This window comes from Periophthalmus magnuspinnatus, chromosome 15 (assembly GCF_009829125.3).
Source record: "Periophthalmus magnuspinnatus isolate fPerMag1 chromosome 15, fPerMag1.2.pri, whole genome shotgun sequence".
Classification (NCBI taxonomy): Eukaryota; Metazoa; Chordata; class Actinopteri; order Gobiiformes; family Gobiidae; genus Periophthalmus; species Periophthalmus magnuspinnatus.
This window is the reverse complement of record NC_047140.1, coordinates 24502954-24607061: the sequence shown is the minus strand read 5'-3', so window position 1 is coordinate 24607061 and position 104108 is coordinate 24502954. Positions and strand designations below refer to the sequence as shown.

General features: G+C 39.2%; 6 protein-coding genes across 9 annotated transcripts; 2 read left to right on the top strand and 4 right to left on the bottom strand.

The window, feature by feature from the left end:
* The first annotated feature begins 3162 nt into the window (after positions 1-3162).
* LOC117382773 (lutropin-choriogonadotropic hormone receptor-like) lies at positions 3163-17255 on the top strand. The gene is made up of 11 exons (XM_033980004.1): positions 3163-3335; positions 3589-3660; positions 9865-9939; positions 10145-10219; positions 11215-11289; positions 11490-11567; positions 12560-12628; positions 12956-13030; positions 14647-14838; positions 14962-15015; positions 16106-17255. The coding sequence occupies exons 1-11, from the start codon at positions 3163-3165 to the stop codon at positions 17253-17255; spliced, it is 2088 nt and encodes a 695-aa protein (XP_033835895.1).
* Positions 17256-17932: 677 nt separating this feature from the next.
* Positions 17933-31797, bottom strand: LOC117382215 (stonin-1). 2 transcript variants are annotated; one of them, XM_055227123.1, is made up of 11 exons: positions 31593-31797; positions 24795-26696; positions 24144-24346; positions 21598-21699; positions 21390-21513; positions 20672-20721; positions 20505-20598; positions 19909-20417; positions 19117-19341; positions 18401-18490; positions 17933-18326 (listed from the first exon to the last, which is right to left on the bottom strand). In XM_055227123.1, exons 2-11 carry the CDS (start codon positions 26629-26631, stop codon positions 18219-18221), a joined length of 3342 nt encoding a protein of 1113 aa, XP_055083098.1. In that variant the 5' UTR covers positions 26632-26696; positions 31593-31797; the 3' UTR covers positions 17933-18218. The 2 variants fall into 2 exon arrangements, with proteins under 2 accessions (XP_055083098.1, XP_055083097.1); XM_055227122.1 differs by lacking the exons at positions 17933-18326; positions 18401-18490; positions 19117-19341; ... (3 more) ...; positions 21390-21513; positions 21598-21699 and adding an exon at positions 22747-23742 and having other exon boundaries at positions 31593-31795.
* Positions 31798-32540: 743 nt separating this feature from the next.
* On the bottom strand, positions 32541-44588 carry ppp1r21 (protein phosphatase 1, regulatory subunit 21). The gene is made up of 22 exons (XM_033980003.2): positions 43951-44588; positions 43258-43326; positions 42980-43126; positions 42485-42586; positions 42247-42411; positions 42113-42171; positions 41824-41918; positions 41685-41737; positions 41451-41600; positions 41279-41380; positions 41096-41184; positions 40879-41015; positions 40691-40783; positions 40412-40539; positions 39769-39918; positions 39606-39698; positions 38681-38917; positions 37385-37420; positions 37162-37278; positions 35867-35965; positions 35644-35772; positions 32541-33939 (listed from the first exon to the last, which is right to left on the bottom strand). Exons 1-22 carry the CDS (start codon positions 44008-44010, stop codon positions 33910-33912), a joined length of 2340 nt encoding a protein of 779 aa, XP_033835894.1. The 5' UTR covers positions 44011-44588; the 3' UTR covers positions 32541-33909.
* Positions 44589-46039: 1451 nt separating this feature from the next.
* Positions 46040-64381, bottom strand: foxn2a (forkhead box N2a). The gene is made up of 6 exons (XM_033979402.2): positions 64154-64381; positions 55780-56336; positions 52481-52605; positions 51208-51257; positions 49939-50007; positions 46040-49254 (listed from the first exon to the last, which is right to left on the bottom strand). Exons 2-6 carry the CDS (start codon positions 56320-56322, stop codon positions 48833-48835), a joined length of 1209 nt encoding a protein of 402 aa, XP_033835293.1. The 5' UTR covers positions 56323-56336; positions 64154-64381; the 3' UTR covers positions 46040-48832.
* Positions 64382-74824: 10443 nt separating this feature from the next.
* Positions 74825-83084, top strand: fbxo11a (F-box protein 11a). Of its 3 annotated transcripts, none has more exons than XM_033979766.2 (22): positions 74825-75225; positions 76499-76626; positions 76708-76789; positions 76888-77032; positions 77112-77241; positions 77682-77765; positions 77851-77983; positions 78050-78156; positions 78241-78352; positions 78430-78536; positions 78655-78792; positions 78989-79206; positions 79287-79467; positions 79549-79671; positions 79760-79845; positions 79987-80063; positions 80143-80286; positions 80406-80516; positions 80588-80695; positions 80776-80884; positions 80973-81071; positions 81608-83084. In XM_033979766.2, exons 1-22 carry the CDS (start codon positions 75135-75137, stop codon positions 81735-81737), a joined length of 2643 nt encoding a protein of 880 aa, XP_033835657.1. In that variant the 5' UTR covers positions 74825-75134; the 3' UTR covers positions 81738-83084. The 3 variants fall into 3 exon arrangements, with proteins under 3 accessions (XP_033835657.1, XP_033835658.1, XP_033835660.1); XM_033979767.2 differs by having other exon boundaries at positions 74861-75225; positions 76502-76626; XM_033979769.2 differs by having other exon boundaries at positions 74861-75225; positions 76891-77032.
* Positions 83050-90531, bottom strand: msh6 (mutS homolog 6 (E. coli)). Its single transcript, XM_033979765.2, has 10 exons — positions 90148-90531; positions 89329-89534; positions 89078-89250; positions 86230-88783; positions 85403-85686; positions 84818-84935; positions 84641-84730; positions 84254-84408; positions 83650-83849; positions 83050-83229 (listed from the first exon to the last, which is right to left on the bottom strand). Exons 1-10 carry the CDS (start codon positions 90411-90413, stop codon positions 83148-83150), a joined length of 4128 nt encoding a protein of 1375 aa, XP_033835656.1. The 5' UTR covers positions 90414-90531; the 3' UTR covers positions 83050-83147.
* Positions 90532-104108: the final 13577 nt, after the last annotated feature.

The window sequence follows — 104108 nt, the reverse complement described above, 5'->3', positions numbered from 1 at the left end:
GTTTCTTTTTGTTTGCTTTGGGTCTGACAATGGATTCATAGATCTGTGGGAGATTATGTCTCAGGCCCCCATTCCTGTTTAATGAAGTATTGTCTTTCCTAACAAAAATAGCTTCTTTAACTTCCCTCTCAAACAATTTTTTTTCTTTGGCTAAGATCTGAATTTCACTGTCTTCAAAGCAGTGGTTAGTGTCTTTGAGATGGAGATGTACAGCAGACTGGGGTCCTGAGCTGCTCTCACGCCGGTGTTGATACATTCTTTTATGGAGTGGCTGTTTAGTTTCTCCAGTGTAACGTTCACTGCACTCTTCACTACACTGAATGGATTAGACCGCATTACTTTTTTTGTGGCTCGGGGTTTTGTCCTTAGGGTGAACCAGTATCTGTCTTAAAGTGTTTGTAGGTTTGAAATAGACCGGAAACTCACACTGTCTGAAAATTCACCCGCTGTGTAAGGAATAGTTACACCTTTCCATCAAAGTTCAGATTCCCTGTTGTGCTGTTTTTTAGCTCTCTTAGATCTACTGAAAACCCATTTTGGATATCCACAAGCAGATAGGTCTTTCTCCACGTGTTGTTCCTCCTTCACTTTTCCGTCTGTCTTTGTGGGCACCACTTGAGCTCTGTGTTGTAGTGGATGGTGTGAACCAAACATCAGGTATTGGTCAGCGTGTGTGAGCTTCCTGAAGATTTCTACCTGGAGACACCGGTCCTCCCCTATAGCTATTGCACAGTCTAAGAAGTCCAGTTTGTTCTCCTTAGCCTCTTCCCGTGAGATCTTAATGTTTGGATCCACAGCAGTAATATGTGAAGTAAAGGGTTCCAGATCTAGAATTTTGACAACTGGACTAAAATTCAAGACATCTTCACTCTTAGAATAGATTTAAACTTCATCTTTTGCTATTGTCAAGACTACAATGTGTACACAGACTCAATTAATCTGTTTCTCTTAAAGAACAGGTCCCCATGATTTCATTCCTTTATTATTAGATCAACAACAGGATTTAAATTTCAGATATGGGTTAAATAGGTAAAGATGGTATCTAGGTTAAGGTTAGGTAAACATTAATTGTGGTTAAGGTAGGACCATTCTCCTGAAAATGAGCGCCTGTGTTTGTTATCCTCATGTTTAATACCCGACCTATTGGAGACGTTGTTATGGTTTGCCCTCGTTGCTCTGCTTGATTAGCAGCAGGGCACTGACAGGTCAAAAGCCTTTCACCTGAAGCCAAGAAGAAACAGCTCCATAAAAAGCAGCTCTAATCATTAAAGGAAAAAAGAAGTACCTCACACGCCGACTGCACAGAGGTCTGAGTGACACGCTTCACATCTGGCCCTGTGTCAGACTAAAAATGGCCCCAAAGCTCTTAAAATACACCTCATTAAAACTGAGAGTGTGATCTCCGCATCTCTGCTCAAAGTATCCTCGTTATAAAAGACATTTAAAAAGATCTATCTGCAGACAGAGGGGCTTGACCTTAAAAAACAACACAAAACAAGTTATCTTATGAGGCAGTGGCTTTATTGTTGTACGGCTTGTTAAAATAGAAAAGTTTTTAAAATCAAACTGGCTATAGTTTCTTCACAACTTCATATGGACACACTACGGGCGAATGGCATCATCTACTTCAATGTGGACTAAATCTCAGCAGTTTAATCCATGTGGTCATACCTGCTTGGCAACGCCTCATCTCGTCAGATCTGGGAAGCTACGAAGAGCCTTGTTGGTATTTATGCAATGCTAACAATGCTATTTATGTAGGCCTTTAGTTGAGTGTGGGCGACTCAGAGCTAAATATGAACATTACTGAACTAGAGTCACATGTAACTTCATCATCTGTGAGTCAATACATTTTGTCTAAATCAAAAACGATTTATGAATAATTATCAGAACAGAAAACCAAACAGGTAGCAACAGCAGTTTGAGAAATCCCCGTTCCCTTTACAAGTGAATGTGATGTAAGCCTAATTGTAAAAAGCTGTATTTCTCCGGCTGTGTCTTCCTGCTGTGTGACCTTCGGGGTGTGATGTGATGCGCAGCGTGGAGTTAACATGAAGACAAGGGCTGAGTCAGAGGAGGCTCACTGCATAAATTACTGTCAGTGTGTGCAGCTTGTGCGTTGCAGGTGGATCCCAGGTCAACAATGTGTGTGTGTTTAGTTGTTCTTTGAGTGGGTTGTTGACACGAGGAACAAACTGAATGTGAGAGAAACATACGAGGTTGGGGTCACTGTGGGAAAATGATGAGGTGTAAACAAACTGCTTCAAAATGTGGGGAATTAGAGTAAGGATGGTCACACAGAAGGACCAGTTTGAAGCACTAAGTTGGATTAGTGCGGCCATGTAGAGCCAAGTGGAAATCATTGGTAGACTAATGATTGAAACTGCCAACTGGGTCAATGTAATAAAGAAATTGTGTCAAGTTTTCATTTCAATGTAGGCTATGCCACAATACTCAGATCACATACAACAGTTACTGCATACTGATTACTGCATACAACAGTTCAAAATGTGTTTTGAATGTACAATATGCAAGACACAACTGTCTTTAGAAAACAAGTTCTGACAGTTGTATTATGTATGTGTATGTGAAGTATGTGTATTTTCTTTATCACTGCACTCAGAATTAGACTTTATGAACTGTTTACTGTGCCTTCAAGCTGTTGAGTTAAAGAGTGACTGCATGCCCATTAAGATCATTTTAATGAGAAGCAATTAGGTCTAACTACATCTAAAAGGAGCCTAATCTAAACCTCAATGTGATAATGGTGTAGGCTTACTAATTTAATTCCAAACCATAAATCATGGCCAAAATATCCAATACTGACAATAAGGATGTGCTTTAAAGACCAAGATGATGAGTGTTTGTGCCTCTCCTCCCTCCTCACGTCACGTCTCTCTTGGACAAGTGTCAGAGAAAACTCTGGAGTCTTCACTTTGCTCACTTCTCCTCTGACAGATTACGACTGTCCCTGAGGGCAGCAGCGGCAGAAGAGAAGAAAAGAGAAGAAAAGAGAAGAGAAGAAAAGAAAAGGCGGACTACGCGCTGCGCATCATTAACTTTTCTGACACCACAAACTTTGTTGACAAAAGTCAATTTAGTTTGGAAACGTTTAAGTTTTATTTTAGCTAGTTCCAGGGAGATTGCCTGGTTTCTCTCATCATGGCTTCCCGAGCAGTGTGGGTCTCAGTGGCGCTGTCCAATGTCCTTCTTCTCGCTGTCCCCTGCGGTGCGTCCTATCCATGTCCGGACATCTGCATCTGCAGCGCGCAAACCTTCCAGTGCAACCGGGACACTCAGCTCGCCTCACGGGCTACCGTCAAACCTGGGAAGCTGTAAGTAAACGGATCTTATTCTTATTTCAGTGAATTAAACTGTCATAGCCCTGCTAATCCTGCAGCGGTGGGACTGTGGAAGATGTGATGCTTCCTGGAGTTAATCCCGTCCTACAGGAGCTTGTTAGGTTCCTGCAGCAAATAGTAACAAAATACAAGTTCAATTTTAGTGTTGTATTAAAATGTTTATGCATTTCAGACGTTATGTCCGTTTGCAAATTCTAATGTTAAAAACTATTTTTGATTTGTGTAGGAGTCTAAGCCACCTGCCCCTGAAGCTGGTCCCCACATACGCCTTCAGAGACCTGGTCAACATCACCATCATGTAAGTAGACCTTTCTAATCCATAACTGGGTTGGTTGCCAGATACAGTATACATTACTATTAGTATGTTATAGGTTGTAACGTTGCAACATGTTCATGTACTAAAGGTGAGTGAGCCTATATTCAGCCCACAATTGTTGCTTCTTTCTCTTCATTCTTCTGTAAACCGTTATCAAGTGACGGAGTTATTGACAAAAGGCTATAACACAAAATGTTTTATTTTTCTACATCAGTTACCACCGACAATACAGGCCTTGAGAGGTTTAGCAGTGATGGTTATAGCAGCATTTAGTACAGTTTGTACATTTAGTATCAAAGCATGGTGCAGATTGAGAGATTGAGATGTAGTAGAATTTGTCATAGTCAACATACATGAGCGTGTTCTCAAAAGCATCTGACCTGCTGCACTTTAGGACAGCTCAGTCTGGGCAGTTTGGCATTCAATGTGCATTTTATCACAGTAGTTAATTTTGCCTATTTGTGCAATGTCTCATTAGATTTTATTTGACAACATTACGAGCATTTCAGAATGGTTTGGATCGTGTATTTTATGTGTAGCCAAGTTTTAGAGCTGTGAAACGTCTTCACTCTACATGTTTTTGTATGGTTGACAGAACTGAATTTTTTCTTTTGCTGTGTCCCACATAATTCTTACTGATGATTAAAATGTGTCTTCTTGAGGCTCAGAGGTTTGGAATTTCTGAGATATGTGGCTCATGTGTAAGGACCAAACTTGGTCTAAACCAAACTTACTAAATCTGGTTTGAAACAAGAATGAAAAACCAAGAATGAATCAAGTCAAACAAGGCTTTAGTTTGAATGGATCCTAAATATTTGAAGAAATAAAAAAGTGCTGTGTTTGTACTGATGAGATTGGCTCTGTGGTATGTTTTACTTTTCTTTTTGCCTATTACTGTACAGAAAGGCACTTATTTACCATGTAGGCACTTACTATGTACAGTAAGTGCCTACATGATACATAATTTGCATTTATTTAAAGTTATTCCATCAGCAATAATGCAGATAGACAACATTTACACAGGGAGCTAATTAATAATAACACATTTTGAAAAATACTGTACAAATTTCAAGGGTTTTTGTTACTTCAAAGTCATGTATTCAGTAATCTTTAAAAAAAAAAAATGTTGCGTTTACATGTCCTTAATTAGATTTCCTTACCGCAGTAGAAGACAGCTGTTGTAGTGTTGAGTAAATGAGTTGGTTTTACAAGGCCACCTCTTATCAGCTCTAGATACTTACAGTACTTACATGTCCGCTACACGCAAATCCCTCGCAGTCCAGCCATAAATTTTCCTGTTCTGTGTTTTGGGGTTTTGTTTTTGTTTTTTCAGTTTCACAATCCTAATCTTAAACCTTCTCTCCCGCCAACACATGTCAAGGCAGAGTGCACCTTTTGCTGACGTAGTTTGCAGTAAATCACTTTTCATTTTCAAGTGTTTCATGAGCATTTAGTGGTAATTACAATGCATTTGGCAATCAAGAAAGCCAAGTACACTCCACAGATGGGGGATCTTTAATTGTTTGCGTTTTTGAATGCTGGCACGGTGACTTTAGCTTAAAAAAAGTGTTGGCTGATTACTTAGGAGTGCGAGGCTAAAGCAAAAGAAGCGATTTTTAAAAAAAGGGCGCTATCTAAAAAAACGTTATCAAGGACGCATGTGAGCACCCGCGACTTTGGGCTGTTGTTTAGTCCTTCATTCTGAACATCTTCACTCAGTCTTATTGGCCTAGATGCATGTTTGATCTATGTTGAGACAGCTCCAAACATGGGGTGAAATGTAGGTGTCTGGCAACTTGAGTAATACGATCGTAACTTGTTTTTATTGTGTCCCAGGTGGGTTCAGTCTAGTATTAATCAACACTGTCCTAGTTCTAAATGAGGGAATAGTAACTAGGTAAAGGGAACAACATTTTATCCAAATGTGCTACTTGGTTTACTAAAGTTCAATAAACTATCTCAACTGTCTCAAATCAAATCGCAGTCTCATCCATGTGACAATTGGCCATTTTTGTGATATTGTCAGACTGTGATTGAGTGCTTCTCTGTTCTCTTCTCTTCTTAAAGGGCTCATATTACGCTGTGTCCTGATCTATGTTATAATGCTGTTTCCTCATCAAAAGCATACCCGGAGTTGTGTTTTGTTTCTTTCACATAAAACACTCTGTTCCACCTTGTGATGTCACGTGGTAATACATGACTTTAAACTCCATTCGCCTTCACGAGAATCTTTTGGATCATTTCATTGCCAATCTCTACTGAACTAAAGGTAAAAGGTAGTTGTTCATTTGGAAAACTACCTGTTCATGGAATCACAAGGTGCAGGTCTCACAGAGCATTTTGAGCTTCTGAGATGTGAGACTAATAATAAAGTGTTACTCAAACATGTGTGAATGAAACAAAACACAACTCCAGGTCTGTTTTTGATGAGGTAACAATGTTCTAACATGGCTTAAAGTTTATAAGAGTCAATTATGGATAATATAGGACCTTGACTGCAGCTCTATGATTAAACACACTTTTTTCCCACCTCATCCAATTAGTCAACATCCAGTTAAAAAATATAATGGAGTAGAAAATGCAGATACCTTCTCTCAAGTGTAGTGAAGTGAAAGCAAAAAAGATTCACTGTTATATTTACTTAAGTACAGATACCTAAAATGTGTACTTAAGTACAGTATGGTACTACTTTTACTATGTTACATTCTGAACCATGTGCTTTTACTGTTGTATTATTTTCTTCTTGCAGTATAGCCAGCATCTACTACTGCATTTGAGATATTGAAACATTTGAAAAGGTGCAGTGGCAGTAAAAACATGCTGTTTGAACTAGATTTTGGAAGATTTTCTGCATGGTAGTGATTCAAAGTATGTCTTGCTATATGTTTTTTTATTTTTTTATTTTCACAGAGCCCTTAAAGAGAAGTCAGTTTGACTAAATACAATGGCACTGTTCCCTCTAAGCTGCGCGCATGCGCAATTGTGCACTGCTGACAAGGTCTCCGTGCACAGAAAATCTGTGCTGCGCACAAAAAAATCGAACCGGAGTTGAAAATAAAATAAACACACAACAATTCATTCTGTGCTATTTTTCAATGTGAGTCAGTGAGTGTGACCGGCGACTAGCTACTCCAGACAATTATGTGATTCACATACGTATTTACGCAGCTTATCAACGTCATTGACAGGCGTCTTCATGCGCCACTATCAGTGTTTTAGCCGATGGCCGTGTCCCAATTCGCCAAATGCACCTTTTGAAGGGTCAATTTGAAGTACTCTTCAAAGTGTAGTTTGAAGGTTCTGGACGAGAATCTGCCCTCCTCAGTGTAGCCGCCATCTTGCTGAAGTGGGACACCCCCACACCACGGACCGCACTTGTACCGCTGTCTTTGAACGTACGATACGTACATTACGTACGTTATTTTTAATGATTTATTATTTAATAGAAGAAAAGTCAAGATGTCGTCGTCACAGCCGTTTCTTTTTGTTTAGATTGAATATCAATAGGCAAATATAAGTCTCAAGGTGATTTTTTTCTCAATTGTAGCTACTTCATAACTTTACCAAAATATACCTTGTGAAAACATAATAACAGAGACAGAGGTAACAATATAATTTTTACATTCATAGTCTATAAACCAGAGAACACTGATTAGTTGTACACATAGTGGGATACTGCAGTTTAACATTTGGTATTTTGGCCAGTGTCTACACCACTTTAATAACAGTAGAGGGCACTGTTTCCCTTCTATGCCGTGCCAGTTCTTTTCATATTATTATTGTAAAGTATTTTCTAGCAGTGCAGCACTACATCAAGCTAGTGTCTTGATTTACTAACACTAAGGTAAATGACACGTGCCAGGGGGGCGCAGACCTATGGAATGTACCGGAACACATGAAGAGTCTGTTGCTTCATTGTTCACATTACCTGTGTGGAACTCATTAAACCTTCTGACTTTATCTTTCAGTCTCTTGGTCTTTGACGCTTACAATAGAAACGAACATTCTTACATTATTCTTATTGCAGTAATAATTTCTCATGATAATAATGTCTTCTTATTGTCTAGCAATCACTCCACATTCCTTTATTCCATGTAACTCCCCTCCTTTTTAATCATCAAACACATGGCCTGTACTTATCTTTATTCAGATTTAACATTTTCATGTCACACTGTTGTAGGTGAGGTAAACCAGTACGAACATTTGAATGTGTATTGCGCAGCGGACTCCATTTTCTTTTCTTTTTTGCATAGATGCGGTGCATGATGGGATATAGAGGTGCGTGAAGTATGCATGGATGCATGCTTCGGTTACGTCTGATCTCCATGGAAATGGTGGAAAAGGAAGGGAAGGTTTGTCGGGCGTATTCAGTAGGGTGCGTTGAAATGGGACAGCCCTTGTCACGCCGGAAATTACGTAACTGCCCTTCGATGCACACTTCGAATGGTGATCCTAAGGCCAGTTTGGCGAATTGGGACACGGCCGATGTGGCCGATGTGGAGTGAAGACTCGCTAATGATGCTAAGTGTGTAACCCCTTAACGTTCCGACGGCCCGCCCTCGGGTGCACTGTTTTGCAGCGGTTTTGTGTTTTAAACACGAGGAAACGGACAAAACAAAGCGACCGAGGACACTGTGAATGTTTGTACAAGTTAAACTAGAGGCATCTCGGACCCGGAGCGGTTTGTGGAACCGAGTGAAGATCTCATGGTGGACTGAGGAGTATAGGACCTTATGATTTGATGGACTGGATGCTGTTCTTGATCGATAAATGTGGTTTATTCTGCTATTGACTTAATTGTGGGTCAAATGTGTATTATGTCATTAGCATTAGCTAATCCCAATCTGCGCCCCCCCGACCACCACCAATCATTAACGCACACACTTGGGTGAGGTGTCTTGCCTAAGGACACAATGACAGAACTAAGGACACAATGACAGATGTTGGTCCGAGCGGGACTCGATCCTCCAACTTCTAAACACTGAGCCACTGTTGCAGAATGAGTGTCACTCTGTCACATGTACAGTGTGTTCTTAGTTTCCAGTGTGTGTTTGTTGACATTTTTAAGTGTGTGTGTTTGTTCACTATTTGCAGTGTGTGGTTTGTAAATATATATTTATTTTGACCCATACCACTTGTTTTGAAAATATTTTATACACAAATACACATTATATATTGTGTTTTGATATGATATGTAAATGTAGAGTAATAGAGCAGCTGGGTGTGCAGATACAGATTCCTCTCAGTGTGTATTGGTCATTGACTGTCACTAGTTTATGAGTTGTAAACGTCAAATGATCATGTCATATACTGAAAAAGAGTTACCGGACTGTCTCCCAGACCACAATAGGACAATCTCACTCACAGCACAGCAAAAGCTTCACACAATGGCTTATACTCATAATACAATTCAGAGCTTTATCATAAAAATGTTAAGTGTGTTTTCAACATTGGAGTTTACAGTTGTCTTGGTTTGGTTGGAAGCTCATGTTTTGCCATAGTTAAAATGAAATATTTATACTTCCAATAGCATTAACATACTACACAGGTCATGAGCAAGATTTTTGTCATTTTCATTGTATAAGTGGCTAAAGCACTTAATTAAAAGTCTTATAACAGAAATGTAAATGCGGTAATTTGATTCTTTTAATAAACCATTTAACTTGGATGGATGTGATGCAGCATGACCACAGTGCGCACATCTGATGTTGCTCACAGTCGTCCATGGGACCGTTCAAGGAGTTTGTGTGTTTGCTCAGACTCGTGAGAAATTAGAGGGAACATTGGTCATTGGGCATAAACTATAACTTGGACCCTTGTGCTCATCAGTGTCAAAATACTTGAATTCTATAAAACAACATCCCAGTGACCAGCCAGTGACAGAAGGAAAATGGTACATGCAATAAAACAACATAATAGATGAATAGTTTAAAATAATTTAAAAAATATACTTAAAAATAAACTAAAAATAGACTCTAATATAACATCTTCGATGTTGATATGTTGATATTTTGTGTAAGAATCTATTTTTGTGTATGTGAAATCTTTATTTGTGAACGGATATCACAGCACAGCTCAACAAATATCAGATATCAATCTTGGCTGAAAAGAAAGAAATACAATCGATAATTAATCTGCCTGATACACTTTTATTCATTTACTTGTTTTTCCTCTCTTGTCCCACAGTGCGATTTCCCAGAGCGACTCCATCTCTCGGATCCAGACACAGGCCTTCCTCTCCCTCCACACTGTGTCTCAGATGTAAGCCACTTCATACAAGCCCAGTATTTATTTGAACAGCTGCAGCTATATGTTGTGCATTATACTGGAGATTTAAGAATTAGTGCCTCGATTACAAAGACATTCAGCACGGATAATGAACGATCAATGAACGCAGGCCTTTGCGTTTGTTTGTTTGACAGAAATATTATAATTACAGAAGAATGTCTCTTTTTTGTTTATGCAGATTTGTGCATAATATCAATAGTCTGCAGTTCATTGAAAAAGGCGCATTCACTGACCTGCCAAAACTGGATTATTTGTAAGTTTGGTTTAAAATATCTTTAAAAAATCATGTATTTACAACTTCAAAGGTCCCATTATAATGTTGTTTCCTTATCACAAACATACCCGGAGTTGTGATTTGTTTCATTCACACATGTTTAACACAGAAACCCTGCGTATTTAGTCAGGAGGTTCTTCTCTCAAACAGAAATCACTATGTTCCACCTTGTGATGTCATGTGGTAATACAGGAAGTGCTGTTTTTAAACTCTTTACACCTTCACTAGAATCATTTGGATAATTTTAGCTCTGGAATTGCCAATCTCTGCTGAACTAAAGATAAAGACTAGCTGTTAACTTAATGACACAAGGTGGAAATGAGCATTTTGAGCTTTGAATATGTAAACAGACTAATAATAAACTCAAACATGTGTGTGTGAATGAAACAAAACACAACTCCAACATGGCTTAACGCTCACAAGAGTCCATTTTGCGTAATATAGGACTTTTAACTACGAAATGATCCGCTTAATATTTTAGCTTGTTTGTATTTGCATCTCTAAAATGACAGTGGTTATCTGACACAGTTCTCATAGATATGATTTTCAAGGCTGTGAGAATTGATATCCATAGAAGCTTAGAGGAGGAGGATGATCAGTAAACAAACAAAAAATCTATTCTATACCCTTGTGAGAATGTAAATTAAGGCTGGATGTAACACTAAACTCATATGTGAAATTGCTGAGTTGAAGTCCAGCTGTTTGGGAACCATTATACGATTCAAGCTTCAAATCCAGCAGTATATAGTATGTTATTTACTGAAACTAGGACTGTGCAATAGTTTGAAAATGAACCAAAATCCAGTCATTTCTAATCTGAAAGTGGTCAGATTTTGGTGGAAGAAATGTGACTATGTTTGTGTTATGAGGACATTAAAATTCTGTATTGTCTATGATGAGGAAATATATGTCGAACACCATTTTTATATGATAACCAAATCAAAAATCACTCTATCTTTTATTTTCCTTGACAGAAGCATCTCCAACACTGGGCTTATTCACTTCCCAGACTTCACCACTCTCTCCTCTCTGGCTCCTAGATTAATCTTGTATGTAACACTGTTTTTTATAATGCATGCATAAAAAGATTAGAATATTCTTTTACTTTATTGGTTTGCATTTTATCTATCAATGTCAATGTCTGCGTCTCCCACTGGGTGACAGTTCAAACCACTCATTTCTTGCCTGTAATGTGTATAATTAAGTCTAAGTGATAAACAGCCTGGTTAATGTTATTTTATGTGTTTAGGGACATGGCAGACAACATCTGGATCCACATCATTCCTGCCAATTCTTTCCAGGGAATCTCAAAGGAGTCTGTTGACATGTAAGGCCACACTTGTGTAATGTTATCAACGGTTTCAGCAGACGCTGATAAAGCATTCACAGCCTGAACTCATTTAAAAGTGTTTTACATCAACAGTTAGATTAGTCAAATAACACTACATTTTGGTTAATGTAATGTTATATAACTCTACGTACTCAATTAAATTTTATTAAATCCAAAATAATAATCATTTCATTTTACTACAAATGAAATGCTACAATTATCATCAGAATTGCTTTTTCATCACCAGTATTTCTGATAGAGCTTTTAATCATGTTATAATGTTGTTACCTCCTTAAAAACATACCTGGAGTTGTGTTTTGTTTCATTCACACGTTTGAGTAACACTTTATTATTAGTATGTCTATAACTCCAAAGCTCAAAATGCTCTGTTCTACCTCGTTATGTCATGAAGTGGTAGTTTTCAAGTAAACGGCTCCTTTTACCTTTAAGTTCAGTAAAGATTGGAAATTCCATAGCAGAAATTATCCAAATGATTCTAGTGAAGGTGTGTGGAGTTTAAAAACACAGTGGAGCACTTCCTGTTTTACCAGATGACATCACAAGGTGCAACAGAGTGTTTTCAGTTTGAGCATGTGTGAATGAAACATAACAGAACCCCAGGTATGATTGTGATGAGGAAACAACGCTATAGCATAGATCAGAAAACACACAATATGGGCCCTTTAAACTTTAATACAAATACTTCTACTTTTTATTGGATATAAAATATGCAATTGCAGTATTTTGCCCGCTTATTTCTAATTGCCAATATTTAGATAATGAAACAGTACCTTGTCTCAAACATGTTGACAGAACAAACATTTATACAGTAGCTAATCTCAAAATTATTATGGCCATGTAACTATTTTCCTTGCATTTTTGAAGCCATATTTTTAGGTCACAGTTTCTTTCTTGTTATGCAATCCAGTCCTCTGACCTTTTGTCTTCTTGATAGTGAAATAAAATGCAAAACATTTTATCCTTGACAGGAACCTGGTTAAAAATGGCTTCAAGGAGATACAAGCCTACGCATTCAACGGCACCAACATCAACTCACTGTAAGTTAAACAACAAATACATTAGACTATATTATACGCTTTACATTTGCAGATTTAAGCCATGTTTTTCTTTCATCTTAAAAACTAACTGTACTGTACCTTCATATCAACATAAAGTGAGACTAAACATAGATTTGGTGCCATATTGTTGACTTTTTGAAGAAACCCTGATATGCGTGGGCAGTTTACAGTATTTAAATTTGCCTTATCTACCACAGTGTCAGGCTAAAGTGAAGTGAAGGTTTTGGGTCATTTAATAATTTCATAACTTGAGTAAAAAGTGATAAGTACGATGTGAAAATTGTTCGGTATTTATCAATTTTGCAGGATCTTGACGGACAATAAGTTTCTAACAAAAATAGACGACGATGCTTTTGGAGGAGCCTCTGGACCAACTAGACTGTAAGTTAAACCGTATTACTATGAATTATCTTATCCCACTTGAGTCAGTACAAGTATGAGCCCTCGGAGGGGTAGAGCGGTCATGTCCACTGACCCCTCGTTGGCAGTGCAATTCCAGCTCCCACAGATGAATGCTGTTGCGGTGTCCTTGGGCAAAACACGTAACCCAGCTCATCCCCGGTGTATGAATGTGTGTGAGAATGGGTGAGTGGTTCCTTGATATAAAGTTCTTTGAGTGCCTTAAAGGTGGAAAATGGTGCTAAAAATTTGACCATGTACATTCACTAGACATTCATTCACAATAATCCTGAGAAAGGTAGTCCGTTTTATCATAATACAACAATTACCAGAAGTGAACAGGTATTTGCTTTAGGAGTACCTCAAAAAAAACTAAGGTAGCACCAATCTACATTCATACTAGACAGACATCAACAAAACAAATTAAAGGAATGAACAATAATAATTAATAATATTTCTATTCTTAAACGGAAGAATAAAATCTTATTCCTGTATCGAAGTGACAATCTTAAAAAAACAAACAAGTTGCAGGTTACTTATGAGAAAACACATTGTAAATCTATACTTGTTCAGACCAAAGTTAAGGCCACCATTTTTGAACTGGGTCATTGCAATAAGATTAATATTCATAACACTGTTTATCATTCTATTGTATAAACACTAAGAGGTGACAGGCTGTCTGTGTAAACAACCAACAAGCCACACGGGGCGCTGAATACTGATTAGTGAACAAATAGCCCCGTGTTACCGCCTCTTGCAAGGTCTTTGATTGGAACTTGAAGTATTCCTTTAGTGACTGAATAAGACACAGACATTCCTTATAAGATATTCTATACTTATAATAACAATGGGAAAGTGTGCCCTCTATTGGTGGAGGTATTTATTAACTCTGAACCATTTCTGGAGTCTAGCTGATGTAAAAAATACAGTTTTTTTTTACCATTTGGATGATAAATATTAGACCTTAACCAGACTTGTAAATGCCAGTAATTACATCCACTAACTTGCGTTCTTCTTGGCTGTGATAAATATGAAAACACAGTAAATGAAGTCTTGGCTCAGGCTCCAGAGCTCCACAAACCTGAAGCAAATTCATCTAAAACAGCATTTCTAACCAGCACCAATTAAAACAGCAAACGCAAGCTTCTCCACTGGTGGAAACGTTGCATTTATGACTATAAAAGTTTAAATCACACTCTAGTATACACCAAAGTAGTTTTAGAGGCTCACAGCATTTAAATGCCCAAGTTCAAAACAACATTTTTAATTGTAAGTTTCTGTAGAGTGTGTATTGGCAGAGTGGCCTTTTACTTTCTCAAAAGCATAAATGGCCAGTTTTAAATAAACTGTTGACTTAAATTGACCCATGATGGAAGGATGAATGTTTGTATCACTGCTGTCAAAGATGTATCCACTTGAGGCCCGTCGTTCCAGGAATTGGAAGAGGTGTGAACCCAAAAACTTGCTGTCACATCCATCTTTTTTGTAGTCCCCATTCTGGTCAGTAGAGGGAGACAAATTACAAAAACAGACCCATTGCCAAGGGTTTTACATTAATTGCCCATTTTAGAGTCTTACAATTTTTCACCCTGTTTCAGTGATGTGTCGTCCACCTCTTTGATCGCCCTTCCACACAGAGGCCTTGGGCAGATGAAGGAGCTCATAGCTACTTCAGCCTACGCCCTGAAAACTCTTCCACCTTTAAAGGGTCTGTCCGAGCTCCTGCAGACCGCTGAGCTCACCTACCCCTCCCACTGCTGTGCTTTCCACACCTGGCGGCGCAAACACAGGTACGATACCCCACAGATCTGATTTTCTCTGTAGAGCACACAGGAGCAGTGGAGATGATCATGAATCTGCAGCATCAGTGAATTGTAATGTTTTTTTTGTTGTTGTTTTTTTTCTATTTAAAGGGAAAGCCTCTTCAAAAACATGAGCAAGCTCTGTGATCTCATTGAAATTGAAATGTAAGTTATTTGATCTTCAGTAAAGTTAGCACCCTTATGATTCTAAGTCATTTTATGTAGAGATTGTCCAATAGGGCTGTGCAATCACTTCTTTATGAATTGTGACAAACTTTGTGCTTTCTTCCAATATGACAAAAAATGTCTTATTGGAAGAAAGCACGTTTGTCTTCCAATAAGACAAATATTGTAAAATTGTACATAGCTTATGCACATGACATGTTTCAGGGGTAGGACTTCCGCCTTTGTCATAGGTGTCAGCTGACTGCTGTGACGTGTCCCTCAGCAGCTGTTGTTGTTCCCAGACATGGTCAGTTTGACAGAGCTGGAAGTTCTATCAGACTGACCACACTTGCCGTGGCGCAGTGTTCTCTGGAGAAGTGAGCCAAGGTAAACACCCCCTCGTCTCTGCAGATGGTCCGTGCTCCTCACTTCCTGATTTCAGAAGTCTGTCTGAACCATCTTGCTCCTCAACACGGCCAACAAGATGTGAGAAAGAAAAGGAATACAGGAAAAACGAAAGTCCACAATAAGTCCACTGTAAAAGGGAAAACCATGTCATGGACTGGGATAGGGCCAAAATAGTAGGATCAGAGGAGCTTGAATACAAAATGTTACTGAAATCAGGAAGCGGGGCACACAGACCATCAACAGAGACGAGGGGGTATTTACCTCGGCACTTCTCCAGAGACCACCATGCAACGGCAGGCATGGTCAGATAGATCTGCCAACTGACCACGCCTGAGAATAACAGCTGATGAGAGACATGTCACAGCAGTCAACCGACACCTATGACGAAGATATAAAGAGGTAACAAGCCCTTTCACAATGAGTTTATTTTTTTAGCTATATAAAAAATGTTCGATAGATAATATTTTAATGCCACATTATAGAACTTTCTAGTCAAGAATGTCAAAAGTTAACCTATAAAGGACATCAGCATCAATATGGAAACAAACAGGTGAACATATTGCACTTAAAAAATTATAAATCACAAAATGCTGATGTCCTTTATAGGTTAACTTTGATAGTGTATAAGTTTAAGATTAAATTATTGACTCAAATAATAGAGATAGTTTTTTTTTTTCTTCAGAGAGCCCACTGCAGATGGAGACAGCAGTATAAATGACATAAACTTTCAGTACGCAGACTTAGAGCTTGGCTGTTCGAACAGCCCTTACATCAAGTGCACACCCAAACCTGATGCTTTTAACCCCTGTGAGGACCTGCTGGGATTCTCCTTCCTCCGCTGCCTCTCCTGGATCATCACCATATTCGCCATCACTGGAAACCTGGCTGTCCTGCTCATCCTGCTAATTAGCCACCACAAGCTAACTATATCAAGATTCCTAATGTGCAATCTTGCATTCGCAGATCTATGCATGGGGCTGTACTTGATGCTTATAGCCTTTATGGATATCCACTCTCGCCATGAATACTACAACCATGCAACTGATTGGCAGACAGGGCCAGGATGTGGCATTGCTGGCTTTTTGACGGTATTTGCCAGTGAACTTTCAGTATACACCCTCACTGTAATTAGCCTGGAACGCTGGCACACCATCACCAATGCAATGCATGTGAATAAGCGACTCAAGATGCCCCATGTGGCAACCATGATGGGTGCAGGTTGGGTGTTCTCCCTCTTGGTAGCGCTACTCCCTCTTGCAGGTGTCAGTAGTTACAGCAAAGTAAGTATTTGCCTACCTATGGACATCGAAACGCTCGGATCACAGGTTTATGTTGTAGCAGTACTTATCGTGAATGTCATAGCCTTTATTGTAGTGTGTTACTGTTACATATGCATATACATAAGTGTTCACAACCCAGAGCACTCCACGCGTAATGGTGACACAAAGATAGCTAAACGTATGGCAATCCTAATCTTCACTGACTTCCTCTGTATGGCGCCAATTTCATTTTTTGCCATCTCTGCAGCTTTAAAAATGCCGCTCATCACAGTATCCCATTCAAAGATACTACTCATCCTATTCTATCCCATAAACTCCCTTTGCAATCCTTTCCTCTATACCATTTTCACACGGGCCTTCAGGAAAGACGTGTGCATGCTTTTGGGGCGCTGTGGATGCTGTCCCACCAAAGCAGACTACTACAGGTCCCAAACCATCCCGTCACACATGTCCAACATTCAGAAAACAGCCAAGAGCAAATCAAGTTCACTCAGCTTCTATGCATATCACCTGAAAATGAAGAATTGCTTTTTACACAGAGGCACCACATGACTGTTACTAGAGAAACTATGAACTCAGACAGGAGAAGCCAAGTTGTTCATGTTGTATTTAGTGTAATTAGTCAAAACGTTAGGACTTTTTAGGGATATTTTATGAAAAATCATGTATGTGTGATGCAGGGAAAGTCATGACTAACAGGTGCTGAAGATAGTGTGAGGCAGCCAGAATTGATTTATTGCATGTGATAGAATTTTCATTTTATATTTTATTAATATTTTTGGCTGCTATTTAGGTCACCATTGTATGAGCCAAGGCATATAGGGATAACTGATTTACATGTTTGTTTTAATCTTTCAGTTGGCCAGCTGAACAAAACGCGACCTATAAGCAGTAATAAAGCTGAAACAATCCTTGAACAATGTGAAATTATCCCTGTACTATCTGGTATTTAGATTTGTGAGGCACTGTATTTTCTGCTGTTGTATATACATATTAAGTTTAAGTTTTATTCCAGCAATGTATTGTATATTTGAATGTGTGTTTTTTGTGATCGTATGTGCGGCTCTACAGAACCGTTGTTTTCTATGATTTTGATGAATCTGTCATTGTAATGCATGAATGTGATAAACACCAGAAGTGGTATTAAAGATTTATACTATTAAACTCTTTGTGAAAAAGTATTCTGGACAAGGTCAGACAAAAGACGGCGGTTATGGTTGACTTAAATATTTAGTACAAATATTTTCAAGGCTAAACAAAAATCCATTTTGTTTTAGTTATGAGAAGACAAAACACATTGTCAGCTGTGTTACAAACTTAAGATACATTTTCCAGAACAAAAATCAGTCAAATCAAAAGTTATTACTGACAAAATTAATGAATTTTAAACAGAAAATTGCTTTGAGCAGATAAACGCATCTCCTGCATTTAAGGATTGTTTTACCTTTTAAATCAGTGACTTCACTAAATGGACACCTCCATCTGATCTGGTCAGTCGACTAAAGACCAGAGCCATTACCACTCAGCCTCTCCTACTGCCTTTGAAAACACAAAGTCCTTGCCCCCGTAAGTTATCACTCCATCTTTCAAATGAAACTTCCATCGATTCTTACTGCGATGGATCTGAAAAGATGAGATATTCAGATTCTGTGCTCAGAGCAGGGTTAGTTTAAGAGAAAAGTAAATCATGTTCTTACTTTGTCATACTGGCAAACGATCACATTATCGGTGTCAAAGAGGTCTGGGATGTCCTGCTCAATCACGTCATCGCCTGAATTTAAGGGATCCTGAAAGTATTGAGAAAACACACAATTCAAAGTAATGGATACAGTTATTGAGGATATAATCAGATTTATTTTTCTAGTTTAAAGGTGCACTGTACAACTACTCTGCTTGTTCCCACAGAGATATTATTTCTCTGCCAAGAGTGTTCCACAGAATGGCATTAAACTTATCTCCATGGAGAAAAGCAGGTGACACAACCAAGCCAAGATACAAGTGTGGAAAGGTGACCTCACTCACTGTAAGACTGCATGTTTTTTCCAAGTTTGAGCAATAAAAAAGCTCCACCTGAAACATTACACTGCTGCTGTCTGCTTCATTTAATCAGTTAATTAATGTTCATTTAGTGTACACAGACAAACAGCTACATTCTTCATTTTTAGACATGCTCCGATCAGAATTAAATATTTTTGTGGTCACATCGTCTATAACGTTAAACCTAATGTCATTTTTGTATTTTTATTATAATTAAAACAAAATCTAATTGAAGAGATACTCAATCACTACTTAACTGCAAAACATGTTACTCTTCTTTCCTATAAAACTACAAAAAAAAGTACTTTTCCATGACAAACTGCATTTGAAATTATGCTTACACTTTGTAGCTTTTTAATATTCCGCTCAGTCTTACCTCATCCTCGACATGAGCCAGTTCGTCTTCCACTTCACTGTCGCTGGAGGAGAGGCTGTTGCCATCACTGCTGGCGTCTCCCTCCTGCAGGGCCTTTATAGCTTCTGCATTGATTATTCCCAAAAAGTCATTCTCCTCCAGAGCAGCCACCTCTTCATCCTCAGAGTTGTCAGCAGTACCATCGAGCTGCACAATGTCTGAAAGTGCGCTATAATCCAGGTCCAGCTAAACACAAAGGTCAAATATAAATATAAATATATATAAAAAATATACATACACACACACACACACACACACACACACACACACACACACACACACACATGTATATATACAATATACATACACAAATATACACATAAAGTTTAGATATGAAATAAATAGAAAATAAAACTACTACACATGTGGTTTGTCTCAATATTCAAGACATTTTAAAAGTTGGTGAAGATGACTTAAGTACCAGCCAGGAATTAAAGATCTTTGAGAATGGCATCACTCAGACATCTCACGCTAGTTTCTTTTGAAATTAAAGATGGACCGTAACTTTTCTGGTGGAGGGTACGCCACCTGCTTGCCTCCTTGGAGCTGCTACTGCTTTGTCAAGAATGTTCCACAACAACACCTCCATGAATACAAGAAGGTGGTGAACTCCAAGAAAAGTTACATAGTGCATTTTTAAGTCAAAGAGATATAGACAGTTCTTTTGAAGAGAAGTAGTTAGATTAGAGGAAGACAAACCAGTTCATGTATGCATGTTGTTTGATGTTGTAAAGAATTAAAATGTTTACAAACCGCCAGGACATCATCAGCTTTGGTTGGATCCAAGTTCCTGACCTTCTCCCTCTCCTTCTCAATCACCTCTTTGAGGAGGTCATCAATGTCGGTGGTGCTTGCGCTCATCTGGAAGTCTAGTACATCACTGGGCGATTCGTTCATACTTAGATTCACAGGCTGGTCGCTGCTTTTACCTTTGATGTCTAGCTCTGGAGAAGAGAATTCTGGGATATCTGCAGCCTCAACATCTATAATTTCTGGTACTTCTCGTTGTTGAGGTGGGATAGCCTCTTGAATTGGGGCTAGGTTGGATTGGAGTGGTATGGGGACTGGTGTGGGATTTGATATAGTAGTCTTTGATACTGTGGATGGCGCCACCTCATGGACAGGAGCAGTATTAACTCTGACTTGAGCAGGTTGAGGTTTAGGGGCAGGAGCAGGAACTTTCTGTGCAGGATGGGGCAGAGACTGCTGTCCTGCTGGAGTCTGTGTAACCACCACTGGAACATTGACTTTATAAAGCTGACCTAAAAACACATAGGAAAAAATATTATTTCCAAATATAAGGCTAAAATAAACTCTATAATGGTCAATAAATGTCCAATGATTTTTACCAGAGGCAGTTTGCAGTGTGACTCCAGCAGGTATTTGGACTGGGTAAGTGAGACCAGCAGGAAGAGAGAAGGTAGCCACGGTCTCTGGAGTGGTCTGTCATTCAGATACATTACACTTTAGACAGAGGGAAATATGTGTTGGGAAGATTAGTCAAAATGGAACTTACCTTCATTGGATAGGTGTGAACTTTTTGACTTGGGGGTATCAGAACTGAAGCTACAAAAGACAATTTGAATAAAGTATATTCAAACATAAATGCAAAGGCCTATTGCAGCACATCACTCATCTTCTCCTGGAGCAGAAGTGGGCAAACTTTTTGACACATGGGCCACAATGGGTTCTAAAATTTGACTGAGGGGCCAGGCCAGGATATATGTGTATATATTCCCTTACCTATTTTAATATCATTTGATCACTTTTGGTGGGCCGGATTACTAAGCTCAAAGGGCCGTGTGTGGCCCCTGGGCTGTAGTTTGCCCATGTCTCTCCTAGAGCAACATGTCACCCATCTTCTCTCAGTCAATATGGTGTGACTGTGAGTGTCTATGTCAAAATTGGTGATGATTAGAGAGACTGTTGGCACACATTGGGTGTCAAGTTCTCATAAACCCATAAGCAGCAGCGGCTACTGCTTTTCAGCAGTGTGGAGAAACTACTGTAGCTCTTTGTGCAAAGTGCAAGTGTTATTATTATTATTACATTACTGATATGACAAGTCCTAATTGTGTTTCTCAACTGGTCTGATAGGACAGCAATGTATATGCTCTAGTTTATCCATTCATCAACAGCTGTAATGCTGTGTAACAGCCTAGCCGAGCAGAATATATATATATATATATATATATATATATATATATATATATATATATATTTCCTCATTTTACCTGTAATCTCTTGTTCATTCTGGGTGTAGCTGGCCGGGAGCTGCAGCACAAAGTTGGAGGAGTTGATGTTGTTTTTCCTGAAGTCCTCCATTGCTTTGGACTGCATGATCTTTGACTCCCAGAGCTGCACAGACACAGTCACGGGTCGCATCAGACCTTCTGCTGTGTGTGGAGTTTTCCCTTAACAGTGAGTCAGTGAAAAACTTACATGCCTTAAATCATCCAAAACACGGTCTTCAATGCCCTCATCCAGAAAGAGCTCCCTCATACTCTCTATCACATCATCAATGATGGACAGGTACAGTTTAGCCTGCAGGGGACATACCGCCCTTGGATTTGTTTAGAAATATTCAAGTAAAACATGTCATATTACATTTAACATTAGCATTTCATTTGCAATAAAAAGCATCACGAGTTACTTTGTCAACTTTATTTCATCTGCAGGGGTAATCACTAGTCAATTATTTAAGAGTTAAAAAGGTGAATTCACCATGAATACATTAGATTATTTAAACTCATATAATCTACATTGCCTGGTTGCTAAAATGATAAATGTTCATAAACATTTCTCACCACTGGCCCCGTGTTTAACATGATTCACAATCGCAGCTCTCTGTATTTCATCTGCACTGTGCTTCATCTGTGCTTCATCTGTGCTTCATGTGCACTGTGCACACGTGAGGGTGATTAGCGCAACAGCACCACCTGGAGGCAGAACTGAGCCAAACAACGGAACCGCTCCCTAATCATTTACTAAATGACTTTAATCGTTACTTTGAAGTATCCCCTAAAAGTGTATATAGTTTGTGTACTGTTTACAGAGCACTATTGCTATTGTTGCTTGGAGGAGACTGATGTTTGGGTCAAATGGGGACAACATGGGCCTAATAGTTAGGCCCATTTATGACATGGCACATTTTAGTTAAGTAATTTGAATAAAGAGTACAGACAGAATACATTTATTAGACTTGTCTATTTAGTCAATGATTATGAACACGTGGTTGAAATAAAATATTCCACTCTTGGTTACTTCCATGCTGAAGTAACCTGCTGCCCCTGTGCCCAGGGACAGATGAAAGACATGTTTGTTCAATATATCAATAAACAAAGAGCCCAAATTTTAGACCTCACAACAAACAGCAGGATTATTATGTCATTGTTACAAGGAGCTTAAGTTTCTGAGGTAAGGTCCAATCATTTCCCTGATGGGAAAAAGATGAAGATGGGAAAATACTTAAACTTAGACAAACTTTATTGCTCCACAAGAGAAGGTAACTGCATGATTCAGCAAATGTGAAGTTTATGTTTTTTTCAGACAATAGTAAAAATGTTCAGATAAATGACCAGGACACAAAGCTTGGATTGAAGTTGTTTTACTGTATTACGTACATAATATCCGGCTTAGCCAGGTACTGCATACATCAAGGTCTTCACTTTAGTTCACTTTTTTCACCATAAAGCTTTACCAGTATTTTTTTTTTTATTGCATCATGTACAATAGGCAAAACAGAGATAGAGATTTGATTTATTTAAATAAAGTTTACAGTCCTCCAGAGTAAAAAACAATGTTCTAAAGCCACAGCTCCAGATAAGCAGCAAAAGTAATGACTTTTGTTGAGATGGAAAAACTGAAAACTGGTTTGAAATGCAGAATATATCAGCACTGGGGTTCTTCTACCACTGACCACACAGATTAAACCATTACTGATGGCTGCATGAAAAATTGACTATTGTTTGACAAGACATATTAAGGCCAAACCATTCCATTAAATTCAGTTTTAACAATGTGCTGGGTATTTCAGTGTACTAGTACCAACATGATAAAAACATTTCAACAATAAATTAAGCTTAAAAATCAACATAAAGTGGAACTACTTTTGCCCATTTGTGCAGCCTTGAACAGTCAATACAAAGTACCTTTAAACTAACAACATAACTCATTACTTCAGCTGTTTATCTTAAAGAGCGAGTTCTGCCCACGTCTCTTAAGGCTGCCAGTCAATGTGCAGTGCAGACAAAGGCAAGCTTATACACAGTACCCATTTACTGGACTTACAGTCATTACACTATAAATGTAAAGTGCTAGGCAAAAGGAACATGTTAAACTGCTCATTATGTCTAGACTAATTCAGTCTTAAGACATAAAACTATCACATCTTCAACTCTTGCAGGCTATGAATAGTTAAAATGAATTATCAGATGCAAGCAGCAAGTCCCTCATCACCTCCCTTTTGTTCTTCCTTTTTGCTGAGTCGAAAATCCAATGGGAACAGACTTTCTTTAATCATCACTGTGTCATGCAGCCAGACTGCCTCTCCGACTCAGTCTCAATCCACTTTCTCTCCACCTCCACCTTGACAACAAAGAAAGGTTTATTTAGAAACATAACTTCCAACATTGGTGATATATCAGACAAAGATCTCACTTAGGACTGAACAGTTTTGATCAAATATCTAATTGTGATTTTTCTGAGAAGCATTGCGATTACATTTGCAATTTATGTTTTCATTATTAAGGAGTTCACATTTCAAACACGTCCAGCATCATTAACATTTGAAAGAAGAGTCAAATACGAACTGTTAAACTAATTTAAAAAATCCCACATATTTCAAATTTTCATAACATGTCTGCAGAAAACTGGATATTTTGCTGTTTCAGAGGAATTTATATTACTTAAATAATTGCCCTCTTTGCAATTTGCTAATTTTAACTATTTTAATTACCATTTTGATTGCGATATATCTTGTGTCTTACTTGAACATGGTAACGGGTCCAACTGGTGATGTGTTTCTGCGGTTGGATGTCGTTGGCTGTGCCCAGAGATTTGACCCTGGTTTGTGACACTACGGCCCCCATAATTTCACATTCCATAGAGACAAAAGGGTACCAGTCATTAGGGATCTCCTGATCAGATCCCAGCTCCAGCTTACAGGAGAATGAATGCGGCTGGTCCACTGCTGCAGAGAGAGAAGAAAGGACAATTGTGGTAGAGTGAGATCATGCATAGAATACTGTACAGCCCTCAGATATGAAACACTGCATTATAAACAATAACATATTCAATGCACATGTGGAACAACCTGAAATAATGTTTTTTTTTTCAGTCATATTCATCCTTTTCATTTAATACACAGATATGATCATTTATTAGTCATTTACCGAGTACCAGCTAACTAGTGTTTTGAATGACTATGAATTTCTTTTAACATGTAAATTGTGTAAACCACAGGTCACAAATGATGGCATCTCAAAAGATGTCACAAGTCAAAATAAAGTGATATAATCTACTGTACAGCTGTAGCTGTAAGGCTACAGAGCTGTTGTGCATTTTATAGAAAAAGCAGAAACATTAGATTAAATTAATACAATCAAATATAGATTGTAACATGTAAACTTGTTGAATACCTGTATTTTTAGCTGGTAGTCTGTCGATCCTCCAGACGATGGCAGAGTACACATTCTCATATTTGACGGTTCCTATGGAGACCTGCATGACGGGCTGAGAGTTCACTGTACCTGCTGCTAAACAGGTGTTTCTGTTCATGCGAGCCTTCAGGGACCTTTGTCGCAGTAAGGCCACAGTCTGAGTGACTTTGACCCAGTCGCCAGGCACTGGCACTCGGATCAGTACATTCTCACACAGGGGAAAGGAGTCACATAAACCCATGCCTGAGCTGAGGAAGGCTGGGGACATGTTTAAAAAGGCCTGCAGCTCCACATAGGCCCCCTGCACCGTTACCACGGCTTTCACTGAGAAGGGAGCTTCAGTGCAGCCCAGACTCATGGTCTTAAAGCGCATCAGCTCCACTCTGCACGCATCAGGGGGGGTGAACTTAATCAGCCGGGACATGTGAAATTCTGTCTCATTCACACATTTGTGAAAATGACAGTCAGCTATCTCCATCCAGAGTTCACTGGCCTCATCTGACTCATAACTGGGGTTATGCTGCTGCAGCAGCAGGTCATTGAGAGCCAGAAAACATTCAGATAATCCATTCAAAAAGGCGAGGCAGTGGATCTGGGTGAAAGCGGCCCTTTCCATGACGTTCCCAGACTTGTCCAGTTGTATCCAGATGTGGTCCGTGATCTGTAGGGACAGCTCCTGCTCTTCGTAGTGCCGCCTGGGCTGGTGTGGGATATTGAGCTGAAAGATCTCCTCCTCCATGGAGACCACCAGGTCCTTCATGTCGTCGTGTGATGTGGAGCCCAGTTTGAGCAGCTGCTCCACCTCGGCCTCGTGGCTGACCTCTTGCTTGGGATGGAAGCGTTTCTTCTCTGTGTATGTGAAGTGCTCCACCTTCACAGTCAGGACTTTACGTGGTTCTCCGTAGCTTTCTAACTTCAGCTCTGACAGTCGGCACTGTGGGAGGAGCTGGAACTCTTTGTAGGGCTTCTCCAGTCCTTTCTCATAATACATCTGCAGCACGCCCCCTGGCTGCAGCCTCAGATAGATGGGCCCCCACTGCCGTGAGGACATGCGGTTTTTCTTCTCTGGGATCCTGAGCATTACAGACCAACCATCTCTCCTCTGGCTCCGAAACAAGCCTCGAGGGACAAACTGAGATGAACCATCCCTTACAACTTCATCTCTGCAGCTCAGCCGCCTTTCTCCGCCTCCTCTCTCCTCGTCTTGGTCTGCCTTTGCTTTCAGGCCTTCCAGTTTGTGGCACACGTAGGAGAGAGAGTTCTGGAGGTGGTCCCGTGGGGGCTCACTGCCATCTTTGGTCCGAATAAAAAAGCGCGGTAGAGCATTAGTGTCTGTGTCCGAGTCTGAGGAGGAGCTGTCCACGTCCGCACTGTGCCTGGACGCGTGCCAAAAGGGGTTATAGTGCCCTGAGTTTCCCTGGAAAGACGGGAAGGGGTTTGGTCCATCTGAACTTTGAGCCTCAGAGCTGGGAGAGGAAACTGAGGCTGCGGAGGGGCTGGAGGAGAATAAGTCCTTGCTTTCCCATGAGCTGGAGTGAAAGGGGGATGCGCCGCTTGGGAGCCCACTCACTGGAGTGCAAAGGGGAGTGATACATGGTGCAAAAGAGCTGCTGCTGAGGCTGGACTGAGGAGAGTCCAGTGAGTTGTTAAAGCTCCAGGAAGTGTCTCTGATAGGAGGAAGTTTTAGTTTGAGCCCATTGGGACGTGGTACTGAAGCTTTGAGGAGGCTCTGTGTCTGCAGGGGCTTCTGAGGTGAGGAGAAAGGTGCACTGTCGTCTTCAAACGTCACCCAGTTTGAGTGGTTTGTTGAGCACATGCTGACAGATCCACCACAGGTCAAACAGCCCCTTTATACAGTGTCCTTTTGTCCTTCAGTATTATCTGCAAAAAATGAAAATAAATATTAATAAATGTTACTATAGATACATTTTTTACAACTTTCAACAGTTTAAAGTACATATGTATTCATGCTCTTATGGAAATAAATAAACATATTTATAAAGTTTTCCATAGAATCTTAATGAAGCATTGACTTCAAAAACAATGCAGAAGTTTGCTTGGGTTAACACCTCTTTGTGTGTCAGCAGGATCTGTCAATACAATAAATCAATTCTGGGCATTATCCTGTTTAATTGGATATTGATTGGATTTAGGGGAAACCGTACTAGACATGAGTGTTTCTGTCCTCACTTAATATACCTTATTTTAGACTCTCTTAGCTGATAATGTGTATACAACATACAACAACAATATACAACAATAACCAATCAATAATTGAGATGGAATTAATATGGAATGTGTTTCACAAAATGTACTGCATTAAAAGAGGATCCATTGGTAAACCTATGTACCAAATTCCATTAGTGGAAGAAGTACAGATACTGGAGTAAACAAATGCTCAAGTATCATATGAAAAGATTGACTTAAGTAAAAGTATTAAAGTACCCATTTCAAAATGTTCTTGAAGAGTAAAAAAGTAAAAGTCTTTTGTACATATTTTGAGATCTTATAAGGCTTCAAATGTAGTGGTTTTGATAAAGCTCTGCTGAATTTTGTTCAACAGAAACGCTTAAATGCATGATTTTTCCAGCTGCTTTTCTCTGTATATTTTTTTGTTTGCTCAGATTACAAACATGTTAAAAATACACCCCTGAGACTTTTCAGCAGGTCTCAAACAATCATAAAAAAATATTTTTACTTTTCAGGCCAGTTCAATAATGTAGTGAAGTAAAAAGTACAGATACCTGCTCTCAAATGTAGTGAAGTAAAAGTAAAATGTATCCACTTTAAAATCTACTTAAGTAAAGTACAGATACTTAAAACTTTTACTTAAGTACAGTACTTTACTATTTTTATTTTGTTACGTTCCATCACTGCCAAATTCTAGTACTTCATCAAATACTGAAAAGGTGATATATTTTACTGTGCAGAAAACTTGGTTCAATGGAGTCTCAGACAGAAAAAGTCACTCATTAACAAGTGGAAGTCTGAATGCAGTACACCGTGACAGAGTGGCTTTTATAGTTAACAAGCATAAATCAGCACAAAGTTAAAAATCTTCTGAATAAAGCTTCTATATATGGTATGGATTTATGAAGATGGAAAAAATGGAAAGCATTTAAATAAGACCACTAGCATCTGTAGCATGTAGTTTAGCCTGGTATGACTGAAGTGGCTTTGAGATTTATACAATCTTGCCGTTAATTTCCCAGAGCGAGTCGATCACAGGCTATCTTTGAAGTGTTGGCTGCAAACTCTAGGCCTCTGCGCCACATAGAAGCCACTTTAGAGCTTCATCCCACTATAAAAATAAAACTGGGGGGAAAAATATGAAAGAAGTAAGCTGCAATTACATCCTTCCCTCCTCCCTTCAAAATCACAGCCAAAGATCCAGTGGCAGCTCCCCAGCTATAAATAAACACAAGTATTGGGGTCGCTATGCTAGATTGACACGTCCTCAGAAACATAGGAGGACATCTTTCTAATGAGTGTTTACAATGGCATGTAGAAATAACTATATTCAGTCATTTCTTTCTGCTTGGTGGGAATCCTGAGAATAGTTTGTGTAGACAGGAGACGGAGAGGGAATGATGAGTCCAGGGGTTCAGACTAGGCCAACAAGAAGCACTTTAGTCCACCTCTTCCGGGTTTCTCTAGTAAAAAGGACTTAGTCAAATCTGCAGAGGACAAAAGCACACATTCCACGAATTCCTCTGGGACAAGCGTCAGTCACACAGGAAATTCCAGCCAACTCGATTTTTGATCAGCTGTCAACAAATATTTAGATAATCAGTGGAAACATGATTTATCCGTAATTGTGCTGGTTGTTGCAAATAAGTAAAAGAAAGGACACAGAAAACAGCATGTCAGGTCAATCTTTCTAAACCCTAACCCATACACTAGAGCGTTTGGAAGTAACTGAATACATGTACCTAAAATACATATTCTGAGTACTAATTTTGAGTTACTGTATTCTCGTACAGCTACTCTTTCATTTGGTGGTATTCAGAATACAGTTACTTTCCTAAATTAGTTTTGGCTTTTGGCTTTGAACAAAAGGAAACACATCTCTTGCAGCGTGTGCATGTGAGATTTTTCACCTCGAATTGGATATAAATGATTGCATAACAAACAATGCAAAAAGAAATAAAGCTGTTTGTAATTATCTGTCATGTTTTTACCCTATAATTTAAATGTAGCTCAGTGTAAAACTATTCAGAGTATTCAGAATACAATACTCTGACTGGCCCATGTAACAGAATACACAATACATTTTAAAGCAGGTATTAAATGTAATTAAATACATATAGCATAAATATTTTCAAAGTAGTCTTCCCATCACTGTACATTATATCATTCAAGGTACACATGACCAAACCTGTGGCAATAAAGGATGGTTCAAATGCAGAGGACACAGAAAGGTCTGATTCCTGCTTGGAGTAAGTTCTGTCCTTAGGCATGAATGTGGTGTGTGTGTGTGAGTGATAGGTGGTGGTCAGAGGGGCTATTGGCACATACTGGCAGCCTCACTTCTGTCAGTCTACCCCAGGGCGGCCGTGGTTACATTAATGGCTCACCACCACCGAGTGTGGAGCATTATGATGATTATTATTATAGAACAATAAATTCTACCTTAACATTAGTTGCAAATAATAAACTAGAAAGAATAACACCGTTTGCCCATATTTGGTTTTGCTCGCCTTTGAAAAGAATGTGGATTTAGTTCCCAGAGTGAATGATGTTTGTACTATGGCTCTATGTGACTATATGTTGCAGAAGAGCTACCAAGCTGTCCTTTTGCAGTTGTTTGTAGCGGTCTGTCTATCTCTGAGCATTAGTCCTGTGGTTAATTAGACACTGTCTCTCTGGAGAGTATCCTGTCTACAGCCTCAAGTTGCTGAAACAGCTCAGAAACCTGCTGCAGGAGAGCAAGAGATTAACAACTGAGTAAATTAATGAATTATAAAAAGTCACAAATACAATGGCATTTTAATGATTTGTACAAGTGCTTGTGTTTGTGGTTGGGTAAAAATGCTGTTAGAATGAAACCACAAATGAGGAACAGTCCTGAGTCAATATGGACAATACCATAATAAATTCCAATCGGTTGATGAGTAACATTAAAGTCATGTTTTATTTTCAAACTACTCTAATTAAAATAATCATATCACCATCACATGCTTCTAGTCTAAAAGCTTTGTACTAAAGAACCAAAAGCAGGGTTTGGCCACATGTTGATGACTGAGGGGAATATTTGGGGAGATAAAAATGCTGAAAAAGAGAAAATAAACTCAACTTTAACATCACATGCAGCTGCTTCCTGATAAAGTTCCTGTTTTTTTCCTAAATGTTTCCTGAAAAAGACAATAGTGAGACAATCACTTTATCATCTTAATACAAGCCTGTCCTAATGCAGGAAAGCAGTGAGTTGGCAATTCAAAGGTTTATTCATGTCAACTGCTCTGCATTACAATAACACATGATGATGACTAACCAGCTTTTCTAGTAACAAAGCAGCTCTCCAGTAACATGTAATTTTGCATGGGTTTATTATTTAACGTTACAATACAATACAGATAAAAGTGAAGCTTCACAAGTTCAACAAAACAAGACGCCTTTAACAAAGTACTACTTCATCACATAAAGATAAGAATTTAGTAGTATCCTATGTCTAAAGCATAAATCATTTAAAAGAGTAGGCTATAGGAATGTAGGCTAAATCTGACAAAGGTCTAACAACAAAGAAAGTACTTCAAAGAGGTTCATTTCAGTCTTCAAATATTATTTCCAAATAAAGGTTCTTTTTAACAGACCAGTGTGGTTCTGAGGAAGGATGCACAAACATGTCATGGTGGGTGTGAACAACACACTGGCCTGTTAAAAAGAACCTTTATTTTGAAACAAAGCAAGTAGGTTAAATGGCACAAACTAAAGCACCACCCAATGTAAATGTCCGCACAAAACTGCACAATGCCCAGGCTATTTGAAGTATTATGTGGTTCACAGTAATAAATAGGCTATAGGAAGAGATAACTAGATAAAGTATGAAAGTATGTCCAATCCATCAATACACTGCCAAAGAGTTTTTCTTTAATCTGATGATTCTTTTGAGATCACTGATTAGGTTTATGTCAAAAGTGAAACAAAAAGTCAAACGTAGCCTAAACATGAAACTGAAAACAGCCTCTAAATCTTCCAGTAGGCTATACTTCCCATAAAGCAACATTTGTCCTGACTCCAAAGCTGTCAGAAAATAACCATTTATCCATATTGCCTCCGGTGGTTTTCGCTTGTTTATTATCAGTTAATTACCATCTTAATTATGAAAACAGTTTAACCAAACACTGATTCACTGCGGATTGCGTGCGCCTCAGGGTCACTTCACCGGTCAAACTCAGAAGAAGCCGGTGTCGGTAAACAACTGCAGTTTTCACTCCCACGGGAACCAATTGAGCAGAAAGAAAACATCCACGCACGCTGCCATCACCCACATCAACACATCCCGGCCCGTGTCCCGAATAGAGAGGCCCATATTGGTCTGGTATAAAGCGGTATTGTTTTGGTTTATGAAGTCTGTGCAAAGTTGTCGCCGCGCGTAACTTTTCCGAGCTAGTTTCTGTACTCGCCTTTTACGCACGGGCCACAACCATCACCGACTGGGAACGCAAACATTTAGGAAGTGAAAACATACTTCAGCGGTTTGCTCAGCTTCCAACAAGGAGTCTACAGTTATGCCAAAGCAACACTGGCTACGTGGAACGAGGAAAAAGTACTTACAAGCGAACAGGAGCAAGTTGTCGGTTTAGGTCATGACTCCGCGCTCTGGGTGCGCTTGGAGTCACGGCGTCGACCCGGTTTTCCTCAAAATGGCAGAGTGTAAATCCTGGGAGTTTAACAGCGGCGCAGTGGTAGCTTCCCCTCCCGAGTTCAGACTGTCCTCCAGCGGGACGGGGCACGGGGGGATGAACCGTCCCAGAGCCGCGCTGCGTTCAGGGGCGTAGGAGAAAAGATTATCCAAACACAGTAGTCAACACACCAGCAGACGACCTCTTTCTCAGTGTTATAACTGAAGTGGAATGATATTACAAGTAAACAAAGTACACTGTTAACTTATTTGCGCGTAAAATTACTACTAATTATTAACTTAGTTGCAGTTACAGTAATAGTAATCCAATAGTTGAGCTAAGAGCAGAAATAGTGGTTAGTTAGTGATTGTGTTAAAGTATTGTAACTACTGATTTAGTACCAGCTTAATTACTTTGAATACCTTTAGTAACCAAATATGTTGTTGAATAGTCTACTTCTTGGTCTAGGACTCAAACTCAAACTTCAACCAAAGCTTCAACTTGCAAATCGGTCAGCCTTGAATTTAAGGCCAAATCTTAGGACAAACTCTTCCCTAAAGCAGTTTGACTCTTATATGAAAGGTAGCCTGCACTGACTGTTATCTTTTTAGCTCTGAATTGAACACTGAAGCTATCATAAACAAAAGCAAACATATTTTTCTTATAAAATAATAATGACCACACCAAATAGTAATGCCATTACTTCTCTAATGTCCAGTTACACAGTCTTGCCTAATTTCCCAGTGGCTTGGGTGTGTTACCAGACTGGCCTTTTAAATTATAGTTTTAAAATCCCAGTTTGAAGAACGCTGCAAAAAAGAGGAACAATAATACAGACAAACAGTAATGATCACCAGTTTGAAATAATCATAAATTCTCCTTTTTTTTTTTTTTTACATTGAATAAGCATTTTATTATTTCACACATGAGTTTATATGTGCTTTCCCAGTGGTTACATTGTAAAAAATACAAATAGTTTTATGATTTGAGATTAGTGGCAAAACTTTTGTGACAAAGATTTGCTGGCAGGTGTAATGGGCTAAGATCTGGTTACAATCTTTACTGAACTTTGCCCTCGTGTCTATACAAGCCAGAGACTTCCTGGTGTCGTGACTCACAGACAAGTTACAGCAAGATAGAATGAAAAATCAGTGGAAAAAATACACAGATCAAAATGCAAAATTTGAATGTTTTTACAGGTTTAATTTAACAGTGAGAAAATAAAAAAGTTGTAAACTCAGATGAAATGCCATAGAGATTTGAAATTATATCACAAGTGTATTTACAGATTATTGACCCTTTTTGTTCCATTTATTTTACATGATTCATTATTAGAAGCTACAGTGGGCTTTAGAGTGCACACATCTATATTAGAACTTTGGTGATAAAAACATCTAAACTTTGTGTTCACAGAAAAGACGATGCTTCACGGGCTTCGACATGTTCATCTGACACGTTGGTAAACTCAGTGCTTCAAGGCAGAAATCTTTCTCAACTTAGAAGGAATGTGCACTTCATTTGTGCACCATAAGAAGCCCTTCTGAGCAGCAGCTTGACATATACAGTTAAGCCCAATACTATTCAAAACCTGGTATAGATTTTTTTAAGGCTGTTATTTTTTATGTGTATGTGAATGAAAGAATTCCCAGTAAGTCTCAGTTTTTTTTGCATATATTTTGCAGGAAATCCTATACAATCTGTTTGCCACCACTGTGTCACAGTTGAAAAAACAAAACAATAACACAAGATTCTGCATCATTTTTCGAGTGGTATGAATAATTTTAGGCTTAAGTGTTACAAGGGGCTATTTCTTTTAGAACATATCTTTACATTATTATTTCTTCAGTGGATCCATGAACACTGTATGACAAAATGTCTGGTGCTACAGTCAGCACATGAGGGCACACAAACATTGACTCAGCGCGCACTCCTCCCAATGATAACAATGTCTCACACAAATAAAAAGCAGTAAAACACACATCGATTAATTAGGTTTGGTCTTCAAGTTTCCAGTTCATCCATCTTGGTGTGTGCACGCTCAGATTATAGAGTTTGTAAAGTTGTAACTGGTGGTTTGTCCAATGTCCAAGGGAATGGAGAAAACATATTCAGTCAAAGAAAACAAAACTCCACACAGTTATTGCTGCTTGACAGGTGAAGAGATCGGTGCTTATTTTCTTTAGTCCTGTTTCATAGTCAAGATGGCAGGATTTCCAGTCCATGAAATGCCCAGAGAATACATGGCAGTTCTAGCGACCTTTGTTTTTCTTGGCATTTGCCTGCAAAACACAAGCAGATTTTAAAGTTCAAAATATTCTTTAGGCTATCCTAGAAAAGTGAAATTTTAACTTTATTTAAAAACAAAATAGAAAGAAAAATAGAACAATCTGAGGCATATCGTAAATAAATACAGGTTAGCAAATACCACAAAAAAGTAATCCTTATTTCACATTTTTGTTTCATATTTCTGTTTCGATTTGAATCCATAAAAATGACTATTGCCCCAGAGTAACAAATCTTTACCTAAAATACCTCACCCGCTAATGTTTTTCAGAGATTTGTAAAGCAAAATTGTACGGTCACACATTTCCATAATTGGGCTCGTAAGATACAGTAGAGACTTGATGTGAATGGACATTTGCATTGTATTTGAATTGCTCATTGTTAACATGATGAGGCTTGAAACCAATTCTTAAGAGAAAATAACCACGTTCACCAGGCGTGTCCCGTCCTGCCGAGCCCGAGAAGCCCTCATCAGAGCAGGCACATGCAGGGACACGCGCACCAAACGACCCCTCCTCCTCTTCCCACCGACATAATGGCTTTTTCAGAGACTCAGCAGGTGCTTTAGCCATCAGAGCTCACTACCTAGTCCCTATCACCGCAGTATCACTTATGACTGCACTACACTCCTCTCAATAATGAACAATGTCAGATTTTACAAATGAACATGGATCTTTAAAACACATTTTACCACTTTTGCTTTGAATGTGATTTAACAGGATATGACAGGTGGTAACTGAACAATTACAGAAATGAAGCTGACAAGCTGTAATAAGATCAACATCTTTTCAACATTCAAATTTAGCTGGTGCGGCTTTTATTCAGGTGCGCTCTGTAGTCCGAAATTTACGGTATATTTCCTTCTTTTTATTATGAGAGAAGCCATGAATAAAGTAAGTACAGGTCTTATACTGGTGCACTTTGGAAATTGGAGTGAAAACAGACTTAACACTAACTAATAACGAGCCGATAGCCATTTACTTTTATTTTCTCACTAGTAAGGCAGGATGTGCGAACACTCAAATAGATAGTCAGCGGGTAAGAGAAGGAAACATTAGTTTTAGCTTTAATAGAATGACCTCAAATTTACTTCACCCTTAAACGCAGCATTAGGGCTTGTTGCAGCTGGTGCAGATCTAGAGTCCTGTGCTGGTGTTTCACATTTCAATGACAACTAAGGACAGGAGGTGATGTCTACCACTGTATATATGAAGCATACGTTCAAACTTTTGCCCAGTTTCGTCCTGATGTAAACTTGCTTCTGTTTTAGTCTGATCGAGTCCATGTTCTGACCCTGTTTAGTGCCAATATTGTTGCGTAAGTGTGTCCTCTGCATTGATTAGTCAGCTAAAAGGGGGCAAACTATGTATTGTTTGGAAAAAGCATTCAAACTGTAATAGTATTTACAGTATACAAGAGTTCACAACTATGCTTTTAGAAAAGTACAAATAAACAGCATATTTGTGTTTTTGAAAAGGCTGACTAAAGCCACAATTCTTCACTCACCTGCTTCCGGTTTAAACCCTTGTAATCCCACAAAAAAATTAGTTGATGAAGACAACTTCAAACATTTACTCAACTAAGAGCCTATAGACTTACAACCTTACAGAAAATACCAAGGTTATAGTGTTTAAAAAGCCCACAAAAATGCATAATACAGAAGCTTTAAACAGCAGCTGAGGTTAACGGGCATGAAATACCTTGCTCCCCAGTTTGAGCGTGTCGATCTCCTCCCTCTGTTTGCTCAGAGTCTCGTTCATGCTGCACAGGTGGTCGCTCATCATGCTCAGTTGGTCTTCATAGCTCCTCTTGGTGGTCGTCAGCTCGTCCTGCAGTAAAATAGTGAAAATATGTACCGTAATGTTATATAGTCACAGGGTTAAGGCAGATGTTTCACAAGAAAATGTGTAGAGACAACTGTACCTGCAGCCGTGTGATGTTCTGGTTGGATACTTTCGCTTCTTCAGTTAGTGTTTCTCGAGACTTTTCTGCCAGAGCTAATCTCTTAGCTAAAGCACGGCACTAAAATGAAACAAATACATGTAAATTAAAAGCTACAAAGACAGGTGCACTAAGGGAATCTTTAAAGGTATGCTGTGTAATTTTCCTGGAGAATAGCCAGCTGCTTGTCTCCGTGGAGATGTTATTGCTTTACTAGGAAGGTTCCACAGTATGGCATTAAACTTAAATTGTATTTCCTTGGCAATAACACCTGGCTAAATGTAGGCTATTATATATAAGCACCAAAACACTTGTAATTTAAAAAATGCACACTGAAGACGTTTCTTTTCGTACGTATAATCAACACATTGAGGTATAATATAGTGTGTACAGTGGCCCCTCGCTATATCGCGGTTCCCCTTTCGCGGCCTCGCTGTTTTGCGGATTTTTTAGTGTAATTTTACATGCTTTTTTACAGCATATGAGCGCGCATTCTGTTTTGCGTCCCGATTGGCTAAGGGACTGTAGATCATTGTTAATCAGTCTCCTCTGTGCCGTGTCTCCTGTACAGTACAGAATGCGTTCAGCCAAATTTACATAAATGTTTGATTGACACCTCCGCGGAGCGGCGCCAGGACGAAGAGGCACGGTCAGAGGTCAGAGAACTGTGAAACACGCAAGTCATTATTGACTAATTAAACAAGAGAGAAATGTGAGAAAATGTTAATGCCTGTCTGAGAAAAGTGTATGAAGTGTGTGGTGAGGGGTTTTACAGCCTTAAAACATATATAGTAATTGTAAAAAAAATGAAGCTGAATACTTTACGGATTTCACCTGTTGCGGGTTATTTTTAGAACATAACCCCTCGATAAGCGAGGGTACTGTTATTATGTTGTGCTATAAAACAGGAGACTTTGATAGGCCCGTCACGATAATACATTTTGTAGCAAGATATTGTGCTAGAGAGAAATATTATGATAAGAAAATATCAGTAAAACATTTTTAAATCAGCAGTAGCATTAAAAGGCCTGAGGCAGCAAATAAATTGCATAATGAAAAAATTATTAGCCATAAAACTTTTTCAAACCTCTATACAGCTCAGATCTTATTGTATTACAACAAAAATAACAAAACTCATTATCATTTGTACTTTTCCTTTGCATATCCTTTAAATATTGAGACCAAAAATATATTGTTCTATCTTTTATATATTTAACAATAAGTTGATATAGTGATTATTGTGACAGGCCTAGACTTTGATAAGCTTGGTTCATCACCTCTGAGTGAAAGTGCACAGCTTTACTGTCGGAGATCTGGAGCTGTGTGGTCAACTCTCCAACTCTGGTCATGTAGTGAGTCTTTATGAGCTGCTCTCTGGACTCCTCATCCCCCGCCTACACCCAAGCACACATACACAAACATACAGACACATTCGTTATTTCAGTGCTGTGCTGTTAAATTAACTGGCAGCCATTCATAAAACAGGACACCACTACTCACATCTTCTACTGAAGGAGTTGTGCACAGCATGCCGACCTGAGGACACAAGAAAATGTGTTAAAATGTGAATGAGTTTATAATGACAAATGATCTGATAAATATACAGGGCCACACAATATTTATAAGTACAATATTCAAGAACAATGTTTAAAACTGTGGTACCTCATTTTAAAGCTATGAAAGTAAGAAGAAGGGATTTAAACTGTTATCCATGACTTCAACTGGTTTCTAACTGTATCAAACCATTGGCAAATCACTATAAATTACTTTTTTGGGAACGTGCAGCTTATTTGCCAATCCAAATGTTATATAGTGACCAGACACCAGGGTTTTTTGCGTTTGCAATCAATACATTCTAAAATAAATCTGGACCAAAAGGGGGCTAAAATAGGACAAAATCAAGAAAACATTATATTACATTTAAAGTCTCAAAAAATGTATCTATGCAAGATTGATTTAGGTTGTGGAAACTGTTTTAGCAGATAACAACTATTAGATATGTCCATAACAAACCACAAACTAAACCACTTCAAAAACACAACTTACTGACTAAGACTGTTAACTCTGTCCTGACTTGCCCTTTCATTCTATTCTGCCTCCTCAGCACATTCATGAACATCCAAGTTTCATTAAGCAAAAACCTGCTCAGCGTGTGCACTAAAGAATGTGAACACCCCCTGTGTAGCGGGGGCGGCAGGGTGTCATCACAAAAAGAGAGAAAAAACAACTGCTCCTAAATGTATATTGGTTTCATAATTACTATCAATTGCCCTAATAGTATATGTAGTTTGTTTTATTATGTTTATTTGTATTACCTTAAAGCAATTGTATAGAAATATGTTTATTTGTGTATTTCACTTAAACAGTTGCAGTCTATTATTAAGTGATTAGGTATTATATCTAATGAGGTTACTTCAATTTGTGTATTCAAGGTATTTTCCACTGGTACTAGGGGTAATCTGATTTTCTAGTCTGTATGAAATAAAAATGTAATCTAATTGAAAAGACACTGGAATTTATTCTGGTTTACACCCACAGTTTATAATTCAGATCAGATTTTGGTAGATTTTAGTTAGCCTTATATTGTTGGTGAGGTCTTGATTTAATCCTACTGGTAAGTGTATTTGAAAAGGTACTTCATAAAGAAAGTTTTGGAAAAACTTTTAGGAGATATTGACCACATGTTCTTGTGACCACATAAATTCATGTAAATCACTAATTTATATAAAAGTTAATTATAGATGGCTTATAGCACAGTTAAGCGGGAGTACACTCAAGTTAACTGCGTTACCATACCAGGCTGGTGTATAGTGTTGCTTCTTTCGGTGCCGTTTTCTGCCCTGTCTCCTCTTCCTGATGGTTTGGAGTTGTTTGTGAGTTTAGACTTCCACCAAGCGCTGCCGTCAGCTGAGCCTCTAGTTCTGCGATGCGTTGATTTTCTTTTTCTAACCGCACTTTGCCAAGTTGAGCCTCTAGAAGCCAGTGCTCCTTCTCCTGTTCAAGACGTGCAATTTTCTCCAGACTTTGCTGTACCTGTCCAATAAGGTAAGACCAGTTATTAGAAGTTTTGATGAATGCTAAAACACTCATATGCCAAAAACATAACATTTCTTAAACAAAAAAAACAGGACAGGACTGAACAATTGAATCAAAATTGGAATTTAAATGGATGTAACCAGGAACTTGCAAAGGCAGCAATTTTTTTAAGTATCAAAATTCCTCTAAAAACAACAAAAGCTCCTGTCTTATTCTGCATAGAAAGTGCTAACCCTGTGGTTTAGAGCTGTACAAACATGTTATGAAATGTGATTATTGCATTAGTTTGTCAGTTCATATTTCAGTCTTTTTGTTAATTCTCTTGGACAAATAAAAAATGTGAATTTTGCAATGCTTGTCAGAAACATTTCACATAACATTTGAGAGAAGAAATATTAAATGGTGTAGGTCTATAAGCTTGAGAATTATAAGGCGTCATACATACAAATATTGTATGGAGACATATCTTGTTGTTTTCTGTGTTTTATACTGCTAAAATAACCATTCAAATTGTAATTGGTCCATTTTAATTTGATTGTGACACATGTAGCAGCCATACTCTAAACTCTAAAGTTGTTTCTCCAAGTCTCAGCCATTCTGCAGTTGGGTATTTGAATATAAAAAACAGCAGAGACACTTTCCCTGGAGCAACAACATGAATACATTTGAGAAGAAAGCCTCTTGCCTGTTGTGCCAGTCCCTCTCTGCTCTCCGTGGAGCTGGTAAGGATCCGGCGGTTTGACAGGGCTTCTTTATAAGGAACAGACTGCGGCCGTGGCTTTAAAAACAAACCAGAGTTTACTATAAAGAATAGACTTCTCATTATTTTACACAGGGCATGTTTGAACCTTTTTGATGGCCTCCATGTATGCCGCTGCCTTCTTCTTGTGAGCCAGCATCGTCTCTGCCTGCAGTGGGTTGAGAGTGACAGTGCTCCCTTTAGGACTGTATCCTGAAGATGTGAAGAAATCCAGGTTGTTGCTAAAGAACGTGGCAATCTGTAAAAACAACATTTTGGCTTCAATTAAACCTCCTTGCTTCTGCCCCTGTCACTTTAAATATTAGAATTTTATTTAGACACAAATTAGACATCTGTTTACAGCAGCCAGATATCTCCAGCACTAAATTCTGTCTAATTACTTTTTTACCAACAGAAACAAACTGCCTTAAAATCCAACTCTGCAGTGTGTCCCACTTATTCAACACTGCAATCACAGCACGCACATCCAATTTTTATTTAATACAAAAAAGAATGGTTTTGTTGTGAGCAGGGAGCAGCTGTACAAATGGTGATTTGGAAAGTGTCTTTGAATATTTTAATGCTGCCCACCTGAGTCCTGCTTCTCACTCACAGTCTGAAATAACCATATTTGTTTTTCAGTGGCAGTCAAAATCATCTGCTATTTATAATTAAACAAAAACAGTATATAAAAAAGCAGAATGGTCATAAAAATTCTAGTCTAACTGCTGATCGCCCCCTGCTGGTCATACCTTTCCAGTGACGATGGTGAGCGAACCCAAAGAGCCCACCAGGCACTCGGTCGTGGTGCAGAGCTTCTGTGTGACTGTGGGGAGTTCCTGTTCTAAGGCCGCCTTCTGGTTGTAGTGCTTTGACATCTCTGAACAAACAAAATAACATACTTGGAACACAACGCAACCCATAACATAGGATTTAAGGTAACCCTATTGAACCCAAAATTATATACACAGGCTAAATAGTCAACATCCATCAGAATAGACGACTAGAAAGAAAGGTAGTGATTCACTCACCTTTAACAGCATCATGGAGGCTGTGGAGGAAGGCAGCCAGCTGAGTGAAAACAGCAGAGGTACTGCTCTGTGGCAGGGCATCCTGCTCAACACCTGAGACAAAGGCAACAAGTTATGTTACTGTTGTCATTTTCTAACCAATCAATTCAATACATTATAAATCTAAAATATTAAATCCCACGACATACTTGGTAAGGCTAGAAGGTTAATATAGTTCTGTATTTTGTCAAATATAGAAGAAACTTTCTTCATGTCTTGTTGCAGCTCCTGGTTTTTCACTGTAAGGGCTGCGGTACAAAGAGGAGCATCACACTCTTCTTCGAGGCTAAAATCAGAAAAGAAGAAATCAATCGAACTCGTCTCCTCACTGCGAGGGCTCTTAACACCAGCGCACACAATACTGACCTTTTCAGCTGGTAGGGGAGGATCTTCTGTAAAAAACATGTGTAGGAGGAGAAATGGTCTGCAAAGGGCTTCAGCTGAACCACAGTTTCCTTCAATGACAAAAATACAACTCCTCAGTATTTATAGAAGATGCCTGAAACTATGAAATACATATCTCCTATACAGATATATCTTTTGTCTCACCAGAACTGTAACAGTGTCCTCTGTTATGCTTTGATGTAACTGCAGAAAACTATCCTCCAGGGGGCGCACATAGGCTGCATTTTCATGAAGGTACTGAGAAAACTGAACAAATAATGCATGTTAGAATGTAAAATGTATGTCTTATATCTATTAAGTAATGACCAATTCTTACTTTCTGATTAAGAGGTGAAATGGGCTCAATAGATGAGTCTAAAGGGTAGATGTGCACCCGCTGTTCTGTGTATGTGTGAAAGTTTAACAGAGCTGCCACCAGGTCCTGAATGAAGCTTAGGGCTTGTCCTGCTAGGTCCCGTGCCTTAAGCTTAAAAAAACAAAAACATAATAGCATAAGCACAAACAATTAGGGTACAGTTATTCATTTGTATTATAGTTTGTATTGACAAACCTGGTGCCGTCGATTGTGTGGAGGCACGTTTAGGCTGTTGTAGTCATTATATTCTAAAGGATTTTAACACAGAAATGTTACTACCAGCATCACCAAGGTTTTTGGCAAATATTTTGTATGTATTTTGTCTAATACTAACTGGTGTCATTAAAGGGCACTTTCTCCTGGATAACACTACTGCTTTGCTTCACTTGTCGGTTAAGTTCAGTCTGACATCTCCTCAACTGCTGTTGACTGTAAGACAACAAATAAGAGTTACAATTTGTTAGCAAATAAAAATGCTCTGGTAAATGCTAAGCACAACAATGCTATTTAAATATTGGTAAAGATAAAGCATTGCATTAAATGTCACTATACACATATGCACAATAAAATGAGATCATATGTAAGGCTGGTATAGTAATGAGATCACATTAAAGTTGTATTACCATTCTTCTGTTCTCATCCTGCACTCTTTTGCTTCACGTTCCAATGTTTGTACTTTTAGCTGTTGCGATAAAGACAACACAGACTTATTAGAGAAGAACAATAGGTTCATCCCACTCATCTGCATCATGGTTACCTCTAATCGCGCCTTGTCGCTCTGCAGTTTCTCTGTGTTTTCCATGTATTTGGTGGTGAGTCCCTCCACAATAGCCTGGTGCTCCTGTGAGGCTCTCTCCAGCTCTGATAGTCGTGCCCTGAGCTCAGCTTCCTGTCTTTTGTGCTGCTCATCAGCTTCATAAAACTAAAACAAAGGATGAATATGTGTGATATAGAAACAATAATAATAATAAGTGTTGTGGTACTTGGGTTTGTACTTGTATATGGAGTCTCTCATTCTCCTGGATCTTCTTCTGCAGGTCCTCGTCAAACACATTCTGGGTCTGCAAACCGTGCTGAGATGGGGAGTCTCCTTTGTTCTATAGAAAATCATTCAAAAAAATGAAATGAAACTGTATAAGTGAAACATAATTTATAATAATTGTTAACCTTTTGGCAGGGCTGTGTATCATCAAAAATAACAACAAATGACAAACCATCGTTAAGAGTCAATGTTTAGGGCCCTTTTTTACAAAATACTGTGAACTTTACAAAATCTGAATATTGGGTATATAATATATAACAAAAAAAATGTAAGTGCTGAGCTGATAAAAAATTTAAATAAAAAAATGGTGTTTTCCAAACAAGGATTAAGTGAAATGTATGTACTTTTGTGAGTAATTTTACAGCCCTTTCACTTTTGTCAGATACACAGCTAATACATAGACACATTTAACACATTGCTGTCGCCTTAATATCACCCTTAATATTACCTTCCCTTTTTTGCCCTTAGCTTCACTGGTGGCCAGTTCCTCCTGAAGCAGCTCCACTCTTTTTGCCAACTGTTGATTCCTGAAGCTCAGGCTGTCCATCTCCTGCTCTTGCTTTCGTAAACTTTGGTCTCTCTGTTTCAGTTGCTCCTAAATAGACAACAGTAAGATATAAACCTTATAAACCTCTTTTTACCATATAAACCTCTAACAATGCATTTTAATATGATCTGTAAAAAAAAAAAAAAAAAAAACAATTGACAAAAAGGAAGTTACTTCACCTTTAATGAAGCCGAGTTTGCCTGTTCATCCACTACTGCCTTTTTGAGCACTTGATTCTGGGCACGAAGCTGAAAAATTCAAACACAACAGCAAGACTTAATAGTTATTCATAAATAACTAAGGACAAGTCAAACTATTAATATAGTTCACAATAGGCTCTGCACTGTTCATTTTGTTAATATGGAACTGTATGGAACTAATAATGTATATGTATAAAGTATTGCTAATGTTTGGATTATCTGACTGACAAATTTAAACACACCTAAAATTTATGAAAGATACCTACATATGTGGATTAGATTAGAATAGATTAGAATAGAACAGAATAATAAAACTTTAGAGGATGATCCTTTTCCTGTTTAATTTGCACAGGGAGTGAGTTACAGAGTCAGCACTTCCTGTCAGTTCAGGAGCTCAGCTAAAGAACAGGAAGCAGCTCTGAACAACATCAGCTGACACATGCAGCCACACCACAAACTGCAACACAGATTTATGATGTCTTAAATGTAAATCATTCATGAATTCACCACTTTGAGTCTTTGAGAGACGATTCAGAGGGCTCATAAAATATACCAACGGCATTTGGATAAAGTTGGTGCAGAACCACCAGAGACGTGAAATATGTATATTAGTGTACATATTTAAGTGTAAATATTCAATATGTTATACAGTGGAAATAGTCAAAATAGTACCTTGGAGTACTCCTGTGCCAGTTTGCTGTATTTTGTTTGCAGGTCTGTGACGTTTGCCATTGTTCCTTGAAAAAGTCGCCCACAACAAATGTGTTTGTCACAATCAAACGACAAGCAGATAGTTCCCACGATAACCTGCCAAGTCTCCTTCTTCACAGCATTGGGCAGTGTCTTCTTGTCTTTATCCGGATTGGTTTACTGTCAATAACTCGCCGACTCAAGACTTTCCAGTACGTTTATGATTACAATTTGCAATTGACACGTCATAATAAATGGGTCGATAAAGCGTTGAAAGAAAGAAAACAAAGGCTGTCATCTGATTTGGACAAAACCGGATGTTTTCTCAGACGACAACGATTTAATTGGCGTTATTAGCCGTGACTGAGCATACGAGCTAACAGCGAACCGCTACCTGTCAAAACATGCCCCAGCGAGAGTCAAATAAGGTGTCAGGTCCGGATAAATATTAAACGATTACTTAGTTTATCGCTAAATTAACAAATCATCAACGACATTCCACTGACAAAAGAGAATGTGTTCATTATTTAGCCGCAAAAGCTCAGAGCTGCAGAGACAGAAGCGCCGGGGTGAAAGGTCATCAGAGGAAAGTGATGCTGTGGATTCTGGAGAGCGCCCTCTGCTGTGTGGAGATTTGACTACACTAAGGAAGAAACATGAAAAATCAACGAATTTATGATTATGATGTTGTTATATTTACTATGACTATGATCAGTTTAGGGTCTAAGTGTTGTATTGCTTTTTATGAATTTATGTTCATAAACAGCAACATTGTTCACACTAGACTTACTGGTACTTGCTCCTGCATAGCTCCACAGTAGTTTTAAAGGCTCTACAATCAGGTGCATTTCAGATATTTAGAATTCCCTATTGATTACACTGTACTTTAATTAGAAATATCTAAAGGACATTAATAAATGTTGATGATGATAATTTATATTAGTGACTAGATTAGCACCTTTAACTCACTATATTTCAACACAAACACAAACTATTGTCAGCTGTTTGTCACTGGCCTATGAAAATATATCATCAACTAAATTAATATTGTGGCCAGTTTGGTACAAACTGTGACTTCCCCCTCCTACAGCTTGTGACCTCTTAAGCCAGGAAGTGAAATGACATGTTAATGCACCCATTACAGTTACAATCCGTAGATTAATGCATCCTAATCCACTATGATCCACACTGGGCAGCAACTATCAAAATAATATCTAGTCATATTAGTTAAGGATGATGTAAAGACACGCATCATATAGGCTTGAGTGAATAAGGTAGAACAAAGACATATGGATGCTTGGCTCACTTTTACTCATCTTAAATGCACACAGGCGAACACAAACTCACTGCAGCCACAGCTCCAGCATTGTCTGGTTGCCTGGTAACTGCCGGCGTGGCGTGGGGCCGTGGGAGGGGGAGGAGATGGGGGGAGGTGATGCTGCTCTGATTTCAGCTGAATCGAGGCAGTGAGGGGAGAGCCCCCCTCTATCCACACAGGACTCTATTGAACAATAGAGCAGTGCCAATGGGCCCGAGGCAGTCAGACGAGCCCTTGTTCAGGGTCACACAGTGTTCAGCCCAGTCCTCCATGACTAATTAACTTACAGCCAACATGTCGTTAGGACATCTGATGCTGCATCCATCACTGGCACATCCCAGGAATCTACGTGTAGGTGAGGTGTGCCCTGGCAGCCGGCCATGTCCCTACATTCAAACCACATGCAAAAGAGGAAGGGCTGTGAGCCACCACACGTGCTGGGCCCAGCTTGTGCAGAGAAAACACAACTGAACTACTGCACTTGCTGAGAAATATCGGCCAGCTGCAACACGACAATATGAAAGCTGAGAATCCAAGCACATGGAGCCAGATCCTCCAAGCTCTGCCACACTGTTAATCTGCTGGCCTTCACAGTAGGAGGCAACAGTGATCAAAAATGTAACTTGTCAACTGTGACACAAATCCTAAATTATGAGGAAAATCATGTTGCTATTTCTGAACAAAAGGGTGTATATGTGAAGACATGAAAACACTTTCAAACACAGAGGATCTATAACACAAAACCAACCAAAGTAACAAGAACAGGTTTTTATTAATATTTTGTAATACCATATATAATGCAATTGCATATCTTTGGCGAAAATAAATCTTATAAACATTTTATCAACAGAGGTTAGCATACAAAAACCAAAAGGCTGTGTCATTCAACAGACATGGCAGACAATGGACACAGACTGATACTGGTTTGGCAGCTTTGTCAAATGCAACAAAATGTACATTATTATCATACCCATGGTGACTGCAGAACTATATAATAAAATAATGAACGTTGTTGAGTAACAAAGTGGTGGTTTGCATTTTGTTTGATAAATTTGCTGATTAAGGGTCACCAATAATTTGACAACCTTTTTTGCAAGTGCTACTGTCAAAATGGGAACAAAATGATACTAAACAGATAGTAACTAAGCAGCAGCCTTCCTTTTACTGAGTTTCAGATTTTTAGCTTCAATATTTCTACACCCGACAGGATGCATTAGTGGCAGTTTTCTTGGATTAAAAGTAGGGCTAATCTTTTGACTAGAGCCATAATATCTAACATAAATCTTACAAAACAATCATGTAAAATGATCAAATTATCATTCAACAAAAGTCTACAGTACACAGGGAAAGCATCCATCTAAAATTTGATACCCCAGCTGTATATCCATTTGGCAACAAAAGGATTCAGGATAAGTGTTAATTAACTGTTTTCTATCAAGTTCAAGAAAAAGCAAAACAAACAACATAAAAACTTGGCAGTCATGGTTAAATTAAACACAAACAACATTGGCAAAATACTTGATCACTACCAATATAGTGAAGGCGTATTGCTGAAAAATAAAAACAGGGAGAGAAATATTGTATGTGCCTCATTGTAAGCCTTAACAATAAGAGTTTGAATTTAATAATCCCATAAATTAAAGTCATAAATAAGATGATGATTAACGAACAATCAATTTGTTCTTTTCACAGCTAAATAAGACCAGTGTATGCAAGAGTGAATGACAGCTGCAGTATACAGCTCCAAATCGATAGCAAAAAAAATAAAAAAAAATTGGTTAAGTCACAGCTATGAGCAAAGTCCTTCTCTCCCATTTCCTGTTTAAATAATTGAAATAAAAAAATAGGCCATTGCTTGCCTGAATCACAACAACACAGTGATGGCGGGAAATACAGTGACGATAACCCATGAACCTGGCACAAGAAGAAAAAAATGGCACCATTCATGCTTATAACATTGTTGTGGTTTGTATCTATTTTGACCCAAGGGGAAGAAGCAGTGTGTGCATTACATTGTGGTACAGTTGTGCGTGTCCATGGCATATTCTGCACTGTGTCAGCAATTCAAAATGAGGATTGTGGCATTTACTAAAGTGGCTTGAAACTTCCCCTCAGTAAACTGCATGCAATCAGCTGACAACAAACACTCCATTTCACAGAGTGTGTAGAGGGCACGGGCTTCCTTATTTTGTTCAAGGAGGAAGAGCAGAGGCCAAACTCTGGTGGCTTGTCCAAACTGTGCAACACTAGACTGGTTTAAACAACTCTCTACAGCTTTGTGGCTCAGAATTTCTAGGTTTAATCTCTGGTCCGGTCACTATTTCTTTACGATTCCGAGATAAAACAAGCACCTTGGCAGAGGTCTGGGCTTTCCAAGGGCTTCTAGTTTTGGGTTATTCTTTTCAATTTTTCTGCATATTTTGGAATACCTGTTCTGTAATTTAAATGTTAGTAAGTATATTTTAGACGAGCCCTTGTGGCCATTTACGTACTCTTTTATATGAAATGGTTTAGTTCAAGCACACTGCTGTGAAAAGGAGATATAATGCCAGAATACTTGACAAGCATTTTGGATTTAAACCTGGGTTAACATGCAACACACTGACACCTAAATCCATGGAGGATAGATCACCTATGTCTGAACATCTGGCACGATGCGCAGATGTTGCAGAGGCTAAACATGTGGATATAGGCTTTGAGCTTGCACAGTAAATGTCAACAACACACTGATTAATGACAGACTGTAAGTGGGTGAGCGAAAATAAACGAAACAACATTCATTTAAAGAGCACTAGGATGGTCACATAAGACTGAGTGGAGTAGAAGAGCTGACTTTGCGAATCGATTTGGCAGTGGCAAAGTAATACCAATCCTCATTCTGAGTAAAATGTGCTAACAATAATTAATAATACTACTCCAACTCCATTCATTCTCTTCAAATTAAATTAAACGAAAATTCTCAACTCAATATGCCACCAGAGTATTTTGAAAAAGTTAATGATGTGGATAGTAATTATTGCATCTCTCCTACGAGGATTCAAAGGTCAAAATGTTCAAAAAACAGTGGCATCTTTAGCACAAAAAGGAGAAACTGCTCACACCAGGAGGTTAGGTTTTGTCTGTTACAAACATGCACTCATTCGCTTCTTAAATAGATTCACTTGGAAGAGGATACAGGTTTTGAGGAGGAAGCATGCAACTCTTTAGAAAAAGTCCCATTTTCTTTTGAATCACCATAGTCTAGTAGTCCATCAGAAGCAGGCAGGTCATTTTGGATAGGTATCTCCAGTGCCCAAACACTCATCCCCCCCCACCCCCCCACTGAAGTTCGCCCCGAGTTACAAAAGTCTCTATATGGCTTTGCTCTCCTGTGTGAACTGTGAAACTATTGCCATTTGTGGGTGTTGAACAGGGTTATCCCAAACAAAACAGAGGCTGAAAATGTCAGGTGAGCGATCGGATTAGGAAAAGGAGGCACACCGGGACAGGGGGTAGAGGTCAGGGGTCACACAGGAGGTGGAGTCTGATGGAGTTTAAAAAAAATCTTCATTTTCGATGGTGTTTTGTGCTCTTGCGTTTGGAGCCCTCTGTGCAGCTGCGGATCCCGGCCAAGTGTAGCAGCGAGCCGGCGGCCTCCTTCAGCTCCTCGTCCAGCTCCACCTTGATCTCGTGGCGGGCCCGTTTGCGGATGGGCCACTTGATGGGGGCGGGGCGGCGCAGGGGGGGCAGCTGCACCCCTTTCTCATCCCACAGGTCCATGTCCTCCTCGCTGTGGAAACCTTCGCTGCCGGCGCGGATTGACTGGGCATGCTCACAGCCCTCTTCATCTAGAGAGGACAAGGAGGAGGAGGAGGAGCGGGACGAGCAGCGCTGTAGGGCCATGCTGCTGTAGTTATGGTCCTGCTTTGGGTCACTGCTCACCAGCACCGAGTCCGGGCGGGACAAGTCCAGAGGGACATCAGAGTTACCTGTGAGAGAGGTGAGATTAATACAGCTACAAGGTTACCTCTCTTACAGATTTACTATTCATGGGTTTCAAGTTATGGCAACAGTCCTCTATCTCAATTTAGCAATTCAAAATCAAAATATTATATATTTTGAGTGGGGAAATTTCATCACAGAATCATTTAACTCAAGAAGAAATCATTTGCCAGAAATCCACAAATATTTTTCTAAAAAAACAAGTAGTTACATACAAGTCTAAGCCTTTGATGAGTGATTTTAGTAATATTAGTTATTTAGGCCAACTTGGCTAGACTATCAGGAACAGGAAGTAATGGCTGTGATATTATTTGATAAGAAAATTTGAACTTTCATTAGACAGTGGTTAGTTAGTAAAGATGCAGCTCACACTTCCCTCTTGTTAAGAAGTTTAAAAGGAATTAGATTACTTGTATATCAAAACAAAACAAAAAGACAAATCTTAAAACCAATGGATTTAGTAAGATTTGTTACATTTATAACCAGTCCACATTAGTACAGCAGTAATAAGTTAAAAGCAATGCTCCTGAAAGCTATTGATTCAAGACCCATCCTCCTTTGGGAAACATAAGACATCATAAATCAGAGCACAGACAGAAAAAGCAGATTTAAGCAATGAGACAGTGAACACAAAGTACAGGTGAGCGTATGGCTGCTGGGGTGTTCCTTACATGGATCAACGTGGTGCCCTGGGGCAGAGTTTAAGAGCATCATGGCAGTGGCAGCGTCAATGTCAGACTCTGGAAGAGGAGAGAACATGCACCATGGTCAGTCAATGAGGGGCCGGGACAACTAATGTGAAAACTAATTATTCTCCAACAATTTTAGATCTAGTTAAATAGTGGATTTACAGACATGTTTGGTGTATTTTGGTAGTAAATAAATTTGTTGATACTGCCATGGAAGATCTAACAACTGGATGAGTGGACGATGTTGACGCAATAATACTTTTTACTTGTCTACTTCTGTGTCAAATGTCATGATTATTTTGGGCATTGTTCCTATACCCTAATACAAATTTCTTTTTGTGTGGGGGGCAAAGATGCATTTATTGTTTGGCGCAAGTTTTGGGGCAAATTTTTTAACAAATTTTTGGGCAAAGAAGAATATAATATTCTGATGGGAAAACAATAATAACATAAAAAATATATAAAGATACATTTTTGGAAAGCCCTTGTGCATTCCTACATCATGGTGATGTTCCCTGGTCACTGATGGGCATTAATGCATTGACGCGGCTGCACTTTGCACAGCTTTACGATACTGATATGCCCTTCACCAGCTTGTGGGTCTCAGGCCTAAATATAAAAAAAACATTATTGAATGTGGATGAATCATTTAAATAATTTAGCCTAATCATGTATGCCATATGGGATTTAATATTATTATGTTTTAAGTCACTATGTTTGGTTAATAATAAATTACAAAATAAAAATGATAATAAAAATACATGATATAATATTTAAATTTGTGTTCACATAATTGAATGATAAAAATGCTATTTATTTTGTTTCTGAAAATGTGTCTATATTTTTGCACCTATATCTTCCAAAACACTAATGCCAAGAGTGCATCTACTGACAGTAGATGCACTCTTGGCAAGTGTCTAGGAGCCTGGTATAGCTTCACTTCTGGGTCTCTAAATTATTAATGATTACAGTGAGACTGAGTGCTCCGGCAAAAACCTCTGCCTGTCGTCAAGGTTACAAATCCGAGAGGCAGAGGCTGAGGAGGCTGCTCTCTCTCCCTCAGTCATGGTCTACTACATGAGGCATCGATGACTTGAAATAAAGCAACGTACCAATCCAAACCAAGGCCACAAAGATGCTGAATGTACTGAATTATGACCAGGCAACACAATCAAATACTCACAAAAACACAAAGCAAAAATATAAAACAGCCAGTTTGTAGAAAGGCAAAAAGTGATGGTCCATTCTCACCTTTAAATGAGCAGCTTTGTAGAAGGAGATGACGAGGTGGTGAGGAGGCACTGAGAGAGAAAAGAGATAAAGGATTTAGAGTTAAATTGTGGTCTGCTGTTGCTGTGTTTAGCCGTTTCCTTTCATGGGTTGCCACGGTGAATCATCTGCTTTGATTTGTCCCCATCCTCTGGATCTTTCTCTCACACCAACTAACTTCATGTCCTCTTCCGTCTGCCTCTTGGCCTATTACCTGTTAACCATCAGCACCCATCTGTCTACGCATATATTCACCAGCTCCTATATATAATACAAAATTCTGTCAGATTTTTTGCTTTATTTCATTAACATACTCCCTTCTTAATAATTGCAGGTACTTTTTATGTTCTTTAGTGCTACCTAATATCTTGTTCTCAAAGAAAATACAAAGTTGGTCTCACCAGTCTTCTATGCATTCTGCAAATATTATATCAACTAATCTTTTCCTCAGGTCCCACCATAACACTGGCATCACAAAATCACATGTTTTTCTCTGTAATCTGCAACTAAATCATCACATTTTTTACTAAATATAATAACGTTGATTGCACAAAGGAAGAAGCTTAATATTAAAACAGCCCATAAACAAAGCACAAATAGGCAAGCGCTGATTCTCTTAAAATGTTCACATACGTCTCGAGTCCAAAAGTATACAGTATATTTGTTTTGACAAGTGCCTCCCTCACAACCTCTCTAAGAAACTTGACACTAATTCAGAGTAGCACATGACTCTTTTCCTCATAAAAAGGTCAATGTCTAAGAGCTTTTATTAGATTGACACTACTAGACAGGGCTTTCATCCAACAGTGGGTACAGTATATGGTCAGTAAAAATCAGGTAACTAGAACAAGTCGATAACCCAGTAATTAGATCTGATTTTTGGAGTTTGTTTAGATGCACAAAAAGTCTGAAGTTCAAAAACACTTTGTGAGATTTTTCAGTTAATTAACAGAATAGCAGTTGCATTTGCAGAACTCTTTCAATCTTTCTCTTTAAATTTTGTCTTTTGCATAATTTTCCTAGTCAAAACCTGCAGAGTGAACAAACAGAAAAAATCTGATAACTCACATGAGATTAAACTGTTTACATGACATTTCAATAATGTAACTCCAGAAATCAGATTTTGATCAGGTTTTTTGTGTGCATATAAACACTGCCAGTGACAGTTAAGATACTTTTCTGTTCATTAACTTATTAAAATAGTGTACAGTTACTTTGCCATAACAGTTACGAGAGCACTTCATCCGAATGTTACCTGGGTGGGGAGGCAGGAGGTGTGCAGAAGGCATGTGCGGCTGGGAAGTGCTGCTTCTTCAGGGCTTGGATCAGGTTCGGGCGGTACTCTGGATCAACGCACCACAGAGAGCCTTTCCCATTGGCCTGGAGGGAAAACAGTCACACGGGTTTTCAGTTTATTAAGGTGAAAATGTCACAGTAATGAGCACAGTAATGATTTATGTCTTTCTTTACCCCTATAGGTTATTCTATAGAGACTGAACAACTGCATGAGGCAATGTGTTCTGAAACACTTTTTTTTTTTTTTTTTCAGGTAGGGTTAGGCAAAAAATTTAGTTCAAATGGATTTGTTTGGATTTTTCCCCACTTTATTGCATTGTAAATTGCTTTGAAAATGCAATGGGTTAAATATGATCACCAAATAGTTTTCAGTTTTCAGTTTTTCTGTAGTTTGCAGAACATTTTAAATGGAGAAGGGGAAAAAAATTATAATAATTTATGGAGATAAAAAACAAAACTGTCAAGTTTATGTTCAGGCAAAATCACTCATAAATCACCAATCGTTCCGCCCTAATAGGCATATTTTTTTTTTTATATCTGTAGTGTTGGTAGTGAATTCCAGCATAATGTCTAATTACAAGTTTTAAATGATGCCTTAAAAATGTGCTTTTCTAGTGGAGGGTCCAACAAGTCCATGGAGATGCTATTACTTTTCCTGGAATGTTTCACAGTGTAACATAAATGTTTATATCTCTATAGGGACAAGGTGATGACACCATTAGGCCAAGTTACAGGTCAGATCTGTGAAGAGGCGACTCGACTCACTGTAAGGATGTACGTTTTCCCAGTTTTATTTTGCAACTGTAACTTAAAGCCATACTGCAGAATATTCCAGGAAAAGCAAGAACATCTTCATGTGAAATGGGACTCTCCACCAGAAAAGTTACATAGTGCACCGTTAAGTTTATACAAGCAGAGAATTCTAATATAAGTGACTCATAACAACTGTAATATGCTGTGATATACACTATGGCCTTTAATGCCCCATAATACAACTGAAACACTGAATTTAACTTTAACATTGATTTATTGTCACAACTGACATTGTCAAATATAACTTTTTGATTTGAATAACAGAGGAACATTTTCCATAATGCCAAAGGAAGGCTCTAAAAGTCTCCACTGGACCACAGAAATGACGAAAAATACAATTGTGATTGTTGCTCGACAATGGAACAAAAGGAGGAAACTGTGACGTCTCAGCCTTCACAGCAAGCACTCATTTGTTGGTGTAATGTGCGGGAGTGTGTTAACTGTCACTTTATCTGATGGCAGAAGTGTACAGTGCCCAGTGAGGGTGGAGAGAACGAAGAGAGAGGAGGAGAGAAGTAACCTTGACTCAGATTACCCACAAGCCCCCGATGCAGGAAAGAGGAAACGTCTCCATGGCAACGCAAACCACCAGCAGCCAGTGTCATGTGAAAATGTTTTCTCGGCTCATGTCAGGCTCATGCTGTGCACCTGCATGCTGCCGTGGGGGCTGGCTGAGCGCTAACTGCCATCCGCCCAAACAGAGGCAGAGTAGCAGGTTTGAGGGGGCACAGGTCCAGACTCACTACAGCTCCAATATGGATGCCATCAGGGCACCGCAGGGACATGGGTGAGTCATGCACAACTCACATGTGGAGAGAAGGCAAAGTTTCATTCTGGTTTGAGCAAGAAGAAAAATAATCTAATATTAATAAAAGGTAATTGGCACAGCACACCTTGCCTGAGTTTATGCAGCAACAAATCTAAGAAAATTGGCAGCATTTGCTAAACTAAAATTATCCCATTTAAAGTGACAGGCATATTTTAGTTTCAAAATGAGACGTTATTAATAGATATGGAAACAAATATAGTGGCATGATAATCTAATGGTTGTTGGTTTTACATATGATGAGCTCTGTGCTGGCATTAGCAACATGAGGTGACGTCAATTACCTCCTTAATGCCTTTCCCTGTTCTTCACCCCCCAGTTTCCTGTCTAATAAGGCATACAGGCAAACAAAGAAATTAAATAACAAAGGGAATTTTGTTTTGTCATTATAAGATCAAATGAACTGAATAAATATTGGAAATAGTTAATGTCTATACTTTGTAAATACCCCGTCAGAAACAAATAATTAGACTTGACAACCACAATTTTGGTGAGATTATCCTGAAAATGTCTAAAATTTTGCATAAAAGAAGCCAGACAGAACCTTAAACTGAAATAGCTATAGTAACCTTCTTATTTTAGGACAGTGCCGTGCAGTCACAATGTCAGTTAACACGTATTTCTTGTTGTGTCTAAAGGGGTCTAAAGTTATGGGTTGCCTCCAGAGTTACAGAGGCTGTTGGAGATAAAGTCCTATCAGAGTGCTGCGTGTGCACTTCCTCTGAAGAAGAGGGTGACCTTGCCTGGATGCCAGTGTTATCGGTGCACAGTCAGAGGGTTAGACACTGTCACATGAGCCCTCTGCAGAGCTACAATGCGGATCTGTGTTTCTCAGTTTCACTCACAAAGAAAATATATTTTGGTCCAGTGACATTTTTACAACTCAGGACAGTGTAATCCAGATACTACAATAAAGAATAAGACTATTTATGGCATATTACTACCAGTGGTTTGCATATGCCTCACACCGATGTGATTTCAGAGTATTTTGACAATGTTAAGTTGTGGTTTGCAATACTTTCTCTTTTGGTTTTAGCCTTGTAAGTCTTGGTTTCGGGCTGGTTAAAGACGCTGTACCTGATTTTACTGTCTTAAAGTGAAAAACAGAATTAGTTCATTTTAAACTGTTTGCAGTGGTCCAGACTTATTTCTCTCTCCTAGCATTCCTAGCCTCCTATCAGTCACTGTGTTGAGTTTATAAGCACGGGACAACATTCAGATGTCAAGAGTGGCATTTTTTGTCACAGTAATACTAAAAACAACTAGCAAGCTATCAGCACGAGCCTTACTTCCTGGTTCACTGACAATAAAAATGCTTAGATGTAGAAAATTAGCACACAGCCTCATTTTGACCCTAATATTGTTTTTGCAATATATCTGTATTGAAAAATTTTGGTACAGTCCCTTTAAGATATCATTTCAAACTGCTTTTGTCCTGATTCAGTCCTAGTTTAGTTCTGCTTCAGTCTTGGTTTAGTCATGCTCTATTTCTGGTTTTGTTTTTGTTTAAACCTGGATTAGTCCTGAGCTTTGAAGCCGGTACTTGAAAAGCCAAACATTTGCTCAGATATGTGAAAAGTTTGACAAAGTATCTTAAAACATACACAGTTTGTACCTACCTTTCCTAAACTCCGGTCGACCTTACGGAAGCATTTATTCAGGGACAGGTTATGGCGCACAGAGTTCTTCCAGCCGGTCGGGGCATTGGAGAAGTAAGGGAAGTGCTCCAGAATCCAGCCATAGATGTCTTTAACTGGGAGGGACTTGCGGGGGGATTGCTCGATGGCCATGTAGATGAGTAGCGAAAAAGAAAATGGCGGCTTTGATTTGACGGCATGTCCTACTCTGTCGTGAGGAGGGGTGCCGGAGGGACCTTGTTCTGACCCGTAGTCCCCCTCTATGTCGAGCAGTGGGCTGGCGCTGGGCTGAGCTTCGGGTCCACCCAGTGTGAAGTTCTGCAGTAGGTTTTCGTGGAGCCAGTTCAAGTTTGTGAGTTCCTCGTCACCTTCGGTTCGGTCCACGCTGGTCGCTAACGGACTTGATGCACACTCGGCTTCAGGCAGGGTCCCCATCCCGCACACGCCTCTCAGTCCTGTCCGCTCTTCTGGCATACCCGGGATCTCGGATTTTTTATCTGGTGACATCCCAATGATTGGACCCATTAAACCAAAGAGGTCTGAAAGAAAATGAAGGTTTAGAGTCAGAAGGATAATAAAAAACAAAAAAACAAATATGATTTTTAATACAACCACCAATATACATGGGTTATAATACAAAACGTGTCAAAAATCAGCAGTAAGTAATTCAAAGAGCAAATAATTTATTAAAAATGATTCAGGCTTAATAATTACTTAATTAATGACCTAATCCTAACCCCTTAATTAAGTAGTTAAAATAAAACCAAATTATGTCAAACTAGGACTAAGAGGATTTCCAATTACAGACAAGAAATTGATCTAGACGCGCATGTAATTATTTGTAAAATCGAAGTTAGCTAAATTATAATCAATTTACATAGTTGTTTTATTGCAATAATGGCCCCTTTATAATGATTATGTAGCAGCAGCAGAAACACTAAAGCCTTTTTCTGCATAAAACTGACTGGATGCAACATATTGGAATGATGCTCTCTTCTAAGTGTTGACCTTGTTTTTAGGTTTTCCCCTGGGTCCGCCCCCTGCAGCAGTCTGTCTGCTTCCATTGCACTGGCCCTCTCCCTGCTCTGTGCTCATGAAGGCAAGAGGCTCTCACTCACAGCTCTTAACTCCAGCTGAGGACGTCTCAAGCTACTGCCCCGACTTAAGGCTGCACTCCTTGACGCCCACCTCATTTGAGCCTGGACTCAGCTGCTCTTGTTAAACGAGCATGAAACTGTTATCAACGTCTAAGTGGATGGCTCTTGTAGGCTGATCTGCATTCAGCCAGGATCAGGTCTCAATTTGTCTCACGCCAGATTAAGTCGTTGTGAAGTATGGAGCAAGTGTGAGAGATGTCAGTCATTTAGAAGCACTTCAAATCCAACATCCATCAGGTGTCAGTGACTAATCTCATCCAAGAGTTCTTAATCTGAGGTTTATGACACTTCTGTAAAAGGTCACATCTTAAAACAACCTATTACTGATTTCAAGGACGTACCCATTCTGATATTTTCCATCAAGGGAATTATTTAGTCAAGATATTACACTTTTAAACACCAAGATGTACTATATAACTTTTCTTGTCCCCGTGGCTATTATTATTTTTTTTTTTTTTTGCAGTATCAGCATCGGCCACGAAAATCCCATATTGATTAATCTCTAGTTTTTATTGCTCAAGATCTGACCTCAATGCCAAACTGTGACACATTCTAGTCAAAGCAAGAACATCTCCCTGGAGATAATCAGGTGCTGAATCCTTCATCAGTTAAGTTATAACGTGCACTGTAACCAGCATAATTAAACTAAAATAAAACATACTTGAAAATGAATAGCCTCCAAGGGAAAAATTCAGGCACAGACAGTCAGGAAGTGGTTCTGGCACGAAACCATGTAAAAATGAAAAACACTAGACAAAAGCTAGAAGGCATGATTGCTGTAGCAACACAAGCTGGTGTGTTTGTGATCATCCCAAGTCCGGAAAAAACAAATGTCAGATGTTAAGATATTAGAGATATTCATTGAAGAAAGGGAAAAAAATACAATTAATTTAGCAACAGTTCACCATACAAAAAGTTTAATAATCATCCAATCAAGACTGACACGAAGTTTGTAAAAATGTTAAATGAGAGCGATGCCATGGTGTTGGTTTGAAAGGCCCGGAAGCACAAAAGCATCCCTTCTTCAGCTCGCCTCACAACAAGCTTTAAGTCCTGGGCGTCACCATGACAACCATGCTGTCACTTCAATTAGGAGCAAAAATCCCATAAACACGAGTCAATAAACGAATAAGTAATCCACACTGGCTCCCTCTGCCTCTGCCCACTGCTGTGTGAGGACATGCCCCCCACTACAGAAGAGTTAGCCCTGGTCTGAGGTGGTCTAAGATGTCTTAAGTCCTGGCTTCAGGGCTACAACTAAAATACCAGCACCAACTGAAAAGGCATACATTTTCATTGGGTGATAAGATAAGAAGTGGGTCATACTCTAGGGTGTTTGCACAATGGGTGAGGACAGGAGAGGGAGGGCACTCAAATGTGTTTGTCAAAGCCAGTCACAGTGGATAAAAGAAAAAGGCAGCCTTTATGTTGACCTAAGTGATTATAAGTCTCCCAAGTAAAGTAAAATGGGTTGTCAATATTGTGTAGGCTGAACTTGTTACTATAGACTTTAGAAAATACCACAAGCTCTGTGAATATTAACAGCAAATAGTTCTGAAAGAGGGCCATGCCAGAAGGACAGGGTGAAAAAGAGAGATGCAGAGGAAGAGGAAGAGGAAGGGAGTTAGGTAAGCGAGGCAAGTTACATCTTCAGCCTCGAATGAATCACAGCTCTGAGCAAAGTAGAGCAATTGGACATGTCAGACTGCGACACAACTGCCCATTTGTGTTACAGGAAAATACTGACCCAAAAACTAAAAGATTTTGAATTTTAAGACAATGAAATGTGTGGAAAGGTTTAGCACAATGAAAGGTAAATACAAAATCCAATAAAGATAAAGGAGCATTAACTAAAATTTCAATTTCTAATAAAGAAGGTGCTAATTGAACAATGAGTGTTTCACAAATGGTGGTTCTGGTCCCAAATGCGTGTCAACAGAGAAGTTGAAAATGTATTTATTTTCAATTTGCTATGCTATATGGTTTGATTTTAAAATGGCATTAAAACTGAAGGAAAGTCTGAGGTCTACTTGACCTAACATGTAAACTAATAATTCCTTCAAATTGCCAAAATGGTAGAAAATTTCTGAATTAAATAGTGATCATGAAAATCTGTTGAGGAGCACTGGTCTAAAACTATGCTGTAGTACAAGCACTACGAGATCCTTGTGTGAATGCCGGGGGCTTGTTTGATTTGAAGGTGTGTCTTAACTGAAGCCAGAGGCAGCCATAAACACATGACTAGCCTTTCTTTTTCTGAATAGCCGCTTGTAAACTGTGGCTGTTTTGGGATCCCCATATGATTCTTTGGCCTGGGCAGCAGACATGTGGGCCCACTGATTAACCCCTAGCTTTGGGACCACCGCCTCAGCTCGTCTCCACAGTAATGACCCCTCAGCTGAGCCCTCGGGTGCTGGAGGGTGCTTCTCCCCTTCTGCTGCTCCTTTCGCACTCTGCCATTTGAATACCAACGAGGACCAAGCACAAGAAAAGTGGTGTTGCATCCAGCGAGTCAGTAGTTTACTATGACACAGCTGGTCAATTAGCACAGATGTTGTGAAAATTGATTGTTGAAATAAGAGAGATGGGGAAGTGTATGGAGAGATGAAGCAGTGTATGGAGAGATGGGGCAGTGTGTCGAGAGGGCAAAGGGGAGACGTTGGGTTAATGAGACAGACTGGCCTGTTGACTTCAGCTCGGCCTTGAAACACACCAAAGCTGCAGCAGGGCTGACCTGCAATGGTTCATCTGCAAGTTAAAATAGCCTCATCATATTCATGTGCTAACAGCAGGTGCCAAAGCACATTTATTCTCCTTTTCAAACTGCTCTTTTTATCCCATTAAGCACTTATCCCATTGACAAAACACACAAAGATATATGGAGAGAGCTGCGAGTGGCAAATCAAGCTGTTGATGTATGGAATATGTTCAGGAGATGTAAAGGAGACAAGTGCACCACCTAATTCAAGAGCTTCCATGATGTGTTTTTTTTTCTGTATCTTGATCGGGACTCAGTTGCCACGGCAGCCAGTGTTGTAAGGGAAGCAATTGTGCTCATGTCTGTGCATGAAGAGAGCGCTAATGTGGAGAGATCAATACAGGCGGAAAGTGCTGAGGCCAGCAGTCTACCACCGCTGTTCTCCACAAACCTGTCTGACAAAGGCCACAGCCAACCTGGACGTCATACGGTGTTACCAGCCACAAAAGAAACCCAGAGAATAAACTTACCAAACCTGTTGTGTGGTGGTTTTCAAGCCCTGACATCTTATAACATCATTGTGGATCTGAAAGTTAAGACTGTAACAAAGATTTATACACATTACCACACACCCTGTTTACAAGGAATATTACGGCAGACACAAACCAGTTACACCTCAGTAATAGATACACAAAGGTGTGTTGCAAACCTCATAGCAAGGCTGCAATTTGAAACCATACCTGATATTTAGATGCTCTGGCACTGGCTTTAAAAATGTGAATGGGACAAAGGGGAGGGGCAAGCGAGTATAGGAATATTGTACTGTAATTGGTTAATTTGTATCAAAATATAAAATTCCCATTATCTTCAAAGGCAAGTACAAAAATATTGAAGTGAACTGCTGTGAGGCAGGGATAAAAGCTTTCTAGTGGCTGCAGACTACGCTTGTACAAAGAAGTGGTTGTTTTTTCCTCTAGTCCTGTCTCTATAGTGCTCAGTATTCACCTCACAGTTGCTAACTGTGGATCAGGAGGGAAGGAAACACCTCCTGCCTGTTGAGGAAGTTCATTTTCAGAAAACAAATTCAGAGTTCACACAGAGACAGTTTGGGCCCACACGGCTCTCAACATTGCACGCCACTGGGGGCAGGCCAAAAGGTAGCAGTTACAGGGACAGCCATATTTACAATGTCGACAAACAACAACCTAATAATTGAATGTACTCCAAGGTGGTTTGGCAAATCGGACACTGGGAAAACAAGTACATAGGACAATAGTTACTGATTTAAACACTTGTCAAATACAGACTTGGGCCTGTCTGTTTGTGAAGGATAGGCCTTCCAAAGTACAGCACCACAGCAGACAGAAACCTTATCTCTCAGGTCATGTGCCTGTATGCAGTGTACTAATGCTACCCGCCAATCAGCTCACGCCACAACACTACATTCTTGTAAACATAACATCACTATAGCTAAGCAGAGAATTCATGAACTTATTCACAAGACTTGAAGACGGGGTTTTCATATTTGATAATAATGTAAGTCTCTTGTAAAATGTGCATAAGGTTTATCCAGGAATGTCCTCTGTAAGATATTTGGAAAGTGTTTGAGAGCATGTTGCATTTTGCTGTTAGATAAATGATTTTCTTCGCATATGATTAAGTGTTCACATCTACTACCACCTTTGATCCATGCTGTTTGAATGTTTACATTTCACATCTCAGTGCTCAATTAATTCAATAAAAAGGATGTTTATCACTTTTCATACAAGCTGCTCAGTCACTGGCTGTTGTCGTAGCACCATCAATTAAGTAAATCTTGTTAATTCAACCAGGAGTGACAAGACAAAGGGACATTGTGGCACAGACAAGGCCATGTGAGTTCTTCCTCACTTTCTCTCACTCAAAACAACATCCAACTGATGCGCTAGGAGGTGGAGCCTGAGCCAACTGTGACATATAAGAAAATCAGGTTAGTCAGTGTCAAGTAAGTGAAGAAGAGACAGAAAATGCCCTAATGTCCAACTAATGTACAAGGCAATTATGTGAAATGACTTAAATTTTGAAAAAGAAACTAAAAATGAACCGTAGGAAAGCAGAACAAGTAATTCCTCCACAAAATGTCACAGGTCAGTATACTTCCTGGCCTGGTCCAAAACCCAGAGAAATTGAGACAGCTGCATCAGTCATGTAATATACGAAAAAGTGAAGTGTACAAGAAAATGGAAAGGAAATACCATGAGCATATGTGCATCCCAAATTTCAATCAATAATGTCTTGAAGCCCTATAGATGACCACAATGCTGTGTAAATCACTGATGGAGAGGAGAAGGAGCCATGATACAATATTACTATTTATTTTTAGTATTACAATATAACCAATATATTTTTTTATTACAATCACCTGTGACTTTGGTCATCTGTGTTCATTCATCTGTGAATTGTAGCAATAGAGTTGATTAAATTAAAATCATCTAATGTCAACCATCATATAATGCATTCAGTGATCCAACAATTGAGTTAGTCAAATCACAGTACTTCACATGACCTGGTAATTACAAGGCTCTTAGGAAATGGTTATAGAGCTTAGAGCAGGAGCTGCAGAGACCTGTGCAGGTTTAGACGGGTTAAGCAAACCCAGAGTTTGTGCCACATGGGTCAGTCTTTGTAAGGGGTTTAAAAGTGCTATACCAAAGAACATGGTGGAATTCAGGGACAACCTTTCGTTTACTTTGGGTCAGAGTACACAGTTCATTGATAAGACTGATTACATGGCAGCACCACCATTTTGAAATGGCTTGCAGTAGTACACTGAAAAAGGCCATCAGCTTCAGCTAAGATGAACAATTCCTGCCAATTTAGTATGGGAATCACCATAAAAAATTTGATCCTCAACACTTGTGTTTATAAGGTGGAAAAATAAGTGTGACTTTTATTGGAGCATTTTTTTAATTTCATACTATCATACGAAGAAGCCAAGTTGCAGTTACTGTGTTAAGAATAATATATTAACCAGACAAAATGATTAAAGATGTTGGGTTTCTGTCAAACAACTAATTAAAATGGATGTAAACAACCCCATGGCTACAATCTAGTGTGTTTACAGCATGTCTATCCCGTGAACATGCACTGTCCAAAATAAATGATAATGTTGTGTATGGTAATTGACACATGCTGGTTTCCTATAGTTACTACAGCCATTTCACGTCAGCAATAACACCATCAGTGTGTTACGACAAGTCTTATTTATAGAAATGAATGTCTGCAAAGTTAGCGCTGGTCTATTCCTGGTAAGGGCCAATGAGTAGGTTGGCTCATACAAATGTGTACAGTGATGCAGGCTCGAACACCAAAGCCAACAGATGGACCTAAGCATAACCGTGCGATTGTGGCAAAGACATAATGGCCGAATGATAACATCTGTGTTTTTTTCTGGACCTCTCTTAATCTGTTTCCTTTGTCCAACCACAAGGCTTAAGCAACTGTCAAGCAAAAAGATGTGTTGTGAATGCTTACATTAAGGTCATATGGACAAAAATACTTTCCTTTTCAAATATATTACAATTCATTTAATTTAGTGTGGTTTGTGTTAAAACATATAAATCCGTACATTACCCCACATTTATGATATAATCTCATAGATCTATATATTCATTTTTATTTATTATTTTCTGACATGGTGACATTGTTTGTGGAGCTGTCTCTATCTGGGACAATCTTGTGATAATCCATTACATCATGTGCTTAGCTTAGCCAGTAGCCTCTCAACCTCTGGTACATCATGTCATAAAACATTCATCCATTTAGCATGTACAGATGCAAAGGAGTGGGTGCCCTGGGAATAGAGGGGCACCAATAAACTGTGGTCAGATATATGACTTAAGAGAAAAATTGTATATTTTGTAGTTTTCCTCAGTTTTAGATGATATAATCTTCTGCTGAGTATTGGTCCAGTCAATCACATCCATCACAGCAGTAGCACAATGTGAAATACAAAGTTCCACAGAATGACGTGGACCATTGCACAACACTTCTCGTCACACGGGAATCCACACGAAGCCACATTATTTCTTTTCACCAACAATAAATTTGTCTTTTATAATACGTGAGTTCATCAGTGGAGGTTTTCCGAGAAGGAGGCAGAGAAGTAAAAGTAGCCGTCGCTCAGAACAGTGAAGGTAAATGAGCCGCTAGCGCTCGCTAGCTTCGTGGCTCGAGAAACTCCCTCTGATAGTTTGGGTCCATTAGTTTAAATACCACGCGCCAACAGCCCTTCTGTATCGCTTTAAACATAGAAGCTCTCCCTAATTTCCAGGTTTTAGTCACAGAACACAAACTGAAGTTATGTTAACACGAGCTAGCCTGCCACATGCTGTCGCTCGCTCTGCCATGCTGCTGCTCTAAGCAAAGTCACTTGACCACATTTACTTTTAGCTTGTTCGTCTCCTCGTTCCCCGATAAAAATAGATCTACTTAGAAAAATCAAACAAGGTCGGATACTCACATTCATGCACAGCGTGCCTCGGTGCGAAGTGTTTAAAGAAAGGTCGGTCCGCAGTTTATTCAGATGTCTGTCTCACACAATGTCAGAGATCAGATCAGCAGCTGCTTCCTCCATACACGCAGCGCGCAGATCACACAGCGCACGGCAACGCTACCAAACCCCTAGCCGTCGTCATAGCAACAGGCCCACTTCAGCCAATCACAGCCCCTCCCCTCCTATCTCCCCTGGCAACTGCCGCAGCGCAGCTCTGTGACCGCGCACGCCATCCTGTTTTGCATCAAGTAATGTGCTTTCACTTTTATCACCAGCTGATTTAAATGGGTCCAAGGCACAATGAAACTGTGTAGGAATGTTTTGTATTATTTTCAAACTATGTATTTATTTATTTAAGTGTTGTTTTGAGACCAGCATATGATTTAAACAAGCGTGATTAAACTACATTAGGTAGTTGTAACTAGTGACACGTTGGGCTCGTTGCAAACAGCTTGGGGCGGAGATATATGTCACCACACCCAGTCATGTGACGATAGTGGACCTTCAAGTGGCCCCCTACCGCAGGAAACCCTCATCTCTGGAGCTGAATCAGTAACCTACTTAAAGAGTTAGGGTAAATATTAAATATTTCTTAAAACTTAAGTCATCACAACACAGGGTTTTTAGATGAGAAGTTCTATTTGCCCTATTTGCCTGTGTTCCAGTCTGTATCTATGGAGCATCCAACTATGACTTTACACCAAACTGCAACTTTCACATCATAGTGGTATCTTACTCATCCCCGCCACTCCATTTCATAAGTAGGCCTATACACAAGTATCTCTCTGTGAACTGCTCTAATGGCCCTTCTCTTGGCTTTTACTATGTTTAAACTTAAAATGCCTGCTCGTTTATTTTTTTTTAAGCTACTGTAGACTGGCTGCATACTTCTGCATTGGTGTTGATGCACGCCCTTGTTTTCCCACAGCATCTAACTGGTCAAACAGGCTTAGCAGTGTTATAATGGCAGTTTAGTGTCAGGGTGGATGTAGCGTATGACAAAGATCATGACACAGACATAGACCTATACTTTAATATAATTTAACACATTTTTAAGTGATATTCAGAAATTTAAATAATCTAGATATTTTCCCTTGTGTACTGAGCCTTTCTCCCAGATTAGGGTAGGCCTATTTCTGAAATTTCTGATCTACCTTTACCAAATGTCTTGTTAAAATAGTGATGCATAATGGGTGACTGACCGTTAATTTGTGTTGTTGAGCTTTGCCTGCGTTGCTGCAGCATCATGGCCTTGCATATGGAGCTATTCTTAGGGCCAGCGAGTGTATACGCGTGGCCCATTTCTCCATCTACCTATCTGCCCTGCCATGATGAAGTTGCAAAGCTAACAAATGGGACAGAAGTGTACAAGATGCATTAATCACCAAGGAAACAACTGATTGAGGAGTCCATGAAATGACAGAGCCATTAGTCTAATTTGATTGTAAAACTGTTAAGCTAAAACATGCCCCACTGACCACCACAATCTTCAGTAATGGACCGGGAGTTTCCAACAAAGAAAAGCATTTTATTCTATTACAATTGAGATCCACATTTTCATTGGTCTGTAGTAGGCTTACATGTGGTCAGCAAAATTTGAAATAAGCAAGGCCACTTTGAAAATTATCCAGGGAAAGGTTAACAAAAGATATATAAAGTTTTTTTTTTTGTTTTTTTTTACACACGGAAAAATAAACAAGTTGTTCTGTTGTCCTTGCAATTATTTCAATATATTTAAGGGGGAAAGCAGGTTTCTGTTGGCTCTCACTGAACAAAAAATAAAACAAATTGATTATTGGTTCTTTGCCTTGACCCTTTCCTAACCTTCACATGATTTAGCCTTCCAAATGATGCTGCTTGTAATAGACTCCCATATTATTTCTACCCCTATGTCTAATAAGTGATTGCTTTAAAAAAAAATCATCCACCCATATGGTATTGTTGTTTTGCAAACTATAATGGAATCACAGACAATGAGTGGAGTCTATGAAAGCTAGTTAAATGGGTATATAGTCAAAGAGCCAGTGAGCCAGTCAGTGATGGAGAGGAGAGGGTGCAGTGTGTCTTATGGGTGGCACTGTGGTCAGGGGGGGCCCGCTGCTTTAATGGTCCATAAATCTGTGCGTACGGCCTGCTCTCCTGCCGCTCCAGTCAGACCCTCTCATGTGGAAAATGAATCAGAGGGCTTTTTCCCCCGAGTGTCCGAGCTTGCGCCCTCCTCTGCTGCCACTGAGCCGATAAGAAGTGCCGTCACACGCACGCCAGTCTATTTCAGCAGGTCCACAGCACATAAAACTCTCTATTAGTGACAATCTCTTGTTTATACACTGCTCCTTGTTCAATAGCCCTTTGTGCAGTCTTTTTTGGCATTACGCTTGGTTTCAGGAACAGGGAAGGCGACACAAGCATTGATGCACAATTGATTGGAGAAAATAGATGACCCTTGAGTCTTGGTTATATTTAGTTTGCATTTCTTTTTCTTCGATAATTCCATATTACGGTCAAGATTTGAAGGTAGAGGCATGGTACCTTGTTATGCCTACAACCTTGGGCCACTTTGGATGAGATGCAAAATTGGTCAGTTAATTGCTCAATTACTCAATAATAATATAGGCATAAGTTTCACATACAAATAAGTGATCAAATAGAATTGTAAAACTAAGCATAAAGTTTGGACATTTCTCTAGGCTCTAGACTAGCAACTTTTCTGTAAGAGGACCCATCCACTTATGTCCATAGAAATGTTATTGCTTTTCCTGGAATTATGCACAATATAACAATAAATTGATATGTTGTATTTATTCAGTTACAAGTGTTTTTATAGCTTACATTTTATAGCTTATATTGAGAACATGGAGCATTTTAGAAAAAGCATCTCCATGGAGACCAAAAAGTGGCAGACCCTCCACCAGAAAAGTTACATAGCACACCCTTAATATAGGCCTAGACAAATTAGTATGTTGGTGAATGTTTGTCTGTCACCTTCTAATGTTTGTCATGTGAATATTTTTATTTATCTCACCTCATACTGGACAGTTTTTAGCCAGACATAGTAAGCAGATAAAACACAAGACAAGGCAAACTACAAATAGGACAATAACTTTCTTCTTTCCATTTCGTTCAGTATGCATGCAAGTACTGTCATTCTCATGCATGACCATATTCTCTCTAAAAATGATTACTTGCAGTTCTTTTGGGAGCAAGGCCAACAGACTGCCGGCACCTTGAGCTAATTAGTTCAAACCTCCTTTTCTCATGCAGAGTGAAAGTCAAAGAGTCACACTGATAAAAACCCTCCTCATACGCACACACTATTAGGGCTGTGCTTACAAGTCAAACAGGTAGTATTTGCATGCTTTAACTGCAACTGTCTGTGAGCTGTCAGAGGCCACCTGCTGTGCACAAGGACACACCAAAAGCAATCACGGGGAACAAAATGGCAACCTTATTTTATCTTGTCCAAAAAAGCTCTAAAATAAAAATAGCTTTCCTTGTACATGCCCTCTAACTGTCAGTTGAGCAACCAAGCATGGTCAACTTATTTCAAATGCAACACATTTCTTTGTTCCCCAGGTTGTTTTCCCTGGAGGCCCTTATGCTCTCGCTTGCAGTTATTCTCTACTGAAGAGCCGTGTTTGCAGACAGAAGCCTTTGTTTGACGATCTATTCTACTAACCAGGCCTTATGAATTGTGTCAGCAGTTGCGATTGTGCGTTATCTGGTGCCATGATAAGTGCTTCCCTTAATGCTGGGGCAATAAAATACTCAACATGTAGTAGGTGGAATATACGCAGCAATGATCCGCACAGCAGTCGAACAAATGTCTTGTAAATCTGTATTGATTCAGTCTATTTGAGCAGGTTATAGTGGGCTAATGCTTGTTTAAACAGGGAAATGGGTCAGTATGCATAAGTTACATATAGGCACTAAATGCAATTATGTCACAGACAAACAACCTGATGATATGGATCAAGTGATAGCATAGGAAACACAAGTGTTCACCTAATACATGGTAAATAAAGGAACCTAACTCACAAAAACAAAAGGAAATATAAACTGTTGTGAGACTGAACTTTATTTATCCATTCTAGATGACTGTAGCCGGTACGCACAGCGTGAGTACATGGACATTATAGACATGCACACTGAAAACTATTCTCTCTATATAATTCCCTTGAATCAAACAATTACAGTTACAAGCAGTGCTGAACCAAAAGTCCAACTTAGTACTTTAAACAATGATTTTCTAATGTATTACATTTGACTGAGTCATAGCATAATCATAAACATACTTCATAATAGGTCTGAATGCATAACAACAACAACAAACTGGTTATTTTTAAATACAGCCTACTCAAGGCAGAGGGAAAATGGAAAGGAGCAAAGAGGGGTTAACTTCATAACCCTGATGAAGATAAAGCATTTCTGTAAAATTGAGCATGGTTGCCATGGACTGTCTGCAAATGTTACTCTGCACTCTGTAGCTTAAGTTAGGTTTCTGTTCATCAGCAGCACAGGGGAGGTCTCTCTGTCTGTCTGGTTGTGTTAATGCTACAATGAAAACAAATTTTATGAACATAATAAACATTGTGAGCTGAGCTATAATAGCAGAGTCAGCAGTGTGAAATCACTGGATTCAGGCTGCAATTGAAATAGTGTGAAACGCTGATTACATGTTAGCTTGCTATCAATAACCTGATTGATTTGCCTCTTTCAGACACTTGCAAACAAAAAAGGCTGTCCTTCTCAATTATGCTTATTTACCTGCTGCTGTTGCCAGGCACATGCCACTGAACTTTGGTCTATTTTTACTTTATTGCCTCCAGAGCTGTCCTTTTCTCTCTTTTGCTTTTATTGACCAATATGCTTGCTATGTTTTTACACACTGAGTACACTTACACTGTGTAACACCCTTTAAAAGCCGCCAAATGGTCTTGCTATACAATACGCCACATGTAGGGCCAATTGAATTAACCCATTGATCCTTGGCTGCTCTATTGCCAGGCTAAATTTTATTATTCACTCTTAATGACTGCCCCTTGCAGGCAAATGAGCACTTGTAGTCAATTAACTGAGAAGTGGGTAGAGAAGAAGGAAAAGATGACCCACTTTGAAGAGCAGTCATTCTTAAAATTTTAATGCCAGCAGGTGCCACCACTGACTAAAATCGAGGAATGAAAGAAAAAAGCTAAAGAATGGGAATCACCTTGGACTAGAGAAACAGGAATACAAACCATATAAGGCTAAAACCATGAAGCATCAAACCAGTACTAGACTAAACCTGAACCAGGACCCAGACAAGATCTATATCTGCTCTGAATCTCACAGAACCAACAATAAACTATCTATGTGTAAGCTGTTGCTAAGTTAAGGAAAAAAAGGAGCTCCAAAGATGAACCTGAACTTGAGAACCACTGACATAATTTTGAAATGCCTTGTCAGGACTGTGCTGCTGTGACAATTGTAAAAACATTTGACTGATGATTTCACTGTAAACAAACGACACAAGTGCTTTGTTCCGCGACACTCCCTTATCTCGTCAGGACTTCCCCACAAAGGCTTACTCACAAATGGACTTTATCTTTAGGCACAATACCAGCTTTGTGCCCAGTGGACTTGTCTGGCACTACCAGTGTTGAAGTGACGTATGTAGGGAATGCTAATCTCCTCCAACAGTATTAATAAGTTGGGGACTTATAAGTTGTCCATTATTCACAAGTGATTCTGTCAATAGTCTGGTTATATTGTACTATTAATTGGTTTGCAAACTGAGAGGCTGGTAACTGAATTTCAGCTATCAGTACCAGTATTTGTTACTGAGTATAGGCCTACAAGATACATGTATTGATAGATTTCCTTTTTAATTGTCAAGATTAGCTAAAATTAGCTACTTGTGCAAAGTTCTTTTAAAGTTTTTGTTCATGTTGGAAATGTGTATATAATCTATGGATAAGACATTTCACCAGTTGTTTCTAAATAGAGAGAGACTGAAAATAAATTGAAAGGTTTGCTTCAGAAAGGGCATCTGGCCTAAAATCAAAACCATAACAATATGCAAATCAGAACAGACAGAAATAAGTCAAATTCACGAAGTTATTTACACTGAAAGCAAAATAGGGAAGTAACCACGCAATGTGCAATTCAGACAAACCAGAAGTTAATGGGTATAGCTTATTTCTCTGTCCATGTAGCCCTGTCAAAAGAGAGTGACCTGATGCCTGAGGGGCCATAGATGCTGGGTCAACACCAGATCAGGACTGTTTAGCTGTGGATGGGCACAGAGCAGTGGTGCAGTGGCTCTCTGTGCCTGGCTGAGCACTGGCTAATGAAGCGTGGCAGAGGAGAGAGGAGTGTGTCTGCAGGGTAGGCCTGGCCCGTCCGCCCCGTGTTCCTATGCAACCAGGATGGATGGCTAGGTGATACAGCAACGCCTCTTTTCTGCTTACTTAACATGCTCCTGACATGCTCCTTTCGCTCACACCCATTTAACCCAGATTTCTTTTGTCCAATAATCTGTCAGATATGGGAGTGCATGGATAAGACTTCCTGAAAGCATTAAGATGTGAATGTCAAGGCAGGAAAACCATCTAATGTCGCCAATGTAGAAACATGTATAGGTCCTACATTTATATTTGGACAGTACAAATCTGTTAAACATGCTGCTACAGATTGGAAACTTGATGGATAAATACATTCATAACGTGTGTACTCATTCATGTGCCTTTGTTCCAGTCCCAAGCTTAGATAAATCAAGCAGGGTTTTTTTTCAGAAATGGGAACCTCTGACTACTCTGTGACTGCTTCTAGTTATATCGGGAGGCTACCACACCTGCCCTGGGACAGACTGACAGGGATGTGGCAGCTTTTTCAATTACACTATAACATTTACACACCCTGCCTTACACACAAACAGAGCATGGTTTTGTGGTGATACAACCTTCATCTTCTTCAACTCTCTGCCATTCATAGTGAGATAACAATTACCATTAGAATTATTGGTTGATAATTTCAAATAATGCAAATAGTCACACTTTTAAGCACCATAATTGAGATCCTAAATGAAAGGGTGCCTTTTAAATGGACTTATCTTGTGTTTTGTCTGTTAGACAGTTGGCTACACTTGCCCTCTCACCCATAGGTCTTAGTGTGAGCAGATGTGCTATTGTTATTGAGGTGTGTTTTGTTTAGTTTCTCAAGTCCCCTGACAACACTTTGCTTTTTAGACACATGTTAGAGAATGCACAACAAGGCACTATAAAATCCTGTATTTTGCCACTGAAGAATATAATATCAGAAGAAAACACCCTCTGTCTCTATTTTTATCTAGTCATCATTCATATTATTTTTGTCTGACTGAGTGGGTGCATGCTTCATTTAAGGAGTGTATAAATCAAAAATAAATAAATAATTTAATACAGGAAATAACTGATTGCCAACCTTAGAAGTGCGTGGTTACATAACATCAGCCATATAACCATATTGTACTGCCACTTCCCCTGTGGGCAACAAGTGAGGTTCTATTATTAGTGAATTGCCTTCTCTCATAAGCTCTTGCTTCTCATATTGGATAGGCTAACGTGTGAGTTTTGCCCTGCCAGGTCCAACAGTGTGCGTGGAGTCCTGTCCAGCTGCTGAGACTAGGGAGTCCGCAGACCATCTGTCCTGGGATGGCCAGTGAGATCCAGGCATGGACAGTCCCAGAGCAAGTTGCATAGAAGGCGGGACTATGCTGAGGCTGAAGCTTTGTGTTGCTATAAAGCTGTCTATCCTTACCCCCATAGCAACGGCCTCCTTCTTCCTTAGTTTTGGGTGGCGTGGTCCTGTTACTCACTGTGCATGGCCTCCTATCTCACTTTCTCCCTCTCTCTCTCTCTTTCTGTGTCCTATTTATGGTAATGAGCCATCTGCCCTCTTGCTAACAGCCGCCCAAATAAAGAGGAGGCAGGGAGGGGAGCTCTGACAGACAGGAGTCCAAGACAAAGACGCTTATCCTGTTGTGTCTGCCTCTGCTGCTGCTGCTGCCACACTACATGCCTTCAGACGTCATAGAGCATAATGATGTCTAGAAGAACATGCATTTTATTGTATTTTGTGGGCTAAAAGCTACAAGTAATGCATTAGTATTTCAGTGAGCATCTTCTCTAGAAAGTGTTGCTTGAGTGCTACCACCTGCAGGTCAGTACATTAAGTCTTTCCACACAAAGGCCACTTGTACACCGTAGGTTGGATGACCCCACCTCCCCGATCTCACACATTACAAATATTGACTGGCGTGTTGGATATGTCTCAACCCTAGCATTATTCAGAGCTGCTATAGGGATAGTGTGTGACTTTATGACACCATGAAAGAGTGGTGGTGTGTGTTGGTGGGCACACAGCAGCAGCCAATACAGAGCCACCCAGCATTCAATAGACCTCTGTTGCCACTGGATACTAGATTGGTTACCAAGCCAACACATGTGCCTCACTGTCATATCTCCGACAGATTAGTGTAAAACACAACAGACCTCTTCACAGTTAAGCTCCCCATGCAGTTGGCTCGGGTTAAAGAGTGTGTTTGAATATAGCAGAAATGTCAGTGTCAAAACTATGATTCTTGTAAATGTACAAAGTGATCAATAACACAAATTGCAAACTTGTATTTTATTTTTTTCCCCCAGGCCTATTTAATTGCATTTATTATTAGTTTAATTTCCTATTTTGCTTCTATGTCTTTATATTGGCAACTAATATTCCCCTGTGGATCTTTGGGTTGAAAAAAAAAATTAAACCATATAAATTTTACTGCCGGAACAATTCACTTAAAAAGTAATACAAATCATGTAACAACTAATTAAAAGCTATTTTCTAGATTTTAATGTAACAGCAGAGGTGTTGTTACATTACAATATTACATCACAAGAGTCTCACTTGATTCCTCCCTTCACGAGGTCATGCCATCATTAACCTCATCAGACAGACAAACTCCCACATGGGTCAATGAGCACATGTCACAGACCACAGATGGTTATGCTGATGAGCACTGGTTTAGGGGCAGACCTGAATAGAATAAATGTAACACATGTAGACAAATCAAATATTTAAACAACTGTGGCAGTGCCACCAACTGGAGATGTGAGCAATGGCTCAAGGTATGCAAACAATAATAATTTGTGTCATCCCACTACAAATGCCAATAATTATTTTTGTTGGCTAGGCTATGAGTATGACTAATAATAATTATTTACTGTAAATATAATTTTAAATAGGCCTAGATGATGTGTTGTCAAACTTTATATTGAATCAAATACATTTCAAAATCTGGCTTGGCAAGTAATAAACAGTCTAAATAGGTCTAAAATATTGATCTAAGAATTCAATAAAAAGTACCATTCAGACAGTGTCAAAAGACCAGAGAAGCCTGTGCCCACTGTAACGTCATGTGACACTCATCATCACACGCACGTGAATCTGTGAGCTAGAGATGAGGGGCCATCTAGCGGACACATTGTGCAAATTACACTGCCCTTATTCTCCCAAAGTGTCAATAAGCAATCATTTATTTTTGAGCCTTCATTTTAGGTATAAAGGATTTAGCTCTAGTGTGAGTTTATTTTATTCTATTATTATTATTATTATTATTATTTGTTTTGTTTTTTTGGTCTAATCATGTATCATATCTGCCAATAAGTACAAACTGAATCTTTTTTTCCCCGGAGGGAAACACTAAATAACCAAAACAACTAACTAAACTAACAAAAAATATTAGATACATGATAAAGTCCTACTCAATTCGATCCATATTTGACTTGAAATATTGATTATTGTTGGATTATGTGAGAGTTTTTGACTATGTGGCACCACCATCTGGACAAATTGACACAAGACTTGACCACTAAGCTTAAATTTGAAGGATTATTTTGAAACAAATGTTAAGGTTTTGGTAGTTCAAGTTTTGGAACACCAACTCTCCATTAAATTATAGCTTATACCTGTGGGTAGGCTTATGCACTTTAGGCCTTCTGGTTAAACAAATATATATTGTTTATTTAATGTTTCCAGAAGTGTACAATTGTTGAACTTTATCATTGTTATTGGCTCCTTATGATATTAATTTTACATCTTAAATTCCTTTCAACTAACCATCATATATTTGGGGACTGAATAATGGCGTCACTTTCTGAAGCTATAGTGGGAAAAAATGGTTGCGTTACTCTGGCACTTTTTGACTGACACTTTTTGTTTCATAAAAATACATTCATTCCACCATAGAATTTATGTCCTCCAGCTCAGTTTTAAACTACAGACTTGATTGGAGTCTATAGTCACAAAACAAGAATTGTTAAAGGCCAAAACCAATGTGATTCTACTCATAGCTTCTGTGCCTCTGACATTTTTGGAGGTTTATTTTGAGTACCACATTGCAATAAATATATGTTAAATGTTTTTTAAATATATGTTAAATGTTTTGTGCATGGCAGGAGAAACTGGCATTAATTCTTGTTTAGAATATAGGAAAGGAGCCCTAAAGATTCGGATTTTCATTACAGAGAGGCTACGGTCACATCATTGTATGGCAAAAATAGTCTACTCACCATATTAAATATAGGTTAGGAAGTTATATTATTGGATCAAAACGCTCCTTCTGATGATTTACAGCGCTGGAGTCACAGTTGAATAGACCGCCGTGGTGCGTCAGTGCGCCATGACGCACAGGTCCTCCATGTGATGTGTGGTTGAGGCCGGACTGTGCCGCTGCTGTTATGGCTCCTCCTGCTCCAGAGAAACGGGGCTAGACGAAAGACCACTGCGAGGCAACGGGAATAACACACCGCGATACGTTTTTCGGGAGTCGCGGTGTAAAATGGCAAACTGTGCAATGCTGAAGAAAAAGACATAAATGATGAACCCTGCGTCGCCTCTTCTGCTGTGAAGGCTTCGACTTTTCCTCCAGATTACCAACACCCAAATGAACTCCGTCAGAGCGAGCAGCGTTAGCAGAAGACCCAGGCGAGTGTCGAGGCCGCGCCCGGTGCAGGAGAGGAACCCCCAGGACAGAGGTGACGTTCCTACCACTTCTATTAGCAATGATTTGTAAAGCATTTTCAATGTTTTAACACAAGCGTTTGAGCCAATTCATCCATGAACGTTTGCTCTGGTAAAACGTAGTGTGCGTAACGTGTCAGCCATTGTCGCCATGTAAAACAGTGGGTGGCTCACATACGTCTTCGAGTATCGGTTGAGAGCTCAGGAAAATCCGAGGCTTTTGTGTTTGGACCTAACATGGAGGCCGCGCTTTGTTTTGCTTAATTTTTACCTAGACATCGCCTTTTCTATATCTGGGTTGTCTGTTTTTCGGCACGAATATTCCTTTCTGACATTGTACGGTGCATGAACGACTACTAAATCAGCTCAGCTTCGGCGTAGCTAGTTAAAATGCCGAGAAGGATACACAAAGTGGTTTGTCGTAGTATTGCTCTTAGCTTAGCCACTGTTAGCTGTTATTATTAGCATGTTTGATAGCCATATGTTTCCTGACGTCTCAAAAGCCACAACGTTTATTGCATTTATTTTAGTGCCGTGTTTAATTTGTTCACTTTCATCTGTGTCATAATAAATTGCGATAGCATGGCGTTTTGTTCTTATTCGACGCAGGGTTTTACGCTTAATGTTGGTGAGTGACAAAAGACGATGTTATTGTATTGTTAGGGTATACAGTTATAGCGTTTTAGGTAGCAGCTACTGTAAATCTCTGGTTCTGTGAGCCTGTACAGGACGCTAGTATTTCTATAATTAATACAGAATTATGAATAAGATTGAACAAGTAGATTACTGTAAAGCGCTTGTAAACCAGGTGCTTTATTCAGACCCTCTTCATCCCGGGCATTTAAACGTGATGTCACTTTGATTAGGCATGGATCAATATTCTGCTCTGCTTCAGCTGAAGAGTGTCCTTATGGCAGTGTATTTTTAAGAACTTGTTCAAGTTTCAACTAGTAATTACAGACAGGCTGATGCAAGACATTTGTATTTTGAGTGTTTGTCGAGTCAAATAAGGTCACAGAATCATTTACATTTACATTGAGTGTTCAAGCACAAACAGTCTATAGCTGTAAAAAAAAAAAAAAAAGAGACACTTTGCATTTTACCTTTTGGGACTATGATTTATTGCCCAACACAAGACAACATTGTAAAGCAAGCCTCAGCAACATACCACATTACAGCACAGTGAAAGTGGGAGCAGTTGATTTTGTCTGCTGTGCACATCTGACGGAAAACCATTCTTGTTTAATTTGGACCACTGTATTGAAATTGAGTCTCTTCTACCTGTAGCAGATGAGGACGAGCCTGCAGATATGGTTGCAGAAGAATCCGGTCCAGGAGCTCAAAACAGTCCATACCAGCTTAGAAGGAAGTCTCTACCCAAGAGAACAGTGTGTCCAGCGAAGACAAACATGGAGGTGTGTAGCCAGACGCAGTTATAAATCTGCATAGTTTTGACAAAGAGCAGTGACGATGTTGACTTTCTTCTTCTTCTTCAGGGTGCTTCAACGTCGACAACAGAAAATTTTGGACACCGACCTAAGCGCCCTCGAGTGTCAGGAAAGTGTCAAGACCTACCAGGTACTATTAGTAAAAAAAACAAACAGGACTGCATCAAGTGCTGTCATAGACCTCACTGGATGCTTCCTATACTGATCTAATTTCCTCCCATTCTCCAGCAGCTCCAGCAGAGCAATATTTACAAGAGAAGCTTCCAGATGAGGTGGTACTAAAGATCTTCTCCTACCTTCTGGAGCAAGATTTGTGTCGTGCAGCATGTGTGTGCAAAAGGTTCAGTGAACTTGCCAATGACCCTATTCTCTGGTAAGTTTTCTGCCAAATGCATTTGCGTGTGTATGAAAAAAAAAATATATTCTAAAGCTATACTGCTGTATTTCAATAGGAAAAGGCTATACATGGAAGTTTTTGAATACACACGGCCCATGATGCATCCGGAGGCAGGGAAGTTTTACCAGATTAACCCTGAAGAGTATGAGCAGCCAAACCCATGGAAGGAGAGCTTTCAGCAGCTGGTGAGTAACTGTAATTGATACATCTAAGGTGTTTGCTACTATGGCTTTTTAAAAATGTATTGGCACATTGGCAAGATGGTGAAGTTGCAAACATTTGTTGTGATTTATCTCCCATCTACTCCTCTTCTTGATCAGCCTCTTTACATGCCCTACGAAATTGACATTTTACCTGTCACTGTGAAGTGTGAACTGTCACAATGAGTTGCTCCTTAAGAGCAATATAAAGCTGTAGAATAAATTGTGATGGAATTGAAATTGGGGCATTGGCTCTATGAAATGTTGGTGAAAACCTTTTACTAAGGGGCACTAGCAAAGGTAGTCACTTGTCAATATGACCCACTGTGTATGTTTCCATATCAGAAGAGATTGTTAATATGGATTTTGAAAGTTAATTTAGTGTTGCTTATTTTGAATGTGGACTGTGTCTTGTCTACTTACAGTATAAAGGAGCTCATGTAAAGCCAGGCTTTGCAGAGCATTTCTACAGTAATCCCGCCAGATACAAAGGCAGAGAGAACATGTTTGTAAGTTAAATGCTTGTAGATCTAAATTGAATTTGTCTGGTTAAATTTAGGTTAAATTAAATCTGAACTTGTTCTGCTTTTATAGTACTACGACACCATCGAGGATGCTTTGGGAGGGGGTCAGGAGCCTCACTTTGACGGCTTGATATTCGTCCACTCCGGCATTTACACAGATGAATGGATTTACATTGAGTCCCCAATCACAATGATAGGAGCTGGTGGGTTTATTAAAACTGTTCTCTACTGACTTTTAAACAGTGTGTCTAACATATGCATAATTACAGCTCCTGGAAAAGTGGCAGAAAAAGTCATCATTGAGAACACCAGAGATTCTACTTTTGTTTTTATGGAAGGCTCTGAGGATGCTTATGTCGGATACATGACTATAAGGGTGAGGCTTTTTATCCCTATTGGTTGGATTTGGGTTAAATTATGTATCAGTTCATTGTTGGTAATTGTCTGGTGTCCATTGCAGTTCAATCCTGATGATAAATCAGCCCAGCACCACAATGCACACCACTGTTTAGAGATTACAGTCAACTGCAGTCCTATTATTGATCACTGCATCATACGCAGCACATGTACAGGTAATACTTTGCTTACTTTACTGCTGTTATGGAGATGGTTGAATAAAAGTAAATAATGCTGATGTTGCTCCTTTCAGTGGGTTCTGCGGTCTGTGTGAGTGGCCAAGGCGCTTGCCCCACAATCAAGCACTGCAACATTAGTGACTGTGAAAATGTGGGTCTCTACATCACTGACCACGCACAGGTAATTTTATGCCTTATCCAATATTTGCTATTTTTAGTTGACTTTTACACAAAGAATATCAATTTTCAGTTCGAAAAACACATTTACAATATAAAAATGTGACATTGATTTTTTTCAGGGAATATACGAAGACAACGAGATCTCAAATAACGCTCTGGCTGGAATCTGGGTGAAAAACCATGGCAATCCAATAATCAGACGTAATCACATTCACCATGGCCGAGACGTGGGCGTTTTTACTTTTGACCACGGCATGGTACGAGCCCGCTCCCTCTGTCCATTTGTCATTGCTTTGTATCAGAGATGATATAATGAAATCTTGTTGCTCATTCATATGCTCAGTAATTACATAATAAAATAATAATTTGTTGTCTCTGCGACACATTCAAGTGTTTAGTCACTTTCAGAAGTTTTCAAATGTGGGACATGGTTGATAAATCTGTCTTTTTCAGGGATACTTTGAAAGCTGTAACATCCATAGGAACCGTATAGCAGGGTTTGAGGTGAAGGCCTATGCCAACCCAACTGTGGTCCGCTGTGAGATACATCACGGTCAGACAGGGGGCATCTACGTCCATGAAAAAGGCCGCGGCCAGTTCATCGAGAACAAGATCTATGCAAATAACTTTGCTGGAGTCTGGATCACCTCCAACAGTGACCCCACAATAAGGTTAGTGTTTCAACATCATGTTGAAGAAGTTACTTCCTTTTTATGATATTGATGTAACCAACTGTATTGTTCCATTACAGGGGTAATGCTATTTTTAATGGTAATCAAGGCGGAGTTTACATTTTTGGAGATGGTCGTGGCCTCATAGAAGGAAATGATATCTATGGCAATGCCTTGGCGGGAATTCAGATCAGGACCAACAGCTGTCCAATTGTTAGACACAACAAGATCCACGATGGGCAGCATGGAGGCATCTATGTGGTAAATACATCCATCTGTGTTTGATATAAGGCTTTAAATATCACAATGCACATTACTGAAGCATTAATACATTTGGTGCAGCATGAAAAAGGACAAGGTGTCATCGAGGAGAACGAAGTGTACAGTAACACGCTGGCGGGAGTGTGGGTGACGACAGGCAGTACGCCAGTGCTGAGGAGGAACAGGATACACAGTGGGAAGCAGGTGAGAGCACAACAAGTGTCTGGTGACAACTTAAGGACCATTTGATCTTTCTCTCTCTTCAAATTTATAATACTTTGTTATGTTTTAGGTTGGCGTCTACTTCTATGACAATGGTCATGGTGTACTAGAAGACAATGACATCTACAATCACATGTACTCCGGAGTTCAAATTAGGTTTGTTGAAAATCAATCAACTAAGGACATTTCCCCCTAACCTCTAATTGACAGCCACAATGTCATCTGCACATGTCCTTGTACACTGACAAGAAATGAGTCATCAACCAAGCTGTTGTCATTGTGTGTCTTTAATTTCAGAACTGGTAGCAATCCTAAAATTCGGCGCAACAAGATCTGGGGAGGTCAAAACGGTGGCATTTTGGTTTATAACTCCGGTTAGTAAAAAATATATTCCTTTGGATTGTGATTTGGAGTTCTGGTTCCTTCAACAACTAAATATTACTATGTTTTTAGGCTTGGGTTTTATTGAGGACAATGAGATCTTTGACAACGCTATGGCTGGAGTCTGGATCAAGACTGACAGCAACCCAACTCTGAGGAGGAATAAGATTCATGATGGCAGAGATGGAGGGATTTGCATCTTCAATGGTGGAAGAGGTAAGCTGATAAAAAAAAAACCAAAAAAATCACCTTTTTATGTACAGGTGTTGAGAGCTTCTGTTTGCGAATGATGGTACTGGCATTAAAAGTGTCTGTTTCCCACTGTGTTATTTCAGGTTTGTTAGAAGAAAATGACATCTTCCGAAATGCTCAAGCAGGAGTCCTCATTAGCACCAACAGCCATCCAGTTCTACGGAAAAACAGGATATTTGATGGCTTTGCAGCAGGTTTGTTCTACTCTATGGCATTTTGTATCACTGTACCATGTAGATTGTAACTAATTATTATTGTCTTTTAGGTATTGAGATCACCAATCATGCCACAGCCACTCTAGAGGGCAATCAGATCTTCAACAATCGATTTGGAGGGTTGTTTCTTGCATCTGGTGTTAACGTTACAATGAAAGGTATGTACATGTTTAATCACTTCTTTAATTGGGTTTATTTATTTTAAATTGTAATTACTGTAATTTTTTGCTCCCCCAAGATAACAAAATATTGAACAATCAAGATGCCATTGAGAAGGCTGTTAGCAGAGGTCAGTGCCTCTACAAAATTTCAAGCTACACCAGCTACCCAATGCACGATTTTTACAGGTACAGCGCCAGATAATCTCCATATTAATGAGCATATAACTCTTTTTTTGTCCAGTGTTTAATGTTATTGTGTCTGGCCTCTCCAAAGGTGTCACACCTGTAACACAACAGACCGCAACGCCATCTGCGTGAACTGCATCAAGAAGTGTCATCAAGGACACGATGTGGAATTCATCAGACATGATAGGTCAGTCAATACACGTATACTTGCACATTTACTTGAGTCTTTGCAAATACTGTTCAAACTGCGTCAAATTTCAAACTGAACTAGGACTATAATTCTGCCAAGTTGAAAAGTAAATTGAGTTAAAGGGTAGTTTTTCCTCCATGGTACTTTCTAAAAGCAACACTTAAACTTGGACAGCTGCACACTGCATCTAAATATATTCGATTAACCTCAAACCCAGAAGAAATGGCTGTTGACGTTACTAGGATTGACTCAACATAGGTGGTGCACCCCTGCAGGGAACAGGTTTTTTGACTGAAAAGTTATATTTTAACAACCTACTACCTCATTTCACGGTTTGAAAATTGGGTACTAGAACTTTAATGAAAATTTCATGAGGGCAATATGATGGAAAACCATGTCAAACTGAACAATTAGAAATGTATTAAACAGTTCCTCTAAGTTGTTAGTAATCGACATGCTTAACAACTAGCCTACTTTGACGCTTCATTTTGCTGTAGTAGACTATCTCATGGCTCTCATTGTGTGTGCTGCAGATTCTTCTGTGACTGTGGTGCCGGGACACTGTCGAATCCTTGCACGTTAGCCGGGGAGCCCACTCATGACACAGACACTCTGTATGACTCAGCTCCTCCTATAGAGTCCAATACACTGCAGCACAACTGAGCTCCAGGCCCATGGGCAGTATGTGCTCTAGACACTTTACCTTCTGCAGTGGCACCAGGAATCTTTAAATGCATTCACTTTGACAATACTCAAGACTTTCAAATGACATGCTTAAAGGAAAAAAAAAAACCTGATTATGGATGCCTCGCTTTTTTTTTCTTCAACTATTCGATTAAAAAAGATGACGACGGAGGACGGGAGCAGCTGACTCAGGCGCTGTGGGTGTGTTCTAAACAGGCAAGAGAAAAAAATGCCAAGAGTCATCCGTCTTGAAGAGGTGGATGAACACTGCAGTGATGTACAGGCCCAGTGCAAACAGGAACTCTCACGGAGCAGCGGCCCCAGTTTAGCAATGCTTCCAACGTGAGCTGCGACGTGCTCCCAATCCATGTACGGGAAAATGACCTAGCACTTCAGCTTTTTTCCTCAAGACAACTGTTGAGATTTGATTTTATTGCTTTGTGTAGTTTTGTATTTTCATGCAAAAATCTTACTGTACTTGAATGTCTTTTATTTTATTAAATGTGTTTAATTTTTTGGTTATTATACCCTAGAATTGCTGTAATTATACTCATGTCACAGTATCTAACTTCTTTCTGTGAAAGAGACCAGAAAAGAGAGGAAAACACTAAACATTTTCTCCAGCCATGTTGACTCTACATTTGCAATACAGTAACGTGCTGATGCTGAACTGTGCTTTCACCAGACTTGCCCACAAATGCATTGGTCACATTTCTTGTTACAAATATGGGTTTGAACTTATTCTATGCATAATTTTGTTTAAAGGGCCTATATTTATTTTGTATTATTTTAGGATGTAGCTTGTGTTGTAGCCGCTTGCCAAGTGTAAGACATTTTCAAATGTCAAGCTGCTCATCACCAAATAAAGTTTTTATCTTTTGCCTTTTATAACTGTATATTGTATTTTGGTATAACAAGTTGTCCTTTGATTCCTCATCAAGAGAATTATACACATCTTTTTTATAGCTGGGTTATTTATCAATGGAAAGTGAGTATTGTTTGTAAAGAGGACAAGTCTTGTGAAAGCATCACTATTTGTGTTCTCTATGGCCAACATGTCTGGAGAAGTGAGAGGCTTTGACTCTACTGAAGCTGAGACAAGTGTCTATATACAGCCCTATATGGTTTCATTATCCCCCCCATCCATGTGTACTGGTGATTGTGGGTTCTCATACAGACTGAAATGTATGCATGTATCATAACATCTAGACTTAATATATTGTGAAGTATTCAATAACCGTTATGTAGGCGCTAGTGTGAATTAAAAGGGTTTAATTTCCTAGATGAAACATTGTCCTTTTTTAAAAATAAACTTTATTAGCTCAATACAGTAGTGTTGTTTTTCTAGTGCTAAACATTTTGAACAGTTGATGGTTATTTTCCTTATAACTAAAGTGTGTTAATCATTTGAACAATAGATGCGAAGTGCGTCCTGTCCAATGGGGCATCCTCAGCAAACTGGCAGATTTTTCTGTAAAACAAGAACAAATGGTAAGATTGCCCAGAGCAATGCATCAATCAAAACATGCATTTTAAGATGGTTTAGTTGAAATTATGCCCTTTTGTCTAATAAGGAACCCTCAAAAACAAATACAACTTCAAAGTGCATATGCCAAGTTAAGATACTAATTTCACTAAAATAGTGAACATAATTGGATAATTTAGCACAATAGTCATGATAAGTGAAATGTTGGAACTGCAGATTGTCCCTTCATTTTGAGTGGAATTTCTGATGTTAATGACATGGGTAGAAGTATTATGTTTTAGATCTCCTCGCTACTTCCTGCATTTTTGTACTTTTCTTCAACGCCCTAACTGATGTAAAACTATGATAAATATATATGCACTTTTAAGTTTTTTGAACTTGATCTGTAAGTTTAGTAACACGTACTTGAAGAGTCTGAGGCTGATGGTGCTTCTCTCAAACTGTCTGGCTTTCTTGTGCCCAGTCTGGATGACCTCCTCAGGCAGGTTGGCGAGGCGAGCAGCGTTAAAACCGTAGCTCTTTGGACAGGCCCCTGTGATGAACTTGTACAGGAATGTAATGGTCTCTTGACTTGGATCTTCACATTCATTCTCCACCATACACGCCTGAAAGTAAAAGGGCACAGAAATGAAACATCTCCTTTGAGATGGATACGCTGCTATAAGGTAGAATGTTTTTGGCAATAATATCTCCATGAAAACAAGTAGGTCAAGAACCCTCCTTCACCTTTAAACCTGCTAGAATGGATCATAAATTATTTCTTAAACATTTTGGTACCATTATCTTTAGTTACTTTTTAATACAAACAGAAGATTTCACACAAGATCATTTTACTCTCCTACATCAGTTAACTGAAAAGGCCAATTAACTACTCTCATAAAGAATATATTTATTTGGGATATGAAAAGCTTGGGTTGATGGTATGTCATTTTTGGGTTCAAGTTTTTACATAAAATATATTATAATCTGAGTAATTCCCTGGGTATATAAGTGATAAAGAGTTACTCACCATGTGTCCCAGGCGTACTGCAGGGTTGTTGGCGTAATCTTCCACTAGAGAGTGGTAATGAGTGGAGAACAGGGTGCGACAGCAGATCTTCTCTGCTAGCTCCTTCACCACAGCACTGGCAATGGCTGTCCCATCGTATGTCGCCGTGCCTCTTCCTACAGTGACCAGATGGGAGAAGAAGTTATATAATTCAGAATCCATGAGTTTAAGAATGATGAAAAGTTAGGACTGTTGCCATATCAATTAACAATTCAAAACAAACTCTTATGTCTTTTGAATTGTCAACCATCTTCAAAATGGAACCATATAACAGGAAGCTGAAACCTATGAATAGCCAAACATAAAATGCTAAACAAAGCATCCAGAAATCAAGCAACCAAATCTTACCAAGTTCATCCAAAAGCACAAGTGAGTGTTTAGTGGCATGGTGCAGGATACTGGCTGTCTCACTGAGCTCCACAAAGAAAGTGCTCTCACCTGGAAAAGACAAGGATGTTACAAGGATTGCTAATGAAAAACAACATCAGCGCATTAAGTTTAGTTTTGAGTAACTTATGGTGTTACCGGCCATAATCCGATCTGAAGCCCCGAGGCGAGTGAAGACTCTGTCGACTGGAGTGAAGCGAAGGCTCTCAGCAGGAACGTAGCAGCCCAACTGAGCCAGGATGATCACCAGTCCACACTAAATTAAATAATACGAGTGTGCTAACAGGTGCTAAGAACTATATACAGATGAGCGTTAAACAAATCAGGCATTATATTGGTAGGTATAATAAATTAAAAGCAATCTTGGCACCTCCTTGTCTGGTATACTCTGTCACCTTATTCTTGGTTAATGCATACTGCTTTCTTGGGCTCCTAGATTGATAGCTATCAAATTGGAGTTTCACAAAGTCACATTTAGCAAATCTGAAAGGCTGCAGTTCTTAAATAATGTCTACAAAGAACTAAATGTCCTTGTGTTTCCATAGTTCCTTATGTATAAACATGCTAGCTTGTACTTAAACCTCTAAAAGCATATTCTTTGTGCATTTTTCTTTGAATTTTAGCAGAATTGCTTATTTACATCTCAATGCTGGACAGATGAAAATGTGCAATAAGAATTTCATCCTTTTAAAACTAATCTTACACGGCTTTACTGTAACCCACCTGTCTCATGAGAGTTGACTTGCCCCCCATGTTGGGCCCGGTGACCAGCACACAGGAGGCAGAACTCTTCTCTTCATCGCCCTCACTGCTTCCGGGACAGCCCACGTGGATGTCGTTGGGGATGAAGTCATCTCCAAAAAAAGTCTTTGTGACACAGGGGTGACGAGAACCCAGCAGATCAATGAAGGGAGCAGACTCATCATTGTCTTCAGGAAGAACCACCTCAGGCCTTGCCATTGGTCCATCTCCACCCTGACTGTAGCGGGACAGGGCTAAAAGCACATCTGTGAACAAAGACAAAGTAGAAACAGTAAATTAATCATGTTTTATTTCACATAATTAACAAAAATCAATGTTCCAAATGCCAATGTTTAAACTACAAGCCCATTTTCAATAAGGAGGTTATTGTTTTTAAATAATTCAGAAAAGAAATTAGTCTGAATTCATTAGCAATGCAAACTAATTATTAATTAATTACTAATTACTTCTATCCATGATGTCTTTTGACTGGCAATGTTAGCCTAAAATTACCCTACTCCACTTTTAATGGATTTTTCCATTTAGTTTGAAGTATTCCCTAAGGCAGAGAGCTGTAATGGTTTTAGATCTATGTAGCAATAACAATCTCTATGCCAATCTTACAATGAGCAAAATAGCTCGTAGAACTGAATGTGAGCAACTGAAACATCTGCAGGAAATGAAAACAGAGCAGACACCTGCAGTGCAAATTTGTTTGTTTGTACCAGCACAATCTACTCCTGACTGATTGTAAAGTGTGTGTTTTCCGAAGTCATTATTCTGCAATAAACTCAAATAAAAGCATTTACCAAGCACAGCCATGCACTCCACAGCAGTCTTCCAGTCCTTGTAGTTTTTGTCGAAGTTGTAGAAGAGGCGCCTCATGCAATCTTTGAGAGCTGCATCCCGTTTTTCCTCATAACTCTGCAGCTCAGAAAACAGCTTTTCTGACTCCTTAGTCACATAGCGTTTCCAGCCTTTCTTTGTTGATTTCACTTCGTACTCTTCGGGAATGTTCCTCTGTGAAACACTGTCTGGAACCTCCATTTGAAAGCGGTTTTTACCTGTTCCCCAATAGGACATATTTTTACATCCGAGCCTTTTCTTCTGCCTGTCTAAATAGTCTTGCAGTTCTCTTTCGCAGTTTTTGATCCCAGTTAGCGCTTGGTCAAACTCGGGGTCAAAGCCAGATTTGGGGGTGATGACTCCAGTGGTGCGTGCTTTTTGGTGGTCAAACGCAGTCTCCCAGCGTTTGAGTTCCTCTGAGAGATCAGGAAAGATGCCATTCTTTTTGCACTTTAAAGAAACAACTTGACAAAGCAACACAGATTGAAAATCACCCATCACAGCTGACATCACATTTATGATCTCTTGCATAGTTTTAAACCCTTCCAGTGCTGAGAGGAAGTCTGCGATCTTGCGTTTGCTGTAGGTGACTTCTTCATAGAGGACAGCCCTGGAGTCGGGATGGTCCTGTCCCTTCAGGGGCATGCCAATGCTGTGTATTTTACTAAGAAGTCGCTCTAAATCAGGCAACTTTTTGAGCAGCTCTGCCACTTCCGACGCCTGGGCTTGAGCTCCCATAAGATCTTCAACTGCATCCAACCTGTCCCGGATAGATTTGGCATTACACAGGGGTGCACATAGCCACTGTTTTAAAAGCCTTTTGCCAAATGGGGTCGAACATGTATCCAACCGCTCCAGCAATGTGCCCTCCGTCCCACCTGAGCCGTTTTGAAATATCTCCAAATTTGCTAGTGTTACTCCATCCAAAACCATGCGCTGTCGTGTTTGGGAGAAGAAGCTAGCCCCTCCAGATGCCTTCTCCAACTCCACATCGACAGGGACATACTCTTCAAAGTTGGCCATAGACAACAGCTCTTGGTCCACGAGACACTTCTTTAGGTAGAAAATGCACCCGCCCAGAGCAGAAAGCGCCAGCTCGTAGCCATCTTTAGGTGTAAGGCACAAGGAATCACTCTCTGATGTCATGTTTTTGAGGAGAGGTGGGAGAACACCACTCTTTTCTTTATCGGCATTTTCACTGAAATAATCTTCTTCTGAAAGGGTTTTAAGGGTTTTCTGAGCATCCCAAAACTGACTTCCGGCATTAAGTGCCTCTTGGAGAGCAGCGGACAAAGAGGCTTTAAGGATTTTGCGTGTTTCCACTGATGGGTTTCCCTTTTCAAAGAGCACCTCAGCAGGGGGATAATGGGCTATAAGAGTGCGGAGGCGAGAGCAGTGGCGGTCATCTTCAAACTGTCCCACATGGAAATAACCCACAGAGGTGTCCACAAAACACACTCCATATGTACGGCAGCGGCCTGAGCTCTCCTCTTCAGCCTTTTCCTTCAAACTCAGTAGAAACTTGCTCTGGCTTTCTGACGGAGCCCCATCCAGAACGCTATAGGTCTGCGTCCCCTTTGTGATAATCCTACACACTTCTCTTTTAACCACTTTGTCAAATTTAGAGGGCTTAAACATGCTCTTGCAGCGTGCTTCCATCATTTCTGGAGTTTCTGTCTGCTCCACTCTAGCCACCTTGTAGCCTTTTTGAACAAGTACATCTGAAAATCTTGCAAAGCCTATTTCTGGAAAGCCTGAATGTGCCCAGGTGCCTTTCATAAATGTAAGTCCAAGTTCATTAACACCTACAACAGCATCCATGTGGTAAAGCTCATAAAACTTGCCCACTTTGTAGAAAATGACTGTATCGTACATATCTGTTTTGAGCTGCCACCACCTCCTCATCCCTGGAGTCTGACGGTTTAAAAAGTCATCCGGGACATATAGAGATGTCGGGTCATAATCTTCCTCAGTCTGTCGACGTCTTTTGCTGTCTTTCCTGCGCCCATCCTGTAGCCATTCCAATTTCTCATGGTCCCAAACAGTTGCCCCGCCACTTCCCCCTGTATTTGCTTGGCTCTCAAAACTGTCTGGGGCAGAGAAAGCAGAAAGGCGGGACTTGGTGTCAGATGCAACCATCACTGGAGACCGTTTAGGAGCAGAGACAAGGGTACTGGGAGTTTTGGGTTTAGCATTAGTGGATTTCTCAGCAGGGCGCTTGCGTTTTACGGGTTTTATTGGACTTTCAGGTTCGGCCTCTGAGCTTTCTGGTTCCTCTTCGCTAGTCACGGTAGGCTCTTCCTCATCATCCTCACTGCTGCTGGCGGCGTGCTCTGGTTTAAATTCATCTTCAGAGCCGTCACTGTCTGAAGCCACAATAATGCGTCTTCGTTTAGGCTTGTTTCCATTTTTCACCGATGCTCTAGAAGACCGACGGCTGATTTTAGGAGACTTCATTTCTTCACTCTTCTGCTCCTCAAAACTGTCATCTTCACCACTTAAGGTTGATTTGTCAACCTGTTAAAAACAAACATTATTATGTATTGGTCTACATCAGTGGCTCTCAAACTCATCTACATAAGATATCCTGTATTATTTTTCAGTTAAAAAAGTACATTTGTAATTTTTTTCAGTATTGATTCTGTTCGTCTTTGTGATATAAATCACTACAAATTATACATTTAATGTAATGGAGAATAGCATCAATTCATTTATTTCTGTTGACCCAGTACAGCGATATTACTTTTTACCAGTTGGCTTGTGTTGGCTGTGCAATGTTTGGGAACTATGGAAGAAAATAAATTTCATTACCTCCATGTCCTCTTCTTCCTCTTCATCACCAGAGGGGTCAGTGCAAACAGGCATCTTTAGTCTCTTTTCATCAGTGTCGAACATGACAGCATCTGCAAGCTCCATCGCACGACGAATGACAGGTTTGTTACTGAAAAATATCCCTCCAATTTTGGCATCACTGCTGTCAGACCCTTAAAAGACAAGAGAAAATTTACTCTAGAGCCTTTTCCAAGAAACAAAAATCACATCATTCAATAGCTGAGAATTACCCTGGTACGCTCTGACATATTTTGTGTTGACCCATCCTCTAGTTGACGGCTCGTCAAAGAAATGGACATGTACACGCTGGTCTTTGCCCTTTCCTCTCATCTGCTGCCCCGTTAAAGGCTGTGGTACTACCATACAAGGCCACCAGGGGTGCCCCTCCATTTTGGCCCACACAAGTGAGCCAGCATTGAATAAGAACTTCGGGGTACTGAAAATAAAGAAATTATTTGGAGTTTGATTGAATGTGTAGACATACTAAACGTACTAAAAGTGTTCATATCTATGCATCTAATGTAGTTGATATTTCCTTGTATTGCTGAGATAATGCTGATAAGGTGTCGAGTTAGTAAAGAAATCTAACTGCGTCCGTGAAAGTGTATACAGTGACACTTTAACCGAGAATTGTTAAACCTAGTTATTAATATATAATTGGCATCTCATCAGACCAGCATCTCTTATCAGTATGAAGAAAGACTGTACAGCCACGACACACAGTTAAAGTAGAGGCTTGGCTCAACATGTCAACAATCAATGTTTTCTATCGATTCTGGAATTGATTCATTGGTGGCTCAACCAATTTTCATTTGAATAATTTAATCCTGTATAATCTGCGGTGTAGAAGTGTTGTTTATTGCCTTTTTCAATCTTTAACTAATCCCTTTTGACCAGTAAAAATACTTTTAAATGTTTCTCATAATCTAAAGTGAGATTTTGTGATGCCAATATATTCCAGGTTGTTATTAAAACTATGGAGGGACCAGCAGTCTCCTTTATTTGCAGGAAGGTGTACAGTGCAAATCTGAACTCAAATCCAAACTCACCTTTCTTTAATCGGCACTGCTTTGTCTCCAAACAGTTTGTTAAATCCACTTTTTGCATTTTTGGCGTCACTTTTGGCTTTGAGTTTGTTTATCTTCGGGGTTGGTTGTTGTGGCGTCTGTTTGGCTTGCTCTTTCGGAGAGGAGTTGGACTTCTGCACGGAGGAAGGCAGGTCCGCTTCCGTAGGAGATGGAGCAGACTTCGGTTTTGCAACGACCGGTGGAGGAGACTTACCGAAAAAGCTGAAGAGAGACCTCTGTTTCGACATATTGTGCTTTTTTCCGGATGCAAAGTTTAGCTAACCTTCATCAACGTAACCTAGCAGCAGCAGATTAGCCGCGGCGTGGTACAGTTCGCGGGAAACACACGCAGTGAACGTAGGGGGCGGGGCATAAGGGCGTGTCCAATTACAGAGTAGTTCACTGCGATGCGGATGTGACGTCACCACACGGCAAAAAAATGGCGTTTAAATAATAGAACATTTATTAGATTATTTTTGCATGTATTTGATATTTTATATTAACCAAATCAAACCAAATCCACTTTACTCAACGTTTTAAATTTAACTCGAATAATACTGTCATTGTGCTTTGGATTTCGGCCAGTAGAGTGCAGTAGAACACAAACCTGGCTGATTACCTAGGCCCACTAAACCACTGTTTTTCTTAACTTTCACCAGAATTTTACTAAATCACATCATTTATGAAATATTGTCCATTGCATTTAAGAATTTTAAGAATTGTCTGGTTCTTAAAATCTGGCAATGGTGACCTTTTTGCTTTGTTTTTGGCCCGGATACTCCAAAATTGTGAATTATTCAGTTAAAACTGTATGTGAATCTGTTAATTCATTTTTTTTTTTCTGGGCACACGTGGCAATACCTCAAGGTGTTCTCCTCGCAGTGGTTGAGAATCAAGGACAGGGTTTTGGTAAGCGATTAATTTCTCTTCCAGACCATGTTATGAACTACAATTTTATATTACACACATGAAAAATTCAAATGTGTGAAGCACATTATGTAATTTCCCCTTTCTTCTTGTTTCTGACCTCTTTCCTCCATCCACATAGGCAACACGTTTAGGTGCAGTATGTGGTGGGCCAGTCACCTCCTTGTGTCTATAGAGATATTGCTTTAACTGAGATGTTTCACAGTATAGTATTCAACTTATCCATTTTGACTTATTTCCGTTACCAGCTTTAAAAACGAAACCCTTGAAAAATATGCATTACTTTGTTTCCTCTCTGCAGTTCTGATCGGGAATGTTACCTGCTTGTTCTATGTTTAATGGCACACTTTGGAACATTCCAGGAAAATCAGTAACATCTCCATGGAAACAAGAAGGGGTTGAATCCTCCACCAGAAAGTAGTGCAGTTAAAGATAGTGCAATTAATTGGTGTCTCTATGTAAATTGCATATGGCATGAACTGATTATATGTCTTTTGTGTCAACTCTGCAGCTTCACAGTGTCCAGGGTGTGCTCACATCAGGAGCAAAGTTGTGGGTGCTGGTACGGACTCCAGCCCCATATCCCATAATGAGACTAAGTGGAAGAATATGATGAACAAGGAGTATTTAATCCTGAAGGTTTTTTATGGGCATTTCTGTTTAATTGCCATCTCCTGCTGTTCCAAAGCAGTATCTGTGCCAACAATAGAAGCAGTGTGCAGGGCCTCATGAGTCAGCGCAGGGTTATATTGGCACCATGTACACTGCAGTTAAAGTAACATCTTTGTCTAACGGTTGTCAGAATTGTTGCACCTTCAAATCTTTCTGAATATGTGTGTTCTTGCTACATACCTTGTTTATTTTACCCAGCGGAAAATAGTGTCACTTACATATTCAAAACATCCGCCCACATACAACATTTTGGCATATTGTGTGTGGGAGAGAGAAGCATCTAATTAAAACATAATGCCAAACCCTTACACAGCATTTGTTCTTTGTTTCCCTTCACTGAGATTGTCTGGGTTTTAAATAATTAAAAAGTGAAAACTGCCCTGCCATCTATCTTGATCTAAACTCCATAATGTGTGTTACAAAAAGGAACCTATAGATAATGTTTGGTAATACATGTTTCGGCTGTGGTCTATTTATTTATGACTGAATAATGTTGGGAATTTACACAGTGGCTTAAAAATTCATTATCTTCCTCCTTAGCAACTTTCATCAGCTCTCCAGGAAGCAGCCGTCTGAAAGCAGCTAATTAAAACGGCCCAAGTCTCCTAAAGCAAATTTACATGCACAGTTGAACAGCTTATTGGTAATGACTTCAGAGAAATGGGTTAATATCGGGACACGTTAGCACAAGAACAAAAAGTATTAACAGAACTGGGCATGACTAAGTATTTTGTTCTTGATTGTGTATCCTTTGCCCCCTGTGCAGTAATTTGGAAAATATTTTAAAGGTACACTATGCAACTTTTCCTATGGAGTGTCCGCCACCACCTGTTTGGCTCATGCAAATGTTATTGCTTTGTCCTGAATCTTACACTGTCTGAATTAATATATGTTGCATTTATTAGCTTGATGTTGTAGTTGCTCAAAAAACACCCCACAGAGCTGACCTGTGACTTCTTGTACGTGGTGGTGTCATCTGCTTCTTCATATAGATAGATAAGATTAATGCTGTTCTGTGAAAAATTCTGGACAGTAACAATAACATCTCAACTGAGACAAGCATGTGGTGAACTCTCCATCAGAAAAGTCACATAAGTCGCCTTTAAATTTAGATCTAAATAATAATATTGGGGAAAAAACTATGGCATCAAATGTTCTTCTTCTTCTTCTTATTTTTATTTTATTTTTTATTTTTTTGTGATCCTTAGACTAGAGTGGTGTACATAGGCTAAACTGCATTGAAACATGTGCTAATCATTGGTTCATTGTTGTTTTTAAGGTGGTCTTCTGTTTTAACAAAAGAAGCTTTTGTAAAATCTTCCTGCAAAACAGAGACAAGAAAGAAATGTTTAGCCTTTGAGCCAACAATAAAGGACTCTGAAAGGTCAGGTAAGATAAAAAACAAAAAGCGCACTCTTCCCCCAACAAATTAGGTTTATTGCTGGCTGTTTTGTCTTCTACAACCCCTTTTAGCTACTCACTATTCTTGCAAGAGGTGTACAATTGGTGGTTTTCAGAATCTAGATGATGTCATGCTCTCAGATGGGGGTAAGAGCCAGTTTTCCCTGTTGATTGATGAAATTTGTATAAAGAATATAGAATGAAAGATCCACACACTTTAAACATAATCATTTCTATTAGTGACTAGACCCCAGAACCTGCCCCATCTGTATTAAATACTATTGGCCTATACAATGTTGTGATATCATCTGAAACATACCATTAACAGTAGCATGGTTTTGGTGAGGGGCTTATCCTTGCTCAATTTTCTTATGTTAAGTGTTTCCTCACCTCTCGCCCTTTTCACTGGCGCTGCCTCGAGAACATTGGGCCACAGCCAAACAGCAATCTACCAGACTGTTAGACCCATAAACCATTTATACACCCACACACCACTGAAATCCCCTTAATACCTCTCTTTGAATAACGCTTATTTTTACAAGTAAATGATTGTTTCGGCATCTCAAGTGGTTTACAAATATGTCTGCGGCTTTTCTGGTGGAGGGTCTGCCATCTGCTTGTTTCTATGGAAATGTTATTGTTGTGTCTGGAATCTCTGTGGAGAGCAGGCCAAGTTATCGGTTAGATTTGTGGAGAGGCGACCCTGCTCACAGTAAGAATGCACCTTTAAAAAAAATAAGAAAAACAGCTAATGTAAAACATTTTTAATCATTATTTGTTTTGACTCTACCCACCCCAGCTGTTTTTTTAGAAAGCTGAAAATGTTGAAAGTAGAGGTGAAAGGAGTAGATAAACCCAACATAACTCGGATCCAGCCCTGGAGCATGCAGAGGATGTTGGTTTGATAGCGCAGTGTTGTTATTATCCTTCAATCTTTTCATGTTTTTATCTCCTGGGACTCCACAAATTAAAGTTCATCAAAGCACATCATTTTTTATCTTTGCAAAGATAGTCGCATTTATTTCTGTTGGCACACCACACATGTTTTGCATCATGTTTCAACTTATTTTTACACAAGAAAACAGCCATCACACATCTGATGTCCATTGGCCGATGTACGCCTTATTTTTTCAGGTGGTTTTGTGACTTTCTTGGTGGGGGTCCGTCACCTGCTTGTTTCCATGGACATCACATTCCTTTGTCTGGAATGTTACAGAGTATCACACTAAACGTATGTATCTTGAATTTATACAGTTGCACATGTTTTTATTGCTAAAAAAGATGCATTGACAAACATTAATTCTACAGTTTGGCCTGGTGCTATAACATCTCCATAGATACAAGCTCCAAAAGTTGCATGTCCCTTTGACTTTTCAGAAGTTTTAACCATGTTGTAGTTGTTACTCCTCACCATTTACTCTTTCGAAATTGTATTTGGAGTTATTCGTGCATGTTTGGAGAATCTTTAACTGCTTATTTTCAAGACGCCATTTTGAAGATCAACCCATTTTTCACCGCCAACGGCATACACCCACCCCTCTGTATTTACTTCCTCCTCCAATTTTATTTTCTTAATCTGGGATACACATATGATTTCATTTTGGTACAAATGAAAAAACCTGCGGCTCGCTAGCATAATCTGCAGTTATTCATCAGAGGTGCCGACAACTTCACGGCTCTTTGTTGTGATGACATTTACGCCAACGTCAGCTCCCATTGGGCACTGCAGTTTTCTAACGTGGAAGTCATTTTAGATGAATATTGCAATTTAAAAATGTCCCAAATATAACATAATGGTCCACAGGTTTTTACATGTAACTATATAGCAGATACAAGCACAAGCGGTCTTCTTTAACAAAGATTACTTTGTTATTCATTTGAGGATTTACCTTTCTTCCTTTGTAAATACAATAAAAAACAATTTACCATAAAAACAAGTTAATTCTCTGTTTCTATATGGTAGTTTTTCTCTGGTGACAGTTTTCTGTTTACCCCCAAGCATGTATTCCCTGGTCAATAGACACACCACTTCACTGAGCTCGACACATCTTGTGGCTACAATTCATGTAGGCTGTTCCCACCAGACGACCACTCCTCAAAGAAACAATTGCACCACTTTCCTTTGTCTTTATTCTATTAAGCATGCACATATTCAACACGCTGTGCATAGGAATAAGCTATGTCTTTAATAACCTATCCTGAGAGACAGCTTTGAATGGTTTATACCTGGAATTATGGCTAAGCTTTCCTCTTGTTTTGTTCCTCCTGGGTGTCTTTCCTGGTCCACACTGCTCCTGAAGCATGGCTGTAAGGATCTGAGTTTCGATGGGACTGCACTTAGAATAATGAGAACATGGGCCTTATACAAGCAGAGATCCCCATAGCACTGTGGGGACAGAACAAGCCTCCTTCCTCTCATTTTCTCATCCTGCTTTTAATCTGATGGTGACTCGATGCAGTACTGAGAAATTGTTATACAGTATGTGTGAATGTGGGAAGTGAAGATGCTTTTAATAGACACTTTTTAAGTAAAGGTCTGTAACGTCTGGAACATTGGTTCATTTATGAGTTAATCCAGTTTATTATTTGGTTGTGGAAGTGTAAAATAGTTATGCTTGCAGTTATGTATTTCTTTTGTATCTAGTGACATTTTTCTGTATATTCTGAGTTTTGCTGGTGTGTACCTAATTACAATATTATGATATTATAATATAAATAAATACAATATAATGTACAGATATGATCTTAGTTTTAAAAGATGTAGAATTATTGTCCTAAGGGTTTCTGTATAATTTTGAGGAATCAGTTTTAAGTTATGAATGGTTAAAGACAGGAGGCAACAGTAGCTCAAGTTAGTAGAGCGTTTGTCCACAGATCCAAATGTTGGCAGTTCGAATCCTGCTCTCCACATAAAGCATCATTGGGTGAGTGGTCCCACAGGTTGGAGGTGCAATTCTAGCTCCCACAAATGGATGCTGTTGTTGTGTCCTTGGGCAAGACACTAAACCCATGTCTGTGTACATTGGTGTGTGAATGTTTGTGTGAATGGGTTAGTGGTTCCTTGATGTAAAGTGCTTTGAGTGAAGACCTTGAAGGTGGAAAAGCGATATCTAAATATGTGACTATTTAACTCTCACTAAAAGAAGTAACTGTAAGTTGTAATAGTGAGTTGTAGTTGTTGTTATTCATAAGCATCTATCAAATCTATTGATCATTGCCAGAGGACCAGTGCGTTGGCAGAGATCAATACTGTCCTTGCTCCTTGATTATTATTTCTGCAGTGTTTAGTCTGTGCATTTGCACTTGTACTTGTTTGGTCCTGCTTTAATTCTGATTGACCCTGTGTCTTGATTTAGCCCTGGTCTAGTTCAAGTATAGTTCCTTAGTCCCAGTTCAGTCCCAATTTGAATGTGGTGTTTGGGCAAGTGTACATGTTCCTTATATTTACATTATTGAGACTTTTGCTTTACAGCCATTGTTAAGACACTTTTTTGAGCCTTTTTTCAGTATGTGTGACTTGACATAAATCCCATTTGATGACTATAGTGTTACATTTGTGCTCAGATTTTTTTCACAGAGGCCAATTAAAATCCGGTCCTTATAGCTCTGTGTCCCTGCCCCTTGGTCCTCTCACACTGGAGCTGTACTCTGGTGTATAAGATATAGGCTCATATTAATGCAGTTGGCTTCAGGGGAACGTGGAGGGGGCAGTCATAGATAGAACAGAGTGATAGTCAGCGCTTTTGGTTTCCACTGCAGAGCTGCACTTTTTAAAGAAGGAGAGGCCAGACTAAAGGCCAGGAGCATGATGTTCAGCAAATGTAGTGTATCCTCAACTTATATTTAATTTAGTAGATACATTTAAATGAACTTCTTTGCTGCCAAATGACCCTCTTTAAAACATTCTTGATTTACTTAGTGGCTCTTTAATGTCATTTTCAACGTACAAAGTTTCTTAAAAATGTCAAAAAGCACCTCATTGTCCGATATATGAAAAAGAATATTTGAAACCAAATTTTCCAAATCTGTCAGCCACGCAAACTATTTGTAGTTAGTCGCAGAAGGAAGAAAAACATAATAAAACTTTGAAAGCTAGAGCTTGTTCCATCTTCAGGGGCCAGAGTGCTCCACATATTGAATGAGGCCAAGACAGTGACCAGTTTTCAAAGCTTTAGTTAATCCAGATTTATCTAACATTTAAATCGTTCTTTGTTCTGCTTATTGGCTTGAATTAGGGTTTAACACCATAAGAATTCAATAGTTGCTTTGCTTTGTAATTCTAAATGTCTCTTGCAATTGTCAGCATAGACTGAAAAAGCATATTGAACAGACATTTGGAAACAATACAGTTCAGGTTTGCCAAAATAGACCAGGGCGCCACGACAAATACTCTTGTAAACAATTATACCTTTTAATATTGGAGAGTTGTGTCTATATTTAGTTCAGTAACGCTAAATAAGGTTATTTAAAGCACTGTGAAATGTGACCATGAAGGATACATAGAAATGATTGTTGTTGTTTGGTCTTCCATCATCTCAGTACTGAGCTTTCTCCTTCAGACTGTTGGCCGTAATTTGCAATTTAAAGCAATTTTACCCACACCATCTTACTACTCATTTAGTTTAATACCACCTTAACATTCAGGGAGACCAAGTGACAAACTGGAAAACAAATGCAAGCTGCCTCTTTGGTTGTGACTCATTGGGAGAACACAGTCATGAACAGGACAGACACTCAGCAGTGCAGAGGAGTCCAGGGACTGTTAGGGGACTTTAATTAGTATAGCAAGATTTAGAGAGTAATTTGTCTTTAAACTTTTCTGATGAAGGGTCTGCCACCTGTTTGTTTCCCATAGAGATGTTATTGCTGTGCCTGGAATGTTCCACAGTATAGCATTAAACTTATGTCCATAGAGACAAGCAGGTCTAGTGTTGGGGATGTTCTGTGCAATGTCTAACTGTGTTAAAAGTGCTGGCTTGTTGTACACCTGTTCGACCCAGAGGCTTTGGCCCTCAAAAAAAATCTTGTAGAATAGTCTTGGTACACCTGTTTGTATACATGTAGAGAAAAGGTTCATGAGAAATTAGTCTTACATGTGTTGCATTAAAGAGCCCATATTACACTATTTTCTGATCTATATTATTATGTTGTTTCATTCACACATGTTTAACACACAAATCCTGCATATTTCGGCTGTGTTCTTCTCTCAAATAGAAAACGCTCTCTTCCACCTTTTAAACTCCTTCACTTGAATCGTTTGGATGATTCCAGCCCCGGAATTGCCCATCTCTACAGAACTAAAGGTAAAAGGTATCAGGATCCTACCTATTGCTGTTTTCTCTCTTGTCTCCCCCTCCCTTTCTGTGTTGCCTGTCTCTCCTCCCACATGGGCGTTGGCTTACCTGATCTGGCAGCTGACACACCTGGATCCAACCTGTCTAATCGCCTGTCTACCTACTGCCTCCAACTGGTCTATCTGCCTGCCTGTCTGCTAGCCAGCCCAGTTCCTACCTGCACCTCTGGACCCCCCCAGCCTGATACATACACCTTTACCTGATTACTAGCCTGGACAATAAACAGTTGAACTACTTACAAGTTGTATGCTACTTTTGGATCCTAAGTAACTAAGTAACATGACTAAAGGAGCTGTTATCTTGAAAACTACGGCTTCACAATATCACCAGGTCAGTAGAGAGCATTTTGAGCTTTGGAGATGTAGAGAGGCTAATGCTCAAACATGTGAATGAAACAGAACGCAACTCTGGTATGTTTTAGGAGGTAATAATGTTCTAACGTGACTAAAAGACTCACAAGAGCAATATAGGGCCTTTAAATAATTTACATCTGGTTACCACTTACATGCAATTCACTAGTGTCACTTGCCATTAAGTATTAACCAAATAAAACATGTATAATTGTAAGAATTGCAGTCAATTATCCATTGTTTGTGGTGCTATTTATCAACATTATTTCTCCAGGAAATATGATGCATGAGGGAATTATGAATAATAACCTAGAGTCTACAGCTGCCTCTGGCTTCTTTACATTCACAACAGTGTTATTTTATTTTCAACACAAAGATAAAAAAAAAAGAAAAAGGGAGATTACCTCTTTGACATTTTTGTCTTCTTCAAATAACATTAATTTGCCCTTACGATGCTAGTGATAAAATTAATAGTGGTAACACTGGTTGTTGTTACATATATACCTGTAGTGGCTTTAGTCCATTATTAGTTTATGCTATGTGTTTACAGAAACTTCAAAATCGCTCTAGAGATGCTTTTATTTTCCATACCCGGGTTATCCCGCAAGCAGTGTTGGGAAGTAACTGAATACATTATCGAGGATACGTATTCAGGATACTAATTTTGCGTAACTGTATTCTAGTACAGTTTCTTTTTCATTTGGTGGTATTCAGAACACAGTTACTCTCCTAAAATAGAATAAAAAAATACATTGTATGTATTAAAAATACAGAACTCTGATTGGACCATGTAATGGAATATGTTACAACATACATTTTAATGCAGGTATTCAGTATTCTGCAACTAAATACATTTTAAAAGTATTCTTCCCATCACTGCCTGCATCTAATATTTTGTTGAGTAATATTCTTGTGTTGAATGAGCCTTTCCACCTTTTCCATCATAGTTGCTTTGGAGTATGCCGTTTATTGGTTCAGCAGTTTGACAGTCGTACAGTTTACAGATGCTGCAGTTATCAGAAATGAAGGATGAAAATGAAAAAATGAAATGATCTCTTTGAGTGTGAATTTGCATAAATGTCTGATTACACTGTCGGGACTTTTGGAGTCACACAGACACTCACACAGACGAGATATGAGTTCTCTGCCCCTCCAGAAGTTAGATGTGAAAAATGAGAGATAACTGTAGTGTATTTGAGCATCCACAAAGTTCACACTGACATTTAGATGTTTACTTCACAATATTGTCAATGCAATGTACTGTTTGAGGGGTAGTTTTGTCCTGTCCTGACTGCTCAATTTGGATACAATACAGATAGATGCATATCCACAGGGAATTGGCTTGACTATTAACATTATGAAGATTTTAAAAAAATCCTAGCCTGTTTTATCGCAACATTTATTTTTGGTTTGATAAGCAAGAAGTATCTTAGACCACACACCAAGGTTATAGACAAGGTTAATGTTCTGCAGCGGCAGAAGAGCAATAAAGCAGAGCCAACTAGGCCATTAACCTTTACTATGTTCCACTGAAGAATTTAAGGTTTTAACACTTATCTATATTGAAATAATGATACATTTCTCATTTGTGAGTCTCCTTAGAATAACATAACATAAATTGTAATGTAAGGATGGGACGATAAACAATAATATTATTTATTATGATAAAAGAGGTTGACAATAATCGTCTGTGGGACATTTTATATAATCATGATAATTGCCAATAAAGATACTCGCCATTATTTCACCAGAATGTGCGAAAAAAAACAACTTCTCTCTAATAATCTCTTCTTGATCATTATTGTCTTCACTGATAACAAAGAACAGTACTATAACAGCTGTTTAAATATAGAACCTATTCATAATATAAAAATTATAATTATTCATATTCATAACATTTTTAAGCAATCAGCAACTTTAATGATTATTCTGATATAATCGTTAATGGCAATTATTTTGGCCATGATAATCGTGACACCAAATTTCGGTATCATCTCATGCCTATTGTAATGTGAGGTTGATATTTTGTGAGATTCTGACAATGTTATAGTCACAGAATTGTCACCAACTCTTAAAAGTTAGTGCAGTTGACTCATTTGACCTGGTTGCTATACAAATCATGTTTATTTTTTGGCCCTAAATTACATTTTAGACCTGTCAACACTTTCCGCTCCCCATCTTTGCTCACCAAAAAGCCAATCCACTTTTACTTTCAGAGGGTGTCACTGTATCTGTTGTTCTAGGCCTAATTAAATTATCTAGTCAAGTTAAAATTCCATTTGAAGTGCACTATGGAACTGGTGGATGGCTCTCCCAACTTGCTTCTTTCTGTTTTGCCTGGAATGTTTCACAGTGTAGCATTAAACGTATGTATCAGAGGACACTACTAGTTACATGTTAGACGTGCGGAGAGACAGCATCGCTATGAATGCATGTTTTTAGGGTGTTTTTAGCAATAAAAGCACGTGTAAATGGCCTTTTCTATATTGCGCTTTTCCACCTTCAAGGCACTCAAAGCGCTTCACATCAAGGAACCTTTTCTACACACATTCATACACCAGTGTACACACACACTAGGGGCGAGGTGGGTCTTGCCTAAGGAGACAATGACAGCATTCATCTGTGGGAACTGGAACCGCACCAACCTGTGGATCTGACCGCTCAACCAATGATATTTATGTCAAGAATATATTGAATATATAATTGAATATATGAAAGATAGATACGTTTAATCCCATACTGAGGAACATTCCAGGCAAAGCAATTAAATCTACATGGAAACGAGCTGGTTGCGCCCTATGCCAGAAAAGTTACTTATGGTTTTTGAGTGTAAAAAGTCCCACAGTTTATAGCCTGCGGACTCTGAAGCAATTGAAACTGCAGCTGACTGATCTAATGGACATCTACAGACCTCAATCTAACTTGGATGTTCAAAGGGTTTTCCTCCCCTTTATCCGCTCACTGTTACTGGACCTTTATAGAAGTGGGCTGCTACTGTAGTGTGTCTGTGTGCCATAACAAACAGCCAGTTGGGCTAATCTGGACGCGAGATCATATTGAACTTGATTAGCCGAAATGGCGAGTTTCTCTTATCTCTTAACCCCCTGTGCCTCCCATGATAATTGAAAGAGCAGATGTTATAAGGTAATTGCCTCATCGTTCATGCGGATACACCCCACTACATGTAAATGACCTGTTTTTGGACCATGACCATTTGATTTTCTGCACTCCCGCCTTTCCAATCCAGCAGAATACTACAAGACTGCTCCAGGGCTTTCCAGTCTCAGAGCGCAGAGTTAGTAAAATGATAAAACAGAAGTCATTTTGAAGGATAAACCAGCAATTGAAAGCAAGTCTTAATGTGAATAAATGTATCTGTGCCTGAGGTTTAAAGTTGTTATAATGGTGGCTTTGGTGGTTAACTCTTGCCCTGGTTTTGCATAATGCGGACTAGACTGAGCCAATTGTAATGCCAGGAGGTATCTCACATTCTCTACATGAATGTTCTTAGAGCCCTTCACATGCCCTCCATTAAGAATGAATGGATCTGTAGCATATGTTACTGGAGCAGCTCAACCGCTTCGAGATTGAGATGTTGGTTTAATAGGAGCCTTAGCACTCAAGAAATGTCAGGATGGTTCAATTATTTTACTGTATGGATATCCAGTTGTTATTTCCTATTTACTGGTAACTAAAAGATTGTCTATATTTTGTGTAGAGCCTGTTTTATAATATTCCAGAATACAGAGCAACTGTCCATGGTATTTTTTCAACAAATTCAATACTGCTTTTTGGCAGTTGGAATGTTTTGAATGAGAAATTTTTCACGTTAATATCAGTTTGATCAGATTGCCTCAGAACTTCTCTGAAAATTAATGGAGAGAGACTAAAATTAGCATTAAAAACAGTATCTACTACTTTAATATGTACTTATAGTATAGATTGTCTTTCAGCACGTTAGACTCAATGCAGCAATTTCAAACCAAATTTATAATGAAGTTAATAAAGAGCTGTTTTAATGAAAACTGCAAATTTAGAATTGTCTGTCTTTAAAATGATATATGTTCTTAAACTCTATATATCAAATGCTATCATTAAAAAAGTCCTTTACTCTGTTATTATTTATTTGTTTTGCTTGACAGATTTTACACCACAGCTACAAATAAGATGAATAGCTCTTCAGAAGAAAAGGTGGGAACCATTTTGCAGGGTCTGTTTCTCATTATGATCGAGCACACTCTGGAGCATTAAAACCCAGTGTCAGTGGACTTAACAGCAAAGAGCGAGTGGTGAAAACTGATAAATTGTGTTGAATGTGCGTTTCTGCTGCAGTGAAGGAGCGCTCTGACACCAGCTGAGATCCACAGGAGAAACTGCAGCCTCTGTGTCCTGTGGGAATGAACTGTTCACACTGTACTGAAGTGAGCATTGAGAGGGGAGACTGGGAGACAGCCGCAGAGACGAGGAGAGGTATTTCTTTATATAATGAAACCAGCTTCAGGGTGAAACATATGAGGTACTATATGTACTCAAAGCATATGCTATAGCTTTTACAACTTGCATAACAGCATAACATACGGCTATAATAATCTCAAAGCAGGCATGTCACAGTATTATAGCTTAGTGTTATGTTCATTTTGAGAAGAAATGGCACAAACAACAGTGAAATCCTATTCTTCCATAGTCTCCAGTATCTAATATAGGTTGCCATTTCTGTTGTATGTGCCCAGCTTTACGAAATTAAACTAAAGTTGAATGGTGAAGTAATGTTAATGAGATATAACACAACAGACACGATAAAATGCACTTTTTTGGAGTCTAGATGAAAATTGAAAGATTTCTTTTTTGCTTTTATGCCTCGATTATTTCCGGTCTTACGATTATGTTGTGACCTTAACCGATTAACCAATTAATCTTACTTCTACTTCTACTATTCCATTATACTTTTATAGCCTTTTATTACTAGGGTCAGTAGGCTACTACCTTATTAAATATATATCCCACTACTAAATAGTGTGACTTATACTGCAACCTCTTCCACTCAAAATCTGCGTTTATAAAGTTATGAATCTAATTTTACTCAAGTACATGTCTAAAAATATCTCCTCAGGTTCCCCCGTCCTTTGGTCCAGCACCAGTGGAAAACAGCAGTCCATTGTATGTGGGTGTTAATTTAAATAATAAACAATAGAGTTTTAATGTCATTCGAGGTATTGCCCAAATGATAAGCTGTGTGCTT

Coding starts and splice junctions, on each gene's coding strand:
- LOC117382773 (XM_033980004.1), top strand. CDS start 3,163: ATGGCTTCCCGAGCAGTGTGGGTCTCAGTGGCGCTGTCCAATGTCCTT. Junction 3,661..9,864: donor CTGGTCAACATCACCATCAT/GTAAGTAGACCT, acceptor CTTGTCCCACAG/TGCGATTTCCCAGAGCGACT. Junction 11,568..12,559: donor TCAAAGGAGTCTGTTGACAT/GTAAGGCCACAC, acceptor TATCCTTGACAG/GAACCTGGTTAAAAATGGCT.
- ppp1r21 (XM_033980003.2), bottom strand. CDS start 44,010: ATGGCAAACGTCACAGACCTGCAAACAAAATACAGCAAACTGGCACAG. Junction 41,185..41,278: donor AGGACACTGTTACAGTTCTG/GTGAGACAAAAG, acceptor TTGTCATTGAAG/GAAACTGTGGTTCAGCTGAA. Junction 41,016..41,095: donor CTCCCCTACCAGCTGAAAAG/GTCAGTATTGTG, acceptor TTCTGATTTTAG/CCTCGAAGAAGAGTGTGATG.
- LOC117382215 (XM_055227123.1), bottom strand. CDS start 26,631: ATGTGCTCAACAAACCACTCAAACTGGGTGACGTTTGAAGACGACAGT. Junction 24,347..24,794: donor ACTACCAGCTAAAAATACAG/GTATTCAACAAG, acceptor CTCTCTCTGCAG/CAGTGGACCAGCCGCATTCA. Junction 20,418..20,504: donor CACACTGCAAACTGCCTCTG/GTAAAAATCATT, acceptor ATGTGTTTTTAG/GTCAGCTTTATAAAGTCAAT.
- fbxo11a (XM_033979766.2), top strand. CDS start 75,135: ATGAACTCCGTCAGAGCGAGCAGCGTTAGCAGAAGACCCAGGCGAGTG. Junction 77,033..77,111: donor GCCAATGACCCTATTCTCTG/GTAAGTTTTCTG, acceptor GTATTTCAATAG/GAAAAGGCTATACATGGAAG. Junction 79,672..79,759: donor GGATACACAGTGGGAAGCAG/GTGAGAGCACAA, acceptor GTTATGTTTTAG/GTTGGCGTCTACTTCTATGA.
- foxn2a (XM_033979402.2), bottom strand. CDS start 56,322: ATGGGTCCAATCATTGGGATGTCACCAGATAAAAAATCCGAGATCCCG. Junction 51,258..52,480: donor CCTCCTGCCTCCCCACCCAG/GTAACATTCGGA, acceptor TTTCTCTCTCAG/TGCCTCCTCACCACCTCGTC. Junction 50,008..51,207: donor ACAAAGCTGCTCATTTAAAG/GTGAGAATGGAC, acceptor CTCCTCTTCCAG/AGTCTGACATTGACGCTGCC.
- msh6 (XM_033979765.2), bottom strand. CDS start 90,413: ATGTCGAAACAGAGGTCTCTCTTCAGCTTTTTCGGTAAGTCTCCTCCA. Junction 89,251..89,328: donor ATATGTCAGAGCGTACCAGG/GTAATTCTCAGC, acceptor TTGTCTTTTAAG/GGTCTGACAGCAGTGATGCC. Junction 83,850..84,253: donor CAGTACGCCTGGGACACATG/GTGAGTAACTCT, acceptor TTTTACTTTCAG/GCGTGTATGGTGGAGAATGA.